This window comes from Rhipicephalus sanguineus, chromosome 4, assembly GCF_013339695.2.
Source record: "Rhipicephalus sanguineus isolate Rsan-2018 chromosome 4, BIME_Rsan_1.4, whole genome shotgun sequence".
NCBI classification, from domain to species: domain Eukaryota; kingdom Metazoa; phylum Arthropoda; class Arachnida; order Ixodida; family Ixodidae; genus Rhipicephalus; species Rhipicephalus sanguineus.
The window spans coordinates 50976483-51101451 of NC_051179.1; the positions used below are offsets into that span (position 1 = coordinate 50976483).

General features: G+C 47.5%; 3 protein-coding genes across 3 annotated transcripts in view; all 3 read right to left on the minus strand.

Moving 5' to 3' along the window:
• The window catches only part of LOC125758224 (titin homolog), a 25273-nt gene extending 20406 nt beyond the window's left edge, over positions 1-4867 (minus strand). The window contains exons 1-3 of the mRNA XM_049415186.1: positions 2233-4867; positions 2008-2136; positions 1-615 (exon numbers count right to left, since the gene is read on the minus strand). The exon at positions 1-615 is cut by the window's left edge and continues 1107 nt beyond it. Of these exons, the coding sequence (XP_049271143.1) occupies positions 1-615; positions 2008-2136; positions 2233-4867 (3379 nt within the window). The remainder of the gene's footprint in view (positions 616-2007; positions 2137-2232) is intronic.
• A 13356-nt stretch (positions 4868-18223) lies between these two features.
• On the minus strand, positions 18224-27050 carry LOC119388763 (AT-rich interactive domain-containing protein 1B-like). Its single transcript, XM_037656176.2, has 4 exons — positions 26988-27050; positions 22890-26242; positions 20897-21012; positions 18224-18360 (listed from the first exon to the last, which is right to left on the minus strand). The coding sequence occupies exons 1-4, from the start codon at positions 27048-27050 to the stop codon at positions 18224-18226; spliced, it is 3669 nt and encodes a 1222-aa protein (XP_037512104.2).
• A 6036-nt stretch (positions 27051-33086) lies between these two features.
• LOC119391191 (neprilysin-1) lies at positions 33087-88633 on the minus strand. Its single transcript, XM_049415187.1, has 24 exons — positions 88299-88633; positions 85084-85342; positions 75267-75526; positions 74407-74532; positions 65939-66015; positions 65544-65597; positions 62032-62250; positions 61059-61115; positions 58375-58589; positions 55555-55728; positions 53146-53232; positions 50553-50677; positions 49664-49895; positions 48924-49022; positions 47495-47572; positions 44439-44548; positions 42287-42345; positions 41748-41799; positions 40374-40441; positions 39606-39742; positions 37062-37127; positions 35709-35816; positions 34222-34298; positions 33087-33436 (listed from the first exon to the last, which is right to left on the minus strand). Exons 1-24 carry the CDS (start codon positions 88631-88633, stop codon positions 33331-33333), a joined length of 3180 nt encoding a protein of 1059 aa, XP_049271144.1. The 3' UTR covers positions 33087-33330.
• Between the last annotated feature and the right edge of the window lie 36336 nt (positions 88634-124969).

Consider the following 124969-nt stretch of genomic DNA (forward strand, 5'->3'; position numbering starts at 1 on the left):
TTTCTGTTTCCTCCATTACTCGTTCTGGTGATGCCGGCATAAGTGACTCTTCTGTGAATACCCTCCCTGGAGGGACTTCTGTTAGTTCGACTATTGGTGCTGCTTCCGCGGCAAGTGCCTCATTTAGTGTTTCCTGTTCATGCACCTCTAATAGGAAGGTTTCTCTTCTGATTTCCTCTCCCGCTTTTTCTTGCACCAAACCTTCAGGTGTGAGGTCCTCCTTTCCTTGCTTTTCTTTTTCTGGCATGAAAGGAAGTGCTGCTGGTAGCTCTTCCGGCTTCTTGGGAGGGCGCCTCTTCTTTTCTGGCTTCAGCTCAGTGGAAGGTAGTTCAAAACACGGGGAAGCGGTGACATCTAACGCCTTTATTTCTTCGACTGCTTCTTCGGCAAGTCGTTGACGCAGCTGCTGCTTAAGCTTGTCTGCCTCGTGGGGCTTTGCCTTCGGTTCGAAGGAGGGTTGTGGAAGGCCTGTCGATGGTAATGCTTTCTTTAGAGATCGTTTCTTTTTTGGCTTCAGCTTAGCAGAGGGTAGCTCAGAAGATGGGGCAGCGGTGCGGGGCTCTAAGGAGAGTTTTGTTGAACTTTCTTGCACTTGTTTTTCCTGAAGGCTCTCTCCTGGCATGCATGGAATAGCGGATGTTTGATCAACCATGGCCTGCTCGGATGTTTTAGGGACGACTACAAGGGTTTCTTGGAGTGGTTCGCCTAACTCCGCCTCTTTCTCTTTCGGCACGAGGAATGGGCCTTTAAACATTTTTGACGAGGCTCCTTTCTTTGGCGGGTGCTCTTCTGATAATGGCTGAGTGAAGGGATTCTCAGCTTCGATGGCCGTGATCATCGGTGGCACCTTTTCTTGTTTATCTCTCGTGATGCCGAGCGCCTCGATCTTTGGCTGCGCCTCCGGAAGAGTATCAATCGAGAGCACTTTTACTGGTGGTCTTCTTGATGGGGTCTTTCTGTACTCTTCAGTATGCGCTTTAATAGCAGTGGCTTTCTTAGGTTGTGGTAGCCGGGTTGTGCTCAATTCCGACTCTATTGTAGATGTCTTTTCAGATTCAAGTGCACCATATGAGTCAAGTGAAGGAGCGCTTTTTTGTTTCTCAAGTAGAACGACAAGTGACAGCCGTTCTTTACTCGCGGGCTTCCATTCAGCAGAACGCATTTCTCGGAGTTCAAAGAACTCTTCTGTGGTTTCTTGCTTGATGTCACTCTTTTCATCAGATGGAATAGCTAGCGCTCCTGATGATTCTTTTGAGCTTTGATCAAATTCATTTCGCAGTAGGTATTCAGTTAAGACATGCGACGGTACGCCTGGTATAACATTATCAGCGGCCGGAATAGCTTGTCCAGGTGCCCTTAGAGTAGCCCATTTGTCAGTAAGGTAGGCCAATTCTCCCCCACCACTTATTGTCCGTTCGACTGATGACGTGGACATTTCTTTGGACATTAAAGCGTCCTTTGCCTTATGAACTTGTAATCTCTGCCCTGCAGCAGTTACCTCTGATGCCAGATTTTCTGACGGCTCCGCCGAGTGCGCGCTGCGTTCAAATGATAGTGTTCCAGATTCAATTAGCTCGACTGACGCCGCATTCTTTACACGGTGCGTTTTAACCACCGGAATCGTCTGAGCTGCATTTTCTGATTGCCCTGTTGACGAACTTCTGGTATGCGACAGTTCTTCCAGGCTCTCCTTCCACCCTATCGATGGTGTCTTCTCGGAGCCAAAGGCGTCATTTGAAACTGTTCGCCTTGGTGTACGTCTCCTGGTGGCTGCGACTTTGCTAGGACGTGGTTGTGGCAGCAACCACTCATTATTCAAGGCGTCTAATGGTTCTACTAAGCTAGCATTCCAATCAATTGACGGCGTTTCTTCAGATCCAGCGTAATGAGATGATCTTTTACGCCTTGGAGGAACTCTTTCGACCTTTTCACATGTTTGCCGCGTAGGCCTCGGGAAAAGTGGTTCATATTCTATTGACGGAGTTCCTTCAGAAGTGTTGAACTCACCGGATGGTGCTCGGCGGAGCGGAGCCCTTTCCAAAGCTGGGATTTGTGCCAGCAGAAATTCCATCGTCGGATACCCAGATTCCGTCAATTCCCCACTGCCGGACACTGACTCGAGTAGCAGTGCTTCTTCTGAAACCGTGCGCATAATATGGGGAACGGATTCAACCCCTTTCAGCGTAATTGGAGTCACCAGAGCTGCTCGAGTTTCTTCTTCTACAAGCTTACGTGGACAAATTTCCGAGATTTCCTCAGCGCTCGCCGTTTTCCCTTCCGAAGAGACAAGGTCGAGCGAAGATAACTTTTCTACTGATGGCTTTTCTGAGGGCGCACTTTCTGAACCGTATCTTTCTGCGGTTGCAACTTTAAGAGGAGCCTCTTGATGCAAAATCTCCTCGGTGCTTGGCTTCCGCTCTAGTGCTGGCACCTCTTCTAATGGGGCAAGTTCAAGCATAGGTAGTTGCTGCTCCGTCGGAACTTCTGTCATGGCTGGTACCTCTCCCACTAAAGTCGCGTCTGTCGGCATTGGTTTCGGAGGGGCGGACTCTTGATCTCCTTCCTCAGCCCTTGCTTCCTTGCCGTACTCTGGCCAAACATCTGCCGGTGCGAGTTCATGTGACGCTACCTTCCTGGCTCCAGAAAGTTCAGCTCCTTCAAGCCCATTCATCGGGAATCCTTCCGCAAATTCTTGGCGGGCCTCCCCGGATGCTTCCTTGCCTGTTTCTGGCTTGTCAGACTGGCCGGTAACGTTTCCGTCAGGAATGTGGTATTTTCTCATCCCTGTACCAGCTTCTTCGGGAGCTCTCATGTCACTCATCGCGCCAGTTCTTCCTGCTCCTGTCAGTGGCTTTTTCTCGCGCTTTCTTCTTTCAGTAGACGCCGCGTCGTGCCTCCCTGCCGCCGATTCTGGGGGCTTAGATACGTCATAAGTGATTGCAGGGTATTCTTGCTGGGTCAGTGGCGCCGTCACAGTTCCTTCGATCGCGTTCATTCCCTCAAAGCTATCCTTTGCTGTAAGGTCGATTGAATGACGTGGGCTTTGTATTTTCTCGTCGGGTGTAGGTATGACCACGAGAGACATGCATTTGGTTGCTGCTTTCTTTGAGTGCGTTTTCTTTCCCTTCTTTGCATCGTGGTCAAGAAGTTCATCCTCTGAAATGGATTCTTCGAGCCCAGATTCCGCTGTCCAGACTCTTGCTTCGACATGGGGTGCTTCTTCGGCTGGTTTCTGTGCCAAATGAAGCGTTGCCTCATCTTCTTTTTCAACAGCGTCAACGGTCAATGCGTCATCGCGTGGTCGTCGTTCCTCGAGTTGTTCGTCTGCCAATTTCTTTGTGTCTTCAGTGTCCGACTCCCAAGTTCCGGGAAAAAGACCCCCAGACAACTCTTCTTTTGTTTCTTCCACGACTTCCGCTGGCGTTAGCTGCATCTCTTGAGGCGTTGACCGCTCTACGAGTAGGGTGCTGCGGGGCGCTTCATCTTTGAGCTCGACGAGGGCGTTTTCTCTCAACGCTGGTTGACGGGACTCGATTCCTGCTGTTTGAGACACTTCCGCTTCCTCGATGATCGGGGCCACCGAACCTTGAGCATCTGGCGAACGGCGAGACCTCAATGCCACAGAGCTGTCACTTTTGGTGAAGAACTCTTGAAGCCATCTGGGTATCTCTGCTCGACTTCCGCTGTCGTCCGAGGTGCTTGTACCTGTCTTTCCACGATCGGAACTCACCCGCCGCAGTGGCACGTCCATGTGAGGAAACCGTACAATGACGTCATCACTGCCAAACGCTTGTCTGACCTGCTCTTCACTCAGCAAATATACCCTTTCAGTTGGACCTCTGGCCCTTTCACCCGCGACTTGCTGAGACGTTTCGGACCCGGCTGATAACGGTCCTTCAGTTTGAGAGCCTGTAGAACACGCGGACTTAGGTGGCTCCTCCACCTGGACGGCTTCCTCCTGTGTGTCCGGTTTTGGCATCGGCGGCCGGGTGATGGTCTCATCGTCAAACCGAATTCTTCCACGATCACTGGTCGAGGAAGGCAGGACACCCGACAGCGATAACATGGTCGTTGAGTCCGTTCTCTGCGCCGCGAACGCGGCGTTCAGAAAGCGCACGAGCTCTGCTACATCCTTTTCTTTGATGTGTTCGAGGTTGACGGAGCGGCACTTCTTGGCGCCCCCGCTACGACTGAACTCGGGCTTGTGGCTTTTGTCCAGGGAGCCGACCTCGAATGAGGATTTCGCGCGTGGCACAGGAGTTTTGAACTTTTTGGGCGACGATTGAGCGGAGGGACTGGGTCTGCTTTTGTCGGTACCGGAGGCGGTCGGGTTGAGCATCACAACGATGTTGACGTGCTGTGGTCGCCGGGCCGTAGACTCGGCACCGGATCTCGCTGTAGCGGCGCTGCTGGCACCACCGCCACCACGCGCTGAAGTTCCGCCTGATGCACCAGAACCAACAGTAGGAAGGTCTCCGGGTTCCTCATGCGAGGGCGCCGTTATGGACACGGTGTACTGTATGCTGGACACGGGGCCCATGCTGAGACTCGCCGACCTGGGGGAATGGCGGCTGTCCGGCCCGACATCATCCTCGCGCGGCAGATACTGCTCTATTTGATAGTCGGTAAAATGCCTGACGAAACGGACGTCTTCTTCTTGGTGCAGCTGCCGCTCTGTCGAGGATTCCGTTTCCTGATTACCCTCTTCATCGCCGACTTGTCCAACCGTAGTTTCAGAAGAAGGCGGCTGAAGCGCCGGTTCTCTATTGTCGTCGGGCTGTTCCGGCACTGGCGCACCGGGCGGCGGCTGGCCCCGCGAGCCAGTGCCTCCGCCCGGCGGCGGATCCTTGGAGAACGGTTCGCTCATTGTCACCTCCTCCGCATTCTGCACAGCGCCGTAGCGCTGCTGGCAGGCTTGGCGAAACTCAGTCGGTGCTTAAAGGCGCCTAGCGCGGCTGTGGGCCCTGTCTATTGCTGCCGCGCTGGCGTTACGCCTCGAGGCTTCGCCTTCACTAGCCGTGGGCGCGGTCAGCACGTACTATTCGCCTCCAGTCGATCGCGTCCAGAAAGGGCCTGCTCGCAGAAGTGGCACCACAGCACATACACTTGCAACAATGCGTCGTCAGTACGCTACGCGACACCAGGGTGAAACGGCTCTCGGCGCAGGTACAAGACGATGCAAATGCCATCGTGCATTCCAAGCCAACCCCAAGAAGACGGTTGCCTGAAAAAAGAGAATCGCCAGTGTGCAGTCTACGATGGCGCTGAACGTTGTGGCGATAATCGCGACTGCATAACTAAAACGCTCACTTTACCAAGGGTGCGCTTGATCGGTCAGGACGACGGCTAGGCATCGTCTATTATAGGCATTCATGTGGCAAACGTCAAGACAACTCAAACGTACAGACATTTCAGTTAATACCTAACAAACGATTTTTTACACGCGTCAGTTCCGTTACATCTGCAGGCAACGCAGCGATACCTGAAAGCCCTGGTCATCGAAAGTCCCTGTGTGTTATCTCAACGTTCTAAACGACGCTCGTTATGGCAAACTTGCTCGTTCTCAACGAAGCGGCTGATCCATGAAAGTAGCTCCCACCTGTAGCATGATATATATGTAGCATGCTACAGGCGGCAACTCCGCGTCACTCGTCTTTATTACAAACAAATAACTGAGCTACGAACTAAATATGTCTATAATATTTATTTTATCATAAGAACGTCACACATCGCTGTTAAGACCGTACATGGGTATTGAAATAGGCTTAATTTTCTCATTTAAAATAAAATAATGCAACATATGTTTGCAGCACAACTTTTAGTAGTCATGGTTGGGTATTCATCATTTTCATAAAAATCAATGATGATTATTTTTTGAAATGACCTTAAAATGTTGCAATTTTCGCTAGTTTTGCAATTATGACATTTTTTGGGGATTTCATAACGAAATAGATATGCGATGTAGCTGTATACATTTTTTGCTTAATTGGCGAAATACCTTTCGTAGACTTGTGAGAAATATTTTCAGCTTCAGGGCCTTAGCTAAAATTGCGAAAAGAGACCCCTGAATTTGGGGTCAGCCAGAGGCAGTCGCTCAAAAATCAAAGTTCGGCACTTTTTCAAAAGTGTACTCTGAGTGGCATAAATTTAAATTTCCGCAGGCCTAGACCTATAGTACTATTGGTGTACACTTACGAAAAGTTTACGTTGGTGTCCACAATGCGTTAATTTTTGAGTGATAGGCCTCCAAAGTTGTGAAACCTGAAAGTTTCAGAAGTTCCTTTTTCCACATGCAGTGAAAACACGAATTTTTTTCCCTAGAAATTTGTGATAATTTTCTCAAAACGAAGGTTCATAATTGTTCTAATTGATCTCGAACAAAAAAAAGTCATTTTACTCTTTTATTGCGATGACAGTTATATGGATATGAAGCTTGCTCGTTACCAATGAAGCGGCTGGCCCGATGATAGTCTCCGGTGACGCAAGGCTGGCTTCCCGCCTGCGGCGCGCTATACATAGGCGTGCGCAGGGTTCCCCTTCAGGGGGGGGGGGGCGAAGGTTCGTCGCAGCGTCCCTCCTCCAAATTATGTCAATGTATGGCGCTGACATTGCGCCCCCCGAGTCGCAGCGCCCCCTCCCTATTATGTCAATATCTGGGGCTGACTTTGCGCCCCCCCTCCTAGGTGAACAGGGGGGCGGCCGCCACCCTGCCCCCCTGTGCACACGCTTATGGCGCTATATATAGTTGTTCTAGCTGCACTCTAACAAAAAAAAAGAGTCCTTTTACTCTTTTATTGCGATATCAGTTATATGCACACTCCAAACGCATTTTTACCAACGCCGTCGCCGTGATGTTCCGCATAAAGTCTAAATTGATAACGTCGCCTCGCGCGTCGGACGTTCTGTCTGCGAGTGAAAACGTGCGAGCGCGTCCGGCGATCGCTGCTCGAGCAGAGTGGAAACGCGCCGACCGTCTTTTCGTAGCACGATAGGCGCATGGAGATAGGAACCGGATACCGAAAGGGCAAGGGAGGGGGGAGGGGGGGTCCATGTTTCTGGCAGGAAATGCGCACTCTGACCTACCGAGCGTGGTCGTCCGGGGTCGGGCGACCTTTGTACGTGTTGTGCTCTCATCACAACGTTTGCGTTAGGGTCACTTCATTCGCTGCAGTGGCAACGTTGGTTAAATGAAACGCGGCCACTGCTGCGAGCGTAGTGACCCTAACGCATACCTCCACATACCTGCATATTTACTTTTAAATATGGGGCATTGTCCTATATCGTTCATGTAACGCTTTCGAGCGTTTCGCAAGAAGACCTTCGCCGTAAGACTCGGTTTATTCTGAACAGGGAGTAAAAAAAAGTGACGCCTCAGTGGGCAAATTGCGATGTTAACACGGTTTGTAACGCGAGCCAATCCTGCTGGCGGTGCGGTCTTGACAATCCTGATATAATGTTATCGCTTTAGTCGTTCAGCTCTAATATGCGGGCCAAGTCCGTCTACCTTTTCCTTAGCGCCTCTTTCTCAGCGAATAGACGTAGCGGGGTCCATATCAAGCAAGTGATTCTTGGAGAGGGAAAAGCACGAAGTCATTTTGTAGAACGAACTACTTTATTAGCCAAGTGAGGTATTGGACTAGTTGGTTTTGCATGATCAAAGAACTGCGCTACATTTAACTTGGGGCAAAAGAAGTTAGGGAGGACAGACGTTACGAAGTAGACACGACAAGCGCAAACCATCAACAAAGGGCAAACGAGTCCTCGTCGGCCATACTTAGCGGCAGGTCCGAACGGCTGTGTGGTTTCTGGGATTACGTCACTAGCGTAAGCAGTAACTACAAAAAAAAAAAAAATTCAGGGGCCCTTGTCCTATCGGGAAAATGGGGCCAAGCGAAGCTTGGCATGTGCGTGCCTGACCTACTTCTTTCTTTCCTTCTTTCTTTCTTTCTTTCTTTCTTTCTTTCTTTCTTTCTTTCTTTCTTTCTTTCTTTCTTTCTTTCTTTCTTTCTTTCTTTCTTTCTTTCTTTCTTTCTTTCTTTCTTTCTTTCTTTCTTTCTTTCTTTGTTAAAGGTCTGCATAGCGTAGCAGCGAACGCATACGCACGGAAATGTTTGCTTGGAACATTTCTTACCTGCGACCAGATTATGTTTCATCTGAATGAAATGTCTGTTAGTATCTCAAAGGTTTCGTATTTTTTCCTCAAAGTGTGTTTCTTTCATTCCGAATAAATTTTGCTGAGGTTGCTTTATACAGCTGCTTAACATAAGAGCTGTTTATACACTGCGCTGTCAGCGGTTCCTGCATGTCGCTTTAGTAAGTGATGGGAGTCGCTGCTCTGCTTACCGACGAGCTGGCTGGTTGCGATATAATCGCATGAACTTCAAGAAGAAGCCTCCGAACGATGGCCTGAATACCGCTGTGGAGTTTTACCTTGTCCGTAAACGTACTACCGTTTACGCAACACTGCATCATCGCGCAGGTGTACAGCGGCAACAATTCTGGTAGCGACATCTTTTGTGATACATTGTGTATATACAGAGGACGTAAAAGTGCAATGGCTTTTCATATTCTTATCTGCTAGCGTAAAGCGTTCGTTAGCGACACACTCTCTAACCTGCAATCTTTAACATTTTTTTTTTCCTGCGAGAGAACATGTGCAGCCCAGAATCATCTGAGACGTACTTGTATAGTTGCACAAAGCGTCGCAGGCAACCGCCGCTATTCACACTCTCGCCACTTATAGCTTCGATTACCTGCATGGGGATTACTAACAGTAAAAACTATTAGGGAGGCCTGCCAAAGGAAAACATACATATTCAAGTAAAATAGACAGGATGTTCCGTATCGAACAATCCCAGTGAATAAGCATAAAAAGACAACACAGGCGGCACCTTTAATAGCCACACTACTAAGCATGTATCGCGAACTCATCTGTTAAGGTAAGGCAGTAGAAAATTAAAATGCCAATGGAAAAATAGCTCGTTGCGACGCTTATGAGAAAAACGGAGGATTTGGTACAGCAACATTTCTCGCAAACCCTTCGTAACTTATTTAAGATGGCTCGTAATAATTTCCATTGTTACAATGCAAACTCAGTTGCGCTATTTTACCGAGTAGCAAGCAGAACTTTTGTTCTACTCCAGGCACGTCGAGATTATTAAAACTTGAAGGACGCTCGAGCTTCGCCTTCAAGAGTAGAACCCGATAGCCTCATCGGACCCTGTTACCATCGCCTTCTTAATCGCTAGTCTGGCTTCGCTTGTCAGTGGACACCTATATACCGTGCCGCAAGGAAAGGGACATATGTGCACCTGGAAGTTGGCCCTTTCAGACTATCCTAGAAGGACTACGGCAAATAACAGTTGCGAAGTGTCCACCACGACAAAATTCTTCCTTTTGCAAGTTGGCGAGGTACCCACTACGGGTACGTGGGGAACGCGCCCCTGCACGCGTTGTTGATGCTGTAGTTGACAAGGAAAATAATTTATGCCTGTGTGCTTTGTAACATATGGGCCTGGAAACCAGCCACTCGATCGTTGCCTAATTAACGCGTCTCGACACCTGGTGTAATGGTACGCTTCCGCCACGAATGTGTTAACGACACTCCTTGCAATACGTAACATTCATATACCGTTTTTTTTTTCTTTTCGAAGCAACTTCGTGCATGGGCGTGTTTCTGTGATAGAATACGTGCTTGCCACGCATAATTCCTGGGTTCGATTCCCACTCGAACAGAAGGTTTGTTATTTCTTTGCTTGCACTTATCTCAAAGTTTCGCTCGCGGACGAGGCTGAATTTTCGCTCACAATCAAGGACGCTGACACGGACGCCGGAATTTCTGCGAAACGAGTTCTTTAACGCTGTCGCGTTAAGATATTCGTCCTCAACATCGCCTCGACATAACAGTAAACTGAAGTGGAATTTAAATATGTAAACAGCGTTCGAAATGACACAGACAGTTAAAAGTAAGAACGAAGCCGGAAGCTTACTTTGGCAGTACGTTACAAAAGACACGTTGCACTAAACAGACAAAAAACAACAACAAGAAACAATGCAGATCTACCTAGGTAATGGACGGGATGCACAAGAAGGACAGCTAAGAAAGCACTTTTTTGCTAACAATCAACTTATGCTTTTAAGAACTCTTATGAATAATGATAATAGGAATAAAAAGATACTGTACGCCAATATGTCTTCTGTTAGGTAAATGCTTGCTTTGTTAGATTCAGCATCGTTAGCGGTGGTGCTGTAGTTGTTAAAATGTTATTTGCACATAAGTCAGTCTCATAGCGTTTTAGTCAAACTTAAATCCACGAGATCCTTCAAATTACTGGTGCGTGAAAGCTACGAGACGCAAAGCAAACCCATTTTTGCATTCTTCAGACTTCGTAACGAAGAATCACGCAAGAGAAACATTAATAACCACTCTATAGCAGCGTGAGAATTTGCGTAATAAACGCCCCACGCATAGGAGCACGCAGCAGAGGACAGTGGCTAAGAGCGAGTGTCTTGGCACTGACACAGTTAAGGGAAAAAAAAAAACAGAAAGTCAGCTGATCTAAGACGTTCGCGTTATTGTATTTTTTAAAACGACGCGAGTGCCCCCACGTGACTCATCTCCATCAATAGGGACGCTCAGAGCTCATCGCCTGCCCTCGTTGGAGGACTCTGGTGGAAAGATAAAAGAATGTCACTGCCTTTGGTTTTATTCAGGTGGCTTAGCGACGCATTATCAGCCTGAGAAGCGCAGTTCAGCCAATGTTTATCGTTTCACATGGTGGTGTCATCTGCAACCCACATGGTGGTATCGATGTATCTTGTATCTTAAGGTGCACGATACATTCTTTAATGTAACGGAAACACAGATACTGAAGCACGTATTGCGAGACGTATCGCGATACAGATACAAGATACCCAAAGGGTATCTAAAATAGTATCTAAGATACATGTATCTTTGATACTGCCCAGCACTGATCATATGCAAATGGGATTCTAACGTACTATAGCGCCACCGTCACCGATGCTGGATATCATAGAGGAACCATTTAAGAGCATCCAGCTTCGCGTACCGTATCTTTTTCTTCCTGCTATCCTTATTCAAAGAGTCTTTAAAATTATATATTGATTTTTAGCACAAGTTCTTCATTAGTTGTCCTTCTTTTGCACCCATATATTACCCAGGTCTCGGTATTGTTTTTTCCGATCTCGTTACTACAATGTGTCTTTTGTAACGCGCTGACAAAATAAGCTCTCTGCGTCATTCTTCATTTTAACTCTCCGTGTCATTTCTACTACTCTTTACGTATTTACAGTTCACTTGTGTTTACTCTTATGTCAAGGCAATATTGAAGACAAATGTGTAATAATCTGGGCGTGCCTGCAGTATACAGGACTAAAATTTTTGCTTACTACTTGGCAAAAATAGCGAAATTGACTTCGCATTGTAATAGTGAAAATTATCGCGAGATATTAAAGTTGTTGGGTAGGGGATCCGAGGTACATTGTTATTCAAGATGCTCCGTTTTTCTCATGAGCATCCCAACGAGCCGTTCTTGCCTATTTTCCATGCGCACTGAATTTTTATTGCTTTACCTTAACAGCTATGTTGACTATAGAATAACAGAGAGCTGAGCTAGTTGGTAAGTATTCATTCTAAAAGATAGGGCGTGCAAACTCGGACACAAGTTGTTAGCGGTGTTTTGACTTATTTCTTGTGTCCGTGTTTGCACGCCCTGTCTTTTGGAAGGTTGACGATACTTAATGATTAATTGTCAGCTTTTAGGATTGCCACCTGTATCGTGAACGGTAATACGATTACCCACACGGTTAAACTCTGCACTGGCATTTGCGCCATCGTGCGGAAGCTTCCTATTGAAGTTCTTGTGATTACATGGCAACCCGCCAGAGTTGTCAGATGCTGCCGAGCTAACAAGCAAGTAATTCCACATGAAGGCCCCAAAAAAGCGACGCGGCTTTTCTGAAGAAGTTCGTACGAAGGGGACGTTTAACACACTTTCTACCTTTTTAAAATATCTCAAACTATAATGAAAAAGTCGCTAAAATATAAAGGGATTGTAAAACACAACCTCAGTTATCTTGTACAGCGAAAATACGTTGAAAATATGTGAACTGAGAACGAATGCCCATATTTACTTTTTAACATACTCTCCAGGGGAGAGTTCATTCTGTCCAGTGCACGTTTGCCAGTGCATGAATAGCGTTGCTTGTTAAATCCCCCAACTTACGTTACATTGCAACGCTTAACTGCACAAATGCATCGACAAACGCGTTCTTAGTGAAAGTGACGAGCGTCAATGTACTATATTTGCAGGGAAAACGTGAATAAGCCCCAAAAAACGCGACAAGCGACTGGCCAACGCCTCCTCACTGGCAAATCCCGCAAACGACTCGGTGGAAAGAGAAGCCCATATCCACTTATTATAAGTGGAACTGGCAACTCTGCAATCCGCTAGCTGGTCGGTAAGCAAAGCAGCGACGTCCGTCAATTACAAAGGCGACAAGGAAAGACCGCTGACAGCGCAGTGTGTAAAGAGCTGTCATGTTAAGCAGCTAAAGCAACACCGACAAACTGTTTCGGAATGAATCTAATATACTTTGAGCAACGAATACAAAAATTTTGAGATACTAAGATACGTTTCATTCGAATGAAACAAAGTTTGTCGCAGTTAAGGAATTTCCAATGAAACATTTTCGTGCATGGACGTTTGATGCTACATTATATAGATATACAAAAAAAATTACGATTGTATCGAAATATCCTAAGATACAATTGGAAAGTATCGTAAAGCACGATCGTATATCGTATATGTAAAGCACCAGTAAAAAGAAAAGACAACAGAGCTGTTATCGTTTCTTCTTAATATTGTGTTCCCTCAAAATTTTTGCGTTGTTTCTTTCCCCGTGGCAACCGTGTGCAAACTAGCCCAAGCCTCAATCTTAGCAAGCTTCTGTAAATCAGTAGGATTAACTAGTATACAGCACCGTGCACGTCGTGACTACGAATGTGTACACCAATGTCCACTCAATGAATCAAGCTCACACTCCTGTTTTCTACCAGGGACACGTTTCACGACGCCGTTATATCAGGCATAATTTCTGGGGTTTAACGTGTCAACTCCACGATACGATTACGAGGCATGCTGTATCTGGTGGGTTCCGGAAATTTCGACCATCTGGTGTTCTTTAACGAGAACAGGCATCGCACAGTACAAGGGCCTCTAGCATTTCGCCTCCGTCGAGATGCGGCAGCCGCGGCCGGGATCGAACCCGCGACTTTCGGGTCAGCAGCCGAGCACCACAACCGCTGTACCACCGCGGCGGACGTTAGATCAGGCAATACGTGCAGTTTGTTTAATTAAGTCCCAAGCGTGCGTGTAGTCAACGAAAAAAAAACTTAATGGTCGTGCTCCTTAAGACGACCAAACGAGGAATTTCGGAAAATCTAAGCAGGGTCTGCGAGCTGTTCTCATATTGAGCATGTCGCGCGGCGCTCTTTGCTAAGGTAAGAGTCTCAAACCCGCGGGCCACATGCAGCCCGCGAGCCTCTCGATAGCGGCCCGGCGCGCACACGACTGTCTTCTTCCCATAGCCTTTTTTTTTTAAATGCGAAGCATTTCTTAGCGAACCTCTGGCACTTTGAGCGTTTCTATCTACGTATCTATCTATCTATCTATCTATCTATCTATCTATCTAGCCGCCTACGTCTGGGTGCTCTCATAGTCGCCTCCTTAACTTGGTGTAGACCAAAATTTGCATGGGAGGGTAAGAGGATTTGACGAATATGATTGCCGGGTCATGACATGAATAACGTTAAAATCCTGTCGCGTACGTCGTCAAACCCTTTCTACTAGTCACGTGTGGCAAATACCCGTTTACCACGGGCCGCGGTGTACGGGTATGCGCCACAGGTGATTGACAGTTTATATCTACCTAGGAACGGCGAGAACACTGGTAACTTACATGCTAGAGCGTTAAGGGAAACCAACATCGGCAGCGTTGACTCAACGAATGGAAAGAATGAAAATTAAGATCGCAGCAGGAATCGAACCCAAGCATTCTGCGTGGCAATCAGGTATTCTACCACTGAGCCAAGCCAGGTCTATAAACTGGTTTGGTAAAACAGCCTACCCAGGCGTAATAGCGGTGACAGTCAATTGTGGTTGTGGTGCTGGCTATCTAATTTTACAAGAAAGCAATGAACACTACATGGTACTCCTACAATGGCTACTCCTACGATACAGGCGTCATATCAGATCAACGTCTGTAGTTCCAATGTTGGCTCCGCTTTTATAGCAGTCTAATAAAGATAACGTTTGTATTCTATGATTCAGCAAGCTATATTGAAGCATTGCTCGAGCCCGGAGGAATACATTAACGAAAGTTACATATGATATCCACATCACCGCACCGTAAAGTGCGAGGCTGGGCGATGGCCTCATGCTGACCGAGGATGATGCCAGATTGACTGACAGCCGCTTTGTAGACTAGGCTACGTAGGACACATACGCTCAGGTAGTGTAGGAATACGACAAACACCATCCATTGACGTTGGTCTACGTAGCACTATCCAGGCCTACCAGCCTCGACGGCCTATACCTCACCAACGCGAAGGGTGGCTTCAGGTTCCGACATGTCGCCGGCTCTGTCGACATACAATTTGTCGATGAAATCCCCGAGGCATCCACGAATTCTAACAGCTCTACTATACCACATACTTCACCACACATGGACCCCTCGTCACCACGATCACGACTGGATCCTATAACAAGTCATGACCAGCTGCTGGTGCTCACTGATCACGGTGATGACGCCCTTGTTCAAGAACTGTCAAGAACTTCTTGCACACATGCACACCGGTTCGTAAAACGTGCGTGAGTTCTCGGGACACGTATAAGCACTACATATCAGCTCACCGCTTCTGGTGTTGGTAATACCCACGTTGCCAGTGGCAGCGTTACCCAACCGTAAACAACTGGTTATATAACACATATGCGGCTCTTCAACATGTGTGCGTATAAAATTTATACAAATCTTTAGCGTCATTTTGTAACGTGCCGCTCAGTAAAAAAGTTACGCCACAGTCACCTACCCGCCGCATGCTTCGCATAACATCGATTCCCACGGTACGTGGGATCTGCCGAATTTTTTAATTTTCTGAATAAGTATGTTCATGGGCTACAAGTAATCAAATATGACTGGTCTCAAACATTCTTTTCGTGAGGCACTCCATGCAGTCACCATGTGTTGAAACGTAACCGTGGAACAAAAAAAACCACTGTACCACAGAATAAGCGTCCAGATTTCAGTCATCCTGGAGAACGGTATCGATGTTTCTCGAATACTCACTCCGAATTCCCTTTAGAAATGGCCCTTTTAAATAGCAACGTTAGCTGGCATCTTGTTCAAGCCCATCCTCGCCCCGCTCCCCTTCCAACCTTCTTCACTGCCCCGGCCCTTGAGGGACTGCATTTAGTCACTGCGGCCCACTGGCTGAGGTGAGCTTGAGACCCCCGTGCTAGGTTAGCCAGATAGCGGAGAGGCAAGCGTGCACGCTAGGGGCTTTGCCATGGCGCACGCTTGACGGTAAGCTAAGGCGCTAGCGCTCCGGTCACTTACCGCGTTCGCGGTGGTGTGGGCGTCCGGTCTGCTGGCCCCGGACGGGCGGCCTACGCCGCAGAAGGCTGCCGCGCCGCTGACCCCTAGACCACCCAGGCCTAGCCCGGCCCGCCTTCCTTAACCTCTTCTTTCACTAAAGCCGCCCTTAGATGGCCGACACAAAGATCGGACTAACGGCGTATTGTACCACGGTTAGTAAGGTTCAAGAGCTTAGATTCAGTTGAAGCTAAAGTGGACCACGCAAAATTATGACCGGGTGCAAGACCAAGACGCCAAGTACGTTACAGTGTTTTTGTTTGGGTTGTAGTAGTAGTAGTTGTTGTTGTTGCCTCGGTAACCGGCTCATATCCACGGGGAGAATCGACCACACTGTAAAACCTTCTATTGGTTTTGTTTGTTGGTTGGATGGTTAGTTGCTCGTCAGATACTTGGCGTCAAAGCTATCACTACGGTTCTCCGTTTTATATGTCCTCTACACGGGGCTTAGGAATTTAACGACGCATAGGTGTAATAAGTCTTAAAAGCGTCGAACGAGGCATTATTGGAAAGTCTATCTGAGGCGGTGTCACCGAAAATCAACGTTGTAATAAAGCTTTAATACGACTAGGTTTTATCCGAGGACAAGTTCACGCCAGTGTGATGACATAGAGCTGTGAAGGTTAATGATTCGGATGACGAATATGTGTGTATTAACATTGAAGTATGCGATAGAGAATCCTATCCGAAGACAACAGTCCGAATATTTCCGCATAATACTACAAAGGCGCGTATGATCGTATAGGAATACTGTGGACAGCGTTGCCCTCGAAGAATCAGTAGTTGACGTTAATGTTTTAGTTAGTGTTGTAGCGGCACCTCTAAGCGTAGTAATAATGGTGCTTGCGCATGCACCCATGTCACATCGACGTGTGGGAATGATTTACCGGTGAGACAGAAACATTAGTGGCATACGAAGTGAGTGATGGCGCCGAACCACAGTAAGAGCGAGTATATATTGCTGAACAGAAGGCCGCAGCTGAATGTTCAGTTGCCGTGATGCCTCGGCGGACGTGAATGCTCGAAAGCGGTCGTCTCGGGCCGCTCGTGACATCCGTTCTCGCGCACCTGCCTCGTTGGTTGGTTGGTGCCTACAGGAATGGCTCAACCCACTACGGAGTATCGGCCATGAATCGTGCGGCAGTAGTATTTGTAAAAAAAAAAAGAAAGGATAATTCTAAAAAGATAATTTGTAGGCAATCGAAAATATTAGTTTTCTCAGGCCGGCCGTCAGAGTCTTCTTCATCACCGGCGATGCTGCTACACATCTTTACTATGGCAAGACTTAGACGCGAAGATTAACCGTCGTCGGCGTCAGCACGAATGATGCGAAAATTCACCATAGCGCGATTACGTCACCCTACGACATCATCATCACGTCAGAGATCGCCAAATTTCGCGACATTTTAAATTAATTCGGAAGGCGTGTAACTTAGCGCTTGGTGGTTATGGCGTGAACTTAATGCATGTACGTGCCCTTGTTATTGAGATATTAGCGATGATAACTTTTCTGGGCACATTGGAAAACATGTGCAAAATGAATGGTTATGGTGGTGAAACTTCATTTCCCCAAAAGCGGTCTTGATGGACACCCGGCTAAAAGTTAGATGTAGAGGGCACCTCTCACGTTGGGGCAGAGACCCCTAGGCTCTCCGCCACCTCGCGGGCCTTATGGATGGCCCATAGTTCATCTTGGAGCACATAAATTTAGAGCATCTTGTCCCATCGGTCCTTGTTCTTTGGGAAAGCGTCGCATGTTGCACAACCACATAGCATGTGACTTAAGTCAACATGCCCACCGCAATTATCACACACAAAAGCACCATGACAGTCTGGGTCGATGTGTCTCATCCTCCAAGGACTAGGGTATGAATGAAGTCGTATTAAAACGGCGCAGCATGTACAGGGTGGAATGGTCAGTACTTCGCAGGCCGCTATCCCATGCAATCCTATGACAGCGCGGCCTGGGAACTTTCGACCACCCCTGTACATAAAGGTGTCCGAATAGTAAATGTTAGAATCCATCCAAATACGAACATCTGTGAAAAAGTATCCGAACACGTAGAGTAGTCTAACGTTTTGAAAGCGGAGTGGCGCATAAAGGTTGCGGGGAGCCCCGTGTGATTAATGGAAAGCTCACTTAGTACATTGTTTGAGTCGCGCATCAAATTCCGAATAACTGCTGAGCTTGTAAGAAAGAAACCATTACGCTTTAGTGTCTGATGCACTGTGATGCATTATGAGATGATGAAAGCAGATCGAGTGCTGAGTTCATCAGTGAAATCTAGTCAGCTAATTAGTGATCGTTGAACATCGGCATAAAGTGCACGGCAAAATAGCCGTACCTGATGGGTTTCGCCTTCGAATCGTCTTAGGCGAACGCGTAAGGTACCCTGTCAGCATTTTTTTTTCTAGTAGCTGATTCAGTTTACTTAGAAAAAAAAAAGACAGACAAACATAGGACAGAGTTTGAGTAGGCTTCTTTAATGCATGCCGCAGGATGCAAGAGCTAGCGCGAAGATCGACCTCGTTTAGCAGTGAGGCCCACGCGCTATGCCAGGAACGACTTCACAGTCGTCTTCGCCGCTGCTGTGCTCGAGGCTGCCGCGGTAGTGGACGGGGCCGCGGCAGTCGGCGGGGCCGCGGTCTTAAGCGTTGGCAGAGGCAGCGTCGGGGGATGCAGGAACCCTGGAAAGGGTCGATGTTCTCAGTTCAGAAATTAGAACGTCAGAAGTTTGAGCCAATAAGTGGCAGAGATTGATCGTAGATAATGGAGCACTGACACGAAAACTTTCGTGCCATTGCTTCAAACGGAAGGCCAATCCATTGCTGGGCTAATCACACAAGAGCCTAGAAATGTACTGGTAAGCGCGAGTGCACCAAAAAGAAGTAAATCACAGCATGTTTTTAAAAGCTAGTTTCGGTTCCTACTGTACCCTGACGTCACAACGCATACGATCTTCTCGTCACGTGCTCGCTCAAGATGCCGTGACGTTTCCACGGCCGCTCCGCTTCGCAGCTCCGTTGGTCCGTTGGAGACGCACAAGCCGCCATTTTGAATGTTATTAGTGACGCACAATAGGCCATTTTGAATGTTTTGTTACCTGACGCCAACACAACCAGTCATACTGCTGCGTGATGTCACCAGAATTGACACTGTAGCCTGACGTCACGATAAAATCAATTTCTGTAGGTGCGCTACTTTAATACCAAAATAAAATATCTTAATGTTTACTGAGCTTCACCATTGCGCAGAGCCGTCTCTGTATACAGAAGATTTGCATGGCAGACTAAACTCATCTTCGAAAATTAGAGTCAGTACCCTTCTAAGCTAGGTGCGCCCAAGCGCGTTTTCATATCCTAACGAGCGCAACAGCGGAACTTTCGGGTGCCCTCGCACGCGGGAAAGTCACGTGGCCTCTGCAGAAACGTCACGTGTAACGTTATTGGTAGAGCGGCACGTCACCGTCAACCGTGGTTCTGGCAATGGTGATGATGCCTCCCCCCTCCCTCCCAATGACAAGGGACAGCCACAGACACTCGCAAAACGGCGATACTTTGCGACGCCATGCAGAAACTTCACTTTCATATTTACGGCGGTGGTATGACGTCATTCGTGACGTTTCTGCTCAGGCCACGTGACTTGCCCGCGTGTGACGGCAACCGGGAGTTCCGCTATTGCAATGTTTTGGATACAGAAACACGCAGTTAACTCGACATGCATGCAACTGTTCTTTATCAATGATAGTTTTTTTTTTTTTTTTTTGAGAGAGAGAGATTTGTGCTATTTGGTACGTTGTTCTCCCAGGCACGCGCTTTCGAATCTTAAAAAAGAAAAAAAGGGCGGAATTTCGACTGTCGTAGTGGGCGACTCATTTAGCGCAACGAGACGAAGGTTGGCAGTACGCATGTATTGTTTCATTACTTCGTTGTAATAGCGCCTAGCCAGAATTAGATAACGTTAGAGAATAGTTAGCCAACGCGAATCAGCATTAGCCATCAATAGCCATCAATAGCCATACTTAGCCAGTGCAGGTTTTATGTGAGTAAGCATGGTAGGCTTTACACGGACAATATTCATTTCCAGCATTGATAAAGGGTCTGGTGTAAATTTTGTCTGAATTGTAGTGTTATGTGACCGTTTGTTCTTCCTACATTACATTGCTACGGATCTGTTGCCCAATTTTAGCAGGAAAAATGTTTTCTTGAACTCTGACCAGGAAACCGCTTTCGAAATCCCAGCTTACCTTTTTGCAAAATGTTTCGTATAATTTTTCGCAAAAAAAAAATAAAATAAAACTAGTGCAGCTTGTCGAAATCGTAACCAAGCGTCTGCAGTTCAGTGGTTCCTGTGACCAGCTTGCCAATAAATGACAACTGCTTCTTCGCTGTTTTAATTCGAGCTTCCAATTTTTTTAAGTATTGAGTTGATGGATTACGAAAATTAAGCTCCCAAATATATTTCGGTCACTCTTGTCTACACAAATTATAATTAAAAGAAAAATGTCAAGGTCACGTAAATAGAAAGCCAATAATTTCGTAGCCAACACTTTCTATTCGCTGGTAGAGATTAGGTCGCTTGTATAGCGTTCTTTGTATAGCTCTGCCTACGTTTCTGTGGCGATAAGAAAGATAGCGAATGAAGAGGGCGAATTGCTCGTTATTTAGAATTTGTAACTTAAATTCCGGTATTACTTTCGTTTACAATTAAGTTACGCACACTCGAGGGCGCGGGTTCGATTCCCGACCACGGCTGCCGCATTTCGATGGGGACGAAATTCAAAGAACACCCGTGCGCGTTAAAGAACCCCAGGTTGTCAAAATATCCGGCGTCTCTCATAATCATGGTCGTAAAACGCCAACAATTATTATTAATTTACTTACGTCGCCGTATTTACGCGTACAGAGGATTATATTTTTCTAGAAAAGGAAAACGTCAAAACGCTACCAAGCATTTTTTTTTAACAACTATAGCGTCAAGGAGATTCTACCAAAGTTTACGAATTCACGGGCTGCGGACGATAGTCTCACGGTAGCGTCACTCGTTAACCCAGGCCTCCCCGCCGACCGTGTACGCACATACGTAAGCGTGATATGCCAATCTCGCTTAACTGATGTATGGGCTTTTAAGCTTGAAGATATGATAATTTTGATTTCCAGGGAGGCTGTAGCCGGATCTCCCGTACCGGTGGACTTTTGCTGCGCACGCGCATCACTCACTCACCGGGACGCGAGGAGCCCATGACGGCGATCACGACGACCACGATGACGAAGATAAAGATGAGAGCCAGAATGATGATCAGCGAACGCTCGGGGAACAGGGACTGCCTCTCGTTTTCGCTGCGTGAGTAAGTGATTCTTGTTACTATATAAAGCAGTAAGCGATTCTTGTTGATGAGTAGATCAAGGCGATTCTTGTCGACAAGTAGTATGTCCACCCTTTTAATCGTGATTTATTTGTTTTTTTACTTACCTTACGCCTATAATCTAACTCAACGCAACCAACAACAAGCACCCCACCACAAGCTAACCTAACCTAAAAAAAATCCTACATGTTCGAGATAACACCCAGTATACCTGCATTGAATAGTGCTTGCCGTGCGTGGTTCCCAACTTTGGCTGACGCTCAGAAGTAAAATGACAAATTCTCGTAATGCCGAAAACAATGACGGAGATAAGTTTACTGTCCACTCGATCAGCTACAAAAAAAAAAAGAAAACGGTTACGAATCGCCCTTGCACAAGAACCACCAAGAGTTGCAGTAAGCGCAATAGAATTCTTTCAAGACGGCACAGCAGCTCTGCGAAAGCCTGCCAAGTGGGACAAGTTCTATAGAAGGAATAAAGTGTCCTACTTTTTACGGGCGAAGCTCCTTAGGGTGCGGCTCGTTCCCTCCTCTGTAGTAGTATGTATGTAGCCAGCTCTAGTTTAATGAATTGCTCACTAGATGGCGTTTCGTGTATTTTTTTATAGCTCTAGTTTAATGAATTGCTCATTAGATGGCGTTTCATGTATTTCTTAGAGTTGCTGTTTAAAGATGACAGATGGCGCTTGTATAATGCGAATGGCGCATGTCATTGGATGCCGGCGATCGTAGACGGCGCTCGCTCTTGGCGCGCTTTCTCTTTCGCTCGGAGTCGCCGGATGGAGGCAGACAATGCGCTCGCTCTTGGCGCGCTTTCTCTTTCGCTGGGGAGCGGCCACTTTCCCTGCATTTCACCGATCACAAAGCGGTGATAATGAAGGGACCACGTAAACCAACAGTACAATAAAAGTTTGATGTTTAATATATACACGGTGCTTCACACTCTTTATATGATGTACTGGGCGAATTTCACGGAAGAATTTCACGGTTTACCGATGATTCCCTCCGGAGCTTCGCCCCACTCATCATCATTCACCCCGTGGATATGCTGTGATTTTTTTTTTGTAACTTTGTGCGAATAACGGTTGAATCATAATTTCTCTCTCTAATTGTCCGCTTTAATGAAGTCCGCATGCTTCACGTCGTATGCTGACGTCGCTTGGACAAGCGCAACAGAGGGATGCGGAATAGGGCATCTCAGAGACCGGCTTTCAAATATGTTCGCCCGAGATAGCTTAGGTAGCAATATTTGGCTGCTTCCACGAGACACGAACATGAACATTTCAGTTGAAAGCAAACAAAAACACCGCGGTGCCATGCATGATGCGTGCATAGAAACCTCTTACACGGGAACTGCCATAGCGTTGCCTTGACATGTCAGCAATAATTCAGTCCAGTAGGGTGACGCTGCAGTTCAGGGGCCTTTTCGTTTCGGTTAGAGCACGCAGGCGCTTGGCAAGTAGGCGAGAATTATAGGAGGTACGCGGAATTGACATAAAAGAAATCTTGGTCACGTCGCTTCACTGTGACGCTAATGACTGGCACAGGCACTGGGGCCCCTGGAAGGCATAGTATTTTTTGAGATATCCATTACACCTGCGAAATAAGCCCGCGCAACGTTTACCACTAAAGGCGCCACTTTGTTGAGCGCCGTCTTAAAAGTTCACTCGTCGGTCTCGAAGGCATGATACCTGTCCTAACGGTTAAATTGATCTTCAATGTGAACCTACGGTAGTAACGTTGTCCACTGCAGGGACACCTTGTCAGCCATAAGTCGTCATAACACACGGCGCTCCTCTTTACGTTGGCCCTTTAATCATTGCCACAGTATAATTACTGGAGCTACACTCACCTCGGATACCGCTCTACGTACATCTTCTTCATCGCCTTCTCAATGGCGTCGAGGTCCCGTTGGTCGTTGGAGATGTCGGTGATGTACGGCGGCTGCGGCGAGGACGCCAGGCCCGCCGCTGGTGCCGCGCGCTGCGGCATGCCCATCTGCTGCATCTGGTAGACCTGCTGCTGCTGCGGCTGTATGGGTCCCAGGAAGGCCGGCGCCGAGGGCACACTGTAAAGCGACGCGTTTTGCGGCATGCTCGACTCGGAGGGCGAATACGAGCTGCGTCGCGAGCGCCAGCGCTTGCCCCTTCTACGTCGACGGCCCCTGCGGCGGTAACCATCCCCACCTTCGTAGTAGTCGTCGTCGCTATCGGACCTCGAGCCTCCGTAGCGATCGATCTTGCAAAACACTTTCTCCGAGTTGGAGCCCATCATCTGGGGTCCCATCATTGGCCCCATCATCTGCGGCCCCATCATGGGTGGCATCATGGGCGGCATCATGGGTGGCATCATTGGCGGTTGCATCGGTGGCTGTATTGGTGGCAATATTATGGGGCTGGGTACTGGAGGCGGCGGCGGCGGTGGCATTACTATGACGGGAGGCGGCGACACTACTGGAGGTACCATAGCGTTCACTGTAATCGATGGTGACGGCGATGGCATGATAGGGCTATGTATTGGATAGGGAATGAACGAAGGGGACGGCATCGGTGGTGGAGGAGGGTGATGCACGATGACTGACTGCACAGGAGACGGCATCTGCATGGGATACATCGAACCTGACGGCGATGGCACCTGAGGCATCATAGAAAAGGAAGGTGAAGGTGGGGGCATCATAGGAGGCAGCATCATAGACGGTGACGGAGAAACCATGGGAGACTGCATGGGTGATTGGTAAGGCGATTGGTAAGGCGATTGGTATGGCGACTGGTATGGCGACTGGTATGGCGACTGGTAGGGCGACTGGTAGGGCGATGACATGGGTGACATGAGAGGCATGGGTGATGCGGGAGGCGAAGCCATCATAGAGCCACTTGGAGACATCATTGGGTACGACGGCACGGAAGACACTTGACGGGGTCGTCGGATTCGGTACGTGGATATTTTGACGGTAGGCTGGGTTGGGTCGAAATTATCATTGGCGGGTGTCACTGGAGGCGCTGGTGGTGGAGACCGTGGGCGACGCATCATGGGAGGCAAGTACGATTGCAGTGGATCGGACGGCGACCTGTAGACCGGGTGGTAATGGGGAGGCGGGGACGGCGGGGCCGTAAACGACGCCGACGGCATGGCCGTAAATGAAGGTGACTGCTGAGCCGTGTACGAAGGCGCCGGATAAAGTTGCGGATACTGCGCCATGGGAGATGATCTGCGACGTGGCATAAATGTGGGTGACGGCGGCGCCGTATACGAATACGATGACGAGGGTGCTGGTGAAATCGGTGTCTGCGGATACTGCGGATACTGCGGCACTCTGCGGCGCAAAATAGGTGGCCTTGGAGGCGGAGTTCCGTATCCCGGCATCGGAGACCGTGGTGAGGGGCTGCTGTAACTTCTGGGCGGTGGTGTCCCGTAACTAGGTGCAGGAAACCTGATGGGCGGGCTTCCATAACCACCGCGGCGCAACCTTCTAATTCGACCGTGCACGATTCCAATCCCCCCAGAGTCAGCCGAGTTTGTTCCGCTGGTGGACACCTCCACCTGAATGCGCGGTGAGCCTCGCCTGCCTACTCCTTGAGGAGGCATCATAGGCGCAGATAGATTGGGACTCATTTGCATTGATGCCTGAGGATACTGAGAGTATTGAGGGTACTGGGAGTACTGCTGCATTTGCTGGTACTGCTGGCCCTGCAGCTGTTGAAGTTGCTGAAGTTGCTGAGCCTGTTGCATTTGCTGTAGCTGTGCAGATCTCTGAGCTTCGAGCTGTTGGAGCTGTTGCTGCTGTTGCAGTAACAACTGCGATGCTTGAGCCTGTGCCAGCTGTTGTTCCAGGAGGGCCGACGACTGCGATGGTTGTTGCAGGAGAAACGAGGGAGGTTGTTGTATTTGTATCTGCTGATCAATCGGCACTTGTGGATGGATTGTTACTGGGGCACCAACGTTCTGCACCTCAAATCGTGTCGCGTCCATGAGCGATCCTCCACTTTGGCGTATTGTCTGCTGAAAGACTGGTTGGCCAGGATATTGTTGTGGTAAAGATGTCAGATGCATCTGTATCTGCTGTACATCGGTAGGTTGCGGTATTTGTTGCTGTCCCAGACCGCACAGTCGCTCCTTGGATCTAGAGATTCGGACGTCCATAGATATAGGCTCCGCTGGCGGTTGCATGTGGACCTGGACGGTTGGTGAAAGCATCGGCCCCCCGGACCCATCTCCGGGCGCTTGCATATGAATCTGCGGCGGAAACGTCGCGCCACCTAGGGCACCCTCCCCCTGAGAGTACAACAGGTCGGCGGGCGGGTAGCTCGCGTATGCGCCGCCGAAGTAGCTGTCGTCAATAGAGCAGCTTGACAACATATCCGTGTAGCTATCGGACGAATCGCCGTAGAACATGGCGTTGGGCATGAAACGCATGTCGTCGTATAACACCGAGTCGGGTGCCAGAGCCATTTGTGAGGAAGAGTACGAGCCAGCCGGGGTCGCGAAAGAGCCGAAAGGCGGTTTCCTTCTCCGATACTTGACGTCCACCACAATGCCACCGCCTTCTTTTGATGGTATCGATATTGTGGAGGCGCCACCGCGTCGAACGCGGTACGTCTGGCGCAAGGCTGGCCTGGGTCCGCCGATAGAGGAGATGCTGATGTCGCTCGTCCGCATCAACGGCTTGCCGTATCCTCCAGGGCTGTACGCGCCGTACTGTCCGGGAGCTCCGGGGGCTCCGGGGGCTCCGGGGGCTCCGGGGGCTCCGGGGGCTCCGGGAGCTCCGTAAGCTCCCGTTGCTCCGTACTCTCCGGCTCCGTACGCTCCTGCTCCGTACGCTCCTGCTGCTCCGGCTGCTGCTCCGTACGCTGCCGCTGCTCCATAGCCTCCCGGGGAGCCGTATCCTCCCGCAGACCCGTAGCCTCCGGCTGCCCCATATACTCCAGCTGCTCCATAGCTACCGTAAGTCCCACGGCCGCCTGCCGAACCGGCTCTTGCGGCTGCCCCCTGGCGGGGTGGGGTTGTGCCTGTTGCCGCGCCGCTCTGAGTCTGGCTAGGGCTCCCAGAGGTAGCGTCACCCTTCCTGCTCTTCCTGGACTTCTTTCTAGACTTACTCCCTCTCTTCTTGGACTTGCTTCCTTTCTTCTTGTGCTTGTGCTTGCTCTTCTTCTTGTGCTTGTGCTTGCTCTTCTTCTTGTGCTTGTGGTGCTTCTTCTTCTTCTTGTGCTTGTGGTGCTTTTTCTTCTTCTTGTGCTTGTGGTGCTTTTTCTTCTTGTGCTTGTGGTGCTTTTTCTTCTTCTTGTGCTTGTGGTGCTTCTTTTTCTTCTTGTGCTTGTGGTGCTTCTTGTGCTTGTGCTTGTGTTTTTTGTGGTGGTCGTCGTCTTCCTCCTCCTCCTCCTCAGCGCTCTCTTCGGTCATGTTTGCTTCTCACCTGGGGGAAGGTGGGATGAGAACACAGCGGTCGGCCCCGGTTAGCGTCCGCACGCCGTGACCACGACGCCCGCCGCCGCCGCCGCCGCCGCCCCGCCACGATGCAGGACGAAAAGTGGACACCGCAAGTGACTACGCTTGCGGCGTACGAATAAATGGCCGTACAGCCTTTGCTACCTTCCTTTACGTGCGCACTGGCCGAGGGCCGCCGAATTGATTGGTATCTCGCTCAAAACGGCACTCACTGGCAGCAGTAAGCGACAAGCTTGTCAGCTGCATTGGCGGCGGCGGAGCGGCTGGCTTGTTTTAAGGGTCAGTTCACAGCACCAGTTGCAGCAATTTGTAGTATCCCAAACAAAATGAAACACGAATTCACATGATTATGCGTGTATGACACTCTAAAAAAGAGAGTCATTTGACCCTTTTTTGCAACTCCTGGATTGCCACGAATGTGACTCTCTTTAAAGACAGAGGTTCAGAGGAAGATGGAATCTTGAGGCGATTAAAGATCTTTGGAACATAGTGTTTCGCTGAAACTCACGTTTCGACAAGCGAACTTTTCTTCAATGCCCAAAACTGCGTACCTTAGCTCGTGCACATGCATGGTTTTAGCCTTAAAGAAGACAAGTCCACCTATCGAAACGTTGGCTCTAGCGACAACCCGTGTTCCATGAACTTGTTCATCTCTTTAAAGAGACGCGTGAACTCTTTTAGAAGATCATTATACTCCCGTCGGAGAGTCGTGGGAGCCAAAAGAGAGTCAACGTGACTCTTCAAAATGATTCATACACGAGGCAAGTCTGGACTCACAGAAATGAGTATCACATACTCTTTCTTTTTCTTAGAGTGCGGTGAATAGGCCATAAAGGCATTCGCGATGGCTGCGGGTAACGGTCCAGTTGCAAATGCAGCCCCATTCCGGTCTAACAACGCTATGAAGCTGTGTCTAGTACCGCTGCTTGGTGTCAATGTCCTAGAATTATGACAGCACCCATACCGGAGACATCTGTAAGACCAGAGCAACTCGCCAAAGCCCGATCACGTCTGGAATGACCTTTGTCGATTCGGGAGGAGTTTGCAGAGATAAAAGTAGCTCGCCTTTTCACTGCCATGCTAAAATTGCCTAGTGCAATCGTAACCACTGCTTGCGTCCTCTGCGCAAATATTGCTATGTCGGTACTGAACTGTTCCGCGACACTTTTCGGTTGCAACGAAAGAAAGCCTGCGACTACAGGAATAAAGTTAGTCTACGTGCCTGCGGAATCAAGTTCGCTATAGCTTATGTATACAGTCGTGCTGACGGCTAACCCGCCACGGTAGTCTGGTGGTTATGGTGCTCGACTGCCTGACCGAAGGTCGCGGGATCGAATCCCGGTCGCGGCTGCTGCATTTCGACGGAAGCGAAATGCTAGAGAACCCTTGAACTTATATTAAGGTGCACATTGAAGGGCCCCTCATCAGCCTCTAAATATACAAAAGAAAATCTCCAGGCAGCGGCGGCTGCATTTTCGATGGAGGCGAAAATGCTTGATGCCCGTGTACTTAGATTTAGGTGCACGTTAAAGAACCCCAGGTGGTCAAAATTTCCGGAGCCCTCCACTACAGCATCTCTCATAATCATATCGTTGTTTTGGAACGTTAAACCCCAGATATTATTACAAAAGAAAATCAAAACAAGCGTGTTGTTATCTCAGGACGTTTCTCGACATTTTGGCGCACTTCGTGACGCAAGAACGGCGATTCACATGACGTGATTGCGCTACACACTCTCGGTTGGTCCATACACGCGAAATATCGGTTGCGCATTGTCTCCTACACTGCTCTGCTATGCATCCGTCTACTAGTTCTTCCTTGTCTCGGATGACTATCGTGCGCGACCAACTGATTTCACTTCATTTTGTGTGTTTCCGACTGCGCAAGCGGAGATAACAGCGTGTAGCCGACAAGCGCGAAGTCCTCATAGGCTCAACGCTTAGTGCTGACATTGTACACGCGCTTTTAAGAAATAGGTGGCGAGGAAGACATATCGCCTGTAGGAAGTGTAGCGAAGGCGAGAAAGAAACAACTCCCTCGTCTTTGAACGCGGGGTAGTTGGGGGCCCTTTAAAGAACACCAGATGGCCGAAATTTCCGGAGCTCTCCACTACGGCGTCGCTCATAATCATATCTTAGTTTTGGGTCGCAAAATCCCATCAATCTACGTATGACAGGACGAACATGTAAGAAGCGCAACGCAACTTAACGTGCCAGGTCTCCAAAACTTCGCGTTCAAGCACCACTACAGGCCCCTGGTATACTATAGTTATATATATAGTGCCTGCTTTCTCGCTAGTCGGTGCACCTTCTGTATCAATAACATACTTAGCGGTTAGCGCCAAAACAACGACCGCAAAAAGAGTGCATAGACAGGCCGAGAATCCGTCCTGTGTATGTGTTTTTTTCGCGGTCGTATTTTTTTGGCGTTAAGTCTATTATTCCTAACGCGCACCCCAAGCACGAAGGCTATAGGTGAGCTGCCATCAACGCTTCTTTTCAGAGATTAGAGGGACAGTTTTGTCACACACATACGCTGTACTTATATGAACTCGGTTGAAAACGTGACAACTTAGAAACCGTCTGTTGCGTCCTCATAACCGCTGCAAAATTTTTACCGCTCTATTCAAGTGGGGCGTAATTGTATTCAAGTATGATCTATTCAAGTATCCGGAAGCCAAAATATATTAGCACAAACCTCTGTGTTTACAGTCCGTAAGGAGAGGACAGCTCGATAAGATATCCTGGAGGAATGACAGGAAATGGGTTAACGTGGTCGGACATAGCTTGAAAGTTTGCGCTCTGTATTACAACGCGCCACGTCATTCAGAAGGATGCGACAACCACGTATTACAATGGCATTGATACAAGACGTGAAGCTCTACAGCGAGAGCTCTATAAGAATGTGCGTCAAGCACGAACAGGAGGTGCGCCTACTCCATCGCTAGAGGTGTACACATACCAACATTTATAGGATAAGCAAACGCATTGGTTCTAACAGAATGAATTGTTGATTCGCTCTAAGTAGCGCCATAAAACTTCGCAGCGTGTTAGGATCGAGGGACGCCGCATCGAAAATTCGGTTGCCGCGGCCGGGAGAACCAAGCCCAAGAATGTCGGGGGAGTTTCGGACAGAAGCACTGTTGAACTTTGGTTTCTCCGTTATACGTAAAAGCCTTCAGCTGAGAGTTGGCGCTGACTTCTAAAGTTAATAATATCTAGGGTTTTACGTCTCAAAACCGCGATATGATTATGAGGGACGCCGTAGCGGAGGGCTCCGGAAACTTCCGACAATCTGGCGTACCTTTAACGTGCACTGACATCGCACAGTACACGAGCGTCTAGCATTTCGCCGCCATCGAAATGCGACCGCCGCAGCCGGGATCGAACCCGCGACTTTCGGGTCAGCAGCCCAGCACGTGGACTTCTAAAGTTGTATCAGACTACAGAAGCTTTCCTTTCTGAGAAATCCTTATGGGGCTTACACAGTGCTCAAGAAGGCGCCGCGCTGGTACCGCGCAGGGGCGACCTCTGCGTGGCGCTCTTAGCCGCCGCACGAAACGGAGGCGCTGGACTCGAGGTCCGTTCACTCACCGTTGCCTAGCGGCAGTTCCAACGGCCCCTGCTTCCGGCGAGGGAGCTGGGGCTCCGAGACCGGCTTGAAGAGGAGCTCCTTCCGCGTCGCCCAGCCAGTCGGTAGAAACGCGCCGCGCGAGCCCCAATGCGCGCGCCGCGGGGCACGTATACCAAAGACGACAACAACGGGGCCTTGATGATGACGACCATTGCGATGGCGATAAGACTATGTCCCTACGCAGGGTGTGTATTTCGATGGAGGCGAAACGCTGTGGAGGAGAAGGAGGAGGACGTTGCAGGTTGCACGCGGATTTAACCTTGAGAAATAAGCAGGCAATTGCCCCGCCCGGTTTCCTGCTATTTTGAAAGCGTGATCGTGTACTGTGCGATGTCAGTGCACGTTAAACAACACAAGATGGTCGAAATTTTCGGATCCCTCCACTATACGGCGTGTCTATCGTAATTATGCCACGTAAGACCCCGTAAATTATTTTTACGCAGGGCCTGTATAACAGAGGACCTTAAAAAAAGTTTCAGACTTCTTTGTGTAGTTCGTTTCGTCGCGTGCGATGCCGTTCTCTGGGGAGAGGGGCTATAAAGATTTCGTTATAGCGAACGGCTTTTTTTTTCAGCTAGCGGATTATCAAAACCAGATAAACCAGTACGACGAAAGAAATATTTTCACGAGTGTTGCGGATGCTAGCCAAGCCTAATGTCCCTTCCACTGAACGGGCACGAGGAGGGAGCCCATGACAATGATGGCGATGACAAAGACAGACCTTTATTGCTGAAAGTTTTTAACGTTAGGAAAAAGAGCAAACATTTTCGTAGTGGAGTTAAGCTCGTTGATGAAAGGAAGCACAAATAAGACAGTCTTCGATTTCAGCCATCTGTTACGGCCTGTGCCACCCATTGTTGGTATACGTGTCACCCCTGAGGGACATCATCATCATCCCATTTATCACACGTGAACTGGATGCACTTTCAGGACCTCTTGACGACTTGTGAGGCACGCACAACTCAAAAGTACGTTTACCGCGTGCAATGCAGAGGCGGCGCTTTGCCTCGGCCGGAAAACATTCAGCAGTTGAAGGAACGCGTTGAGGTCGCTTCAAGAGCAACACCTGAACGCTGCACTTGCGGCTCCACACGAAAGACTTACACTGACGAATTTTCAATAGGAGAAAAATTACCGAAGTGGACGTTGTTGAAATGAATTGAGAACACGTGTTCGATTCACGCCTATCAAGGCCAGGCGGCATGCAAGCGAAAATATAGCAGTTCCAACTCACGTGAGAGTGAGCAACTGGGTGTGTTGGTATTGCATGATTCGATATAGTAGGCGCAAAGAAGGCGACGGGCGAAAAGGGAGACTCACACACACACGGCGCCACTGCCAACAATGTTTATTCCAAGAAAAAAACGGGTGCTATTTACGCAGCTCACCGCGTATTATTATATATATTATATTATATTATATTATATTATATTATATTATATTATATTATATTATATTATATTATATTATATTATATTATATTATATTATATTATATTATATTATATTATATTATATTATATTATATTATATTATATTATATTATATTATTATTCCAACTCACCGCATGTAGAGAGTGGAGAATGGTGCACAGAAGAGCAGGAAGGTCAAACAGAGGCTCATTGTTTTGGGTTGTCCAACCCTTCGCGGTGTCAATGTGATCGAATATGAAAGGAGCACAATGGGAAAATTTTTGTCCGGCCACTCAGTCTTTGGAAAGAGACGGAACGACGACAGTGGTAGCATTGCTTAGTCGTTTTTGGTGCTGCCACGTCATAATTTGATATTAAGAGAGCGAAAGTGAGTTAACAGACAGGAAGCTAATTAAAGAGGCCCTTAGCAAAATAAATTATGGCAGCTTCGTACTAGTGGTTCCAAGCCTGAAGTAAGAGCGCAGCTAGATGGCCTTCTTTCTTTCTTTCTTTCTTTCTTTCTTTCTTTCTTTCTTTCTTTCTCCGTTTCTTGTATCTCTATTTTGTATCTGTTTCTATATCTTTCTTTCGCGTTCTTTCTACCTTTATTTCTCTTTCTTACCTCCTCTCTCTCTCTCTCTGCTTCTTCCTCCCTCTTTCTTTGTTTCTCTTTATTTCTCTCTTTCTTTTTCTTGCTCTCTGTTTTTTCTATATCTTTTTCGTCTCTGTTTCTTTCTATCTCTTTCTCCCTCTTTCTATCTATCTATCTCTTTCTGTCTCTCTCTATGTCTTTCTCAGTCTTTGTATCTTTTTATGTCTTTATTCCCTCAATTTCTCTCTGCTTTTCTATTCCTCTTTCTTTATATCGCTTTCTCTCTCTCTCTTTATCTCTTTCTATCTCTTTCTTCCTCTCTCCCTCTTTTTCACGTGTTCGTTTTCCTTTGACACTCGCACCTGCTGTTCACGGTAGTGGGGCTTGCCCCATTCCTGTGGCGCATACCCACCTAAGGTGTTTTGCACGACGGAGCACAAGTTACCGATAGCTTAAACAGCTTCGCCATAAAGACGATGAAGAGAGCGCGCGCCAGTTCATGTTGATGATAGTTTTTTACGATGGAGTACAAGTTACCGACACCTTAAACTTCAACCTGAAGGTACGTTAGGAACCATAAGTAAGAGCCGAGAGTGACACTTAAGCGCCGAAGCGCGTTATTACGCTTCACTTTTGCTTTTCTTCATTGCTTTGCCTTTCTTACCGTTTATATCGTTGAAAAATGACAAGTCTCAGGTCATGCCCCGTATGACCTGCATAGGCGTTTCAGCTCCCGTTGTCAGCGACCTTCAAATGACCTTGAGCCAAAAGCCAGAGCCGTTATACGGGCACTTGAACGAGGTCATCCGAGCAACCAGTCAGAATAATTTTGCGGCGCGTGTTTTTCCCGCAAGTATTACGCAACAGGTAGTTTGGTGGCATCATGGTTTCACGAGGCTTATATTCATTCATCTGTTGGCGCGAATACAGATGACACGAGTGCACCAGTTTATGATGATGACAAATGGCTCACGATGTTTTTTTATTGACGTCACAGGTAAACGCACACAGTGAGTTTCCTGCGTCAGGGGCCAGGGGTCGTGCACGTCGCCGAGGCAAGGGCTGTCATCTTGTAGAGAGGCGGGCGTTCGCGGCTCCCTTGCGAAATGCTGTCGCTCCGCGCTTCCGGGGGCGCAGTGGGTTGTGTCAAAGCCACAGGGGCACCCGACGGGGCCTCCGGTCAGCAGCTCTCTTGAACTCGCCCGTCGACGACGGCTAGCCGCCCCAGGCGATGCACTTCTGTTGCGGGTTCATGGGGCTGCCCTCTTGGCAGCCGAAGACCCGGGAGAACTCGCGGGAGTTCTTCAGCGCCAACATCACCCTGCGTTTAGGGTTCCGAAGGTTTAGGATTCGAAGGCCTAATAGGCAATACTCTAAAAGAAAGAAGACCTTTACCGGTGAGTCCTGACTTGTCACATGTATAAATTTTTTTAAAGATACACATTAACTTTTTTGAAGATCATCATAACCCCTTCCGAGTGTCGTGGGAGTCGCGAATCTTCAAAAGAGTTCACGTGAATCTCAAGAGAGTCACACAAAGCCCAAAGAGCCCGAGAATGTCATCGCATTAGAAGCGCTAGTAGCTACGCTTGCCGAGTGCAGCCGTGGCGCGCATACTTTACGCAAACATGTCAGTGTTTTTTGTTGTTGTTGTTTGCAGGACTTGTCATACCATTGGCTCCTTAATTAATGGCGTTAGGCACCCAAGGACAGGTGTACTTCGTTTCTCGGTTAGATGCCGACCTTAACGATTAAGTTTTTTTTTCGCATCATTTCGGGGGGTCACACCGGAAAGTTCAAGCACAGCGGTAATACCTTGGGCTCGATGCCGCGTACCCTTTGCTTTTTTCATTAATAAGAAGCGGCCGCTTATTACTCGACCATTGGTTATTCAGTTGTACCGTCAATATCTTGAGGCATATGTATGAACGCGCACTTAAGTACGCAGAGAGGGAGAGAAGAATTGTCGATAAAAAGTGTCCATTCGCTGACAAGGCTCATTTGTCTGCCGGTGTTGCTGCATTACTACACGCAAAGCTTGCAACGAGCTGTCTAAGCGGCGAGCGCGTCTTATACGATTTTTTCGTTGGTCACAAACGTGCTCACCTCTGTTTTACAAAGGCTTGATTGGTGCCGTACATTTGGTACATCATGTAGTCTTGGTTTGCCTTGACACAGTTGTCCTGGAAACGGATGTAAAAAAAAAAGAATGTGTTTAAAGACGCTAGGAAACAAAATTCTTATGTTTACGTCTAACGCCCTCGTCATCTTCACATCAATTCATCAATCGATGCGAAGATAACGCAGGCGTACATTTAACGTGACGTGCGATACAGCGACTAGATCACGTTGGCTGGCCGGTTCGCTGGGTTTCATGATAACGCACCGTGGCGTGCGCTTGCACGGACACAGAGAAGAAAATGTAGTAGCATGTAGCAATATTATGTATGTGCGCGTGTGTTCGTTTCATTTTTCTTGTCTGTCCTCATCGGGTCAAGCTGCACTGTGTTACTGTAATCACATTATTGAGGTCTTTCTCTGTTACTTTTGTCGAGCTTGTAGTCCTATCCTTTCAGAGAGCCAGCGAACATCTTATAGATCACGGTGAAAGATAACCTTATAAGACTTTCATGACGAGACAATGAGCATAAACTTATCAAATAATATTGCGTGCATTTAAGGGCCGCGTGAACATTTCGCTTTTGCTAGCGAAGCTCATTGTAACTCACAGAATTTAGATGGCGCCGTACGCAAAAAACATGGCGCTCGCGAGAGCGAAGAAATGAGGCCCTCGAAGGTGTACCGGTAACATGAGTATTTGTATACGCCGTGTTCCAATAACTGATGCTCTCTCGATCGTGGGCTTGTCGGCGATCAGCCGTTTCTGATATGGCAGTCTGGTCTTTTACCGAGGTGGCTTGTCGTTTTCCGTTGCCAAGCTTCATTGTTTCCTGGATATAAACGCATGACCGTCGTTGTTGCCTGTAGCAACTAAAGTGTCGCGCTTCTAAGCACGTGTATGAAGGTCCAATTCCCGGCATGGAGGAAAGAAACAGTTAGGAGAAAGCATTGCGCTATGAGAAAAAAGAAAGAAAGAAAGAAGGAGAGAAAGGAAGAAAGATAGAAAGAAAGAAAAGAAAATAAAAAGAGAAAGAAAGAAAAGAAAGAGGGAGAGAAAGAAAGAGGGAGGGAAAGAAAGAGAGAAAGAAAGAAAGAAAAGAAAGAAAAAGAAAGGTAGAAAGCAAGAAAAGAAAGAGCAAGAAAGAGAGAGAGAGAAAGAAAGAAAACAATGGGGGAGAGAGGGGAAGGAAGAGAGAGAGAGAAAGAAACGAAGAAAAGAAAGAAAAAAGGTAGGAAGCAAAGAAAAGAAAGAGAAAGAAAGAGAAAAAGAAAGAAAAGAAAGGAAAGAAAGAAAGTAGTTTATCAGGCACGCACGCGCCGAGCTTCGCTTGTCCCCTTTTTCCCGGTAGGGCAAGGGCTTCTGAATATTTTTGTAGAGCTTGCTCATGCAAGCCCCCAGTAACGATCAACCTTGACGTGCTTCCACTCCGGCAAGAGCGAAAAGGTGTTGGAAAGTGTAGCCGCACACTCACCAAAACGTAGTATATGAAGAAGAGCTTGTCCGACGAGAGGTGCTCGGCGTTCATCAGGCGGAAGTCTCGCTGCCATATCCTGAACACGTTCAGCAGCTGATGGAAGGCCTGCGGACGAAGCGGAGACAGCGTGTCAGACATGGCGCGGCTTGGATCATCTCTTTCAGTGACGTCAGCCAGTGCAGGAACATTTAATAGCCGGATTGCAACGATGTTGTCCGCCGCCGCAGAGGAGAACCGAGAGCTTTACAACGCCTCGTGTGTACCACGTTGTAAAAGCATGACGTATGACGAAGTTGCTATTCATTACTGACAAAAACAGGGTCCCTTATGCAATCGCCTAAGACTGCTCGAAGGCGAAATCCATCTTTTTTCTTCCCAGTCGATTTATTTATCCTCCCCGTCCCTTCCGAAAGCTCTCTGCACCTAACGTCGTTTTGCACTGCCTCCAGGATCGGAGGAATTGCAAGCTTCCCACACCTCACCTGGTTTCGCATTGCCTCCGTGATCCGCCCACCTTTAAACAAGCGACTATGTAATGCGGTGATGTCATCATGTGACGTCATGGTGACATCATAACTTTTGGCGATCTGTGGCGTCATATGGCCATTTCACCGCGTGATTACCTTTTGCACAACTCGTGCTGACGCCGCTGACGCCGACGGTCAGTTTTCGCGTTCGATGAGGCTTCTGAGGCTTTCGCCTTCATAAGTACGCAGGCTGCATGTCAGAGTATGCGCTTCCGAGAGTGGACGAACAAATCGCACACCATAGTGCCTGTAAAGCGTGTTTTGCCTGCCTAACAGCAATGTATTGCAAGAAAGAAAATATTGCTTGCAGCCGCCTCTTCTAACCGCCTGAAGCAATTTTGCCTAATTAGATGATAATTAAATACTAAGTAATTAACTTTTATAATCGCATGATTACACTAATAGTGTCAATGAGGAAATTGTAGGCCACCGAGAAAAACTCCCATCAAGCCTTACGATGTTCTTTTAAGTGCCACACAAACGTCCTTACCAAGGCTTTAACGCGCAATACATGCAGAGCTCGAGGGCGAAAAAAGCCACCGGCGCGTTTTCCATGCGTTTTAAAAGCTTAGATTTTAAAAAAATGTACTTCATGACACAGTTTGTGAGATGACTAAGTGAAAAACGCAGGTGGCACGTGGTCGACCGAGGATACGATGCAGATGATGAGTGAAATTTGAGTCTTGAGGGAATAGGATATTCGAAAACCACTGTGAATTTGCGAGATAAATAGTTACAAACCGCCTGCAGCGTTGCGGGGTCAAGACATTTGCACACGTGGCGCTAACAACGCCGACTAGGCTCGGACGACGAAGATGCGTACCTTGAACGCAGGCATGATGGCGGCGCTCTCCTCGAACACAGACTCGCTCACCGTCGATCCGTTGAGCTGAGTCATCGAAGAAGAAGAAGAAGAAGATTTGTTCAGTCATGAAAATGTTACATAGCTACGTAATATACAGAAGGAGGTCCCAAAGCTCTAAGCTGCAGGGGGACCTCCTGTAACAATAAGAAGAAAACAAATCAAGTTAAAGCAACTTGCTAACAGGAAAGAAAGAAAGCTTCGAACAGGTAATAACACTTAAAAACAAGTGAACTAAAACATGCTATCGAAATATACCGAAATTACATCTCGTGTGAACTTAAACGAGCAAAATAAGTCAGGTTAATACAAATGCAAATGCAGCAAATAAGTCCCAATACTAACACGTGGTAACGCAGAAAAATAGTTGAACTCATAGATGGATCACTATTACACAGAATAATCTCGTGTGCTGATTAATAGCAGTTCAACAAACAAGGTAAAGTGAAATTCCACAAAGCGGCGAACTTGCAAGAAGTTCAGACACATGAAAACAACTGAGATATAGGTTGATTGAACTAACATAATGATCGACAGCGAAATATAGAAGGTAGAACAGCATAAGTTACACCGGATTAGTTACAAGCAAAGTAAGTACGAAAATAATTGCTTTTTGAAACTGCCTGTATACTAGACATCTTTCTGTAACTTGGAATACTCTTCCAGAAGAACATCGCTGTGGAAAGATAACTGAATTTACCCTTGATTTAACAGTGAATTTATCATGAAAGATTATTTGAAAAAAAGAAAGGCAAGAGAGAAGTATGTGCCATCAGCTCAGCTGTCGTTTTGGCTTCTTATTGATTTGTACGTGGCATCAATAAGAGAATAGAATCAAGTATCTTGCACACGTGTCGGCTATCGTATTTGCGGATGCGACCACGTTGTAGAATGAAGATACAGATTGAACGAAGTTCTAAAAATACTCTGCTAAGTACGGAGTAAATATTCACTTATGAGACAAGAAACCCAGGATGACAGGCAAAATCTGATAAATGTGACCGGGACAGTGTTTCTCACTATCCCCAACTTGTGGTTTGCCTATTATGTATATACGGCAGGAGACTCGCGCACATAAGGTATCTTCGTCTGTACAGTCAAGTGACCGCGAATCTTTTGGCAAAGTCTGTTCATCGAACTGCGACTTAAGTTCAGACGCGGTTAGTTATTTGTGATAAACTGCTCGTAAAACACGTAAACATGCCCTCACAATTACATGACACTCTTACCGTGAAAGCCGTGTCCCAGCCGTGGCATGTTCAAATGTGCAACCTAAAAGCTTCCGACGCAGCGTTCTATTGGCAGTGGGTAAGTTAGGGTATCAAATACACAGGCTCTATCGCTCGTTCATGCACCATTATGAGTGAACGCCTGTCGAAGGCCAACCACCTGCTACTGCAGAAGCGCTAGCTTGAACCTTACTGATATACCTCCTGCGCAGCTTGGGAATAAGAGCAGTTGATCGTCTTGCATAACAAGCCTTACAATGAATACCGGTCTATGCAAGGCGAGTTCCCGTTTCAGTCTAACGTTCTGTGACACAGCATTCCACCTTTAGTCAAAGAAGAGGAACGGAGCGCTGATTTTGGACTTAATCATGCAGTCCCGATACTCATGTACGTGCCTTGTATGCGCCGGGTATCTTCACCCATATTCCCAAACACGTATTGAGCTAATATTGTTCGTGGTAGAAAACTTCAGCCAATCATGGTGCTGAGCATATCATTCGCAAAGCCGGCCGACCAATGGCAAAGATCACTCACGAACCGAAAGCTTTCTGAATTAGGACTTTGGTTTTCTATCCCACGCTGTAGAAACAGGTTAGAAAAGAAACTACGCGATAACTCATAAGACAGTCCCTCTTTATTTTTGAGGTCCGAGATGCCTGTCCGAGGACAGATCTCGAGATGACTCAACACATCCAAACGTAATGCCAAGATGTTCCCCCCGACAAAACCTCTGTGCGATGGCGACGTTTCAGAAGCACATAGGGTACAAATTCACGATAGCGTTAACTTGCCGGCGGTCGCAATTTAAAGAGCGAGATAATTAGCTTACAGGGAGAAAGCGAAAACACGGACGATACGTGTGCAGGATCGTTAAAGACATAGGTAACTTCGCGATGTAAAGCATAGAGGCATAGGTAAAATTCTAGACCGCCAGAGATATAGCAAAAACCCGATTAACCTGATGAAAAAGGCCGCGCTGCAAAGTTCACAAAGACGGCAGACAAGAACGACCCCAGACTGCCGTCTTTGTGAACTTGTGAGTCTGGTGTCTGCCGTCTTTGTGAACTTTGCGGCGCTGCCTTTTTCATCGCTTATGCTCCAACTAGACCCTACACGAGCTTTTCTGAATGTAGCCCGACTATGTTTTGTGACACCTTTTCGCCACACCGTTCCCAAGGGGATGGCATTAGAGATCATCAGCTATGTCCAACAGATTTTACTACGGGCTCGTTCGTGAATGTACGGCAGCGAAAGTCATTCAAGGAAAGAGGGTCACCTTGCGGCCCGGGTTATTGGGGTCGTCGAGTGCGCTGTACTGGTTGGAGAAGCACTGCAACTTCTTGGCGAAATTCTGGGCGGACGTCTCGCTCCACACCATCTCGGGGAACACTTTGCCGGTGTCGTAGTAGTAGTCTGCACGCGAGCAAGCAACAGCGAAATGTAGCGACGTGTATATAGTTCGCACATGCGATTGTAGTCTATACCTGTAATGCAGTCTAAGTGCTCTGTGTAGCTTCTAAATGTGTTCTTATCTGTAGAAGCATTAGAAAAAAAAATGACTAATGGCTAGAAAACTATAAATACGCTTCCAAGAGTGCACAACGTCATAAAATTTTCGGAATTCAGCAAATGATTTCAAAATTGGATGAATGAAAGCCAAACAAAACTTTTTTTTTATTTTTTGTTACCACGTAGTTCGTAAAGACAGGGTGACGGGCTAGTTCGTATGGCATACAATGATACTAAGTTCTTATACGTGAGAGCTTTAGATGTTAAACAGCTTCTTAAGGCACGACATGCCCCGTAAAATACTTTGCGGACGCTCACTAGAAAAGAGGGAGGAGGAATAAGATAATAGGCTATTGAGATCGAAAGGGGCATGGACGTCAACTCAAAATTCAGGCCCACGTGAACTCTTCTCGCTACCGTAGGAAGCGAATCTCAAATCAGGGGAGACAAAGCAGATCAGTTCGAACGAATTCTGCACGAGTTAAAATGGGAGCTATAAGTTTTTTTTTTGTTCAGTGACGAAGCGGTGGCTTACTCTTTTCGTATATCATCCTCGTCATGGCTCTCGTCAGTCGGACACCGTAGCGCGCAGAGTGGACAACACTGCACGAAGCAAAGCAACAACAAATGGTTCACATCGTTCAGCGAAATAAACAGGAAGGAAGAGAGGCTAACTGCTCTGATCAATGATGTGTGAAAAGATATAGCGAAATAGCGAGGCTGGCAACAATGTAGGGAGCTACTTGTCATTCATTCATTCATTCATTCATTCATTCATTCATTCATTCATTCATTCATTCATTCATTCATTCATTCATTCATTCATTCATCTGCACACACTACAGTGCAATAAGCGCTATGGCAGGAGTGGGCTACAGGACTAAATGTACACCGAAAAGGTGATAATAATATACAGCATTAAAAAAAGACAGGTAAACTTGGTCACTAGACGAGGATGTGTTATGGGAACATGTCTTGGATGGGGAATACAAAACTATGGGATACAAAACGACCAGAACCAGGTAATAAATTCCACTCTTCAGTAGCACGGAGGAAAACACCTAAGCTAAACATATTAGTGCGTGCACAGTAAGGTACAAAGTTTAAGTTGTGATGGTGAGTTTGCTTAAACGCTTTTGTAAATGAAGCTTGTGACAAAGAAATTGTCTTCCGCTCAAATGCGGAAGAGATGTCGATAAGTCTCTTCAACAAAGCTTCGCAGGTGAAGAAAAAACTTCGGCCCAATGCGAGACAAATTACATCTCGCAGAAGTGACCCGGAAATTGACTTGAGGATTACCTATCGACGTCGACCTGGAGACGAGCTGGTACCAGGCACAGTCCCTGGGACGGGACAATTATTTTTTTGGCCAACTACGAAGCTTTGCTTCTTATCCGTAGTTTCGTTCCGCAGTTGAATGACAACTTTCCATTTCGTTAGTATTCCTCTGTTTTTTCGGATTCCGGAGAACCGAATGGCAAAAAGTCCAATTTTTTGAAGAAACAGCATTTCAGGAAACTTTCTTCCATTCTCGCATTTTGTGCCCGACGATGTTTCGCGAAACAGGATTATGGTTTCAAAGAAAATGAACTAATCGGAAGGCAGTGCCACCTTCGTCTACTTAGTTGTCTAGGCCTGGTATTCAACCGTAACCAAGTCGCATAGTAACTAGCGAGTGAACAACCAGCGCTTTGTTTAGCTGTTCACAGAACTGAGAGACAGGCATGAAGTTTGTACTCCTTACACAGACAAACTCGTAGCACGCTGCCTTGTATTAATAATGGGATATTGCTAAGGTTGGTACGTGCATTAATTAATATTCTGTTTGATTATATCAGTGTGCGATTCTGTAAGGTATGTGCGACTGAGTTGACTCGAGCTAAGTCGAGGAAGGCGCTGGGAAACTTACAAGACTGAACTGTTGGTAGGCACGGATGTGTTGAAGAGACCCATTGGGATGACTGAAACAAAACAAAGGAGAACATGAAACATGGGATATGGTTGAAGAATACAAGTAGCCAATCGGCGTCAGGCAAATGCAAGCATGAAGGCGGACTTAGAAGAAAGATGTGCTCATTTCTACTGGAAATGAAAGGCGCAAAAAACGAAGGACAAGGAGTGGACGACATGGATAGTCGTCAGTGCCGCCCAGGAGATTGTAAGTAAAGCTTGTGCTGTAACAAGGGCGGCTAGATGTTTTAACGAGAAAGCGTTAGAGCACATGCTGGAAAAAAAAAACCGTGTCGTTCGAGATTAGAAGGAAATCACCGCTTTTTTTTCACTCACTTATTGCAGGAAAAACTTCGTTAAATCAGGTTTGACGGCCAAAGCAGTTCGTTAATTCGGGCTGATGACAACACTGAGCCCTATTGGGTATTTGACGCGGAATGGAAATTTCTTCGCTAGATCGAGTTTTAACTGTATAAATTAAAATACACATTTACTTACAGATGGCTTGCCTCTGGATGTCATACATGACGTCAGTGTCGAACACGCTGCCGGGCCACCTGTAAAAGAAAGCCCGTACGGTAAATCGCGAGTTTGCTCTTTTGCACTCAAGTATGGCATGCCGCCGCCGCGGTGGTAGAGTGGTTACGGTGCTCGGCTGCTGACCCTGAAGGTCGCGGGTTCGATCGCGGCGATCGCATTTCGATGGAGGCGAAATCCTAGAGGCACTTAGATGTATAGGTGCACGTTAAGGAACCCCGGGTGGTCGAAATTTTCCGGAGCCCTTCACTACGACGTGCCTCATAATCACATCGCGGTTTTCGCACGTAAAACCACATATATTAATAATATTAAATAGGGTATGCCACGTATCACGACGCCAGTCAACCTGCATCGTGGTTAGGCCGCGATTTTCCGTACTTGCAACTGCTTACTGTGTGTAGTGATAGGTTCTGATGGGTCGCAGGGGCACCACCAATCGATCTCTCAATCATTCCCTTTTACCGTCTATTTAGACAATTAAGTTTCTATCTGATGGGTCATGTCATGAAAAATTTGCACGAATGTACCGATGTGATATATGCCATAAGCAGTGTCAGGCATGTATAAGGTCGTATCCACAAGACTGGGGGAGATCCGGTACTCTTCGATAATGTGCGCGATAAGTGGTTCCCCAACACATTTCATAGAAACGGGGTACGCAACGAGCAGATAGCTTTCCTTTTGTTGAACTTAATTTAATTTAATTTATTCGGGAATTTCACAGTACGCAGGAAGGAGGCAGAAGGAGACTATTCCGACTGGGATCACTCTTCGTACTGCCCTTCAGACGGGTACAGCGAAAACAGAACACTAAGATATACAATTATTATATCGACCTACTTGCATGTTCTAAAGTGACCTTAGTGTTCGAACTACGTCCTTGAAGAGGAACGAGGCGCTGGCTGCAAGATTGAGCGCTCTACTAATGACATTTTCCTTTTGCATTTTACCCATACGTAGTATGGAAGTGAATAGAATAGAATATATATATATATATATATATATATATATATATATATATATATATATATATATATATATATATATATATATATATATATATATATATATATATAGAGTCAGCATATACAAGCGCGAAGAATTGCAGCTTAATTAAACTGCAGTTTGATCGGCGCCGCGGTGCGCGACATGTCTTACATTTAAAGTTAGCTCTTCTGCTAGGCATGTTTGTAAGCTTGCGGACTTTGAGCTGTGTTACCGCATATGTTAGTGCACCCATTCGCGTACCGCTCGTTTTATAGTGCTTTTCCACGGCACTGAACACTGAATTTGCATAAACTCTTACGTCGCTCAGGCTTGAAAGCTGTCGGACAGCATTTAAGATGTAAATCGTGGAAAAAAACCTTGCATTACGTCTTGTTCGAGATGTATGGTGCATCTATACAGGGTGTTTCAACTAACTCGCGCCAAGTATATATATTTTTTTTTTAATTTTGCGTACTCTAAACAAAACCTGGAATAAAAATTAAACATGACAGTTATCTTAGCATTGATGAAATACTCCGACATTGCTGAACAAGCGTTACAATTCTACGGAATATTTTTCGTTAGCGTTACTATTTTAAAAGTAAAATAAAGCAACCTTTTCTAATTACTCAGCTTGGCATATTAGGAGTTAGCATAGATGAAATATTCCGACGTTTCAGAACAAGCGTTAAAATTCTACGGAATATTTTTCGTTAGCATTACTATTTTAAAAGTTAATTAAATAAATATTTTTTAACTACTCAGCTTGGTGTATTGGCAGTTAGCACAGATGAAATATTCAGACGTTTCCGAACAAGTGCTACAACTTTTGTATTCAAGATTTCTCGCTAGTGTTACCAACTAAAAAAGTTAATTAAGTAATATTTGTTAATTATCCAGCCTGGCGGCTGGAAAAAAACATCCTGACGTGCTGCATACGGCTCAGAACAACATTGGGCCAATTCGACAAGCGTAACGCATGTTTTTTTTTTTAACTCGGCGCAAGTTAGCTGAAACATTCTATATCTATTTCCTTGCATACGACACGGGGTCATTAGGTTGCAGATAAATGTTCTTTTTTTTTTTTTTCAAGAGATCATTTGTGTGCTTATTTCATACTCACTGCTTCATCCGGGCTTTCTGCGACGTGTACGCCTTGAAGATGTCATCTCTGAAGTGCTGCACGTAGGTGAAGTACTGCTTGATGGCGTCTGTGCCTGTTGCCGCCGGCAGCTGCAGAGGTTTTTCGCAATGTTAATTACAATTAGGCAACAGCGCGTAAATTCGGCGCTCGAAAAAAGTTTAACGCTTTAGCAAGATGGATAGAATAGAACACTGAACACGTATTACACAGAGAGGTTGGTTCGGTAATTAATCGACGAGCAACTTCCGCGGTAATTCGTTAATTCGTTATTTCATTACATTTGGCACCTTCAGGGCGAACGTAGGATTTCACTTACGATCTCACAAATGTCCGATCTGCATAACGCGAGCGTGTCGTAGCTTAAGCCAATGATACCACAATATGCACTAACGAACTTTTTGAATGCTGATGCGTGACGTATTTTGACTGAGTTAACTGCAAAAGAAGCCACAAAACGTCGAAAACGGAAAAAGCAGAGCGGCAGAAAACAGAGACGTCTCTGCGCTCTGTCTCTGTTTTCTGCCGCTCTGCTTTTTCCGTTTTCGACGTTTTGTGGCTTCTTTTGCAGTTAACTAAGTATGTACCAACTTGCCCAACAAGCAACTCTCCTGAACGTATTTTGACTGCTTTTTAAAATGGAGAGCATTGTTCTTCCTATATATTACTTGCGCAGTGATTCCACTCCTGCGCCAACTGCGCCAAAGTGCGCCAAATTGTATTTACTGCGCCATCCTGATAATATCGACGAAATTTGCGCCAAACTGCGCCAAAGTCTCGGGTTTGGGGGCGTCTATCACCGGCAATCGCACCGCCGGCGCGTCAGAACATGTGCAGCTCGATCTTGGGGCTGCCAATAAAGTCGCAATCATGGACCAAGAATTATTCCGCTGAATAAATAGCGCTCGCGCGTGCGTTCCGAGTGAGCCACGATGCCATGCACGGTGCCGACGCAGCTTCTGTTCTGCAAGTCGGCTCGACAGCAAAACGCGCGCTCCGCAGAGGCTCGTGACGTCTAGGCCTATCGGTAGCGAGAAAGTGCGACGGCGATTCATCGGTGGACGTCGGCTGTTCCAGAAACGCTGCTGATAGCTCGTTTCAAGCGTCGCACGGCACGTAAGGAAAGCAATGTTCAATAATAACTACATGTGTGCTGCTAAAATGTCTGTCACTTCTGTTTCCGGACATCGCGGAATGAAATCTGGGATCGCTCGCAGTAGATATATGGGACAATATCGAATTTTCTTTGCTTCGCGTTTATGGAAGAGCACGCGAACGGTAGAAACGCGTTGACACTTTTCCTCAGATATACTTTATCCATGGATCTTCATCCAGAACAGCTTTTTCGGAATTCCTTCCGCCAGCACGTCCGAGTTTGTAATCACTCTGCGGTAAATACCCCCTAAAAGTCCCTGCGCTTTCGAGCTCACGTGCTAGGGTTCCAATTCGAATTTTTTGCTTGCTTTTTTAAAAATGTCACCTCATTAGTACAATCATATCTCCTGGTCGGAGCAGCCGCAAATGCGCAGCTGTCAGTAGCAGGCCCGTCGCTGACGGCCCACAGTGAAGCGGCTACGCCATGTTACACGTCCGCCCCTCGCTTTCGGGGGTCAATAGCTAACGGTTTTTAAAAAACTCAGTTTTGCTTAAGAGCGAAGCAATGAATGCGATACCAACAAATTGTATTGTTAAACGAAGTAAGGCTAGCAGCTAACTCTTTTGGATCCGATCTCGCGTAACTGAACAAAACGCTGGTTTAAGGGAATATGGCCCCTCCAGGAACCGAAGCGTTTTCTTGCTCTGAGTTCTCTAAACGCGAAGTAAGCGTTGAGAGCACAGCAAGTTTACGAGCCGTCTCCTGATGCCTCGAGATAGCGCGCGCGCAAGCAACTGCGCCCTTCGAAAGATGCGGTCCCCCCCCCCTTCCGCTCCCCTGGCGTCCCTTCATGCTCCTTACGAAAGACGGGCGGGGCGTTTCCTCTCTGTTTGATGAGCAATCGACGGCAGGCCCGCACGCGGGAAGATGTTATCTCATGCGCTGTCCGTGCGGCGGAGACAGACGGCCGGCTAGTTTAATCTCCGCTTCAGCCGCGTTCGTCGCCAGCGCTCGCGAGCTTTTACCCGCGGCTAGAATGCGCGTGGTGATGTTATTAATTTGGACTTTATACGAAAAATTACGGCAACGGCGACGGCAAAAATCCGCCGAGAGTGTCCATATAATTGCTATCGCAAGGGTCAATGTACGGGGCAGATTTTGCGCCCCCCCCCCCTCTTAGGTGATTAGGGGGAGGGGCCCCCCCTGCCCCCCTGTGCGCACGCCTATGCTCCTGAGATGATTTTTTCCATGAGATTTGCAATGAATCGAAATATTTTTAGCCTTCATAAGAGCCCCATAATAATACTCATGTGCTTGAATGTTAATGCAATATGCTTCTGTATTGCACTCCAGGATGTAAAATTCGCTGCTCCAAAGTGCTCCCAGATGCAAAATTATCTGCTCCAAAGTGCTCCAAGATGAAAATTTTGCTGCTCCAAAGTGCTCCAAAACGGAAATTTTGCTGCTCCAAAAATTGCTCCAAATCAGAAGTCCTCGCTAGCATCACTGCTTGTGTACTTTGACTGTCTTTGCATTTCGCCTCGTACGCCCTTCTAAATATTACGTTTATTGTATTTACTTAGTTCGCGACTGTTTGAACGTTCATTTTTCTTATGTATGCTCCCCCTTTATGTAATACCTCAACAGGGGCCTTTAAGGGTTAATAAATGATGATGATTATACTGTCTCATACGTTTAGCACAATGCAGATGCACGGGTCCAAAGTGACAAGCATGATTCCGTGATCAGCCTGGGAGCGGCCCACGTCAACATTACTAATGCACCGACTATACAACGAAGTACGTTGCAAAATGTTGCTCAACATCACGTCATGGGTCCATGCAGGCGCAAAGGCTGATTAAAGCGAGACGTGTCGTATAGGCAGTGGTATAGCACGCGTTGGAAACGCCGCGTATAGTGCACTGCGGCGCAGGTGACGTACCTGGGAAATGTGGTCCATGAACTTGTCCCTGATGGCAACCCACACGGGGTAAAAGCTTAAGATTTTCTGGGACATGATCTGAAAGACAAACAACAACATTAGATGTTGTCGATGCGAAAGAAAACGTTCGACAGACTTGCTGTTAGCAATTTAGCATACTAAAACTATCTTTCGATCGTCAGCCGTGAGCTTATTAAAGAAAATCGCACTATAGGGTTGTACGTCGCCTTGTGTGCCTTTTACACGTCGTAACTGGGCGCAACACGTTGAGTCACTACAAAGCCTCCGAAGAATACATTTCGCTTGCTGAAGGAAATAAAAATTACTCTTAAGGGCTCGTCTTTCTTTGTTAGACACAATATTAATGAGAACTAACAGACAATAATGCCAAAGAAAGTATAGGGGATGTTATTTGTAATAATTGGGATATAAATGTGAAGAAAGTGAACCGGACGGACAGATAACTCGCCACCGGCAGAGACCGAACCTGCGACCTTCGAATAACGGTTTCTTCTGGCGCATTTAGTCGAGCATTTCAAGCACCTGGGGGGTCAAACGCCTCCTTTAAACGCATTATGGTGTTTGCACCATGTGGGGTGTTTAACAATTTCATTCAAATCTTCATTTATAGGAAAATGTAATATAAAAGCAAATATTTTTCCTATATTGCTTTGTCAACACAGCCGTATTCTATAAAATGAAAGGACGTTGTAAGTAAACAACGCATTATGCAAAAAGAACTACATAGCCGAAAAGGCCAGACGACGCAAAGCAATAAAAAAACTGCCCACCCGTCGTTCAATATGCTCATAACCATTCAACAACATGCCAGATATAAACGATGCTAATTTTTTCGCGGAATTCAGATCAGTTCTACGTAGAAAAGCGAAACAGAAGTGGCGAGTAGCGCAGCTGCCCCGCCCTTATTGGACGGTACTCGCGATTGAAGTCAGCGCTTGCGCCTCGCCATCGCATGGACATCACACAAGCATCCTCATCAGGCTGTGATCTCGCTCGCTTCATGCTGGGACTGACGGGGATACGTAAACAGTGACGTCACTTATGGGTGTATACTAAGACCGCACCGCCATTTCGCTATTGGAAAAATCTAGTTTCGTTCTTGTGCGTAGAACTGGCCGGGTCATTTTTTTTTTTTGCGGTAGCTGTGATACGCTCCTAGGATGACGGACTTCAATTCTTCCGAGTTAATGTGCGTAGCTTTTTGCTTAAGGGCCGATTATTCTAATTTGCACAAATATTTGTCAAATTCGTTCCGCTGGTCATATTATATTGTACACCTTTGAAGGAGAATCAATAGCGGCAAAATTTCAAACGCATTTTGCGAATCACTCGTGTAGCTTTATCGATGCTTGCTCCTTTAAAATGTCTGAGATTTACAAGGATTTCCCGGCACGAGGTGCCTTCTCACCTTTCTCTGCGCGATGTACCTGGTGAAGCCATCCATCCATTGGGTTCTGTTGATGTTCTCCGTAAACACACGGCCGATCTTGTCGGTGGTCATCCTAGCCTGGCAAAGAACGACACGCGAACGAGCTACCGGTTAGCGAGAAATCACCAAATTAATCGGAAATACGATTTATTTTAAACCGAAAACGTCGTAAAACGCGATAAAATACACATAGAAAATAAAAGTTCGTGGCATTCACGGAGTTTTTGCTCGCACCGATGTTTGCTGGCCTTGCCTTCTTTATTTGCCTCACGCGATTACAATTAGCAGAATTATCCGTCTCTTCATCGGAGGATTAGCCACACCGTAGAATCCTCAGGAACTGAGGATTCTACGGTGTGAGTGGTGGTGCCGTACTCAGCAGAGGCCCTCGGGCTGCGGAGTACATTTAACCAGTAGGCATTTTTTAATGTAACGTGCACCAAACCCTTGGCAGACGAGTTCAACGACCCCCCCCCCCTCCCCCATTCCGTAATATTTCAATTTTGCATGTGTGTATACACGCACACATACAATCACACGCAAGTACATAAAGGGTAGTAAACGACCCCCCCCCCCCCTCCCACGAAAAAAATTTTCTGGCTACGCCCCTGCCGAAGAGCTCAGCGATACCGCGAAAAAGGCCGCCTCGATTACATTGTCCAGCTGGAATGCTGGACTCTACAGCGGCTGCCACCTAGACATTGGTCCAGCGGACTCACCACTACTTCCCTGAAGGAGGTCTTGTTCAGGTACTCCGAGTACATGTAGAGGAGGTAGAGGGGCACAGCGCGGTCAATGCTGTGCAGGCAGGCTCGCCAGCGTTCCACGTTCGGCTTGTACATACCGGTGAACTGGGTGTACCACACGTTGCGCAGCACGCTCACGCTGTCCGACAGGTACGGCGACAGCGCCACCATCAGCCGAAAGCCGAGGTAGTTGAGCACCACGTAGCTGCGGACGGAGAAAAATGGCGCCTTTTGTAAGCCTCGCTGGGACGTGCGGGCGTTCGGACTGTGTATCTTACCCGAAAAACAAAACTGCGATGCTATTCGTACCTATTAAACGCATTCCACGAGTTAGTCTATATGTCTGCAGGCAACACGTTACCCAGGCGCAAGCAAGGCAGCGAAATACGACTTAAAATGACTTTTTGAGAGCTTAGGTTATGCATAATGACAATATTATTGGGCGTAAGAAAAGACACGACACAAAAGAAGTCCGAAAAAGACAGAAATTCAGGGGAAGATGGAGCCCTGAAGAGATCAAAGATTCGTGAATACGGGTGTCGCTAGAGCCAACGTTTCGACAAGCGGACCTGTCTTTTTCAAGGCCTCAAGGCCTGTCTTCAAGGCTTATTCAAGGCTTATTCAAGGCTTTTTCAAAGCTTTTCAAAGCTTTTCAAGGCTTCAAGGCAGTTGCAGCCCTGAACCACTGCCAGCCTTGAAGAAGACGAGTCCGCTTGTCGAAACGTTGGCTGCAGCAGCGAAAATCCGTGTTCACGAATTTTTCATCGAAGGAAGGTTACACACGGGACATGTGCTTGTCCCGGAGTAACCGTTGTGTGTCGTGACTTGGACTAATTAATGCTGTCAAGACGGAGGAGCGTACCTCTGCTGATCTTTAACGAGTGCTTCCAAGGTCTCGTTAATGAACCCCGGCGACTTCAGGAGGACCCTGGTGTTGTCCCGCACAGACGAAGGGTGGCTCCCCATGTCCACGACGATCCCCACGTACTGAAATGCAGAGCCAGTTGTGAGCAGCATTCGCCGCGTTTAATACACACGTGGATAAGCATGCCGCATGCGCTGCCGTGTTCGTTGACGGAATTCCGAAACAACAACTTCACTCGCGGCGCAACTGCCAGTTAACATTGTAGACATGGCGGATGGCTGGACAGCACTGAAATTACGGTCACCTTATATTTATTTCTCGAGGAAATGTCGCGATATGAGCGGCTGATGTTCACTATAGTCGGTTATACAACGTTAGAATAAATACAAGCTCCACCTACAGCCATCATTGCCCCACCCAGAGAGAAGTTGCGTATATATTCCATCCAATCATATTTGCGCATTCCCGTGACGTCAAGCGCTATTCACGCTCCAGATTGTCGGTGTTCCCATACAGAGGTATGGTGGCGTCGCTGGCTCTAGTTTGAAAACTTGGGCGTCCTGGCAAATTTCGTCAAAGATTCTGGCATCACAGCTTAACCAGAGGTCATATTTTCGGTAGTAACGACGAACCTTTAGTTTTCGATCTGCGTAGTATTTACATCATCGCAGAAAAAAAAATGCTTACAGTTGCAAAGGAAACGCGGTTGCGTGACACTCTTGCATATGTGATTGACAAACGCACCACAGTTGCGTGGGCGGAGCTTCGATTTATTCTGAGGTGGTAACCGACTGTAGACGTTGTGTTTACGTTGACGCCGCGTCGGCGTGTTGCTGAAGCCAGCCCTGAGCATGCGATAACGACGCGTGTTTCCACACCCTAAAAAGCGCAGTAGCAAGACTTCCGGTCGCCGAACACGTGGGTATGATGGGAACATGTGGGTTTCTAGCCACCATTACGTGGGGGAGAGTCACGTGACCTGAGAAGAAACGTCCGTATGACGTCACCGATAGAGCGGGAGGTCGCTATCCACTCTGGTTCTGGCGGTAGTGACGCTGACAATATAGCGAGAACCGCGAAGCGGCGTGGCGTATGTTGCTGCACACCCAGTGACACGGGCCAATCACTTTGGCGGTAGTATGACGTCATACGTCTCTTAGGTCACGTGCTGCGCTCCTTAGACGAGGGTTGCGATGCGGGCTTGCTGGTCTGTCATGATTCTTGGATGTGGGCGCGAAAAGACAAGGACGAAGGGAAGAAGGACACACACACACACACTGGCGCTACTTGTGTGTCCTTCTTCCCTTCGTCTTTGTCTTTTCGCACCCATATCCAAGAAGCGCTCCTTAGGATGTGTAAATACGCTGCAGTGACAGGACGATGAAGTACGATGGCAGGGCTTGAATGTGTGTGTGTGTGTATATATATATATATATATATATATATATATATATATATATATATATATATATATATATATATATATATATATAGTGTGGGCACTAGTTATGTGCTTCTTTCTCATCTGTGCATTATCATCATCATCATCATCATCGGGTGTGTGCGCGCTCGGCCCATTCTCTTCGGAGGCCTTGAGTCTAATAAACGTCGCTTCAACCATGGCCTCCGAGATTAGCCGGCGGCGCGACGGCGCGCCGCCGTCATACTCCTGCAGGCGTAGAATCCACCGACCCAAGCGTCCGGACAAGTTCTCCAGAGTGGAAAGCCAGCATTATATATATATATATATATATATATATATATATATATATATATATATATATATATATATATATATATATATATATATATATATATATATATATATATATAAATTGTAGAGAAGCATTGGAACGCTCTAATGGGTCGTCCTCTCAAGCGCCTCCTAGTGGGTCACCCTCTTCGCCCATCCTCGGAGAGCACGCCCCTCGTGCTCGTGCTCGTGAGAGTCTGCGAGTCTGCGCTCTGTCGTTGTGCATCGTTGCCGTCAATCTCGCCGTCAATAAACGTCTTAACAATATAAGTGGTTATTGCAGATCGCGCGATGTGGAAGATAAAGGGAAATTGACAACCCACCCGTTTGTAGAACAAAACCACGAGGAAAAAATCCATACGAATTTCTCAGAAAGAAAGCTTTAGTTGCCGAAGAACTCGTCTCGATTCCCGGACCAGGACGAATTTTTCGGCAATTAAGAAGCTTTCCTTCTGAGAAATCCGTATGAATTTCCTTGTGGCTTCTTGCTAAAAACAGGTGGTTGTAAATTGCCCTTTCTTATGTGGTTAACAGAACACGAATTTTTTTCGGCTGCATACAAGCTCCACGATGTGCATTGGCGTCCTCGGTGTCCCTCTGCGTTATTTTCGAGAGCAACGTACAAACGAGGTGTACGTGGCGTTACGTACGCGCGTACAATCGGCAAATGCACCCCGTGTAATTTGCTTCCCTTTGCGAGAGCTGCTACATGTCGAGAGCATCCGTGCCTCGTGCGCTGGCAAGCATACAAAGGATAATGGTGGATCGCGCATTGATTCGAACACAATCGAATAGCGACAAAAAAAAAAGATGAACGCGAGAACTTCAACGTCTCACCTTTTGCAGCTTCATGGGAATTTCTTTTGCCGTCTTCGTCATGTACCTGTTGGTTCCCATGATAGTCTTGTCCGGAAGGCTCAAGCTCTGAAGTGAAAAATGGGACGAAAGCTTAGGCGCGTTGTGGGACAGTGAGACTGCGTGGCCCGCTTATAAAGGTTGCGAAAAGGTAACCGTTCTCACGTTGCGTCTAGAGCCTCGTTCATCGCATGCCGTGTCTTTAATATTATGTTGCGTCACCGTCATAGCGGCAGTTTAAATTGCTGTCCGGGGAGAAAGTTCTCAAGATCGTTAACAGCTGAGCTATTTAAGCTTGGCAATACTCCGGGATCGTCCGCACAAAACTGGACGGGTATGCGAAGCAGACAGCGGATATGTGCCAAGCAGCTCCTAGCATAGCATAGCTATGCGTAATATAGTATAGCAAAGGGGCGGGAAAGGTAAGTGTGGGTGAGGAGGAGGAGAGAGAGTAATGCGTAGCATAGTCTTGTATAGTACATAATATCAAGGGGTGGGAAAGGGAAGTTAGGGTGAGTACGGGGAGATGTTATAGCATAGTATAGTATAGCATAGCATAGTATAGTATAGTATAGTATAGTATAGCATAGCATAGCATAGCATAGTATAGTATAGTATAGTATAGTATAGTATAGTATAGTATAGTATAGTATAGTATAGTATAACAAGGGCTGGGAAAGGGAAGGGAGGGTGAGGGGGAAAATGAGGAGGCGAAGGCCATCGGCTCCGCTGTTTCCTCAGTCAACGCACCACTAGTGCTTAGCTGCCCCAATTATTATTTTTTTCTCGAAGTATACAGCGAGGAAGCTACGTTCGTTGTCTTTGTGGTGCACGCTGTCAGGGCGCCACTCGCTGCCGCGCTGGATGTCTGTTTAAGCTCCTTAGCCGCGCCCCGCCGTGCGTCGCTGTAACCGGAGCCCGCCCGCGCGCAGGCGTCCTTCTCCCCGGAGCCCACCGGCATCCCTATCTCCGAGAAGGTGACGCGAGGAGGAAATCAAAGCCAGTTATCGTGTGGGATTCACGGATCTCGGTCGAATCAGTCTTCGCCTGCGCTAGCGTCCCACATCTTAAACAACGAAAGTTTTTCCAAGGTGCATGTGCCAAGTTGTTCATATCATAATACAGTCCTCAATTAATTTGGTCTCGGCGGGACTGAGGCAAAGCGATCGTATTATTCGGCGGGTTGAAACGCAGTCGGCGGAACGTAATTAATAATAATAATAATAATAATATAATAATAATAATAATAATAATAATAATAATAATAATAATAATAATAATAATAATATCTGGGATTTAACATCCCAAAACTACGATATGATTATGAGAGACGCCGTACTGGAGGGCTCCGGAAATTTCGACCACCTGGGAGTGCACCTATATCTATAAGTACAGGGAAATTAAGAAGAAGAAATGGATATGGGCCGGCCACGTAGCACGTCGGCAGTATAACCGGTGGTCATTAAGGGTAACTGACTGGATTCCAAGAGAGGGCAAACGCGTGAGGGGAAGACAGAAAATTAGGTGGGTAGATGAGATTAAGAAGTTTGCAGGTATAACGTGGCAACAGAAAGCACAGGACCGGGTTGATTGGCGGAACATGGGAGAGGCCTTTGCCCTGCAGTGGGCTTAGACAGGCTGATGATGATGACAGGGGCCTCAAACATTTTCGCCTCCATCGAAAATGTAGCCGCCGAGGCCGGGATAGTTGATCATTGAGACAAGAAGTGATCACGTTTTGCTTCAACAGTACCGCAAGATGTTGGCATGAGCAACGATGATGCTCGTGTCAATGTGAATCCTGTGTCCCTGTGCGCGTCCACGTTGGTGCGACTAACAACGATAAGATTATGAAACACGTCATAGTGGAAACTCCGAAATAAGTTCGCTCACCTAGGTTTCTTAACGTGCACGTCAATCTACGTACGCAGGTGTTCGTGCACTCCGCCTCCATGGAAATGCGGCCGCCAGTGGCGGGAATCCAACCCTCGTCGTCCCCGAGCTTAGGAGCGCAACACTTTACTCGCTAAGCTATCGCGGTGGGCGCTCTGACAACGCTAAACTTGTTGCCGGTTGAGCCGGACTGGCGAAGGACGTATGCTTACACTCTTCACCACATAGACTCGAAGAAAAAAAGAAGGGTACGTCTTACTCTTTTCGCCGAGTCGCGACTTGCCGCGTATACAATAACTCTCTTTAAAGAGACGCGTTAACTCTCTCGTGTCCCAGGACTCGCCGACGAGAGTACAATGACCCCCCAAAGAGAGTTCACGTGTCTCTCTAAAGAGAGTCATACTTGGCCAGTCAGGAGTCACAGAAAGGAGTCATATGACTCTTTTCTTAGAGTGCATGGCGTTCACGGCTATTGCAAGGAGGAGGGAGAGAACGAACCTTGACGAGCTTCCTGGCGAAGGCGACGACACTACTGGCGTGGTTGGAAACGTCGGCCACGCCGGCTATCTTGGCGCCCTCCTTGAGCGATGTGGTCACGGCCTCCATGTACCAGTTGACCAACTTGTCGAGGTGCACGTCGCTCTTGCGCAAGAACACGTCCGGCTCGTCCAACTGCGCATGCGCGATCCCAGCTTGATCTCGTCACGCAGTACAGCTTTCGCTCGGGAGCTGGGCACTCCAGAAACGGTGTCAGCCCTTAAGTGAAAAACAACGGGTACCGCCGCCGCCGCCGCCGGGTATACGAATACTGGGCGCATTGGTTCGCGCGAATGTCCTCGCTTTTACGCTTTAGGGGGCCCGGCTTGTCGTCTATCCACTGTCCCGTGTCGCACGGTCACGCAGTGGTCAATACTGGCTTAAAAAAGGCTAACAATGCTCAAAACCAGTGCAATACAAAGTAACAAGGTCTAAAATAATATGAACTAAAGAAATAACCGAGAACTAATCGCGATAATTTAGCTAAAATCGCGAAAAACGCTTCTGAAACACCCGGCTGATACCCGAGCCGCGCAAGAAGGGACGCCACCGCCTCGGCAAGCGCGCGATCGCCAAGGGAATCGCTGGGTTGCCCGTGCTACGCACTTCCTCAGGTATCACGGTAGTGGAGCAGCGTTAAAGGAACCGACAGATGGCCAGAACGTGTCATTAGATCCTGGTGGAAATGAAAAGACCGTGAATTATAGCGACAGATCCAAGCATCCTTTGTTTTTTTAAGGAGAGCGGGGGGGGGGGGGGCTTTTAGTCTGTTTACAATTACTTACTGGGGTGGGCCGAGAAGAGGCACATTTCTGGGTTGAGTTTAGACATGCGAGAACAAAAAATCAGGGTCCACGAAAGCAGAACGCCTTGAAGATGTGGAAAAAGGTTGAGGTTACGTCGCTCGTGATTGGTTGCGTCGATAAGCTGAACACGTGTAAACGCATTCACGAACTATATATATATATATATATATATATATATATATATATATATATATATATATATATATATATATATATATATATATATATATGCACGTGCCATATATATATATATATATATATGGCACGTGCGCAAACTATTACACGCCAAATACGCCATCATAAAAGAAGGCAAGGCTACAAGGACACAACAACGGACACAAGGACACCGTGCAAACAAGGACACAACAAAGGAGAACCAAGACGACGCAAACGCCACTTGTTCACTTCTCTTCTGTCCCTGTTTGGGCACCTTACCTTTTTTTAACGATGAATCCTTACCAATCCGCCTATGTTTCTGTCGTTCTGAGTTTACCTTGTAATTTCACTACGTGGTTTGCACATTCATTCCTTGTTACTGAGCACTGCAAAACGCGGGGCTTATACCACGTGCCGAATGTGCATAATAAAAAGAAGCAGGGGGCAATAGTCACATTTTTCATGGGACGCGGCACCATCATACTATACCGAGTTAAACGGCATGACTAAGCTACCGTACTTTTTTTTTTATTTTGAAAGCCTGCCCTTAGCATAAGTACGAAAGAAGGGGGAATAGTCCGGGGGGCTCGTTTTCTGTATTATACACAGCTATATACAGGCAGACAGTTAAGCCGAGGAAAGCATAGGGGACATCATTTGTGGTTTCTTAACTGTACTGTAATAATTCTCACTTAAATTGAAAGAAATTAAAGTGGGCGATCCCACCGACGGAAAGGGTGATTTTCCGTCCACCCTAATTCCTTTCAGTTGAAGTGAGAATCATTACAGTACAGTTAAGAAATACAAATACCGTTCCCTATGCTTTCCTTGGCTTTACTGTCTGTCGGTTTCATTAGCTGCCCTTAGCATCGTAATTCGCGGTATCAAAGATACACATGCAGATTTGCTTCGTGTATAAAGTCCAACAGTGAACGATGGCTAAGTCCATCGCTCAAGTGGCCGAGGTTGGGTGGTCGGCCAGGCCTGAGGCCTGTTGCACGGAGGTGGCGAAGGCGGCCTAAATGCAGGCCTGTACAAGTCCACAACAAGTGTGTGGCAGTCACTTCGTGGATAGGGGCGTCACAAAATGGGCACGATGCACCATATGGGCCGCGCTCATGTTGCGCCCAGAGAGTGGTCACAGATGGGGAAAGCGAAACCCCGGCGCGTACTTGGGCGGAACATTCGCTTAAACCCGTATTTTGAATCTTGATTAAGTGTCGATAACTACACTAGAAAAAAAAAAAGAAAAGAGTATGTGTTACTCTTATCGGCGAGTCTGCCACGTATATGACTCTTTTTAAATAGTCACGTTAACTCCCTTTCGGGTCCCACGACTCTCCGAAGAGAGTATAATGTACTCCAAAGAGAGGTCCCTTGTCTCTAAGGGAGTCATATACGTGGCCATAGGTCGGCAATGAAATTGGAGCTCACTCAGACTCACTCAAGAAATATATTTTGCCCTTAGTGCTGACTCGAACGCAGACTCATCAAAGTTTTCCTCAACCGGACTCGGTAGGACTGACGAGAGTATTGCTCACCAGGACGCACTCAGACTCGGACTCACGGCTCAGTCGGAGTGAGTCTGTGTGAGTCGACTCATGGGTGAGTTTGCCGACCTATTTACGTGGCAAGTCAGAACTCACGAAGACGAGTCAATGGGTCCTCCCTTTTTTTCTTACGGTGTAGCGCAGGATAGGAACATCAACGTTTTCGTTCTCTCTCTCTCTCTTTTTTGTAAGTTAAATTCGCGTTCGAAGGCAGGGGCATCGTACGTCAGTGTGACGTAATAGTGGACACTTGCGCTTCAGAAGCGTACCGCAACGACGAACTTGTCGACCTCCTCGGGATCGGGCTCGACGGTGAGCTTGGCCAAGGCGTGGATGCCGAGAAGCCGACACATCTTTGCCGCCGCCGTCCACACGGCGTCATAGTCGGAGCCATCCGAGGAGTGCGCGAACGGCCAGCCGCTCAGGCCAGCGTCATCTTTGATGCTGTTGAACTCCTTGTTCGCGTTTCCCGAAGGCTTAGACGCTGCCGATAAAGGACAAGACGGAAACGGACGTCGCTACATTAGTTGTCGTCGTCGCCGTCGTTATAGCGCAAGACGTTAGGAGCGCAAAAATTTTGAACCGAGGAGGACGAGGCGAGGGGACACGCACCAGCGCTGTGTCGTGTCCTTCGTTTACGTTTTTCGCATTGTTAATGTATTGTGCAGTGGGGCACCAACTCACCCAAATCATCGTGTTAATAAGCCATTATAGCCAGAAAGATTTCGGACGAACTGTAGGCAATCGTTAGGACGACACGGTGCCTCTCCTGACCTAACCTAACCTAACCTAACCTACCCAAACCTACCTAACCAACCTGACCTACCACTGCCGGCGTAACCAACCTAACCTAACCTAAACTGCATAGACCCTCAAAGCAGACGTATACGAATCGTCGCCACATGTTCGTGGTTTTTTATATTTACTTTTTTTTTGCTAACATCGCTGACTATTGAAACACTGAGTTGTACTTATAGGTCCCTCAAAGCCAACGTACGAGTCGTTGCGAGACGCTTGCATGGCTCTTTTTTTTTATTAGATGTGAAAGCATCTTATGCTCGAGGCAGTGTCCGTTCGGCGGCGTCCGCACCCATACTGCGCATGCGCCGACTCTCTCCCCCTCTCCTCGCCTGAGCGCAAGGAGGTGGGAGGAGGTGGCGTGAGCCAGCGCCCTCTAGAATTTTTTTTCTAGGTGGCATTGCGTGAGCGCTGCCTCCGCTTCGTTTCTCCTCTCCCGTTTCTCTCTCTCTCCGCCACAGCAGTGCGCTCGTATATAATGCGGCGCGCGCTCGCTCCCGTTGCTCTCTCCTTCGCAACCGTCGCCGCGTTTGTGTGGATAGGCGGTCGGCGGCGAGTATACAAATGTACGCAGCGGCGCTTCGCCGTATGCGGTTTGAGTCGATTGTTGGCGAGTAAAGCGCATTGACTGCAGCCTAATGATGATGTATGTGCCCTCCATTGGCACATCCATGCACGCAACCGTCCTAACGTACCTATTAATTGCGAGAGAAGTGCAATCTGCCAATCAATGGGGTACTGGCCTTCAGTCACATTCGTGTTTTTCCCCGTGCTCGATGTTTTTTCTTGCTTTATTTGGACGTGTTTAAATTGTGTTCTGCCTATACCACAATATAAACTGTGTTGCGCGACATAGCCATTGAAGTATTTACTTCTTGCTCTAGCGGCTACAAAGAAAGAGAACCTGTATTTCTGCGTAATTAGATGAAGTAGAACGTTGTGCACTCTGCCGTTCTGTTTGCATGAATACGCGTATTGCTGTAGAAATGCGTAGCTTCAGGTCTTTTTTACCGCTTACCATCCTCTGCAGACGCTAGTTCATGCTTTGCGGTATCACAAGGATTTCCAAATCGCCAACACATCACGAGATGGTGTCGCTAAATTCTGCTTTCACACCTCGACATTTCGTACTTTTTTTTTCGTTTAGGACGACGCCGAATGAACTATGTGACGTGCTTGAACGAGAAAGCGGTACAGACACTGAAATGATTTTGGCGAATGGACGGTACGATGGTTGGACTTAGCGCCATACCGACACGGGCGTGCACTCACTCATTAGAGTGCATACAAGTCTCGTAAGCCGAAAATCTTATGTATATCGTGTAGGCATACGTGCAAGCACTTGATACTGTGCTAGCACAACGGAATAAGCTGTAATCTGAGGACGCGCATGACGTACGCACATATGTGAACACGGTGTGGCTAGCAGACGACGCAAGGAGCTATCCACACCGCGGGGTTTCGTCCACTCGCCGCTAGGTACTGACTTTGCTCGATCTCGCCGCCAATAGACGCTCTTGAAGCTGAACGTAAACGGCAACGCCGCGGCAAGCGAATCTCGAAACTGCGAGGCTGCGAAAGCGCGCGTTCGCTGTGCTTCCGTCATTCTCTCTCTGTGCAACGGTGTGCGAAACGCCATGAACAACGTCGGCGCTAGTTGCAGCGGCAGCGCCACCACCGCGGAGTAGAGGAAAGCTCGGGAAGCCGAACGTAAACGTCAGCGTCGGCAAGCGGTAATTCAAACGCCTCTACAACCACCGTCACGGAAGTCACATGTCACATAAGAGAAACAGAAACTCGATGCGCACCCCCCGCGTTGCTTTCGCATCCCACCATGGTTGCCCGTAGGGGGAGATGATGTGTAATTTTTTTCAGATTTTTCGTCAGAGAGGGGGGGGGGGCATCACCAAAACAAAAACGAAAAAGTACACTGCCGAAGAGCTGCTACCGCGGCGATTTGCTAAAGCTCACCCACATCATGGTTGTCTGCATACTCAATCATCCATCGGCCTCAACGGGAGACGAAAATGGCGAAGAATGTAGCTCGCGTTGGGACAGGTGTCACAATGCCGAGTGCAAATATAGTTCAGGTCACATTACCGAGGATTATGCGGTGTGTCTTCCTTTTTAAAGAAAAGAAGTGCCGTCCACTCACATGTATCCCGGCAGCCGTTGTAAAGGTTGTACAGTTTCTCCGTGCCCGCTTGGCGACCTGAGCACCGGTGGGGGAAATGGTCGACATGAGAGGAAAGAAACGTAAGACGTGTTGAGTTGGACGCTCGTTGATGCACAGTCAGCCTCAAAATATTACGGACTACGCGCACGCGTGGCGAAATTGCCCTCTGCGCCGTCTGAAGGACGCCGTAGTGGAGTGCTCCGGAAATTTCGACCACCTGGGGTTTTTTAACGTGCACCTAAATCTAAGTCCACGGGCCTCAAGCATTTACGCCTCCATCGAAAATGCGGCCGCCGCGGCCGGGATTCGATCCCGCGACCTGCGGGTCAGCAGTCGAGCCCCATAACCACTAGACCACCGTGGCGGGTCTACTGGTGAACTTTAGTATCGCAAGAATCTCGAAGTGCGCGAACAGGACGGTACGGCGGTAAACAAATCCCTGCGAACCTCGCTGCTAACGCTTCCCAGACGCAGACTATTGCAGCGATCTCCCGCGTCCCTCGCGGTGACGTCATTTCTCTACGTTTCTCTCTCTTCCGTCCTCCTCTCCTGCACTCCGCGTGCGGCGAGGGAGTTCCCGCGGCCAAAGTTTGCCCGTTTATAGCACCGTTGTTTACTTCGCGAAAAAATTCTACGTAGTGATGTTATAAGAGGCGAAAATTATGAATTACCAATAAATTCGAGAATTGAAAACCGCTTCAGTGGCCCTTTAAAGAACCTCAGGTAATCCAGGTAAATCGGGAGCGACCGGAGCACTTTTGACCAAGCGACGATGACACATCTTGACGTCATAGTGACGTCACAGATGGTAATCATGTGATGATTTTATGTCGCTCGTGTTGACGCCGAGGGTCAATGAGGCATCTAAGGCTTTCGCCTTTATAAATGTAAAGCAACTCGCCCACATCGCTATTTATTGACAGTACACATCACGTTAGCTGGTTTACCTGACCTCGCGTCTTTGCCCCGCCGTTTGGCTTGGTCGTGTACGTACCGGTGATGATGGACTTCATGCTATCCTCCATGGCCTTGAAGAGTAGCGTGTCGGTGCTGATGATATCGGCGTTCTGCAGGTTCACCGTGTGCTCCGCCTGGAACTTGTTGCACACGTGGTCGTAGAAATCATCGCACGGCTTCGTCGTCTCGCTCAGTACGCTCGACACAAAGGTGCCTGCGTGGCGGCATCATACGCAAGGATGCCTTAAGATGCGCTGTGGAGCGTTTATTTTCGACAAAAGAAAATTTCATTTACAACATATTGAAGAAGCAGGGAGGTTGTGCGGAGTATTCGCTTCACGTTGGCGGCATTGCAAAAGGGGTGTGGTTTACAATTCTGAATTTTTCAAATTAGTGGCCACATATATCGAATGAATGGTACTACTCTTAGTTCTTCAGCAGTGTGGGTGATATTGGCAATGTGATGGGGCAGGCCTTATAGTCAGTCGATCGGCAAATGCCAAAACGAAAGATGCAGACCAAGTTGTAGTGCGGATGCGTGGACGGGTGACTTGTAAGTGATGCGCTATACGAAGCGAAGGGTGTGGTGGTGTGGTATGTGTGGCATCATGAAAGCGAGCTGTTGAAGAACTTGTGAAAATGGATTAGCGAATAAATGCGACGCCAGGATAATATCGTGTTTAAACCAGACTCCGCCTTTAGCAGTGCTAAGTTGCTGTTATAAAGAGATTCGACGAATGAATGAACTTTGCCGCGCGATTCTCAGTTGATCCGCGGGCCGTGATAACATGTCTTCGATGTGGTCACCAGTCGGGAGAAGCGTGTTCGTGCTTAGTCTGTGAATAAGCAGGTTTGTTTACGTTATTTGTAATATGTAATGCAATTGGCAACAGCGATCAAGCGAGGAGCTTATATAGATATGACAACAAAAAAAAAAAGTCACGGCTTCGCCGCAAGAGTGAAGCAATGAGTGCGATAGCAACAAATTAGAATGCTCTACGAAGTAAGGCTAGCATCTAACTCCATTTGGATACGATCTCACGGGTCTACAAAACGTTGGCGTGAGGGAATACGGCTGCTCCAGGGAGCGAAGTGGTTTTCGTGCTGTCTGTCGCCTCAACGCGAAGTAAGCAGTGAGAGCACAGCACGTACACAGAGTGGGAGCCGTCTACTGATCTCTGTCGAGATAGCCCGCGCGACCACTCCCTTTTGATCGAAGTTCGCAGTTGCTGGCCGAGCACCGCGGCCCCTCCCCCACCAGCACCCCTTCATGATCCTTCGCCCGTCGGAGTTGGCCGCCGCGTTTCATGTCTGCTCGAGCCGCGCCCGTCTGCAGCTTTGGCAAGCTTTCGCTCGCACACAGAACATACAACGCACGGGGCGATGTTTTCGATTTGGACTTTATACGGAACATGACGGCGACGGCAAAAATGCTCCTAGAACGTCCATGTAGTTGTTACAGCAGTCAAGAGAAAGAAGACCGCGCTCTGCAGTATTTCGCCAGGACGGTAATGAAACAAGGGACCAGCACGTCGCCAGACCTTGAAGCAGCAAAGTCTAACGCCTCAACACTGGGCATCGTTCTAAAGGGACACAAGATTGGTGAGAAGGTCGAACATTTCTTTGCCAAATTGAAGAAAGAATATACGTACACTTGCTGAATCGCAACGCGAATCGTGAGAAAAGTCACTGTTGCGTGCTTACGTTTTTTAAAACAATATATATATATATATATATATATATATATATATATATATATATATATATATATATATATATATATATATATATATATATATATATATGGTAGTGAGTTAGAACATACGAATGTACACAAGCGCAAACATACGTATATACGCTTATGCAAACTTCGCATTTAAAAATAGTCACAATTTCACCGCAAGGGCGAAGCAGAGAATGCGATAGCAAGAAATTGCAATGTTACACGAAGAAAGGCTAGCAGCTCACTCCTTTCGGAAACGTGGCGGCTGCAGCGAACGAAGTGACCTTCGTGCTGCCTGTGGCTTCAATGCAAGCTATTGCGATGAGAGCACAAAGGCGCAGGAAAGCATATGAGCCGCCTGCTGATCCCATCTAAATATACGCGCGTGAACACGGGCGACCACGCCCTGTAGGTCAAAGTACGTGCTTATTGCCGAAGCTGCACAGCCCCTCCCGTCCGGCTCTTATTCCCAGGCGCCTTTCGCGCGACGAAGCGGGCGGCGTGATTACTCTTTCCTTGAGCAGCGTTCGAGTGCAGTCCTCGCATGCTTTAACTCGCACATGGAATATACGACGCGCGGGGCGATGTTATCGACATTGGACTTTATACGGAAGATCACGGCGACGGCAAAAGTGCGTTCGAAGTGTCCGTATAATTGCTATCGCAATAACAGGAAAATCGTAGCAAGGAGAGATCGCTGTGCTGCAAAATACTCATCGGTAACGTTCATCTTCTGCATTAAATAAAGGATAGATCGAAGGCTCCATTGCTAGCGTGCGTATTAGATGCAGCCGTTATAAAAACGTAAACAAAAAGCAGCACCTCCCCGAAGGGGATCGTGAGGAAATGCGAATGCATTTGTGTGCGCCCGGTGAGTGTGCGATTAATTAATGAAGAGAGACGAGAGTGTGCACGTAGAGGCGTAATGCTCGAGTTGCATTGTGTTACACTTCGTCCTAGTGGTATCGTTGCCGTGAGAGATTCGACTTCACCGACTTCCATCGCTATCAAGACACCAAAGCGCACGCTCCCTGCATGATATATATATAGGTCCGAGCGCAGAGAGGAGGAGCGCCCGAGCTCTCTCTCCGCCGAGCGAGCTCCGCGATGCGAGCGCGTCTCACCGGGTACACTCCTCCTCTCCCTTACCCTCCGCTGCTCCGCGATGCGAGCGCCATCACACGCCCGCGCGCTCCTCCACTCAGTTACCCTCCGCCGCTCACCACCTGCTCCGGTTGCTAGGCGCGGCGCAGCTGTTGCTAGGGGCGAGGAGGAGCGCGCGCGGAGAGATAACACCTGTGCGCACGCCGGCCAGGGACGCAGGACAACCCCCGACTAAGAAATGCATTCGCATTTAAAAGAAAAAACTCACAGGGTCCCTTATGCATTCACTTAAGACGACTCGAAGGCGTCTTCTTTTTCTTCTCAGCCGATACATTGATTCTACCCCTCCACCCTTCGAAAGCATTCCGCACCTAACGTGGTTTTGCATTGCCTCCGTGATCGGACCACCTTTGAGCAAGCTACGATGTCATGCGATGACGTCATCATGTAACGTTACGTCACGCGACGTCACAGTGACGTCACAATTACGTCATAATGACGTCACAAATATTGGCGATCTATGACGTCATCACGACGTCGTACAGTGACGTCATCACGTGATGATTTTCTGCATCGCTCGTCCTCGACGCCGCGGGACGCCGACGGTGAAATTTCGCGTTTGAGGAGGCATTTAGGCTTTCGTCTTAATATAAGAGCGTCAGCTGAGCGTCGTGCATTACCTTCTGCCTCGCAGTAGTCAGTCGTGCACACGTAGTAGTCGCCCGGAGGAACATCTGCCAAAATCGAGAAAGAACGATAGAGATGAAGAGATTAAAAAAAGTATAGAGAAAGAAAGAGCAATCAAAAGAAACAGCATAGTAACTGGTTTGGTTCATATACCAACGCAGACCCGCCCTTGATCACAATGAAAGTCGAGGCGCAGGCTCCGTGTCGATTGTGATCAAACATGCAGGGTTCATCAAGCATACACTCTAAGAAAGAAAAAAAAAGCTTTTTTTTTTGCTCTTTTCTGTGAGTTCTGGCTCGCCACGGTTTGGATTCTGTTGGAGTGGTTCTTTGCTAGATCGAATGACTGACCAATCGATACAAAAAAAAAGAACCGTCGATTACTTACTGGCGGGTCGAGTCTTTGAAGTGAAGGTGTATGTCTTCGTGTCGGGCCATGGTCCTCTGGTAGTACTTCTTGTACTTCTGGAAGGCCCCCATGAGGTGGAAGGCGTGGGACCCCAAGTAACCGTAGTACGCGTAGTTTTGCTAGGTGTCGGGGGACGCGGTGGAGTCGGGGGACCCGTTGGGTACTGCGTATCTTCGGAAGTCCCCCCACCTGAGTGAAGTTGCAGAGGGGAAAAAACACGCACACACAATCTTTGCATGAGATGCACAACACAATGTGATTTTTTTTTTTTTGCTCAGACCGAACGAGGTTTTCTCTTTTCTCCTCGTAGCGAGGAGCTGTATCACAGCGTAAGAAAAATGTCGTTCAGAGAGCACTCGCTGAGAAAAAAAGAAAAAGAAAATAAACACAATAACGATCTTTCGAGTAACGTCTGCGTGTGTGTGTATATATATATATATATATATATATATATATATATATATATATATATATATATATATATATATATATATATATATATATATATATGGGTCACTCCATGTGAAGTGTCCCAGACGTGGCGCACGCACATCGCAGATTTTGCTGATAAAATTTGTGCCTTTTCCCTGTGCCACATGGAGTATCGTGGCAAAACATTTATGCTCGCAAAAAATTTTGACGATCGTGGCGCCCCTTCGAGGTTCGCTTGTATTTGTTAAACTGTGCCTAATAGAAAAATGCGTATAAAATCTATTTTTGTGTGTTGAGCTTCGAAAGCACGCTTGCGCTATCGCAGAGGTCCTGTTTAGTTGTCCTATTAATTCCGAAATTTTTGTGTTTCACTACCAGCTACGTATCTTAAAGAACTACAAAAATCTTCAAAGTTCGTGATTTTTTCTTCAGCTATCTGGAGCTCTCCCTAACCAATCTTAATAATAGTGTGATTTTCAGGAAAGTGTATTTTAGTACAAAAATCCTTAGGGGTAAAATAGACCAAATCTTCCCCCCCCAAAAAAATGGGTAAATTAGAGAAAATATGCGATTTGTCGCATGTTTGACCGCATTTTTCATACTGATGCGTTCCAAGTAAAAATCCTCGTCATGGGGCGTTTGATAGAAGACTTCATCGTTAAGTAATGAAAAAAGTCTAATCAAATCATTTTTTGTTTTAAGGAAGAAAATTTTTGAATTTGGCCCTCCGAACGCGCCCTGCATTTCTTTTTGTTGCCACTTCGCCGTAAAGCACGTGGTCGCCCTTACAGCTGACGCTCGTCAGAGGCTTTCGTCTCTGTCTCCTCCTCTACGCTTTCGTTTGGTGTCCTTAATTCCTAACCATCCATGGGTTTGTCTAATACCTGTTTAATAATGGTCTACAATTGACATTACCGTGAGTCACTTATATGCTACTATTGCTTATTACAACTTATTATAATACGTATTTAAACAATATCTTCATTTACCATGCATTTCACACTCCTCTAGCAACAACGGACCGTGCTCATCGTTCACAGCGACGCTTCTAATGCTTAAGCATTAATAGATTATCACCGCTATTCGCTGCCACTAGTTCGCTGCCACTAGGAAAGGAACAGGGGTGTGTGGGGTTGCATTTTACAAGCGCTAGCCGTAGCACACTAGCTAGTTTTGAGGAGGGAAATGGTTTGTTGGAATGCAGAGATCATCATTGGGCTCTTTTCTAACGTGCTCTATCGCACACGTGAAGTTGAAAACAACAACAACAACAAACAATTAAATGTGTGATTACGAAGGTCTCAGTACCATCTGGGGCTGTTACCCTTGTCGATACACCATCTGCAAAGAAAAAAAAAAAAAGAAAGGAAAAAATAATAGTGCGGTTAGCAGTGTTGCCCTTTGATCGCTATGACGTTAGCTCAAATTTCATGAAGAATAAACAATTTGGAAGTAACTAACTGTGAAACCATAAACAAAACTACAGTGGCACAATTAATCATAACGACGACGTTAGGTGACTGGTTTTGGTTGTAACAAAGAACCATCGTGGGCCGGTAACCTTCGTCGGTGTGTATGGCTGGTCGGCGCATGTATCTATGTGAATCACTTCATCGCGCTGGCTTTCTTCGTAAAATATGCGCTTAATCGCTCGTCTATGTAATCTGATAAAGTGACGTATGACCCTTTGGTCAGACGATATTTAGGTTCCTTGGATGGCGATTTAATTTCGATAGCAGGCGTGATCAAAATGTTGTCAAACAGCTGCCCGTCACTGGGAGCCGACGTTCGGCTTGCCGTCGTACGCATCGTTGAAACGCTCACGTTTTAGCTGAAACACTGCCACGCTGTTGCGTACACGTGTAGTACTCATTGTGTAGTACACGTGTAGTGCACGTGTAGTACTCAATGGACACGTGGAGTACTACACGTGTTTCGTACACGTGTAGTCTCCATTTTATTCTATCAGTCCAACACTGGACCTTGACATGAAAATACTCGTAAATAGCCAGTACAACGCTACGTTTTGCAGTAGCATGTCGGGGTCGACATACAGGAAAAAGAAAAGCCCCATTAACGCATGAATACAGTAACGCTATACAAGAAAGAAACACATTGCAATACAGCAAAAAGACGATACAGCGAGCGCGCACGCGTGCCCATACACACACAAACGCACAACGCCCCCCTCCCCCCCTGTACACACACACACGCACGCACACACACACGAGAAAGGAACATTCCGAGCTGTTCTTTGCGAGCTGTTGCTCACTGACGTTATTGTTACGCTTATATTAATTTCCGATGTACATATTGGTGATTATGTTAAGTTTAGTATGTACGCCGAGATATATGGGAAGAGCGCTCCACGTGCTTTGTGCAACATATTTAACGTGAAGTATACGTGGCCATACGCGAAGAGGGCACTAACCCAAGGAAGAAGTACAGACGAACAAACGCGCTTGTTTCGTTTTCGCGCATCACCGCTCCATGACGTAATACCAACTCGCCGAATTTCACGGTCGCCTTGTAGAAGACAAACCCGAAGGTTGCGGGATCGAATCCCGGCCGCGGCGGCCGCGTTTTCGCCTCCATCGAAAATGATAGAGGCCCGTGTTGTTGGATTTAGGTGCTCGTTAAAGAACCCCAGCTGGTCGAAATTTCCAGAGCCCTCCACTACGGCGTTTCCCATAATCATTTCGTGGTTTTGGGACTTTAAAAGCCCAACCATTATTATATTATAGAAGAAGGATCCTTGTCGAAACGCCGGCTTCAGCGACACTCCATGTTCAAGGATTTTTCATCTCTCCTAGCCTCCGTATTGTCCTGAACTTCTGCCTTGTGCTCGGCTGCTGACCCGAAGGTCGCGGGTTCGATCACGGCCGCGGCGGTCGCGTTTCGATGGAGGCGAAAGGCTTCGAGGTAGCGTACGCTAGCATTGCTTCTTCATTATAGTTTCTGCGCACTCACGGACTCACGGACCGCCACATTTCCCACTTCATAGCCATATAGAGCTGCGCTGTAAACATAAGTACCTTTTTTTTTTATCTCTGCACTGTTGTCTCTAAGCAAATTCCAACACCAAACAGCCCCCAAAATTTAGCAGCTCTCAGAACTCGCACTATTCGCACTGTGTATTCGCACTATTCGCCACTTATTTCAATAAAGTTGCGTTTAGTCAACGAATGACGATGGCGGTGCGCGCTATCAAAGCTGTCATCGTTTTTCCGCCACGAAGATTGTCACTAAAACATGGCGGCTCAGATGACAGCGAATGGAATCGAGTTTTTTTTTTAATTTAAGAAAAAAAAACCAACAAAAAATCGGGAACCGGAATTGTTATGGTTCGAAGCATTGGGAAAACGACGTTCATTACGTAAACTCGATTTGACAATCCTTCGTGCTTTTGTCTTCACACGGCCTTAGCGGCACATTCAAATAGAATGCCACTTAATAAATACGTCGATTTAAACTTTAGACCGCTTCGAAATGTAGGCAGCAGAGACAAACGAAGCTTAATCAGCGAAGCTACAAGAACGTACGAAGCTGAAACCAGGAATACAATCTAAATCTATGCGTCCCGTTCAAGTATATCAGTTTCACTAGCGCCTGAACAGTCCCTCCAGTAACATTGGCAGTAAGTAGTGGTGGACGGATCGAGCGTACAGACACGCACTGCGGAGCCATTTAAGCCGCACTGTATTAATGCGCAGTTTCACGTCGTATCGCCACCCACGCCAGACTCTGCTATCTACGTAACGGTTACCACGACATGCGCGGTTGCGCGTCATCTTTACAAGCGGTGAAGTGCGTTTTCTTCGTAACTTTCACGGCTTCTGTGCAAAAAGTCATTGTGTTTCATCGCTCTCGTGTTTCGACGTCTATGAAAATTAGTAGCTAGTTCGAAATTTCGTGATGCGAGAGTAATCCCAGTATATGGGGGGTTGGAGGGGTGATGGATTAGATCTGGGAGCGTGGACTACTAGCTTCTTTTTTCTAGTGGACTACTACATTATTCGTATGAGCAGCGCCATGACGCGTATACAACGTGAATGTGGTGCCGAACTCAAGCACATTGCTAATTAATACATGCTCGCGTTCCGACAGCAGCACCAAACGAAAATCCTACACATAGGCGCAATCGCACTTTGACACTATCGCAATGCGGCTATATCAGTTTTGTCAAAATAAAAAATAAAAAATAAAAAAAGCAGAGCGCTTAAGTTGGCGATAATAGAGACTATTTTGTTGAAATTCACTACCGTAAAATGCCCCACCCGAGCAAGCGCCCCCCTCCCTTTTTTGGGAGATCTGAAATAAGCGCCAGTGACCGAGCAAGCCCCCCCCCCCCTCCCCCTCCTCCCCTGCGGCCACTTTTTTTTCAAGACGAGCATCGCTTGTGTAAAAAGAACCACAAGAATGAGTACACTGAATGCGTATCTAATGTTGTTTATGAAATTCCGTTGTCATGTGGCCGATCGTATATTGGTCAAACCGGTCGCTGCTTCAATGGTTTGACAGTGTCGGGAGGGAATAAAAACAGTAAATAAACAGAGCATTTCATTAGAAACATGTATGGACATTTTTTAGTTTTAGCGGCTCTCTCGCCGCCATCTTCAATTTCGGTCCGGGACCGAGCAAGCGCCCCCCCCCCCCCTCCACATCTGGTCGCATTATCCTTCACCGTAGGGGGGGGGGGGGCGCTTGCTCGGCATTTTACGGTACTGAGTACTGCATATATATGATCTGAAAACTGCGCAGCAGTAAATCCTTCTAAGTTCTTTTCTTCTCCGTTTAACTGCCTAATTTAGCGCACGTAAGCGAATCCCAGAAACTCCCGCTGCTCTGTTTCGAGATAAGAAGTTCACAGCGCAAATATCTCTGAATCGGCTTTCGGCTTCCTATATATGCTGTAGTATGGCCGTGGTTTGATAACCGTCTTTTCTCTACGTCAGCTGGCACGGATCGCATAGTAGAGAGAAAGCTGCCAGGTGCCTTCACTCCCAGCCGCCTATCAACCTCCTTTAAAGGGACTCTAAAAGAGAAAAAACGATTTTTCATGTATCAGTAAATTACAGTTTCACGAAACCAAAAACACCACGCTTGCTGCGATAAGACGCCTCGTAAGTGAGAAAACGCGGCAAAACAAAATATGGGTGGCGACGCCACTTGACTGGTGGCGTTTTCAGAGTTTTCAGAGTATAAGTTACCAGTCTAAACTAATTTATTTTTTTCTTTTTAGTGTCCCTTGAAACGTTATCACCTTTTATAATCGTTCATGAGTTTTCCGTTGAGGCTTACAAAGCCTATGAAAAAGCTCTTATACTAAGGTCGATTATAATCTAAGTATCAATACAAGCTCCGCCCGCGGCACTGCGACGTGCCTGCCATTCGTCTGTGCAAGGAAGTAGTGCTGGGTACAATAAGTACATTTTCGCTGCTAATGTAAACACTACGCATATTGAGAATTAAAAGATCTTCGTCCTCATTCGAAATATCACATTTCCCCGAGCAACGATGTCGTTATCTTTCGTGAAATTTACCAGGATGTTGAAGTTTCGGAGCGAAAACCAGTGACACGAACATGTGTCTGTATGGGAAAATCACCTACGTGGAATACATGAAAGGTTCTTGACGTCTCGAAAATGAGCACATGCGATTGGATGGGGCATCTATGCAAATTTTCCTTGGGTGGGGCTGTGAGGGCTGTGGGTGGAGCCTACATTTATTCTTATGCTGTAACAGACTCTATATTTGTTCGTAAGAACATTTTCCAGACAATATTGCGCTTTGTAAGTACTGACGTAGCGGCTGATTTCGGAAAAGATCTTTTTCGTTCGCGAGCGTTCTTTGCCATTGCCCGTACGGCTTCTATATGTTGGCCAGAGTTCTCTTTTAAACGAAGTACCGTATTTACACGATTGTAAGTCGACTCGAATGTAGGTCGACCCCCAAAATAGCACGACAAAAAAAAACGTGTGAGCGCATTTCATAAAGGAAATTTAGTTACGTAGTCGCTGGACTGACTACACGTTGACCGACTTCATAGTTGGAGTCACTACCCGTCCCGTCACGCACTTCTCTGTCCTGTCCTCGTAAAAAGTAGCGCTGGAATATTATAAGTACGAGTGTATCATCGACTAGCCCCGCAACGTGTTTTGTAATGTCAAAACGCGAATTTCGGTGCGCAAAGGTGGCTTCACGGCAGTGCCTTACAGCTATACAGAAAAGCTGGCGTCGTGCAGTACGCGGGATCACTGTCTTTTCTTTTTAATTTACGCGAATCGTCACTAAGAGTGCGGGTTACACGCGACAAAATACGGTATATGTTACAGGTAAAGCCGGAACGGAAGCCTAACGTCGTAACTATGCCACAGCATCCATGATTTCTCGTTTGTCCCGCCGTAACCTGCGCTACAAATTTCTGTTTTGATTGCAAGTCGACCCCCCCCCCCCCCCCAACTTCGGATTTCAAGTTCAGGTAAATTGGGTCGACCTACAATCGTGTAAATACGGTAGCTTTTTTTTTCTCATGAATACCGGCCCAAAAGTGCAACGACTCAAATATCTAATGCTTCGCAGACTCCTAGTAGACGAGAAAATGCGATTTTACAGCCCACGATGCGTTCCGCGATTACTGTACAAGCTTAAATGGCGACATTTTTTAGCGCCCTACGCTTGTCGATATGCGCGTACATTTCAACCTGTCACTTACTGGTTTAAACTCAGCGGATTATGAGAAAGTCGTACCAGTATTAACATTTTTCAGAGAGCGTTTAGCAAGCGCAAGCACATTCTCTTTTATCTCGGGCAAAAAAAAAAAAAAAAGTGACGCAATCAGCACTTAAACCGGTTCCTGACATGTGCGGTGGCGTCGACAGACTGTCGTTGCATTATCAAGTGCAGCTTGTAACCTTGTTTCGAGTTATGAAAGCCGAGTTTATTCAATCTTTTCGGTGCTCGAGGGCGTCACTTCAATGGCCTCGGAAAAATTTAGAAATGGTACTATGCCTGGATGCCCAGGCGAGACGAATCCTCCACCCGGTGACATTGATCCCAATTGTTCTGCGAGAAAGAAAAAGAGCGAGGGAATGAGTCGGAGATTGATGCATCCTTCATGAAAATGACACTATAGAACACTAAAAAAAAATTTGTGTTATGAATTATTTTATTTGAATGCATAATTTCGCTAATATGGTTGTTACAAAAGAAAGAGTTCAGAGTTTCATTCTTTAGGATTCTGTACCGAGACGTCATCGCGAAGACGACCGCGTGACGTCTCGACCTTGAATTAACCCCTACATGTATGTTGGTGTGTTTGTATGTACGCGTCAAGTCGCGCCCGATATGTGTTGCAACACGTTGTCGGTACACAAACTGGCGCTAACACTGCAAATCGGCGCCGACATAAAAAAAAAGAAAAGACTTGGTGAATTAAACACCTTCAGTTAGTGGTACTTTCTGAACCAATTTAACGTTTGTTGGTGTCATCGTTCAGGCTTGGGGTCACTTCAACTACGGCCACTGTGTTGTAACTCATATTGAGGCGCGCTGTGTACATAACATGGAGGAAGAAAAAAAACTATGAGGGAGCGTCACGTGATTCCGCTAGCCTCGGCAAGCCAGCCTCCTCTGACCTCACCCCTCCCGACCAGCGCGCGGTGCTTCCTCGGTAAGATTAGGCCTCCGCAGTAGACGCAACCAAAGTGAGCCGACCAATAGTAGCGCTTGCCTACATATCACGTGACCAGGGCCAATTCCTCCCTTGAAATCTTTATGACTAGGCCTCAATATTGCCGCGTGACGCTCCCTCCTCGCGTTTGCTTCATCCACGGTACGTACATGCATGTAAACTTTAAGGACTTCGAAGGGTTTGAATATCCCTCAGCCACCTCCCTCCTGGCTATGCTTATGTAAGTGAAGTTCGCTGCACTTTCACGTATACTGTCAGAGAGTTCGAAAGAGAGGGTCCGCAGTAGCAGAACTTATCTAGACTGTTTATAGAGACAAAATACAGGGCCAACTCACTGGTTCCGCTTCCCGTGACTGCCAAGACGACGATTATGACGACGAAGATGAAGATAATCACTAGGATGATGATGAGGGACCGCTCCGGAAATAGCGTCAGCGTCGTCTCTTCACTGCGGAGTGCGAAGGTCAACAGTTAAAAACCATGGTCGCTAAGCTACTTAACAAAATGCTTCGCTGTTAACATAATTAACAGAAATAACCAAGCAGCAATCGCATTGATTAACTTAAAATTGCAAAAACGCTTCGGAAACATGCGGCTAACACCAGCGCCGTGCAAGAGATGGCGTCACCGCTTCGCCAAGCGCACAATTGCTCCTCCCGCCGTGCTCCTCCCGCCGGCGTTTCTCCGGCGCCTTCGTCGCGAAATTTGATGGGGGAAACAACCTGACGGAACTCGCTGCATACGACACGTATCTCAACTGTCGTAAGAAGCAGGAAGTCGATAAAGCGCAACAAAAAGTAGCGCGCACGTCGTACACCGAGTTTGCGAATCTCCCTAACAAGATTCTACTCGTGCCGGGGAAACCCTACATGCGTACCTCAAACAAGGACGTCATCGACTGTTTGGTAAACGGAGCTGCAGGAACTCTACGAACGGGAATTGCCGGGTGCCCGTGCTACGCACTTCCTCAGGTCGCACAGTGGCGGAGCTACATTTAGCGCAGGATTTAGAACTACGCCGATCGCCACACAAGAAGACTTTTTTTTTTTCAGAAGAAAACCGTTTGGCAGTGAGCGCTCGTTCAGTCGTCTTGTCTTCTAGCGTACCGTCTTTTTGCGCTCAAATCCCATTCTATTCGCTAAACTACCACGGAGAATGGCAGTTACGAGATCGCTTTCTCACCTGGGGTACCGGTCGTGGTACATCTTGCGCATGTCCCTCTCGATGGACGACAGCTCCTGGTCGCTGACGTCGAGCAGCGGCATGGCGCCCACCATGCCGGCGGCGCCGATGAGTCCAGCCGCGGCAGGGACCGCGGCTCCGCCCCCGACCAGGCCCTCCGAAGAGCCCGCCATGCCGGCTGCGGCGCCACCGGCGCCCGCCGCGCCCATCAAGCCCATCGCGCCCATGGATCCCCGCTTCTTCTCGCGTCGCTCCTCGACCTGCGGAAGACGGGGTGCGCCGATTGAATATCTCAAATGAAACAGCAGTAGAGCGAATTTTTCGAAGTGTATGCGCAAGCTCAAAGTATATAGTGATCTAGCCCATTCATGTCCACATAGAGTTCTGCCGGAAGAAAAATGAGAACACAACGTTCGACTTCTTTGTCTGGCCATGGAGAATACATCTTTAGATAAAAAAAGAGACAATGAAATGTTGTACGAGTTAGAAAATATTTAGTACAGAAATGATTTAATTAGTAACTGTTTTACAATACATATATCATTCCAACTTCGTTACGGCATGTAAAAAGTACAACAATGGGCATGTCGTGTTGTTTTGCGTGACGTAATCAGTTTAATGAGGTATCAAATTAAGTGAAGCAAATACGATACAGTGGGCATTATGGGGTCTTACGTATGTAAACAAAAAAAATTCGGGAGCCCTTCCCCTATCGGGAGAATGGCGTGTGCGTGCCTAGCGTGTGCGTGCCTGACATACTATTTTTTTTTTCGTAGGCACGATGCCAACTGCGCTTACGATATTGGCATCGTGTTTGATGAGTTCACGTGAGGTCATGCTGACCTGACGTGAAGCCATGATGAGGTGAACGTGAGGTCATGCGTCCATATCCAGGCAACAATGAAATGTGACAACGTGAAATGACAAGTTACCTCGATAAAAGATCAGATTGCCACCATCAGAAATGCCTGATCGCCGATGAACCCACGATCGAGAGAGCATCAGTCATTGGAAAACGGCCCGTACAAATACGCATATAATCGACGCACCTTCGAGGGCTGCAGGCGCCGGGGTGTTTTGCGTACGATAACCTCGCCACCGAAATCTCCTGTAACTCATAACATGCTTGAAAATGCCGTGGTTGAACGCGGTTAAACCAATATCGTAGATCTGTAGCAACATTCATTGTCGGCGGGCCACTTGGTATACAGAGCGTGAAAAACAGCGTGCCAAGATGGGACAACGAAAAGAAGCACACATATTTGATCAGGACGTGTTGAGGGGCTAGTTGGTTCATACTATGCAGAAAAATTTGCGCTAAACTGGAAAAGGACAACACAAAGAAGGAACACTTAAACAGATCGAGCGCACATCTGTTTGCGCTCGATCTGTTTAAGTGTTCCTTCTTTGTGTTGCCCTTTTCTAGTTTAGCGCAAATTTTCCTGCAAAGCACACATATACAGCGCTGACTAACAGCTGAGTTTATTATCGCTTGACAAGCAATAAATAGGAAAACATACGTGACGTCACAGAAATAGCAAGGCGAAGCGCCCCCACTACTAGACTCGTCATCATCACGCTCGCAGTCAGCATCCGAAGTAACAGATTTCTTTCCGTGAAAGGCCAACAGAGGGAGAACTAACGCACTCTTGATCTCTTATGAACTTCGAAGGCATCCCGAAGTTCGCGTCTCGCCCTGTCCGCATACCGGCCTATCACATTGCGTTGATCGAATGAAGGACGACGCGCGCAATCTGGAACATGCGCAGCATGAGCGCTCCCGGAAGAATTTCGAACGTCGCACGCAAGCCTCACGCGTGTTCACGTAGGCGATCACGTAGCCGATCACGGAGGCATCGCCCCGTCTGTCCTACGTTGCCCACAAGACAACGGGATCTCGTAAATCACCTAGCCCTAGCTCACACAGAACAAACGGCATCGCGTGCTTCTTGGTGCACGGTTTTCACGCGAGATCACTGCCATTCACTTGTCGACACAGGCCACTTAATTTGTCGGGAGCCGGAAAAACGAGATCTACGCCCGATCGCCCTACTATTTTCTTGAGCTGTGGCTTACATCATGAACGTAGGGGATGACTGATATTTTGTTTTTCTCTCTTGGAAGCTCCTGTGCAGTTGGCGTTTTTCGAAACTGCTTCAAAAGCTTGTAGCCCATGCTGCAGAGAAGCGAATCCGGAAAACCTGCCGAGCGCAGACGGCGTGTTTGTTCATCAAGGCCAGGGCTGGGCAAAGATACTTTGAAATTGTATCGCGATACGATACAAGATACTAAGCAAAAAGTATTTGAGATACAGATACAAGATACTACCGCAATAATTGTATCCGATACGATACTTCCGAATTGTATCTTAAGATACTTCGATACATTCGCAAATTTGTTATTATAGATCCATATAATGTAGCAGCAAACGGCAATGCACAAAAATGTCTGCTTGAAATGTATTAACTTTGACCAACCTTGTATCATTTGAATGAAATGTCTGTTAGTATCTTAAAAGGTTTGGACTTCTTGCTCAAAGTACATTAGCTCAATTCCGAAATAACTTACTGGGTTTTTTTAAGGTGCTTAACAGGACACCTCTTTATAAACTTCGCTGACAGTGGTTCTTGTTTTTTTTTTTTTTGTAATTGATGGGAGTCGCTACTCAGCTTGCCAACCAGCTAGCGGCTTGTCATCTAATCACAAGAACTTCAATAAGAAGCCTTGTCACGATGGTGGAAATACCGGCGTGGACATTTATCTTGTCCGTAACCCACCGCTACGCAATACTGGATCCCCGGACAGGTGTACAGCAGCAACAAAGCTGATAGCGACATTTTTTATTACGCATAGTGTCATAAAACAGAAATGGCTGTTCATATTCTACGTATCATCTATTGTAAAGCGTTCGTTATCAATATACTTACTAACGTGCAATTTTTGAACAATGTTTTTTCAAAGAAAGAACATGCGCAACCAGGAAACGCCTCAGACGTAATGTATTGTCACGTGGTATAGTGTCGGATATGAAGGCGGCAGTCAAGTTGTAGAAACGAAACTCTTTACTGAGCTAACTTGCGCCAAGAAAACTAAGGAACTGAAAGTAGAAGCAAAGCACGCTGCACGGTGATAGCGGCGATCACATTCGTCGGTCGTCGGTAATTTGATCATCGGCGGAACGCGTCGTCTTTCATACATCAGGGATCAAAGGTTCCAGCGTTATCACTGGAGCTCGCGCAAGCTCCCGATTAAACTAGACGACTCGCGTCCTGCGCGTAATTTTAACAGAACAATTGGAAAAAATTGCGAAGCTTCCGAAACATTGCGGCGCGGCTTGCGCTGAGTGATGCTAACAGTTCTTTTGCGGTTTAAACCCAATCACACCAAAATAAATAAATAAGAGCGAATGGCAGTATAGTTGCACAAAGCATCGCAGGACACCGCCGCTATTCGCGCTATTGCCGCTTACAGCTCCGATGATCTGGCGACTAGAGTAAAAGTAAAAAAAAAAAAAAAATCAGGGAGGTCTTAAAAAGGGAAAAAAAGAAATTATAAGTAAAATAGACAGGATGTTTTGTATCAAACATTCACTGTGAATAAGTATAGAAACCCGATGCAGGTGGGACCACTATTAGCTACGCCAATTAAGTATGAAGTATCGTCAGCTTACCTGTTAAGGTAAGACAATAGAAAAAATTGCCTATGCAAAATTGCCTGAAAATAATAGTTGGCACGCGCATGAGAAAAACGGTGGATTTGGTATAAATGCTTCTCGAATCTCGCATCTAACATCTGTAAGGTAGCTCCTAATAATTTGCATTATTTAATGCAAACTCAATTTCACTATTTTATTAAGCGGTAAAGTAAATGGTTTGTGCTATATACTCAAAGCCCGCCGCGGTGGTCTAGTGGTTATGGTGCTCGACTACTGACCCGAAGGTCACAGGAACGAATTCTGGTCGCGGTGGACGAATTTTCGATGGAGGCAAAAATCCGATGGAGGCCAGTGTACTTAGGTTTAGGTGCACGTTTAAAAACCCCAGGTGGTCGAAATTTGTTTCGCAACAGCGATAATTGTTTCGCACGATGGTGTTGCGATAGCAGTATCTTGTATCTTAAGATACACGATACATTATTGAATGTATCGAAAATACCGATAGAGATACTCGTTTTGCGAGGCGTATCGCGATACAGATACAAGATACCCAAAGAGTATCTAAGATAGTATCTAAGATACATGTATCTTCGATACTGCCCAGCACTGATCAAGGCTCTCTTGGACGCGATGAATGCAGGATCTACTCAACGAGCTCTTGAAGGGCAAATGTGGCCACTGCCCGCTTGACAAGTTCTCAATGTGCAGATGCAAACGGCATGAGACTTTTTTGTGATTTTTGTGACCGTGGGGCACATCTCCAGCAAAGATGCTCAGCGCTCAGCTATAGCCTCAGATCCAAGAATTGGAGTTCGCTTCCTGTGGGAATCTCTTTTGTTAGCACGATGTCACCCACCCAAGTTTTCTGCGAGGACTCGAAGAGTGCCATCGACATCTTGTCCATTTTCGCGCACCTTGTGTATGATGAGAAAGTCGTGGACAAACCGGAATACCTCTTACACTGTGCTATCTTTCAAAGAAGCATGCAGACTTCTGTCATGGCGAGCAAGAACAAGGTCACTCAGCATGGGCGCAATATATGAACCGATGTAAGGCTCCCGTGTTTTGAATGCAGAGGTCTTCTTCGAACTTTATGAATGTGCAACGCAGGTAAAATGACAGCAACTCAATAGAGCCTCCAACGGATGGCACCTCTATTGTCGATAGTCTCTTCAACGGCTTCGCAACAGGCTTCTTTCAACGTGCTTCTCTTTGCTGTCCCGTCTTGGCGCGCTGTTTTCACGCTCAGCTATAGCAGCAGCTACCGCGGAAAGGATGCCACAGCGGAATCCCCGCGCGTCGGCGCCTCCGCGTGGCAAGTAGCGACACGCTGTTCACGTTTACTTTGGTATTGTCGGCGTTGGAGTCACGTGACAGGAATTGAGGTCTCGAGGCACGCGCGCCCGCCTGCTCGCAGCTCTCGCCAACCGACGGAGAGGGGTTTGCGGGAGAGGAGAACAGACCGACACCGCGCGTGTCCGTTGCTACGACGAGATGGACGTTGGCTGAGCTTCAAGGTCGAATGCGCACACAAGATCATTTTCTGTGTTTGTAGCGGGAAGAGTACAGCTACCGCTCTAAAATTTTAGCGACTAACTTTCTGATACATGGGTGTAGGTGTCGCAAGCATTTTGTTACAGGTGGAGTTACTGCATATGCTGCCTTTAGGTACAGTCGCGCTCAATATGACTTGCAACACGGGAGCGTGTGGCCGCACGAGTTTTAAAGATTTCCCATTCCTTCCACTAGCCCTTATTTCTGCAACTAAACGCTGTTCTCTCACTGGAGGATGTTCCCAAATAAGAAAATAATAAGGTACAGAAATGAAACAAGTTGAAGCCGTGGGCAATCATTAAACTCGTGAGGCCACGCGCTCCCGTGTTGCAAGTCATATTGAGAGCGACTGTACATAAAGGTAACATATACAGTAACTCTAGTTACAGGCAAACAGGAACGCATAGGCACGATGTGTTCTTGCGTCCATGTGAAATATACAGGGGCTACCTATCGCCGTAGGTTTCTACCGCCTAGCTAGATCGAATTGTCTGCTAAGGCTTCATAGGCTCCCTCGCCCGTTCTCATGGCCGGCGTCTGGATTTCCTTCTTTAATAGAACGAGGAGCGCTCGAATGCGTCATCGATGCAATTGAGGCAAGACGAGAGTCGGTGGGAACCATATAGTTACAGCAGCTAGATTTAGTAAAAAAATTTTGAGCGGATTGTACTGCGTCAAAGTGTTCTTTAGGGATACTTATGCGTAAGTAAGCTTTCATGATGTCGCTTACTGGTGCCCCTGTAGGTCGAAATTAACAATAAAGAAGTATATTTTTGCAGTTTTACATGCTGAGACAGAGATACGATTATGAAGCACGCCGTAATGGTCGGGGCTCGGGAATAATTTTTATTGTTCACTTTCAAGGTTCTGTAACATGCACCTAAATCTAGTTACGTGGGCGTTCTTTTCTTTAAATTAATAAATGATACTTCGCGATCATTTTTGCTAGTATGGTTAGTTCGGCTTCTGGGATTCGCGTAAGCCTATATGCTTAATTTGACAGTCGTCTTCGATGGTTGCGCTACAACTGGTTCGCAGCGATCCGTGCGTCAGACGAAAAAAAAAATTATACCAAAACACTAAAAGACTGCTTATGAGCATGTACACATCGCACCCGCTCAATTTCGCCTTAACATGAGGCCTGCGTACGTGCGTTGTTAGCGCGCTATCACGGACAAGGCTTTCGACTTTTTAAGCCACAATTTTTTCATAGCTATTGCTGTCACTCAGGCATAGCTCGCTTTAGTGTCAGTCTTATGTCAGGTTTCCATAACTTACTTTCGGGCTATTTGGCTGATTCTAGAAGCATAATACAGCGCTAGATAATGAGAGGAACATGAAAAACGCTTTATCATCGTCTCAGTCTGCATTTTCTTGTCCCTCGTGTTTTCTCGCGCCGCACGCAGCTACGTCTTTATGGCCATCTATTTTAATTATTCAGACAAACGCCCCGAAGTGCGGTGCGTAAATGTTTAGAAATTGTTGTTCCCATAGAACTTTTTTGAAGCAGTTCGTCAAATAAGTTTCGCTAAAATAGTTTAACGCGTGCACTTTAAAATGTTAGGTTCTACGATCTCGCTTTCTTGCAATACGTCGTTGTTAGGCAGGCAAAGCACGCTTTACAGGCACGAGGGCGTACAATTCGTTCGTCCTCTGTCGGAAGCGTATGCGCTGACATGCAGCCTGCGCACTACGTACTTAATAAGGCGAAAGCCTTAGATGCCTCATCAGACACGAAAATTGACCGTCGGCGTCCCGCGGCGTCGGCGTCAGCACGAATGATGCAAAAGGTCATCATCATTTGATGACGTCACCATATGACGTCATCATGACATCATATCCTATCTTCTCAACTTCAGCATTACTATCAGCCTTATGTCCGGCTCAAGTTTATGCTTACGTCTACTCACACATACTTCAACGCACTAGCGTTCATACGCCAGCCGAATATTTATATACAGAGGCGTGAGTTTTTACATTTCCCCCACCCCCCAACCCCCCGCAAACTTCTTCACACAGGAAGTTCTTGATAAAAATATGTCATGTGAGTCACCTCTTTCAAGATAAAAATCGTTACTGGATTTCAACCACCGATAACTCCTATTTCTAGGTACGAGATCAAAAGGCACGAAATAGAGCACCCATTGCACAAGATATGGGTGTTAAAGAACATTGACATCATGGTCGAAAAGTTAATAACACGCCGTCGGGCTCACGACCCGACTCACTCAGACTCGCATCTAGCCGTGAGTCGGAGTGATTCCGAGTCAGTAATATTTTGGTGAGATTGAGTCCGAGTGAGTCCGGTTGAAAAAAAAATCCGGCAGATCCCACGCACTGTGGGAATCGATGTAATGCGAAGCAACGAGCTGCATACATCGCCTTGTTTGCCTTTGAGCCAAATGAAATCATTCATGCCATGGCATCTAGTTCACCATATATCGCATGTTTGCCATGCACGCATGCATGCACAATCTGGCTTATACCATGCCAATGAAACGTGTATTCTGAAATATACAATGCATGACCTGTCATTTATGTTCATCACTCACTCGCGTCATGCCATACCAATATTGGTATACATCCAGTTCACAAAATGGCCGGAAGCGCACCATGACAGTGGCATGTAAATCATACCGTACATAACATGCATAACACGATTCGCATGTTAAGACTTCTCATTTATGTTCGTCATACAGTCACATCGCGCAATACCAATTTTGGTGTATATCAAACGAGCGAAATGGCCGCGAGTGCACCATGAGTATGGAATGTAAATCATGCCATACATGACATGCATATCATGGTATTCATGTTACCACCTGTCACTTATGTTCGTCATACAGTCACATCACGCAGTACCAATTTTGGTGCATGTCAAGCTAGCGAAACGGCCACGAATGCACCATGAGCGTGACATGTAAATCATGACATACATGACGTGCATATCATGGTTTTCATGATACCACCTGTTATTCATGTTTGTCATACAGGCGCGTCGCGCAATACCAATTTTGGTGCATATCAATCTTGCGAAACGGCCACGAGTGCGCCATGAGCATGGCATGTAAATCATGGCGTACGTGCCATGCATGTCATGACTTTCATGTTATCACCTCTCATTTACGTTCGTCATACAGTCGCGTCACGCAATACCAGTTTTGGTGTATACCAAGCTAGCGAAGCGGCCGCGAATGCATCATGAGTGTGGCATGTAAATCATGACATACATGTCATGGTTTTCATGTTACCAACTGTTATTCATGTTCTTCATACAGTCACATCGCGCAATACCAATTTTGGTGTACATCAAGCAAGCAAAACGGCCGTGAATGCACCATGAGCATGGCATGTAAATCATGACATACATGACATGCGTGTCATGGTTTTCATGTTACCACCTGTTAATTATGTTCTTCATACAGTCACATCGCACAAGACCAATTTTGGTGTATATCAATTTAGCAAAACGGCCGCGAGTGCGCCATGAGCGTGACATGTAAACCATGTCGCACATGACATGCATTTCATGATTTTCATGTTACCACGTGTCAGTTATGTTCGTCATACAGAAATGTCTCGTCATACCGGTTTTAGTATATATCCATTCATTTAAATGGCCGCGAGCGCCCCGAGACCATGTCATGTAAATCATGCCGCACATGACATGCGTGTTATGATTTGCACGTTAGGACCTGTCATTATGTTTGTCATGAACTCTTGTCACGCCATATCAATTTTGGTATATTGGAAATTAACGGAACGGCTACAAGAGCCCCAAGGCCATGGAATGTAAATCATGCTGTTCATGACATGCATATCATGATTTCCATGTTGCTTGCATTTATGTTCGTAGTAAGGTCATGTTATGTCACACCAATTTTGGTATACATCCGATTAACGAAACGACCAGGACAGCACAAAGTCGTAGGCGGCTAGATAGATAGATAGACAGATAGATGCGCTCAAAGTCGCAGAAGTTCGCTAAGAAATGCTTCGCATTGAAATTGTTTAGCGAGTCTGAGTCCGAGTGAGTCCAGTTGAGGAAAACTACGGTGAGTCTGAGTCCGAGTGAGTTCTAAGGGCAAAATAATGTCACAGGTATGGAAAGGTAACTCTGGCAAGGGCGCCGCATTGACGAATACGACATTACACCACTAAGATAGATAGATAGATAGATAGATAGATAGATAGATAGATAGATAGATAGATAGATAGATAGATAGATAGATAGATAGATAGATAGATAGATAGATAGATAGATAGATAGATAGATAGATAGATAGATAGATAGATAGATAGATAGATAGATAGATAGATAGATAGATAGATAGATAGATAGATAGATAGATAGATAGATAGATAGATAGATAGATAGATAGATAGATAGATAGATAGATAGATAGATAGATAGATAGATAGATAGATAGATAGATAGATAGATAGATAGATAGATAGATAGATAGATAGATAGATAGATAGATAGATAGATAGATAGATAGATAGATAGATAGATAGATAGATAGATAGATAGATAGATAGATAGATAGATAGATAGATAGATAGATAGATAGATAGATAGCCAAAGAGAAGCACGTTCCCTCTCACCTCAAAGTACTCGCGCTCAGTAGAGGAGATGACAGTGCCGCTCCGCAAGGGTCTCATGTCTCCCGCCATCGGTGACGCCATCATGACCGTGGGTGACTGCGGTGGCATCATCATGGGCGCCGCAGCAGCGCCGTAGTCGTAGTAGGCGGGGGGCGCGGCGTTGTCGTAGTACTGCACGTTCACCAGAAACTGGTCCTGGCTGGGTGACATGCCATCGCCGTAGAAGCCCTGCGCTGCGAAGTCGTTGAACGGGCTACGTCTGCAAGAAGGCAAGCGTGCGTTCAGACTTCTTAAAAGCGAACATTTGACAGAAATCGACATTCTTTCTTATCGCGAAGTACCTTTATCAAACAATGAGCTACACCATCCAGCTGTAATTCCACGTTTCCACCTGACTGCGTATTACTGTTTTATTGCGATAGCAAACGTAGACACTCCCAACGAAAAAGCGGCGCCGGTGCGATGGTCCATATAGGAAAAGTGCAATAGGAACAGCTTTTTGTATCTCATGTGTGCCTCGTATTTGCGTAAAGCGCAAAACATTAGTTACAGTAGTAATTTAAACTTAATGGTTGTGTACGTATTATGTCGGTGGCATCTTGTCTGAAACCTCCTATGTGTTATGTCGAACCGACATGAAGTCAGTTTCGCCGAAAGCGACAAAATGAAATCCTATACGAAGTGAGGCTAGCAGTTAACTCCTTCAGGACCCGATCGGGTGTAACTCTACAAAACGCTGGCGTAAGGGAACACGGCCGCTCCAGCGAGCGAGGCGACCGTTGTGCTGTCTATAACTTCAACGCAAAGTACGTGGTCAGAGTACAGCACGTACTAAGGTATGAGCCGTCTCCTAAGCGGCACTAAGGTATGAGCCGTCGAGATAGCGTGCGCGCGACCACGCCCTTTTGCGGCTCAAGCCGCGAACGGAGGCAGCCCTCGCCCGCTTTCACTCGCACGTAAAACGTACGACGCGCAGTGCGATGTTATCGATGTGGACGTTATGTGGAACAGGACGGCGACGACAAGATAGCTCGCGCGCGACCACGCCCGTTTGATTAAAGTTGGGCTGCCGGAGCGATACAGCCTTCCTCCTGGCATCCCTTCATGCGCCTTTGCGCGACAGAGAAGGCCGACATCTTTAATCTCTGCACGAGCCGTGAAGGGAGGCAGCCCTCAACACTCTTTCACTCACATATAAAACATACGACGCGCATTGCGATGTTATCAATTTGAACTTTATATGGAACATGACGGCCACGGTAGAAATGCGCTTCCTTATCATTGCTATCGCAATAAAAGAATAAGGGTTGACGAAAACTTAAATACACGCAGTACAACCAAAGGAGATTGCAAGAGGGGAAACACAAACTGTGGTTTATTTTGGGCAAACTTGTACCCAAAGAAGCAGGTGTGACAATTAGAGTCCGCTAAAGCGTTCCACACAAGTGTGTTTTCCCGAATATACTCTCCGAAACCAAACAGGTCAGCCCACTGTCTCGTGCCCGTGCGCGAGAGGCATGCGTCGCGCTGCCACAAGAAGCGCGAGCAGGCACGAGACATTGTAGACGCTTACACAGAGGTTCGCTGGTTCTCTTGGTAGAAAGCTAATTGGGAGCAGTCTCTGCTGCAACATTACACACCATCAACGACCATCATCGATGACAACGCGCCGGTCCACACCGCCTTCGTCTTGACCCGCTTCCTTGTCGATTCAAAGGTGCCAAGAGTTCACCAGCTGCCCTACAGTCCTGACATGGCTCCTCCAGACTTACCTTTGTTTCCGCGCTTGAAAACTCCCATGAAAGGCCATTATTTTAGGACAGTTGACAAAGTCAAAGAGCCTTGCACCAAGGCTTTAAAGGACATTCCGGAGGACGTCTACCGTGACGCCTTCGATGCCGGGAATCTCACTCGAAGCGATGTATCGCCTCAGGAAGAGCCTATTTTGTAAATGTTAATTGTGTTGTACTGATCTTATCAATACATTTTTTAATCGACTTGTTTACATTACTTTTCGGACATACCCTGTATGTATAAGAGCTACAAAGAAAAATAATTCAGGAAAATATTTTCCGAAGGGCGAAATCGGGGATTTGAACCTGCGACCCCTCCCTCCGCAGCGCGCGGCGGCTCGGCCACGAAGCGCACGTCCTTCAGCATACTAACGGCGAGCTATTTATGTACACCACTTACCGCTGGCGGTACGCAGAGCTCAGAAGCACTTCAGCGTGTTATCTCTATCACCAGCGAGATGGCGCGAAGGGCGCGCTTTAAAAGTCGTCGCTCCGCTCGATGCGATGCTCGCGCTCCTCCTGCCTCTACCACCTGTACTTTGCCCTACAGGGCGTCGTCGCCCGTGCGCGCGCGCGTTTATCTCGTGATGGGAATAGTTTGTACGTCTTGTGCTTTCACCGCAAAGTTTCCGTTGAGGCTACAGAGCGCACGAAGGTCACTTCGCTCGCTGCAGCGGCCGCGTTTGCGAAAGGATCGCGCTGCTCAAACACAAAGAAGTAACAACTCTGACAGTTGTTAGTTTGCGCTCGTCCTGCGTATGCCTGTGCGTTCGTTTCGTGCGTCCTTCTTTGTGTTTGAGCAACGTGCTTTAAGTGTCCAGCTGTGACAGTTGTTAGTTCGCGCTCGTCCTGTGCGTGATTTTTTTTTCGTGCGTCCTTTGTGCTTGAGCAGCGCGCTGCAAGTTTCGAGCTGCTTGCCATTGTCCGCATGACATTCCAATATGTTGCTATCACATTCATTGATTCGCCCTTGCGGCGAAACTGACTGTTTTCATCCCCCGCCGGACAAATCGGCGGACGTGTTCTAGGAGCGAACCAGAACTAGAAATCATGAACCAACTGGCCCAACATTCTACGTTAGTCAACTGTTATTCTTTAAGAGCCGATAACGTGTGTCTGTTACATAGCTGGGGATATCAATTTGCTGAGAGAGCAGCTGGATCGCTTACTTGCCACTTGCGAACTGCTTGCTTTCTAACTTAGTAGCTTGTGCTGCCGAGTGCTGAAATTATTGAATTAATGTATCATGACACGAGTGAGTGATTAGTTCGTGGTGTTCCGATTCTCTTTTTGCTCGTGCTTAGCGATCGAATGAGTTAGTGATGGAATGAGTAACGGACTTAGTGATCGAGTTAGTAGTATAGTGATAAAGTAATTAAGTGACTGGGAGTGTACTTTGGATGAGATAACGAATATGCTCACCTTCTCGACCAGTCGACCGACAGCACAGGTCCCACAGCTGCCTGTGCGGGTGAGGGTGATTTTGAAGCAGGTGACGCGGCTCCTGACTCTCGCTCCGGAGACCCGGCCTTGGAACCTCCTTTCTTTTTTGGAGATCCCTTTTTGGAGCCCTTCTTGGAGCCCTTCTTGGACTTTTTCTTTCCTTTAGAGCCCTTCTTGCCTTTGGAGTGCTTCTTCTTGCCTTTGGAGTGTTTCTTTTTTCCTTTGGAGTGCTTCTTCTTGCCTTTGGAGTGCTTCTTTTTGGAATGCCTTTTTCGTTTCTTCTTGGCGTCGTCATCGTCTTCTTCTTCGGGCATCTTGGGACGCCTATAACGGGCCTTCGGTTCTCGGGAGAGCCAATTGTACGATTACTGCGTGAAAAAAAAAAAGATGTTTTGTATTAATTAATTAAAGGGACACTAACGAGCAAAACAATTTTCTCATATTAGTAAAGTACTCTTTCACGATGCCAAAAACACTACGCTTGCTGCGAGAAGACGCTTAGTAAACGAGAAAACGCGCAAAAACAAAATGTGGGTGGCGACCATTCGCCGTGACGTCCCATGCTTTGACGACGCCTACTAGGAAGTTGTAAAGGAGTACGTCTACTTAGGACAGGTAGTAACCGCGGAGCCAAACCATGAGAGTGAAATAACTAGAAGAATAAGGATGGGATGGGGCTCCTTTGGCAAGCATTATCAAATCATGAATAGTAGTCTACCACTATCTCTCAAGAGGAAGGTATATAACAGCTGCATCTTACCGGTACTTACCTACGGAGCAGAAACCTGGAGACTTACAAAGAGGGTTCAACTCAAATTGAGGACGACGCAGCGAGCGATGGAAAGGAAAATGATAGGTGTAACCTTAAGAGACAGGAAGAGAGCAGAGTGGGTCAGGGAACAAACGGGGGTTAAGGATATCATAGTTGAAATTAAGAAGAAGAAATGGATGTGGGCCGGCCACGTAGCACGTCGGCAGGATAACCGGTGGTCATTAAGGGTAACTGACTGGATTCCAAGAGAGGGCAAACGCGTGAGGGGAAGACAGAAAATTAGGTGGGTAGATGAGATTAAGAAGTTTGCAGGTATAACGTGGCAACAGAAAGCACAGGACCGGGTTGATTGGCGGAACATGGGAGAGGCCTTTGCCCTGCAGTGGGCGTAGACAGGCTGATGATGATGATGATGATGATGATGACTAGGGACTATGTAGTTCCTATTCGGTAAAAATGAAGTACATTGTCCTCTGAGGGGCCATAGACTTAACATACGAAGTTTGGGGCAATTTTGTTGAGCCAATGGCGCCAATATACGATAAATACACTTTGAAATCCCTGACGTCACGCGGGGAGATATCGGCGCGAGATTAAAAAAAATGGAACTTTGAATTTGATTTGATCCTCTATTAACAAACTTATATTGGCGAAGTTAACGAGGTTTGAGTTATCAGAGCACAATTTATCGATCTAGGCCGATTCATTGTTTCTCTTTAGGGTCTCTTTAATAGAAAACATTTTCTATCTGAGTACGTTGTGTAACCAACGAAATAGATGAATCACACATCGGAAACAAAACTCATAGAATTTTTTGGATGTTATTACATCACGTTACGCCATTCGACGTCACAATAACATCAGTCAAGATCAAACACTTCGGTTTGGTTCATAGTTTATAGCAGCGCAAAAGACGGAAGCGCGACACAAGGAAAACCTCAGGACAAGGCGCTGAAGTCCTGCAGTGTGGTCTTTCTTAACTGCCTTATGATTTCGTCTTTTGCGCTACTTTAGACTACGAACCTTCACCAAGTCGCCCAGTCTTATATCATTTTACGGTTGCGTTCCCTCTTTAGTAACGTTGATAAGTCAGCTGATATAAATAAAACGCGGAGTAGAAGCTATCTAAAAACACTCGAAGCTATCTAATGGCCAATACAAGTTAAAAGTAATTACCATGGGGAGAAAATTATATGCGCAATTAGAAGAGAGAACTTGTGTCTTTTATGTCACCGTGGCTTCTGCTTGACATTTAACTAACGCATCACGTCAAGTATGCTGAACGAACGCGCGCGATCGATTGCGGGAGGTAGGCGCAATATTGCTGGCTCAAAACTTAATTAAAATACACGAAGTGCACGGTTATACCTACAAAGGTCGCCATATCAACACGTAAGTGCTACATGCGAACGCTTTATTTTTAATACCTCACAGAAACAGAACTAACGACGTTGCGTACTTTCTCTAAGCGCCGCTGCCAAGAGAAATCATTAGTTATACGTTTAAGAAAATCAAACGCATGGGTTTGTTTAGGAATAAAACATTAGAAAAAATAATTCTGGGGTAATACATGCCGAAACCACGATATCATTATAAAGCACGCCGTGGTAGGAGACTACCGATTAATTTTGACCACGTGCACCTGATTCTAAGTAAAAGGGTGCTCATGTGTTTTGCCCCCTTGGACATTAGGCCTCCACGGTCGGGAATCGAACCCGCGTCTTCGAGCTGATATGCACAAAGAAATTAATAGCAGATAACACCTATCAGCGTTGCGTGGGGACAGAACAGCAGTACACACTCTCCTTCATCAATTGCGGAGGGAAACACGTCCACGTGGATTACGTAGTTAGCCTAAACAGTGAATTTCCTGCTTATAGCTACACGCTACTATGACCAGGAACGTTACTCTTGTCACTTAGTTCCTGCGAACCTCCTTTATTTTATTTTTTATTTTTTTTTGCTGTCTTTTTGCTAATATGCCATTTTGAGCCACAGTAATGCCATTTTAAGAGTAAAACAACATGGTTCACAGTTAATGACGGGCACAAACCACGTACAACTCCCCTATTACTCCCACGTAGTTCGAACTTGATGTCATCGCACGGGGTAATCATCGCCTGCGCGATCCATAAAACATGTCCTTTAACGTTATACGTATGTCGTAAGTTTGTCAGCTCCTCGACCTTCGCCTTAGCGGCTCAAACCATTTACACGAAAATGCGCAGGCGCTTCACCGCCGACCTGGAACTCGGGGAATCGAATCCCGGCCGCGGCGGCCGCATTTCGAAGGAGGCGAAATGCTCGAGGCCCGTGCTTTCCGAGGCGCTCCCCCACGGCGCTTCTCATAATTACGTCCTGATTTTAGGACGTGAAACCCCAACTATTATTATTACACGAAAAAGAATATGGCAGCGCCCGAGCTGTTCCCACAGGTGTTCGAGCAAGCAGCTGCAACGATAATCATGGGCACGGCACGGTGCTCTTGGCAGTATGCGCACATTTGAACTCATCCGCACTGGCGACTGAATGAAGTCGCGCGTCGAATTGCGCCCGGCGACTAAGCAGCGATCCAAGGCTGCCTATATGTTCATTTGAGAAAGTGCAGCCAACCCTTCGCCTCACGAACATACATGTACCGTGATGTCGCTCATGTCTGCTCGCACCGCCACCGCCTCGTAAACTAAGCGGACGTCCTGCACCGGTGCATTCCACTGGTTCACTCCAGACATAACTAATTAGGGTATTTTTGTATATACTCGACAACTATGTATACGAGACGGCAGCCCACTCTTAGCGTCGAGTCCCGTCTTTTGCTACATCTTGTCCTTTGTACTATTTGCGCTAATCAGTTATACCTGAAGTCAATTTGCGCCAACTAGCCCAACTCGCGTTTCTAATACATTAGTTCACCAGCACCGTGACTGCAGCAAAGGCTATTTGCGACTGGTCGCGCGAACACCTGAGTCGCCGGTATAGCCCTCAGAGTGGGCCAGCGTCCAGCGTACAGAGTTATTGAACATGCAAAAATGACGTCTCAGGGTATGCCCCGAGCGTAAGCTTAAACGCAAAAAGTAAAACTCTCCTTTGCCACAACGGTTGGTTGAACGATGAACCCTCACGCCTAGACTGCGAAGGTGGCATGCAAGAAGCTCGCTGGCTCTTAGCTATGCACGCACAACGGAAGCAATGCGCGTTGAGCAGCAATGCGACGCCTTTCTTTCCGTGACTGCCGCGCTCACCATGCAAATGATGAAGCGTCGTCGTCGAAGCCGGCGTCGATTCCAGCGACGAGTCGGACCCGGCAAGGCTACAAATGTCCGGCCTCGGAACGTGCGGCAAAGCGGGCCGCCTCGTTCCGAAATCGCACGTGCGTGGCGTTTTTATCCTCTTTCACGGCGGGATCGGCAGACCAGCAGTAATTATAACGCAGCACACTAAGTTATAAGGCCCATTTTGCACCAACCTTGGCGTTTGCGGATTCTGCGCAGCACCAAGGTTGATGCAAGATTTCCCTGAGACTTGGATTACTTCAATACAGGCCACATATCGAATATATGACGCCCTTCGTCTTCTTTTTCTTTCAGTGTCATTTGTTTCTTGTGCAAAGTGACCGTGCTTGATATGCTCTGTGTTGAAAGACTGAATGAAAAAGCTCTCTTGTGGCAAAGAAATTCTCCCGGCGAAGGTGGAGCTTTCAGTACGAGGCCCCTGTGGCCTTTCCCATCGACTGACCAGTTGCCTGAAGAAGACAAATCAACTATCATAGTGCTGCAGTCACTGTTAGACACACTTCGCGTGTTCGTCGGCACGCTGAAATCTCCCTATACGCTCAGTCCGTACAACAGGTACTGGATGCTCTTTGTCCAGTACTTGCAAGCCTTCAGTAGGCACCATGACACGACTGTCTACAGTGGGACGTATTTGCCTGAGACCCCGAGTCCAGTACTATGGAATGCAGCTGTGTTCTTTAAGCTCACGTGTATTTTTTTTTGTATGTTTTCCTTGTCCTATCTTGCTTTCTTTCCCTCCCTTAATCCCCTTGTCCCAGTGTAGGATAGCAAACCGGACGCGCGTCTGGTTGAACTTCCTGCCTTTCCTTCCTTCTCCTTCCCCTCCTCCTCCTTGCGAGCTCTGTCGAGCGGCATCAAAGTCACCATGGTAACAATGTTCACAACAACTGATCGCTTGCTTCCAACTAGCAACCGCTTATTTTCGTGGAAAATTGTTTAGGACACGTTGTTTCGCTGATTCTGTCTGAATGTGACTCTTCGTGGAAATCCTTTATTGCGATAGCAATTACAGTGGACACTCGAGGCGCATTTTTGCCGTCACCGTCATGTTCCGTATAAAGTCCAAGTCGACAACATCACTCTGCGCGCCTCATGTCGCTATGTGCGAGTGAAAGCTTGCGAAGGCGGCATATACGGGCGCGCCTCAAGCAGACATGAAACGCGCCGGCCGGCTCCGTCGGGCAAAGGAGCGTGAAGGGGTGCCAGTGGGGGAGCTGCATCGCTCGGGCAGCACTTGAGGACTTTCGGATCAAAAGGGCGCGGTCGCGCGCGCTATCTTGACCGATATTAGTAGACGGCTCCCACCCTTTTACGTGCAGCGCTTTCACCGCTTACTCCGCGTTGAGACGACAGACAGCACGAACACCGCTTCGCTCCCTGGAGTGGCAGTATTCCTTCACGCCTGTGTTTTTTAGAGTTGCACGAGATCGGATCCGAAAGGAGTTAGCTGCTAGTATGACATTACAACTTGTTGCTATAGCGTTCATTGCTTCTCTCTTGCGGCAAAACGGACTTTTTTATTGTTTGGCACGGTCGCAGGGAGGCTTGCTCAGCCGTTGGTGAATTTCCGCATTGATTCAATGGTTGTTTCTCATCGCTTCTGCCAATTTCTTTTGTAGCACACATGCGCCACTGTTCCGAGGAAACCGATCAGAGCAATAAAAATATGAAAAGAATGGTAGCACGAGCAGTAGTAACCTTGCATCCAAAATGATAAACTATTTGATATAAAGGTTTATACTTTTTGCAGTTGGCCGCCTGTTTTTCGCTAATCATTCATCACTGCTATTGGCTTGTATCGGTGCTTACGGACAGTTCTGTACAGCTAAGCTTAGGAATGCTTTTTTTATTTTTTTAATACGAACCCTGAACTCGGAAAGCGAGTCTCCCAGAAGAACATTGTCCACGTGGTGCCGACCGTTTCAGGGTAGAATAACCTCACTTCAACGCGATATAACCTTGCTTTCTACAGCAAACGCGAGGCTCAATTACCCTTTACTTCGCTGGCAAAGTGTACATTAAGAAGTTCACAGCTCACTCCAAACTTCGTCATGCACAGGCGCCACCTCTAATAATTTTAGCGACAACTCTCGTAACATGACTTCGATAGTCAGCACCATCGCTGGCTACTAGTACAATTCAAACCTGCCAAAGTCACATATGCGCAATATGAAACGTCAGACTTATATAAGTACTATCACACAACTGCTTACACCATTCAAACGGGAAACAGAAGCTTGCGAGATCACAAAGCACAGGAACACTTTGGGAGAAACTCCTAACCTGTCGAGTACGGTTCTGTGAAAAACATAACAAGTATTCAATTCTCTTGCACTTTCTAACCGAGGGTCCCGCTTTCAGTGTCAATAGCTTTGGACCCTCGTCTGTATAGCAGCGTTATGTACTACTTTGGGTGTATACGCTTCAATGAACTGAAGCTGCATGCTTCAATAATTTGAGTACCGTGACTACACCAAACGCGTCTGGTATACGACTAGGCTCCTCACACGCTTGGATGGTGTAATGACGATGATGATGATTTGCTGCTTTACCCTTGGACGGGTGTATTGAGGAAGCAAGGCGGAAAAATTCCGGCGGATCCCACAGATTGTGGGAGTCGATTTCATGCGAAGTAGTCAGCGAGGAGTTAGCTGCCTATGGAGCATTTTCTTGCTTTTAACCAAGCGTTACGAGATGGATCGACGCCTTTGGGTACTTTGCGTAGTTGTGCGCATATCGTGAGCGTACGAGGCACGTCGACTACACTGTCGCCTGAAGGGTAGCTTATAGTCTGACGTAACGTCGGTACTCACTGCTCGATTCCGACCAGCACAGTATAAGTGTTCAAACGTTTCTTTGGTTATCGAAGAGCGGCACGTTACTAGTGGCACATACCCAGTTCACCTATATAGTTGGCGTCAGAGACTTTTGTTGAAGCGCATCACATACCCAGTATCGCACCTAGAGGTGCAAAGTCGAGATGCAAATAGGTGGTGAACATTTCTGTGCAACCACTGCCTTCATAAGTTTCATTCACTCGTTGATGCCGGTGCTGAACGGTTGATCTCAATGCCGATGCTCACATTATTTTGGCCGTGAGTGTGAGAAGAAGAATTTTTAAATTATGTCATAACGACATAATGATTTTGGTCATTTGCGAGATTATGCAACATGGTCTAGGCTAAGATTGGTATTTATTAAATATAACTATTTATTCTAATTGACTCTGTAACCTGTATCAGCACTTAAAAATGTCAGACTACATAATCCGCCCGACTCTTGGCCGATCCGCCTGAGTGGGTAGGTGCCAATCATCCCATGAGCATCATCATCCTCAAGAAAAGGCGGCGTGGTCGCCGCGATGGCGACCTGCCGGCGCCCTCATGCCTGGTCGCTGGAGCCCGCCTGAGCCGTACTCGTCCTCCCCGCGCCAAACGCACGTCCAGTGGGACGTACACCTCTACCGAAGCCTTACCCGCTGGACCAACTTTGAACGCCGTCGATACCGTCGTTACCGACTTACTTTTCTTCGGACAGGCAAGTATGAAGAAACCGCGTTTGCAAAAGTTAAACGCCGACACGTTCTCCTACGCTGTTGTGAAAGCCGACGTCCGTCATGAGATATTTCCAACGACCGATGTACGACGCGAAGAAACAATGTGTGTCCAGAGAGTGGAGTCACACGTGCATAATATGTCCTTAGATATTTGCGAAGATCGATTGTCTGGTTAGTTCTATCTCTTGTATAGATTAATACAGCGCCGCAGGACGGGACGAAACGGGAATGGCCCCACTCACACATGTATCTATGCTCCGTATCCTACTACAGCGTCTTGATGCGCAGCTTTTGGGTCTATGGTAAGCTCGAAGGCCTTCGTCAAGGCCAGGTGCCTCTCTATATAGGCGAGAAGCTGTAGAGAGCCCTCAGCTTCCAAGCTGAGATGTACAAGCACAGCTCTGCAGGCTGTGGCTAGAGATTAGTCGGCGTGCAAACCACAGACACAAGAGAAGTAAACACCACAATCGCCTTGGTGTGTTTGTTTCTCTTCTCTTGGATGCGTGTTTGCGCGCATTCCTTTATTCCACCATGAATCCCCACCAACTTGCCCAGCTTTCTTCGCGGACAAAGAAGTTGCGGGCTCCGGCAGCGCCTTTAGTCGACACTTGTCTACCAGTTCTCTCCTTTGGAGAGAGAAATGTACTCGAGTCAGACTATAAGCGCGCTAGATACCTACAGATCGGCTGTGTCCTCCCTGTGTCTATATTTTGCCTTTTACAGCTAAGCTGTTTATGCGGACCCTGTGCCATCGGCAGCGTTGGCGTAGTCACGCTAAGAAAAGGTCACGTGATTAGGGTGGAGAGTAGGGAGCCTGAGGCGAGGAGGAGAGGGAGACGGGTCACGTGATGAAGCTTACGTAAGGCGGGCGATTCAAAGAGTGGACTGAAAGGGGGTCACGTGATGAGGCTTACGTAAAGAGGGCGATTCAAACGGTGGATTGAGAGGGGCGCTGCTGGCCCTGAAATGGCAGAAGGGAGGCTGGGGGTGACAGGAAAAGATTTTTTTAAATGACAGCAGAAGGGACGAAGAAGTGCCAAACTAAGAAGGAATTCAGAGGGTTTCAGCTCAAAGAAAGGAGCAGAGGAAAACATTTGGTCAAGGCGACGTAACGGACATGTGAACCTGCCTTACATCACGCAATCGTCGTGGTAGCTTGGACAGCCCTTTCACTCACTATTGATCTATACTTCTGCTGCGTGTGTCATCTGTTATGCCCGACCACGTCTCGCGCTGCACTATTATCTGTCGCTTAACGTTAGCCTCTGCTTTTCATAATACTCGTATGACCTCATCCAGCTCGACGCTTTTCTCTCGCTCTCTCTAATATCCATAACGATCACCTGCATGAATGTGATATAGCAGCTTTCTAGTTTCACTAACGATCGGCAAGGTTGCCCCTTCAACAAAACATGAACCCGATTAAAAGAACGCTTAGAGGCAGCATTCTCGTTCGTATCTCTATTGCGCGCACACTCAAAGGAAGAGAAATAGTCATTTGACTCTTTTTTTTTTAGTCCTAACTTGCCACATATATGACTCTCTTTAAAGCGACACGTTAACTCTCTTTTGGGGAGACGCGAGTCTCACGATTCTTCGAGCAGAGTACTAATAATCTCCAAAGAGTGTTCACGTGTCTCTTTGGAAAGAGTTATATATGTGGCAAGTAAACACTCACAACAAAGAGTCAGATGACTCTGACTCTTTCGGATCACTCTGACATTCGGATCTTCGGAGAGAAGCAGAAGGCTAATGTTCACGTGTGTATAGACTTCAGGTGTGTCTTATGCAGCATCTTTTTTTTCTGTCTACTGGGAAAAACGCAACTTTGTTTTCTAAAGCGACGTGAACTATGTTCCAGGGAGGACAAGTCGTTGAACCCATGGTGACACTATGTTTCCAACGCGTAAAGGTTAATATCGTAGCGTTGCGAAATTTGTAATACGAAAAGAAGTATCGGCAATATTCAAACTCGAGATACGCGGCACGGAATGGAACATCCTTGGCCACGACCATGGCCCGTTTACTTTCATGCGTGTATGTCATGTACTGTTTGCAGCATGCGCACGACTGTGTGCGACCTACACGTTAGATTAGCGAGCATAGGGGCACCTTGAGTTATGAACATGACATTCTTCGCTTATTTACATGTTTCAAATTATCGCAATATCGTGTTAATGTCGTAGAAAAAAAAGATGCCTAGATCCGGTCTATGCAGCCTCAAATATGAAGTCTCACTTAAAAGCTAAATGAAACACAGGCTCTAATGCACCGTTTATGTCCGGGTGCACCCCATCATCATGCATGTGCCCAGACTTGCGGAACGCCTTCTTTCCATTGACTTAGTTCTTTTAACAGCTAACGCCATTGATTTTGTACCCCGAGATCTTTTCGGAGTCATTTGTGCCTCATGGTAGCAGCTATATGTAATGTGCGTGTCCCCCTTTTTATTGTCCCGTGTTAACAAGTGTCTGCACTAAACGCTAAGGAAATGTCTTAACAAGGTCAAAGGTCAACCCTTGCGAACAAGTTAGGTTTCTTGTTTGTAATTTGCTTTCAGACATTGACTTCAGCAGCTCCCATTGCACTTAAAATGCTTTTAGGCAGAGCACTGCGCTGTTTTATGCCTATGGTTGGATTTTTTTTTTACGCAGGGTCAAGACGACAGCCGCCACCATGAAGAAGCTCGCGTCGACGTCGAGGCAACGCAAGAAACAGGCCACCACCACAAATATGGTTAACGTCAAGCAGGTGGAGAGCCGCAACACCGGTGGCGGCATCGTCCGGCGCACCGTGCGAAACCGATCGCGCTCGTGCGAGTCCGCGGTTGAGTCTTCCGACAGCATCCAGGACGAAGAAGAGACCGTGGCCACATCCAATCTGAGCAACGAGATGCTCAAAAGTCGGGAGTCCACCACGGACGCCGGAGCGCCGCGCAGGAGCTCGCGCGATCCATCCGACAGCAGCCTGACGCTCAGCTTGCCCAAGGAGATCCGCACCTCGTGGTTGGATCACGACCGGTCTTCCAAGTCGGAAATGGACGCCGCCGCTTCGGCGGCGCTCAGGAGAGCACCACTGCCAGGCGAAGTCCAGATGCAGAGGACGCACACGCAGGAGACCCGGAGCACAGCTAAAAGCATATTCAGCACCAACAAGTCGGTCGTCTTGGAGACTCAACGGAACAGCATTTCGGCCCTTCCAGGAGGCCACGCACCTCTGCCACCGCCGGCATGCAGGCCCCCCGATTACCCGCCAGAAGTATCGACGGAGACGTCCGAGTTCTCGGACGTCCACCAGTACCAGTCACTCGACGGGTCGTTCAACTCGCATTCAGACAGGGACTTCCGCAGCGTGTCCTCCAAACCGGCCGCGCCCTTGGGTTCGGACGCGTCTCTCGTTAGCTTGCCGGCCACCATGGCCTGGGCGCGCGCGGGCAGTGAATCTTCTGTCGGGACAAGGCCGTTCGTGGTATCGAGTCGGATCGACGTTAACTCGGCCGACTCCCGCGACACGATAGCGGGACCACGTGTGGCTGGAGAGATGGACGTTTTCCGAGACGGCTGGTTTTCTCAGGCGCAGCAGGAAATTTTGCAGCCGAGCGTGAGCGCGTCCCTCGACAACACGGTTCCCCAGACCTGTGCTACAGATCTACCGTCAGCGATGTCCATCGAGTCCCACAGGTTTTGGAGCGCGGACGTCCTTCCCGCAATAAGTTCCAGCATGTCTGCAGCAACGGGGCTTGAGAGCGACGAGTCGGGCGCGACTGCAAAGGACGATGGCCTTCATCAGCTAAAGGGTGGGCCATCGGTTGATGCTGGACCGTTTTACAGTCACGACGGCAATCCTCTGCTGCAGTCATCAAGTTTTAAGAGCGCAGTTTCTTCGGCGGCTTCTGAACCCGATACGGCAGCCTCTCTCCAGAACATTCCCGGAAAGATGGCCGACTTATTCAAGGCGTTCGCAACGCCCGCGCTAGAAGGTTACGAAGTGACGTCCGCTATCAGCACCACGTTTCCCGTACACCGGGATCAGAGCGGCACGTGGACGAAGACATGCGAAACCAAGCACGAAGAAGTTCGTTATTCAAGAAATATATCGACGGCGACTGTGAAAGAAGTTCTTCAAGAGCACGCATTGGGAGTTTCGACCTCGGCTCTGCTTGGTCCTGCTGGAGCCACTGGTGCTGCACCTTCTGTGCCTCATGGTGGCCAGCCTGCACGTAAATTTTCCCTTCGGGAAAGCACTGACGCCGCTTCCAAGGACAAGCCGGCACTGAGCACCGTGCCGAGTGCGATTGCTTCACATGAGCAACAACGGACAGCTGCAGCGTTAACCGAGACTAGAATGACCGTGCCAAAGCCATTTGTGGAAAGGACTATAAAACAACACGCTGCCAGCTACACTGGGGTTGGCGCAACACCTCACGGTATGTCCAGTTCCAAACGTCCCACGAAAGGAACTGAAAGCGATACAACGACGCTCTGTATGAAGTCAAAGAGCCAGACAGAAGCTCCTCCTGGTATGACAGTCGTTGCTGGACCGACAAAAGCAGCACCTTCTTCCCTAGAACAGCCCCCCAAATCATTTGCTGGAGCGTCAGTCACTGCTGGTAAACACACGATTGGTGGACCGCATCATGATTTGCAAACGGCAAGGCACGGCCGAGGCGGAACCTTACCGCTGACTGCAGAACACGGTAAACGCGGGAAGCGTGAGACTGGTATTCCGGCTGCTGCTTCTGGACGGGCTTCATCTAAAGTGGTACCGGGCGAGCGTCGCAAGCATCTTACAGCAGGTGGGGCGGTCTTCCCGAAAGGTGAGGCACGCAGGAAGCGTTCTTCTCAAAGTCCGACAACGTCTGGTGCTGCGACACCCAAAGTATCCGCTGATGGACGCGCCGAGCATTTGCCAACTCGTCGCACGGCCAGCGGAACTTCGTTGACCAAGGTAGCGGCTGGCACGCAGCAACCGGTCCCTGCCATGCCTGATTGGAAAGGGGTGGTGATGTCTGCTCAGCCGCCACTCGCTCCAATCGACGAAAGGTTAGAACGTTCCACGACTAGTTTCAGCATATCAGAAGCCGCGGTGCCAAAACCGCCAGCACATATATTTCCTGCTGCCGCAGATCGCGACGGCAGAACCGAGAACGCTCTCGCGACGACTACCGGAGCAAAAACTGAAAATGCAGCGGCGGCACCTGCAGTGGCAGCGCTTACAGAAGCGATGCCCTCTGCAAAAGCCCAAGCTAATCATCTTGCCGTCAGCGCCGCCGTTTCTGGGGTCGATCAAACACCGACTCGTCCAGATACCACCGGCATAGCACTAGCAAAATTTGAGGGTAGCGCAGACGTCGGACCAGCTCATCTTGCTCCAATCGAAGAGCAGTCAGGAAGTTTGGCTGCCGACGCAAATGTGGCTTCCGTGCGACCTTCAACTTTAAATCAACAGATGACTAAAAAACATCGTGGTAGTGAATCGACGGAACTCGGTCCCGGCGTTGTTGCTGAGCATCAAATTACGCAGACCGTGGCGCATTCGTTTTCGGTGACTCCTCTTACAGAAAAAGGTCCAGACAAGAAGAGAGAGATGGGTGCTTCAGCGACCCTCACTTCTGACGCAGTTATAACTCAAAAAATTGAACCACTAGGCCCGGAATCCAGCGATATAGATGTCGGACTGCTTCCCGAAGAGTATCAAGAGAAACTACCAGCAACCGCTCCAGAATCAGAGTTCGCAAGCTTTGTGGATGCCGACAAACAAGTCGCACAGCGCCTACAGGAGGCTACTACTCAAGAAGGTAGATCTGCAATTGCCAATTCTGAATTAAGGCGCTCGGAGCGGCTCGCAGATCAAAAAAAGACTCAAAAGAAAGAGTTGGGAGAAATTACGCAAGCTCTGGAGCCGGCTGAAAAGTTGCCATCGTTAGAATATGTACCGGAAGCGCCGCTCCAAGATCAACAGAAGACGCGTTACACAGGACTGGGAGCAACTTCGCAAGATCCGGAGCAGGCGGAAAAGTTGATTGCGCTGGAACATAAAGACCTGCAAAGCAAGGAGGAGGGAGCGCGGGATCATGAAAATGTACTGAAAGATTCGGAAACGCCGATACAGTTAGAACAGCTAGCGCTATCAAAGAAGCCTCAAGAGGAACAGGTGATGCAACGCGTAGAGTTGGGAGAAATTGTGCAAGATGAGGAGCAGTCTGAAAAGCCTCCGCAGTTAAAACGGCCCGAGCTAACAAAGAAGGTAACAAAGATAACGAAGAAGGTAGGCGGCGGGCAAGACCGTAAAGATGCGGTGAAATCGGAGGAAACGCCGCTAGAGCTGGAGCAGCTAGCACTATCAAAGCAGCCTAAAGAGGAACAGGTGATGAACCGCGAAGAGTTGGGAGAAATTCTGCGAGATGAGGGGCACTCAGGAAAGCCTCAACATTTGAAACAGCCCGACCTAACAAAGAAAAAAGGCGGTAGGCAAGACCGTAAAGGTGCGGTGAAAGCGGAGGAAACGCCGCTAGAGTTGGAGCAGCTAGCACTATCAAAGCAGCCTAAAGAGGAACAGGTGATGAACCGCGAAGAGTTGGGAGAAATCGTGCAAGATGAGAAGCAGTCAGAAAAGCAGTTAAAACGGCCCGAGCTAATAAAGAAGGTAGGCGGCGGGCAAGGCCGCAAAGGTATGCGAAAGGGTGGAACGCTTGACAGGTCACAAGAGCTGTTACACAACACACAAACCGCAGTGCCTAAGCTACCAACCGGAGAGCTTATAGAGGCACTGTTACAGGTTCCTCGTGATGCTTCTGCTGAGGATTCTCGAATGAGTCTGGAGCAAACTATCGACTCAACGCGGAGAGGTGTGGGCGATGATCAAGCCGAGAGGACGACAGACCTGTTGATTCCTTTTCCTGACAAAGCAGTCAACAGTGGCAAAGCAGAACGTGTGCGAGCGTCTGCTAGCACTCCTGTTTCAAAACGCGGCAAGGAACCAGCCTTCTTATTCGAGGAGTCATTACGACGAGCTACTGTAAGCTCGTCGTGGGCAGAGACCAGCATACAAGAAGAGGTGCGTCGAAGAAGCTCGAGCGTCGGATCTCCGAGGGCTGCACTCACGGTGTCTACTGCGCCTAGCGATGACCTTCCCCTTGCTACTGACCATGGAGACAAGGTACAAACCGAACAGCGTCGCAGAACTTCAACGCCAGGCACTGGGCGTCCTGGTACAGTAACATCTAGCGCTCGTACGGACGAGGCTGCTTTACTCGCAGGTGGTGCTCGAGACTTTGCAGAACCGACGTCTAAAGGGCAGCAAAAGGGTCCCGAAGACCTGTCCGATTCGCTGACTGCCGATGGCTCGACTACAGTGACTTCTAAGGGGCCCGGACTGGACTTCCACGGCGACATGTCGAGAAAGAGCGATGAGACGACGGGAGAATCGAGAGTCGCGCAGGGACACAGCACACGCGCCTTAGCGGGCGTCTTTGCCGACGTGCACGACCGGCAGGTCGCCGGTCCTGGGTCCGAAGATACCGCTAGCGAACACATGGTTACAGTGTCTGATTCACGTGGCTTTCAACCGTCCATCGGTGAGGTTCTCACCCAGCATCCTCGCCAGGGCCCGAGCGGAGCACGAGAGGGCGCCGATGCGGCGGCTGGCAAAAAGAACGAGGAGCGTCCGTCGTTCCTTCCGTACGCGACGAAACCACACAGGAAAATTGACATCGAAGGCACCGCTTCGGTTGACTCCGACGCCATCGACGAGGAAGCCGAGTTGACTAGAGACTTGTACCCTTTCTTGGCACCCGATGAAGAATTACAGGTAGCGGTGTCCGCCATCAACTTGCCGTCCGAACCACACGATACAGTGTTCGAATTCGAGCAGTCGGTCGGCGGCAAGTCTACCTTTCGCGAGGACCAAAGTTCAACCACTTTCCTGCCCGTGTCCTCGGAAGAAGTGCGTCAGGGGCGCGGTGTCGGTCAGCGTGGCAGTGCGGCGCATAGCGAGTCACTGCGAGAAGGGTCAGAAGAACAGGACCGTGAAGAAAGGACGTGCGGGGCGCTGTCTGGCAGCGACTTCGGCAAGTCGCCCCCTGCTGAGATCGTTTACGTCGGTTCCCAACCGCACGTTCGTGGTTTGCCCTGCACCGCCCTCGTGGAGCTTCCTACCGAGCAGCAAATCGTGGTGGCACCGTCGCGCGAAATTCTTGAACAGAAATTTTGGGAGTCGGAGGGTGGTCTCAGCCCCGGCAACTCGTCTATCACGCTTGACGACTCTCCACCGCCTTCCAGAAGCACTGTTCTGCGGGCTGCGGCTGCACGCATCTTCCAGGCACCACCGCGTAAGTATCTTCATGTTCAGTCAAGGACCTGCTGCGTGCGTTCCGTTAACCTCATGGCCATAATGCATCACTTCAGGCTGTAGATGAACAAGTCGGGGCGCGGCTGTGTGATGTGTAGTAAAGAGAAGGTCAACGACGGGTCTTTCTAAGCGGCATGCGGTACGGCAGATACATCGAGTTCACCACGTCTTTTTAGTGTGTTTGAGAGCCAGCTTTGCATGCCATAACTTCAAGAGCTTGAAGTTACACCTTCGGCCAAGCGATGATGTCATCCGAGGACGCCATCACATGACGTTCTCACCCGGTCACGTGACCTTTGGCGTCATTCGTGTTCAACTATACGCCGATTTTCTTTTTTTACTCATGACACATATAAAGCTCTCGCCTTTACAACGGTACTATAGTTAAACTTGCCTGTAGATATATACATGATCGAAGGGCACTGAGCGCGGCACATGAAACAAGATGATACACGGCATAACTACTCTGTGTTCGCGATTTCTCGCAGCACTGCGCGGCGTGTTTCCGGCGCAAGATCCCATCCCGCTGGACTTGCCCGCGCTGCCACAACCGACGCCTCCTCAGCTGCCCGTTGAACTCAAAGCGTCCGATGAGGAGGTCAGCAAAGCGAAAAAGATCAAAGCTCTGTCCAAAAGGATGGCAAGGTAAGTGTACCCCTGCTATAGACTATTTTAAGGGTCGGTTTCGGTGCCGCCATATTGGGCTGTAGCGCTACCCTTTGGTACCCTTTGGTACCCTTAACAACTAAACGAACAGTGCTACGGTAGGCGCATACCCATGAAAACGTTGGTTTGGTGTATTCGATGTATGATGACCTGATAGCTTCACGTCGAGACGTACAAAAGTAAGGAAACATTCGTTTAACAACCCAAGGTGGCGGCGCCCATGTGTCTTATGTGAAATCGTCCATACTCGCCGACTTGAAAGAGATCTCGAGTGAACATAGTTTCCAAATGCTTGCGGCGCTCGGCTTAGTGTGCTCGGCATGGTATGGGACGGTCAAAGTGCTGAGAAAGCTAAAAGGATATTGGGTATACATGGACTCTCCCAGAGAGCTAGGTGCAACTGAAACAAAATGTTTGCGAAGGATCATAAGCAGCTGTGAATAACGGACAGCCGATTCTCTAAACCACTGTTTAAGTGGCCGCAGCAAACGAATAAAAAATAAAACGTTTTGGTGTTTTACGTGTCAAAACTACAAGAAGATTACGAGTTAGGCAGAAGTTCAGGGGAAGATGGTGGCTTGAAGAGATGAAAAAGAAATGCGGGAAGTGTGCACTAAGTCGCGCAAAGCTTGGCACAGCGAAGCAGGGCCCGTCGCCGCTTGCTGGGCAGCCTATTTCTCTAGTTCTATATATTTCTTTACAGAGCCGGGCGGTCTACTTCATTTCTCTTTAGTTTTCTCTTTCTTCCTCCCTCTCTTTCTCTCTTCTCTGTTTTTCTGTCTTTTTTGTCTCTGTTCATTTCTATTTCTTTCTCTCTCTTTCTCACTTGCCTCCTCTTCCTTTCTCTTTATGCATTTCATTATCTCTATTCCTTCATTTCGCATTCTTCATATGCTATGCTTTACGCTATCCCGTCCTCATTTCCCTCCTACTCATCCTCTCTTCACTTTTCTACACCCTTGCCATACGATACTGCACAAGGCTATGTTCTGTCAGCGTGCCTGGATAGCCGATTGATTAGGACGCTCGCCTCCGGATCGTGGGTGCGCGGGTTCGAATCCCGCCGCCTCTTTCTCTTCTCTATATTTTCCTTTCTCTCTGCCTTTCTCTTTCTTTATCTTTTTCTTTCTTCGCTCTCCTCCTCGCCCTCACATCTCCTTCGCTTTTGTCCTTCCCCCTTGCTATAAGCCGGACAAATCGGCGCACGTGTTCTGGGAGCGAAGCAGCAGATGAAAAAGAGGACGAAGAGAACGCGTGCCGGTTCATGATGATGACAATTTTGGGTGACGACATTTCACGCCGAGCTAGGACAGCTTCGCTGTTAAAATTCTTGAAAAAGGCTCTTCAGCGACACACCGTGTTCAAGGATTGTCCAATACGATGACGAGGCAATCCGTAGTAGGGGAACTTTGGATTAAATTTGACCACCTGGGGTTCTCTAACGTGCACGAAAATGTCTAAGCACGCTGATGTTCCTACACGTCGTCGCCACCATCGGAATGCGGCCGCCGTGGCCGCGAATCGAACCCGGGCGTCCATTGCGCAGTTTAGTGCGACAGAGGCCTTGTGTCGTTTCTTTTCTTTTTTTTTCGTCGGCCTTGAATGTATGGTATAGTACGTTGAGCATAACCAGGACATGTCATGGCCCTTCCGAAATTAAACCTTGGCATGACGTCGGCCGAATTCGACCGCCGATAAGTCTAGCCAATCAAATATTTTCTAAACTAGGTTAAACGAGAGAAAATGCACTAAGAAACGGCCTAGCATCGTCTTACACGCGACTTTCGACTGTGCTTTCACACGATACTACGCTGGTTGGTGGAGCCAAACCGTCTCTCTCTTTCTTCTTTTTTCTTTTTGTAGCTCTCATTACATTTTTACTCGGTGGTTTGATGCAGTGGCGTAAAGAGTTGGGGGGGGGGGGGCTTCACCCCCTTCCCTTGTGTTCAGGCTGGGGGGAGAGAGTTGAGGACTCCCCCTCCCTAGCCTGAACACAAGGGGGGAGGGTGGTGAATGTATGTTCTTCTCCATACATTCGGTATGTTCGTGCGTCCGTTTATACGTGTGTGTGTATATATATGGATGCAAAATTTAAAAATTTTGGGCTGGGGTGGGGGAGGGTAATGCCTCCCCCCCTTCCTCCCGATGGGGAATGGAGCTGAAGTTAAAGGAAAGCTAAGCTGTGCGTTTACGTGTCATAAAAAATTTGGCAGATCCCACGTACCGTGGGAATCGATAATATGCGAAGCATGCGCGGGATGGTGATTGGCATGATTTTTCACATTGAGCGAAACGTTACGGAATGACGCTATAGAAATATGGAAGGGGTATATGCACACTCACATGTTGAAGAGTCGCATATCTATTATATAACCAGTTGTTTACAGTTGCGTAACGATGGCAACAGCAACATGGGTGTTACCAAAACCAGAGGCGGTAAGCAGATATGTAGTGCTTAAATTCTTCAATACGTACTGGATAGCGCGATTCCGAACAGGACAAAGAAGGAACACAGGTGAACAGGACAGGCGTTACTCGCAACTAAGCTTCATTCAGGAAAGTTTCCCTAGATATATGCACAGCGGAGTGACACGCGCAAGCGCACTGCACGTACGTTACTGTCACAATTACAGTTGTTATGCTTATACTTCTCCGTTATGACGAAGAACGCAAGCACGTTTCACGAACCCGTATGTATGTGTAGAAGGGGCTCTTGACCGTTCTTGAACAAGGTCATCATCACCGTGATCAGTGAGCACCGCTGGACCGAACTTGTTAATCGGATCCGTTCGTAATCGCGGCTACGAGGAGTCTAAGTGCAATAAAGTTCTCACTCACTCACTCACTCACTCACTCACTCACTCACTCACTCACTCACTCACTCACTCACTCACTCACTCACTCACTCACTCACTCACTCACTCACTCACTCACTCACTCACTCACTCACTCCACTCACTCACTCACTCACTCACTCACTCACTCACTCACTCACTCACTCACTCACTCACTCACTCACTCACTCACTCACTCACTCACTCACTCACTCACTCACTCACTCACTCACTCACTCACTCACTCACTCACTCACTCACTCACTCACTCACTCACTCACTCACTCACTCACTCACTCACTCACTCACTCACTCACTCACTCACTCACTCACTCACTCACTCACTCACTCACTCACTCACTCACTCACTCACTCACTCACTCACTCACTCACTCACTCACTCACTCACTCACTCACTCAGGAGTCCAAGTGTAGTGAAGTGCGAGGTATAGTGCAGCTGGTGGAAATCCTGGATGCCTCCTACGATGAAATGACCTATTATGCCACCTGTCGTGGACGTGGCAGCGAGGTCCTTTGATGCCCTCTCCACATCCAATCCGTCTTTCACGCAGTATAAGCACCAAGCATTGTTGGGTCTTGATAAATCAATGTTGACGTCACCGGTAATGCTGAGAGGCCTGGTTCTCTCAGCAGATTTATTGTAGGAAACATTGACGCCGGTTGTTGCGCAATCCACGTTGCGGACAGCGTGGACGAGTGGATGATACTTGAGCGTCTTCCAGGGGCGTTCTGTCTTCAGTTTCATCACTTTCATTGCGTCCGCCACGGTGGTGTAGCGGTTAAGGTGCTTGGCTGCTGACTCAAAGGTCGCGGGTTCGATCCCGGCCGCGGCGGTCACTTTTCGATGGAGGCAGAATGCTAGTGTTCTGTGCGATCTCGGTACACGTTAAAGAATACCCGATGGTCAAAATATCCAGAGCCCTTCGCTACGGCGTCTGTCATATCATAGCGTGGCTTGTGGACATAAAACCCCAACAAATATTATTATTATCACTTTTCTTGCGTGTTAATGTGTGTGTTCGCGGTTACTGTGTTGGTTGAGACTCTGTATCACCTGTGGCACATACCCGCATAAAGTTAACTCTGGTTTACGGGTATGCGCCACACGTGACTGAGAGAAAGGATTTTGTGACGTACGCGACAGGTATTTTGCGTTATTCATGTCATGACCAGTGAATCGTGTTCGTAATACACTGCTCCCCCGCTATGCCAATTTTGGTATATTACAAATTATAGAGGCGACCTGGAGAGCGCCCAGACGTAGGCGGCTAGATAGATAGATAGATAGATAGATAGATAGATAGATAGATAGATAGATAGATAGATAGATAGATAGATAGATAGATAGATAGATAGATAGATAGATAGATAGATAGATAGATAGATAGATAGATAGATAGATAGATAGATAGATAGATAGATAGATAGATAGATAGATAGATAGATAGATAGAAACGGCCAAAGTGCCTGAGGTTCGCTAAGAAATGCTTCGCATTTAAAAAACTGCTAGCATTTTCATTAGATGTCTTAATCCGAATAACAAATTAGCTAGAAATATTCTAAAGCCTACCTAAGTGACATAACTTCGCCATACAATGTACGTATACACTATGGGCTGCTCACTGTCGTTTTCACTGAACCTCTGCCGACGCCCGTGCTCATCCTTAAATTTTATTTCGAAGCATGGTTTTATTTTTTTTATATTGTTAAACAAAAGTGCTATATTTATAGAAACAAAAAGGCCGCCATGCCAAGATGTGTGTCCCTCCTTGTGATTTTTCTGGAATTACGCCACTGGTGTGACGTTTCGGTTGTACGTCCTTGCGCAGCACTGTGAGGAGCACTCTGGACTCTGCGGCGCCGGTCATCGCGCTGTCGTTCGCCCTGTTCGCGTTCGTGACGGCCGCCGCAATTCTGCTCAGCCCGGAAAACGACGACGTCTGTACGTGAGCTGCGAGCGTTCTATGTTCCTCGTGCCCTTTAAAAAATTGCGACACTAAGCTAGTTGCAATTAAACGAGTTACCTGAAAGGCGTAACAGTAAATGATTGATAATAAAAAAAGAAACATTAATGAAGAGCATTGCAGGAATGAAATTGAGGCCCAATAAAGGAAAGAGGATTAGAAGGGACGTCCGCGCCCTCCCCTAAATAATTTGAAGGGTGCCCCTGCGTACGCCTATGTCTAATAGTATATCCGAATAAGAACTAAGTTAATTGTTCAGGCAGGGCAAGCTTATCCTCCACCGCACCAAAAGATATCCCTCCGGTTCTCTGGATCGGTGCACGTACGCTACTCAGCTGAGGGCTGAAACCTCTTATTTTAAAACATAAGGAGAGCTCCACAACTCTAACAAGCATACATCTATAATCGGATACAACTTTAGAAGGCAGCGGCATTTCCTTCTCAAAGGCGGATGAACACAAGCCTGCACCAATGGGCGCGCACTCGGGACTGACGTCATGTGCGGGACGGCCGGTGGCTCTGCCTTCGGAGAACATCGGCGCGTGCATGAGCGGTACTATTTCTTTAGTCGCGTAGGCGATCGGCAGCCACGCTTCGGTCGTCTGACCACGGCCGCCTGGATCGGGGCGCCCGCCCCGATTCAGGCGGCCGTGATCCGACTATAGATCAAGACGGTTAAGAAGCAACCCAAGGTTCGGGACAAGTCTTGCAACTTTCAACTTTCCTGTCCTGAACTATTTTCGCCTTGGACTGCGTCTTAATATGAAGCATGAACCAACTAGCCTAACATGGTTCGACAACATGCATCTGTAGCTTAAATTCTACTTTTACATTGAACTTCCAACAATGAGCGTACACGTCTAATGTCTCTACGAGTACATTTTGTTGTTGTTGTTGTTATTCATTCTCTTGCCGTTCTTCTCCTTCCATGGACAATGATATGCACCTAAGCGAATCCCGTCGTATTCCCATAGCGTTGTTGTTGCCACCGTCATTGTTGCTTTGGATACAGTGTACTACTAGTACACTGCACTTTGGATGCTTTTGAATGCCACAAGTGCGCGCTCTCTCTCTCTCTCTCTCTCTCTCGTTTCGCAGATCAGCTGTGAACCCTCGTGGTGCCCGGCATAGTTTGTCAAGGACAAGGAAGATGTATGTTTTGTTTTTATTGTTTTGCGACGTTGTAAGTTCAATTAAACGCATACAAAGTTCCACGTATCTGTCTTATATTGTTTTTTAAGCCTAAGCCCATGTGCAGTGGTGTAAAATCATGGGAGGTTTAGGGGATGTCAGGGGTGTCCCAGCCAAGCTGGGTCGGGTATACAGTGCCTCCCCCCCCCCCCCTTGACATTTATTTTTCTAACATCATATTGCATGTCATTCCGCAGTCACTCAGGCATGCGATTTTTTTCGGGGTCGGGAAGGGGGAGGGGATGAGGCAACCATTCTTTATGTGTGTTCGCACGTGTGTTTGTAATATGCGTGTGTATATACACATGCAAATCTGAAAAATTTTGGAGGGAGAGTTGCTGCGTTCAACACCCCCCCCCCCCCCCCCAAAAAAAAAACTTTCAATTTTGCATGTGTATATGTAGACGCAAACGCACAAACTACCACGCCAGTGGAGCACCATGCCCTCCCCCCACCCCCTCAGAGCAAACAGCAAAACACAACGCATAAGTTTCCCCCTCCCTGAAGGAACTCCTTATAGTCGTGGGTGGCCCACCAGAAAATGTCCTGGCGCCGCCCGTGGGTCAACGCTTAGAGCAGCGGTTCTCGGCCATGAATATTTCGGGGACCCTTGGTAGACCGATGGAAGTGATGACGGACCCCTTGCAGTGAGAGAAAAAAAAAGGGGGGGGGGTGTCATAACTTAACATGCAGCGCGTAATAGGTGCCTTTTATTTCTCCCTGGCAAAGAATGGTCAAACTTAAGTGCCACACCAATTCGATCTCAACGGCTTGTAAATAAGTTGTGCGGTCTGCAGCAACATTCAACCTGTTTCTAGGTGTGTTGATTCTTCAAATATTCAAGCCTAGACAAGGATCCTCGCGTGTACGTGCTGTAGAAAACTGTCACAAAAGCTTTGCAGCCACCTCATAGAGAAGGGGAAGCATAAATGCAATGCACAAGTGTTATGCGGAGAAGCAAACCAAAAATCAGAAAGGGCTGCTGTCACGGAACATACAGTGGGCCTCCAAAAAACGCGTTTTTTTTTCTTTCTTTTTCGAGGATGGGTTTCGCGGACCCTCAGTAATGGCTTCGCGGACCCCCATTTGAGAACGACTGGCTTAGAGCTTGAACTCTGTCACCAGGCCCGTAACTAGGGGGGGGGTTGAGGGGGTTCTGACCCCCCCCGAAATTTTTTTGATGCTTTAACTTTTCGGGTGATACTAAAATATTTACACGCCTTCACAGCGACCCCCAGCTGCCAAAGTTACACTGCAACTTTCCTGGCATTGCTTCCCTCTTCTTCCTTTCTTCAAACCTACCAGAACACCTCAGCGCTCCCTCCCCCGCACGCGCACCTGCCCTATTTGTACAGCTTTGCACTTCGCCCTCGCGTTCCTTCGAGTCTTTTCTTTTTCGTCTTTCACCCCGTAGCAGCTCCTTTATTGATTCCAGATGCTTTCCTTGTGCATTGCCGCTGGAGAAGTTATCCGTCTGTGCGGACCGCACGTGTCGGCTTTGGGTTTCTACGAAAAGCGCGTCTCCTTCTGTGAAAGTAAACAGTTCGACAGCAACGGCAACACCAACACGACGTGCGCAAATTTGCCAGGGAACGAAACCCCTAAGCGGAAAAACTCAGCGGCGCATTCCGAGGACGCAGGCTGCAGGGTAAACTTTTCTCAAACTGTAGTCTTCGCCACCGAAACGAATCATCGAAGATGACATCTACTGAAAGACTGGCATATCCGAGCAACTTCGAACAACCTTAACCACACGCAAGGAAATCTACCTCTTCTGTACACACAAGGTATATGCGCCTCCCTACAAAGCACACAAAGCGAGGATACAGCCGGCACACAATCCGGCACCAGCGGTCAACTTTCACAGGAGAGAAAAAACGCCGCCAAGCTGGGCTGCGCGCGGGAGTACAGAGGCTGACGTCACAGCCTACAAAGTGCATTTTTGGGGGGTCACGGCTATTTAATTAGCGCAGCCCAGAGAGAATTATGCAGGCGCCCAGGGAGCCGTCTGTGAAAAGGTGACTTTTTCACAGGAACGGAGCAACACCTGCTTTCTGGACTGTACCACGGGAGTGCAAATGTCTCGGCAGTGCATTCTTGGGGGGTTCACGTATATTAAGGGGAGTATGGAGTGCCCATGGAGTCTTCTGTGAAAAGGTCTTTAAGTAGCGTTAATCCAGTTTGCTGCAGCGGGAGTACAATAATGGTCCTGCATGCACACCAGCTGTAGCGGCGTTCAGAAAACACATGCGCCACGCGGGAGCCGGCGCGTTCATCACACTTCTACATTCTAGCCACTGTAAAGTGGATAAGAGAGGAAGAAAACATCGCCCGCCGTTCACGCCAGGCAGTCGAAGCAGTCGCAAACGTCTTTTTGGAGCCACTGGCCACTTCTGTGTGCGTGCACAGGATTGCGGCAGCAAAATGAAAAGACACTCTGCAACAACGAAGCAAAGGAGTCTTGCGTCTTACTTCAAGAAAGTTCGAACCGATGAAGCGGACGGAGAAGAACCGCCTCCTTCGAAGGATAAAACTTCGCCCTCCTCAGCACTGGTGGAAAGCCAAGCGCGTCGGAACTTCTGTAGCGACTCAGGAGAATGCACCGGTTTATGTGAATCACCCGAGAACGAACACAAGCAGGACACCCATGCGCCGCCGGAAAATGATGGTGGCCGCAGTGCAACTCCAAGTGACCTTTGTTCTACAGTCAACGCTGGGCAAAGTGACGCCTTTACCACTGGGCAGTGCCCAAGGAAGGCGAGTGGCATGGCACCTACACATTCTGGTTCGCCTCCCCTCTGTGCGACGAGTGCGAATATTTTGGACTTGGGACTGTTTGTCTCGAAAAGCAATAATGTAAATGATCCAGAGACGACGGAGAAGCTGGTGCTCAATCCGTGGACCCCTCCGGCTAACTATGATTATCCAGCCACAGGGAAAAGGAATCTGAAGTTCCAACCTCACTGGGTAGATCGTTACCCATGGCTTGTTTATTCAGAGAAGCTTCAAGGAGCATTATGCAAATATTGCGTAGTCTTCGCAAGCGAGTGTGCAGGAAAAGGGGAGCACCAGCGCTTGGGCTGTTTTGTAACTAAGGAGTTCACCAATTACAAGAAAGCCATGGACGCCTTTAAGAGCCACGCATCCAGCAGTTATCACGCCATGTCAACAACGCTATCGGAGAACTTTTTAGCAGTCCGGTCCCGCTCACAGCATGACATCTTAACACAACTTGACCACGGTCTTAAAAAGCAGGCGGAAGAAAACCGCAAGAACTTGCTGCCAATAATAGAAACAATCCTTTTCTGTGGCAGGCAAGAAGTACCGCTTCGCGGCACAGACGACTCTGGTCCGATAAATATGTCTGAAGTGCTGCCATTGAAAAATGATGGAAATTTCCGCGCACTGCTTAGGATGAGAGCAAAATGTGGAGATGCCGCCTTGAGAGCTCACATGGAAACATCTCCGGCGAATGCGCTGTACACGAGCCCAAAAATTCAAAATGAGTTGATCACCCTCTGTGGTAAAATCATACAAAGAAAGATAGTTGAAAACGTCAACTCAGGTTCGTGTTTTTCAGTTCTAGCTGACGAGGCCACTGATATATCTCGCACCGCCCACATTTCCCTATGTGTAAGGTACGTTGGACACGACACTTCGGGAGTGCCCATACTTAAAGAAGATTTTGTAGATTTCGTTCCCGTGTACGATCTCACTGGCAAGGCGCTGGCGAGCACAATCCTGAACAGCCTTAGAGGTCATGGCTTTGACCTGAACCTACTTTGCGGGCAAGGATACGACGGCGCGGCATCAATGAGCGGCCACCTTAACGGTGTTCAAGCCTTCATTCGTCAAACAGCGCCCAAAGCGTTGTACGTGCATTGTAGCGCCCACTCGTTGAACCTTGTTCTGCTTCACGCATGCAAACTCCCCAGCATCCGCAACTGTTTGGGAACTGTATCCTCAACCTGTACGTTTGTGAGAGCTTCGCCACAGAGGACGAACCAACTGCGAGACAAAGTAGAAGATTTAACACAAGAAAAAAGAAAATCAGTTCTCTCCTTTTGCCAAACAAGGTGGGTAGAGAGTCACGATGCACTTCAGCGTTTCCTTGAACTGTACGTGCCCATTGTACAATTCCTCGAATATTTGGAAGAAGAGGCCGCGTCATCTGATACTTCATCAAAAGCTTCTCAACTGCTCAATGCCATTACGAAGCCCGAGTTTGTCGTTTCGCTTCAGATCTGTAGCGACCTCTTCTCTTTGACACTGCCACTTTGCAAGTTTCTTCAAAAAATTGACTGTGACTTGGCTCAAGCGTGCGATCACGTAAAGAATGTTATAGACGTTCTTTCCACAAAAAGGGCTAGTGCGGAAACGGAATTTAATAAGATTTTTCTGAAGTCGCTCTCTTTGCTGAAGATCACAAATGTTGAGATGGCCCTACCACGCATCACTGGAAGGCAGATGCAAAGAAGCAACGTACCTTCTGCTACTCCCGAAGAGTACTACCGGATGAATGTGTATTTGCCTTTGCTGGCTGACTTCGAAAATCAATTAAGAGACCGGTTCGATGCCCATAAGAAGGTCGTGGTTGGCCTTAACATGCTGCTGCCGAAATTCTGCGCATCGGCTAGCCTTTCTGATATTGATGATGCAGTGCAGTTTTACCTTGGCGACATTCCTTCCGCTAATGTCATCGAAGCAGAGTTCACACTGTGGGTGAACAAATGCTGCCAGATCGAAGAAAAGAATCGCCCAGCTTGTGCTTTACAGGCCTTAGAGATGTGCAACCGCGACTTTTTTCCGAACATCCACAGCCTACTTTCTATCCTGGCGACTTTACCCGTGTCGACGTCGACCCCGGAACGGACTTTTTCCACACTGAGAAGGCTGAAGAGCTACCTTCGAAATCATATGAACAACGACAGATTGACCGGACTAGCACTGCTCAGCATCCATCGAGAACTTCAAGTGACCCCAGAACAAGTCCTCACAGAATTTTGCAAGTTGCCGAGAAGGAAAAACTTCCTCGTTTAAACTTCCCTCTATGTTTCAAGAGTCGATTAAAAGCTAAACCCAGCTAGCCCAAGCTTCAACCCTTCTATTCTTTCGCAATTACGAGGAAACTATCCAGCAAGCAGAATGTGCGAACGGTAACAAGAAGATCGGAATGTCGGGCGACTTGTTTGTTTGCTTGCATACATACTGTCACGGACTGCCATTTTTGCGACCCGGCGTAACGGCAAATTAACGGGCGCCGCACTCCCCCGCTGACCGGTGGAACCGTTCGCTCATGAAAAGACTGGTCTTTAGTGCAGGGAAGTACTGAATGGGGTGTTCTTCTTCAAACGTTAGTCGCCGATGTTTGATCCTTTGTACCTACGGCGGCGTCGGCAGGGTCGTCAAAGGCCGCGATGCACCCCGAACCAGCTGTAGACTGCAAGACGCACCGGCTGAAACCAAGGAAACTGACCATTCCCACGGGCAAAACTGCTTGTGGACAAGCCGTATGAGAGAACCCCAACAGGTTGTCACTCTCGCTCAGTTGAGGACCCTCTCCTAATTAAAAAGGGACGCGGTCAATATATTTTTAGGGTGGAGTTTCTAACAATGAAACGTGCATGATTGGACCCATGTAGAGGTCTCTTTTCCCCCAGGACGAGAATGAGGGGACACGGAGGTCGATTTAAGCGCAGGATTTCGCCTTGCTAAGCAGTCTAGTTGCTGACCAACATGGTGTAGAAGGAGATCAAGAAGTATCCCTTAAGTGGTTGTGGCTCCGTATCGGCTGGCCACCTAAACTTAGCCATTCGTCTAGTTGTGACGCGAAATTAACGTCTGTAACGTAGGCATCGGTACTTGAATCTCGAGTAAGTTCAACCTGCCCGAGATCGGCTTCAAGCACTAGCCTACCGGAAACACCAGCGCTGCAACACCGCCGACATCGCAGTTGTGCCAGAACTCTCTCTGACTTCTTGCATCCGATCGTCGTGGACTCAACGCTGCCGGTCATCACAGGTATCCCTTCACCTGTTTATACCTTCGGACTTTCTCATCTGTAGTTTTATTGTTGGTTAGTTTTGTGTAGTTTGTAATACTTCTCTCTTGTAAGCTGATTTATTGATTTTATATGTATTTTGTTAGTTGGTATTAAGTGTTGTACTAGATTCCTCGTGCTGCAATATCACTAGAGTTTTGTTTTTCCCCACACACGTCTCTGATCTCTTCACTGTCTCTGCTTACGTACGGAACGACCTAACCTGCTGCCATTCCCGTCGCCGACTTCGCGCTGGCGACGCTAGAGTGGCAGCTTGTAACACATACATACCGTTTTTGTACCGTGGTTACATTGTGTTACTTCATCAGGAGCCGTTGGTCGCGGTGTCCCCGGCTTTGGTGGTGCTATTGTCCAAACTTATTTCTTGCTTTAACCAGAATTTGAGGTTGACATACCAATTTCTTTATTTGGGTACAAATAATTGAAAAGTACCATCGAATTATTACAAGTAAGCGATGTACTTGATTTATTCACAAAAATAAGCCAGTATAAATCTTAAAAAATGGCAGCCGTTCTACACGCAAACCCCCCCCGAAAAAAATTCCTGGGTACGGCCCTGTCTGTCACATCGATCTTTTTTTACAATAGCTTCTTTTGTAGAAACTGCGCGTTCTTTGCTGGCCATGCGTTTTGAACTGGTTGGCTTAAAATAAAAAAAAAAGCAACGGAACTCGCCGTTCTATGAACATTGAGCGGCGCTGAATGTTCCAGTGTAATTAGAACATCGGAGAAATGCGAACGCCTCCACCAGTCGGTGCAGCTGCTACAGGTAAGAAACGCATGACCTCGCCATTTTGAAGGTAAAGCTAACTGAAACGACCTCCCACGCAGCCCATACCGTGGTAGTTTGCTTGCACAACCAAGGACTCGCAGGTCTTTGGTGCGCTAAAACTTTCCAAGGGAAATGTACCACACGACGTATTGCATACTTAGAGAGAACGTAGAGCATTAATTAATGCAAGGGCGCAAAAACTGTTGGGGGCCTTACTAAGCAGAAAACCGGCTGGTGAACTGAACGACAAATAGCCACGAGGAACCGTGCCTCTCGATTAGGGAAAGAATCGAAGAACCCTGAGGGAAAGCGGGGGTGCGGGCGGTGGTTTACGAGAATCGCCCGGACCGGTATCTTACAGCCAGGGAGAAGAGCGTGGCGTAGGAAGCAGGTGCATGGCGGCAGCTTGGACCCAAGCTCTAAGACCGGGCAGCCTCAAGCCGGGGATAAAGGCGGCGAGGACGCGTGAATTGCAACAGGCCGTCGGTCTTGACGTGTGCAAGCTAGGGAGGCGCTGGCTTTTCATGCAGCGCGCGCTCTGCGACTTCAGATGGGCGCCATGAAGCTGTACGTTGACAAGGCGAGCTTATCATGTGGCAGATAGTAGTCAAATTGAGCGCAATGGAGAAATTGTGCACGCTGGCTTTCAGGGGCGTAGCCGCGAGGAGGGGGGGGGGGGTGGACTTCGATTTTGCATCTGTATATATACATGCACACATACAAACGCACGCACGAACGTGCATAAGGTATGGTTGAACCCTCACCCCCCCCCCCCCCGAAAAAAATAGGCAGTTTTAGAATAGCGTACGCTAAGTTAGCGTTAGCGTTTGCGGTCCGCTATTTCCGTCACTTAACGGCAGCCCGCAAGCGGTTAGCGTAAGACGCATGCGCAGTTGCGCGAAAAGCCAACGCAAAGCCTTGCGTACGCTATTCTAAAACTGCCTAATTTCTGGCTTTTCTGCTGCCGGCCTTTCACGCGCTCTGCAACTTCAGATGTAGGCGCCATGGCGCTGTACGCTGACAAGACGAGCTTGTCATAAGACAGAGGGTAGTGAAATGGCATCGCAATATTCCAGAATGGGAAGTATATACGAGGGCAGAGTTGCGCGCAGCCGGGAAAGAATGGATAGCATATTGTGCAAAACATTTCTGGGGGCCAAGCGACTAACCCAGCTGGGCTGTAAAAGCACGACCGAAGTGCACGCGCCGATCCAGGCGGCTGTGGTGAAAGGACAGATGCAAACCCAATTTCACATCAATCACAGTTTTCTATGTAGCGCACCCAAGTTCGCGGCCTCTAAAAGCTCAGGTGCTTATTAAGAACGACGCAGACCCTTGGAGGCGCGGACCAGCAATCGTCATTGTTTAATAGAAAGCCACACACCGCGTGCCTTTCTAATGGCTCTTTCCTGGGTATCGTGTGGATAAAACCATATGGCTTCGTCATGAAAAACTCACAGGGTCCGTAATGCACTCACCTAAGAGGACTGATGATGATGATGATGATGATGATGATGATGATGATGATGATGATGATGATGTGCCTCTACACATGGCTCATACCCACACTGGGGGATTGGCCAAGAACTGTAGATATGAAGATTTAAAACTACGAAGTTAACACAAAAGACAAGCAAACACAAAAAGAACTAGTGCAATAATTATTTCTACATTCAGCCCAGACTTCTCATCCTAACTAGAAATTAGAATAATGAAATTAATGTGGTACCGAACGTCTTCTCTTTTTTTTTCTTATTGATTCATTGCTATTATCGGAACAGGTTTGCAATTAAGAACTTAAAAACACATTCGTTTTGTTTCCTAAAGGAAAGCAATTACAGCATCAAAAACATTCCTGTGGCTGACGCCCAAATCCGAAGCACCGAAGGTGAGAATAGCGTCTATTGTTAAAATTATCTCCAGCTTAGCTCAATGAGTTTCAAGAAGTCTTTTTCTTTGCAATATATAGCGGCGACACGATAAAAAATAATGCTCTATTGATTCGATTTCTGAACAAAAGTGACAGAGGGGAGATATCGCCAGACCAGCCCTGTGTGCATACAGATTCAACGGGGGCACACTTCTAATTGTCAAGTTTGACACCACTGGATTTTCCATGGAAATTTTAAATGTCTAAATTCTGTCCATGAAGTTATTGATTCTATGGCGTCTGCTCGAAGGGAAAATTTCCTATACCTAATCGCAGTTATGCTGGCTACTACAGGAAAGACCGAAATTATTGGACCGTTCAATGCCGCTCTCGCTAGTGTGTCGGCCATTTCATTTATTTCTAATCCACAATGGCCAGGTACCCATAATAATTTCAAAATTTTCAACTGTGGAGGCACTAGCGTAAGGAGCGTTTTTAAGGCAATTGATTTTGATGACGTTGTTAGAGATGTACATACTGACAGGGAAGCTGTTATTATTATTGCGCAATGGTCGTTCAAATCTAGTTTTCGCAGCGCCAGTATAATTGCCGAGAGTTCCGCTTCAAACACAGGGGTGAAGTCCGGCAGTCTTAATGAAAATGACCAGCCAAGCGAAGGGGAGTAAATACCTACGCCTGCCTTTTCGTCAATTACTGAAGCATCTGTGGCTACTATATTTTTTGTTTTCGCGTGTGTAAGATAATCTTGCAGCCGACTATTTAACACCCTGTATGATTGAAATTTAGGCTTAGAGGGGAAAATCTTATCGAATTCTATCTTAAGATTCTGATTGGACACATTTGCTGCAGGCACATCTCGAATCTTCACATTTATCCGGTCTAGCTGCTTCTGAACAAAAATAATCTGTGGTGTACGAAAACGAGGCCAATGAGCAAGAAAAAAAAGAGTCTGGCTCATTTATAAAAGCATATTCAGATCGTCTTAACGGAAAGCTATAAAATTTTAAAAATGTCTGCACCGTGAGGATTCGGAATCGACAAGGCAATGTTGGCAAGCGCGCTTCCTGATACAGAACGTTGATTGCTACAAACCTAGGGAGTCCCAGACACAATCGCAAGGCTTCTCGCTCCAGCATAACCAGAGGCTTAAGTTTGTACGCAGGGCCACCCGAGAACAAGACACACCCAAATTCTAATATTGGGCGCATGTACATTTTATAGACCACCATCAGTGTGTCCCTACGTAGTCCATATCGTCTGCTGCTCAGCCTACGTAGTATTGCCTAAGGCACGTTGTGCCTTAGGTACGATACTCTCTATGTGTGGAGTCCAGTTAAGTTTCCCATTATAAATGATTCCCAAATATTTTAGCGACTCAACCTGCGGAATAGGCTCTTGTTTATATAATATTGAAATTGAGATTGGATCTGCGATTGGAAATATCAACAATGCGCTTTTATTTACATTTAAGGACATGCAAATTGTCTCTAGCCATACCTCTAGCATACTCATATATCTCTGTAATTTGTGATATAGAGAATAAATATCACTATCAGCCGCGAAGAATGCAATATCGTCGGCATAAACATATACCTGCACATCCTGGCAATTGGGGATTGAGCTCATTAATACATTAAATAATACTGGAGACAACACTGCTCCTTGGGGGACTCCGCGAGTCTGTCTGAACTTTAATGATGCACAGCCGTCCTTATAACAATAAAATTATCTTGCCCTCAAAAATTCACCCAACCACGCAATTATATATTGAGGGAAATTACGCCTCTGTAAGTGGTCCAATAAAACTGAATGCTCCACACTATCATACGCTTTGGCGACATCTAACGTCACTAAAGCTGCGTGTTGCCTTCTTTTTCGAGCAAGTTGAATACGGCTTTCTAAATCGGCGTGTGCACACTATATTGAACAGTCTACTCTGAAGCCAATTTGATTTGGATTTAACAATAAATTATCCGCCATCCAGATTGAAATTCTATTATGGAGCGCCCTCTCTATGAGTTTTACCATATTAGAAGTAAGAGAAATAGGTCGAATGTTTTCTATGGTATAGCCTAATCCTTGTATTTTTTGGAATTATTTTAGCTAATTTACAATCATATGGAATCGAGGCATTTTTTAACGAATAATTTATTGTATTGATGATGTCACACGGTGATAATTTGAATAATATCTTTATCATAGCAACCGCAATTCCGTCCGGACCTGGAGCTGACGAGGGTAAATCTTGAATCACTAGACCTAATTCTTCCAATGTAACTTTAGTAAAATCCACCGTTAGCGCTGGTACTTGTAAATTGTATAACTTAGCTTATGTAAATCTACATTCCAGGCCTTTAGCTATGCCTTCCAAAGATTTCTTCATTTCATCTGATGACATAATTTCACAGTCTATATTAATTGGTGATGGTAAATTTTTCGTGATCTCATAAACCTAAACAGCGATTTTTTGTTCTTAGGTTTCGATAGGTAATCATAGTGTTTCCTATCGTATGTTTCTTTAGCTAAAGAAACTGTGCGTTTAAATATTGCAGCGTAAAATTTGTAATCGGACCAATTTTGGGGGGACTGGTTATACATAAGCTTCTTCCAAGCTGCCTGTCGTCGACGGCAATCTCGTGTACAATCTGAATTCCACCAAGGACTACCGGAAGTGGACTTTGCAGACTCAACAACAAATTCAGCTTTTTTGTGCGTTCTTTTAATTAATGCACTTAGCCTCATAGCTTTTATATCGTCTCGCTCGTCCGAATGTGTGGTCAACGCATTTTCTAGATCTTTTTTAAATTTGCCGTAATTTATAAATACTCGAGTCTGAGAACAGGATGAAGGACGAAGATGTAACTGCAGAGTCCAAACATCCAGTATCTTGTACCCCTGTAGGAAAGTATGCATTTATCAACAAGAAAGGCAGGCAGCCTGGCAAAGTTATTTCTAATGCAAAAATTTCGCTGTCAGGTGCCATATGCTTATATGCAATTTTTGCCTTGAGGCGTATTCTATTATTGATAAAGAACGCTAGACCTCCGCCTTTCGATGGTCGGTCTAGCCGGAAGGATCTGAATCTACTTAAAGGGCCCCTCACCAGGTGACATAACGAATTTTAGTTAGACATAGGAAGTTGTTGCGAGACCAATAAAGAACATTATGCTACAAGAATTTTTATAATCGGTCCGTTAGAAGCTGAGAAAAACAATAATTTGTAGCGGCGCGAAACCATGATGCGAGGAGGCGAGCTGCAAACCCTTGCCGCTCGCCCCGTGTAGCCTTCGCAAGCCAAATCCCTTCCCTGCCCTCTTCGGCACGCGAGCAGGAGGATCACATAACGCAATACGCATGAACACGTCATGCGCACAAAATGTCACGAGCGCATGACGTGCCCGAACCATCCCGAGCCCCCGAGACGCGAGCGGTGTTGTGGCGGCGTTCGTTGCGCTTCATCTGTGCAAGTTATGCCGAATGCGCCCTCGCCGATCACTTGGCTTTCGCCCTATTACCAGGGACTATGCTATTACTGAGCACGAAAGCTGCAACATTTGTACGGACGCGAGACTAGCGGTGTGCCGCATGAAAATCTAGTTAGACGCGGGAGGATAAATGAGCCTAATGAGCGCTGGAATGCACTAGAAAATTAGTTCCGTTGTAAAGGGTGGCGTCTGCACGATGCGCAAAGCGCGAGGACACGAACGCGTGCGAAACAGAGGAAGATTAGACTTGAATATCGCTGCACTTCGCAGTAAAAATTAAAAAAGAAAACGCACACATTCTGTTTGCGTTGTTTATTATTGCTCTGAAGTTTTATTCATCCATTCAAGCAACAAATTACACAAACTACACGTCGTGTCAAATAATTATCGCAGTGTCACGTGTTACTGTTGGCGACGTCAGAGCAGAGTCGTCTACGTAGAGGGGCGACGTCACAGCACTACCATCTACGTAGGGCCATTCTCTCATGTACGTCATCCCCTCATTCTCTAAAGCGCGCGCCCGCAAGGGGAAGGGCAAGCAGCGTTCACCTTGAAATTTGACCCATTTCCTCGGCGCGTAGCGTTGCAAATTTTGGCAGACGTGATCGTGAACGCCCAGTGCGTGCATTGCGCTCGTCAGCTCAAAATTGTCAAACCTGGTGAGGGGCCCTTTAATTGAAAAGGCTGATGCATTGAAAGCCAGGTTTCTTGTAGTGCAATAATATCTGGAGTGAATTTCGATGCCAAGTACACCAAATCAGTTACTGCTGAGTGAATTGATCGGCAATTCCAGTGAATAATTTTGAGTGAACCTATGGTTTTGATAAAATAGACTCTGTAACTGCCTTGCTTAAAATGCTTTCTTTTAAGAAAGCGCTTTTAGTCAGGCTATCCTTCTGGTACTTCTTGGTCTTTGAGTGGGTTGGCGAAGTACCTTTTTTAGTCAAAGGGGATCTTGAGCGTTTTAACGATCGTGGATCCATCTCCATCTCATCTGAGTCCTGCACATCATCTATATCTTCACCTTGATACTGTCTGACAACGGCGGATTAACCTGCAGACTGAGCATCCTGAGATGAGATAACCGACACCTCCTCCTTTGATGGTCGTGAAGTGTCACTTTTGAGGTGTTAACATTTTCTGCTGTGCTAACTATCTGTACCATCTGGCTAGTGATGATTTGGGCCAGAGACTCGCAAAGTTTCCCAGCAAGGCGTTCCATCGCTTTTTCCATTGCCTTGTCGATCGCTTCAGCAATAGCAGCGGATAGAGACCCTTCCATTGATGGCATATGGCGAGCGGTAACACCAGCGTAACCTTGTGATCTCGTCTGTAATTCAGCTATTGCTTCTGCGAGAGCAACGTCTTCGTTCTGCTATTTCGAGAATTTGCAGCTCACGTGCCTTTGCGGCACAGCTGGAAGACAAAAGCCATCTTCTTTTTCTTCTCAGTCGATGTATTTTTCCTGCCCCGCCTCTCTCCGAAAGCTTTCTGCACCTAACGTGGTTTTGCGTTGCCTCCAGGATCGCAGGCACCTTACCTGGTTTTGCACTGCCTCCGTGATCGGCCCACCGTTGACCAAGCTACGTCATGTGATGACGTCACCATGTAACATCACGTCACTGTGAGACCATAATGACGTCACATGGTCACGTTATCACGTGATGGTTTTTTGTGTCATTCGTGTCGACGCCGTGACACGGGACGCCAGCCCATTTCCTGCGCTTTCCGCGGACATACATGAGTCACGAGGTTTTCGGAAGGTCACATCCATAGAGTTTCTGTCACATCGAAT

Excerpts from the sequence above, each read along its gene's own strand:
- LOC119388763 (XM_037656176.2), bottom strand. The coding sequence starts at position 27,050 with ATGCATGTGCACGAGCTAAGGTACGCAGTTTTGGGCATTGAAGAAAAG. Across the intron at positions 26,243-26,987 it reads AAAAGTTCGCTTGTCGAAAC|CACAAGAAGAAGAAGAAGCA; the intron begins GTGAGTTTCAGC and ends AAGCACCACAAG. Across the intron at positions 18,361-20,896 it reads CATGGGCTCCTCGCGTCCCG|GGTTCCTGCATCCCCCGACG; the intron begins GTGAGTGAGTGA and ends GACCCTTTCCAG.
- LOC119391191 (XM_049415187.1), bottom strand. The coding sequence starts at position 88,633 with ATGCCCGAAGAAGAAGACGATGACGACGCCAAGAAGAAACGAAAAAGG. Across the intron at positions 47,573-48,923 it reads GGTACATCGCGCAGAGAAAG|ATCATGTCCCAGAAAATCTT; the intron begins GTGAGAAGGCAC and ends TTTGTCTTTCAG. Across the intron at positions 40,442-41,747 it reads CCTACCAACAGTTCAGTCTT|TGTTGTCCACTCTGCGCGCT; the intron begins GTAAGTTTCCCA and ends TGCTTCGTGCAG.